This window comes from Chironomus tepperi, unplaced genomic scaffold (genome assembly GCF_022539635.2).
Source record: "Chironomus tepperi strain 1889 unplaced genomic scaffold, CSIRO-AGI_Ctep_v1 contig_128, whole genome shotgun sequence".
Taxonomy (NCBI): domain Eukaryota; kingdom Metazoa; phylum Arthropoda; class Insecta; order Diptera; family Chironomidae; genus Chironomus; species Chironomus tepperi.
In genome coordinates, this window is record NW_027226250.1 from 421,895 (window position 1) to 543,814 (window position 121,920).

The 121,920-nt window shown below is 32.4% G+C and overlaps 1 protein-coding gene across 3 annotated transcripts; it reads left to right on the plus strand.

Moving 5' to 3' along the window:
• Positions 1–604: 604 nt before the first annotated feature.
• On the plus strand, positions 605–83,300 carry dac (dachshund family transcription factor). 3 transcript variants are annotated; one of them, XM_070636467.1, is made up of 11 exons: positions 605–1,425; positions 21,695–21,721; positions 43,741–43,877; positions 53,019–53,226; positions 53,317–53,376; positions 58,477–58,739; positions 59,639–59,875; positions 69,929–70,012; positions 77,380–77,526; positions 78,737–79,015; positions 82,884–83,300. In XM_070636467.1, exons 1-11 carry the CDS (start codon positions 644–646, stop codon positions 83,003–83,005), a joined length of 2,346 nt encoding a protein of 781 aa, XP_070492568.1. In that variant the 5' UTR covers positions 605–643; the 3' UTR covers positions 83,006–83,300. The 3 variants fall into 3 exon arrangements, with proteins under 3 accessions (XP_070492568.1, XP_070492569.1, XP_070492570.1); XM_070636468.1 differs by having other exon boundaries at positions 43,750–43,877; XM_070636469.1 differs by lacking the exon at positions 21,695–21,721 and having other exon boundaries at positions 43,750–43,877.
• The last annotated feature ends 38,620 nt before the right edge of the window (positions 83,301–121,920 follow it).

Sequence of the window (121,920 nt, forward strand, 5' to 3'; positions counted from 1 at the left end):
TTTTTTTCTTTCATTTCAATTTTCAATTCGTATTGAGTATTGCAATCGCAGTTTGTGTCGTGTTCGGTTCGGTTCGAGGAGAACAAAAATTTTTTTTTGCGCGCTGCATTTTTATTCATGAGAATGCTGGAATAAAAAAACATTTTTATTGAACAATTCTTCGATTGATCGTTATGGAAAAAATTATTTTTTCAACCACGAAATGAATTCTAATCGGAAAAATTTTTCTGTGTGAAATAAAATTGAAACTTTTTTGATGAATTTTTGTGTGCAAAAAAAGAAATTTTTTGAATAAAAAACAATTTATTGTGAAATTTTTAAATATTTTTTTGAGTGCAAAAAATTAAAATAATTTGTGCAAACTATTCTGTGAATATAAAGCTATAAGATACAATAATTAAAACAGTTGAACAAACAATTTTTGGCCATTTTCATAAATGGCTTGGTTTTATTAAAACTTTAACGGCAAAATAGCAACGGCATTTGCCAATTTTCTTTAAAAATTAAAGCTTATTTTCAATTTCAAATTTACTTATTTTTTCATATAATCTACAGAATGAATTAAAACTTAAATCATAAAAAAATCTAATTTGTGCAAAAAAAAAGAAAATTAAAAACAGTTTAAAAACATTTAAAAGTTATTATGAGTATGGATTCAGCGATGGATTCGCTATCGACAACAAGTGATCATAGTATTGCATCGTCAAACGAATCAGTACATAATATGCGAAGTCGCTCGCCGCATCGTAATGACTCAGGACATCATAGTTCGCGTCCAAATTCACATGATAAAACGAGAACACCAACGCCTGGCTCACCAATGCCATTTTCTCATAGAGATTTAAGAACTTTACGTGATGGACCGCATAGTCCACTCACAAGTGGTGGCCCTCAAATGCTTCCGATGCCACATCCATTAAGTCCACCACAAGTGTCAACGCCAAGTAATTTGATGGGTATACAAACACGAATGGCACAAAGTTTATCGCATTTGCCACCACATGGTTTGGGACTTTTGAATTCATTTATGCATCATGCTAGTCCACTTGATCTTATGGCTGTCGCACATCATCATGCACCGCCACGTTCATACAATAGTCCACCACCAATAAGCAGTTCCGATCCAACAGCAAACGAATGTAAATTAGTTGACTATCGTGGACAAAAAGTTGCTGCATTCATAATTCAGGGCGAGACAATGTTATGTCTACCGCAAGCATTTGAGTTATTCCTTAAGCATCTTGTCGGTGGACTTCATACTGTTTATACAAAATTGAAGCGACTAGATATTGTGCCATTAGTATGTAATGTTGAACAAGTGAGAATTTTACGTGGACTCGGTGCAATTCAACCCGGTGTTAATCGATGTAAATTATTAGCATGTAAGGACTTCGACATCTTGTACAGGGATTGCACAACTGCCAGGTATGCGGAAATTTTTGTTGCATTTTTTATTTGTGGATTCTTTTTTTGTTTGGTTCTTTTTTAAAAATTGTGCACATTTTTGTGGAGTGGTTTTTGATAAATTTATTAATTTTTAAATAGAAATTTAAATTTTTTTAAGTTTTAAAATAAGAATTTAAATTTGAATAACTTTGAAATTTAACTTTATTAGCAACAATAATAGCTGAATCATAAATTAAAACTAAAAGAAAAAACCACAAAATTCACATAAAATTTGGACAGCTTTAATCTCCTTAGTGCTCTTTCTGGCATTTTATAATGAATGATTTTGTTTAAAATTTCTTAAATTTTTTTTTGTCTTTAAACGCTTCTAAATTTTTTGAGTTTGCGCTTTTGACTTATTGATATAGTTTATGCATCATCATCAAAATATCACATTGATAAATCCGTCAAGTTTTTATTTTTTTGTCTGCAAATTTCAATATTTTTCAATTTTATGTCTAAAAAATTCTGATTTCAGAATTCAAAATTCGTCTGCAAATTTCAAATCTATTAAATTTCAATTCTTCAAATTCAGAATTTTTCATGATTTTCATTAAATATTATTCATACACGCTTGTATGTGTGCAAACGCAGCACTAGAAAAAAGTCTAAAAATTATGCTTATACTAGCATAACATAGAAATTAATCGATGCCAATAGCAACGATGTCGAAGAAGAAGCTGAAAAAAATTAAATGATGCGGTGAAAGGAAAAAAATTAATAATCGTGAATTAAGTAAATTAAAGCGATTTGATTAAGCGGAATGAAGAGCTAAAATAAATGAATAACTGTGAACGGTTTTTGATTTGCTTCCATTTATTTAAAAAATTAAATGCTTGTATTCTCATGAGTGAATGTTATTTTGTGACTTTTTAAAAAATAATTGATAATGTTAATTAAGCTGTATATAGAGACATGCGATTTGATATGCATTATTGCAAAAATTAATCAGTTTTGAATGTTCGTTTAATATTTTTAGACATTTTTAAATTCTAATTACAATTTTAATTTCATTCTAATTATTAATAATTATTTTTTAATTCACAAAATATTTCATCAACTTTTTATTAGTTTTTATGTCAGGAAATTTGAATTATTCTATTAAATTTTATGTCATTCACAAGCGAGATTTTCATCAAATTTGATGTCATTATTAGTTTAGAGTTTAGAATATGAAATTGAGCTTGTTTTAAAGCAAAATCGGCACTGCGATCAATGATCTTATCTATGGTGTGAAAATGAACATAAATTAGCTTGTAATTAGATCAAAATCAGATTTTTAAAAAATAAATTTAAAATTGATAAAAATGCAATTGAACATTTCCTCAATCTCAATCGTAATTGCACTATTGCATTCAATTTAGACATAAAATTGTTTAACATTTTAGATTAAAAATTTCAAATAATTTCGCAAATTCAATTTTCACATGGAAACCTTCAAAAAATGCTTAAAATCATTCCAATTTAAAGTCAAATATTAAACGACAAATGGCCAAACTAGTGAGAGAGATGGAAATATATTTAATATAAAATATAAAAATCGTGCAAGTAGAAAATTACTGCTTTTCAATCATTTTGTATTTCTTATGTTTATAAACTTATTCAATTAATAATAACTCAATTTTGCTGTTTGTTGCAAATATTAATCTTTAAACGATGATGATCATCACCGTTCTCATCATTGCCGTATGGAATGCATCATGAAAAAATTATGAAAGAATAAGATGCAGAGTTGGTGGCTGATTTCAGGTTAGAATCGATAGAATACTCACGCCCGATCGCCACGTATTGAAATGTTGTCGTTACTGCGACGAGACGGCAGAATATTTAGAATCAAGTGGCAACTACTTGGTGAAAACAACCAAATTTTGTGATTCTCGCATGCTTGACGCACAAAAGGTATTTTATAGAAATTCATACAAAATATTTGAAATTTTATGCGTTTTTTGTATCCAGAGCATCCCAACGTGGCCGTTAGGGCACCATGAAGGCTACTTTGACTTCATGATATACCTGAGGTCAAGTTGCAACACAGTTTTGCGTAGCGGAGCATAATTTGAGGAGCACTGGCTTTAACAGAAGGCAAATGACAAATCATCCCAAACCAGTAGCCATCAAAATAGTCAAAAGCAGCCGTCACATTGCCGTCAGGAAATCTTCACGTTTATAGTCAATTTAACGACGTGTCGATGCCCTAGCGAACACTTTGTCCTATTCCGCCAAAGCTAAATGTTCCAAAAAACCAACTCTGCATCATGACTTCTTTCATTTTTCTCTGGTTTGCCCGTTCACATCAAACTGCATGTGATGTGTGGAATGAATTCTTTCTGTTTATAATTTCATATGCAAATTACACCTCAAAAATGCACACCAGCCACATCTCTTTTTTGTTTTCAATTTCTATTTTAATGAAGTCTTTATTTCATCTACAATATAAGAAAAAAAGGAAAGGAAGAAGAAGATCTTCATAACTGACTATTAATAAATTAAAATATAACTAACAACAAAGATCACATCAGAATAATATAAAGTACGAGATGTAAGTGTACCTTCATACAATAATAATTCAAACAGTACAAAGTAAATAGACAAGAAACAAATAAATCATGATCTTATATTATATGATGAGCTAATTGCTATGAGAAGGTAAACTAAAATACTCGAGCATGACGAAAGAGATTAAAAATTGTATGTGGAGCTTCATATAATTAAAAATATGCTCGATTTAAATAATAAGTACACATACTCATAGAATAAATGGAAAAATAAACTGAAATTGTAGAAAAGATGAAAATTATTAGCATGATTTGCGTCCATAACTCGATTGTAGGCAGTTTATTAAGAATTTCAAGCTGCAGACCCTAACAGAGAAAAATAACACTTTTAGGGACCGTAGTTGTATAGCTGTACCATAAAACAGGCTCTTTGTTTGTTGGAGAGATCCATACCTACACATAGCTATTCAGTGAGATACAAGGCTCCATTTGGAAGCCACATGCATTTTAGAGTCCATCTGGAATTCCTATTAACTCCATTTGAATTCCTCTTCATGTTTTGTGTCACTTGGGCTTAGAAACCCTTTATAAATGATGTTAATCCACAAATATACGTTTCCTTACTTACTTACTTCGTTGATCGTACAGATAAATTGTGATCCGTAACCTCTCTCAGATGACGCCTTTAAAGTTGGTTCTATCGCTGGTTTTCGTCTGCCAATTTACAATACTAAGTGCCTATCTAAATCTTATTCTTGGATTGAATAGAATTTTGATCTTTACAAGACCCTCTAATTCCTGACCATAGTCCATTTTACTGTGCATAATCGAGTCTTCTTCATCTTAAACCCCCTCCAACCCGAACACTTGACGCATCATTCAACAAAGCAACTCCTCAATTATACCCGAAACCATTGAATACCTCCAAACTTATTCCAGCATTCATAGCCAATTCAATGGTTTCATGTTAACAAGTTGTTTGTGAGGAAAATGGTGATTGTATGAAAATTGAAGATAAATACAGATTTCCAGATGCATATGAGCAATTGCAAAATATATAAAGCATTTAAAATCATGAGAACGAAAACAAATGAAAAAGAAATGTAAAACCGCGATGATGATCATCATCATTTGGTGAAATTCCTTTTCAAAAGCATCAGTAGCAGTAAAAGTAGCAGCCGTTTTGTGGTGGCTCACTGTTATTTTTAATGTGTTTTGTGGCTGAACAAGATGAAATGAATGAATAAAAGTATAATAATAATACAGAAAAGAATTAAATCACGGTGGTCGTCAATATTAAAAGAAATCTGATCGTTTTGTGTGGGTTCGCTTGCTCCACACTTGTAATTCCTGTACAATAATAATTTCCCTGTTTATTTACCTACTAATCCCTTAAATGCTCATGAGCAATTTTTGTTATTCCTGCAAATCTAAATTTAATGTAATTTCCAACATCATTATTATGTTGGCTGGTGTAAAACGATATCTAAGTGCGGTTTCCCCCCCGCAAATGGAACAACATATACCAGAATATATAAAAAAAAATCATTCCATTCAATATCAATGCATGTATGTATATCCATTACAATTGCCCGGGCGGCCTTACCGTATCGATTTGTGAGTACATTGTACATGTGTATGATGATGGCTCATAATTTTATGGGCAATTAAATACAATTGTGTTTCAAATTACTTTTCAATATGTATGCTAATTAAGTGCACTTATTTTCAAGTAAATTTACGTTTATTTGATTTCAGTTCACATTTTTATTTTTATTCTCTATCTCTCTCTCACTCACTCCTCTCGACATCATTCGGACCCACCCATTTTTACTATAATAATATTACTTTTTTACTTTTTTTATTTCATATATATGTAATATATTTGCTGCCTGTTTATGACTTAACCTGCCTGCTTATAACACTTGATAAAAATCATTCACTTTACTATTTTAAATAATCGATTGCGCCTCGATAAAAATAAAGCATATAAGCATATGAGAAATTAAATAAAGAGATACAAGTTGGAAATTTGTTACTTAAATGATTTGAACCTTTTTGACGCAGTTTTCAATTTATAGGGAAGGCTTAAAGTTGTTAACTGAATTCTAGTACTAAATGTTGAGCGTGAGGAAATTGTAGGATACTCCTTAATTATTGGGTACTCAAGTATCGAAAAGGTTTTCACGATTTCCCTGTCTCGCAGGATTTTTGGAAGGCAAGAAGGAACTGAACGTAAAATTTACACAAATTCTCGTTCCGTTCCCGCTGTTTTAAAACTCTACTACTGAATATTGACCTAAAACGCAAATATATGTAGAAAAATCATGTACCAGCATGAAATATCTCTGAGTTTGATTTAACTTTGATGCAATAGGCCCTCTGATTCGGATCTCACAAAGTCCTACCTCTTTGCTATGACATGACATAATTGGTTTGACTAGAAACAGAGAAAAAAAACACCCAAATTCGTCTAGATATTCCCTGGAAGATCAAACCCGGCTCGTTAGGGTCGATAGGCTGACACTCTAACTAATATGCCACTGTTGCTTTTTCGCTGTCTTTGAAGTGCTGTCCTAAAACTTATAATATTCTCAACAATAATCCAAATAAGTCACAAAGTGTCTAATGGTTTACTTAATTTCCAGTTCTAAAGGTTTTCTATCCCCTCATGTAATCTTTATAAATCACAACCAACCCAATCTCAAAAATTATCAAAATCTCAAATCCAATTCCTAGTCAAAACGCCAACAACACCAATTTACACGTCCTAACCACGCGCTAATAATATCGAATAGAGATAATAATTATTGAATATTTAATAAATTGATAGAATTAGCATGTTGGCTATTAGTTTTTTCCATTAATTTAATTACATAGAGACGCTTGTCGGCACTTAATCGGTTTTGATTTAGAAACGGAATATTATCACAAGACAGAAAATAAAATATTGTGTAAGCAATGGACATTACTGTGCAGTCTGTATTGCGTTACTTTGTATATAAAATTGTTTGATTAACAATATAATTTATATAATTTTAAGTTTGATTGTGGAGGTTCTCACCTTGATAATTATCAGTGATAATTGTATGACTTTATTGAATTTAATTTGAATTATTGAAAAGATTTAGATGTCATGAGACTGAATAATTATAGTGGCATGAATAAATGTCAAAACCTAATTCAATAAGTCCATCCTATCCGAAATTTCTGATTAAATTTCCAACAAAAAGACATGTCTATGGATGCAAATGAAGTTCCATATCCAAAAAACTTTTATCGTACCCAAAATAAAAATTGTCCACATCTCTACTGCAGTCCATACATCAACATGATTGCATTAAAAATATTAAGTTCCAACATATGACAAGAAGTGTCCATTGTTTTGCCATTGGACATATAAAATATATATATACATAGAATGAGAATGGCCAACAATTGCCAAATTGCAGTCAGCAAAAATTAAATATTTGTTTAATGCAGGAAGAACCTGAAAAGGCAATTTGCCATTGTAAACGAATCGCATTTATGCATTTCATCTCTCTTTTATATGCATCTACAAAATAAATATACTTTTTCCATGTAGAATATTGCATTCGATGGCATAAGCCATGTGTATAGGAATGAGAAGGAAAGCCACATAACACGACAACTCAATATTATAATTGAGATAAAATTAAATGCTGCAATTTATGCTGGTTCGGGATGGTACACAAAATGTTTGTATTTTTTGTGAAAAATAAAATATTTTCTGGACAACTCAATTTTCGATTCGGCAATATAGTTGCATGAATCGAGTGTCCATTATGAATATTATGAATATTGTTATTGTAAAATAAATAAAACAAATTTTTCATCTCTCAATGCCATGAAGAGTATTGTTGCAATTTGTTGAGTAATTGGAAACAAATATTATTTTTTAACAAATAGGAAGCTACAATTGCCGTTAAAGCGATTTATATAAGAGTTTGGGTGTAGCTAGGACAGTCTGAAATTGTTGATGACTTCTCATACATTCCTTGATTCATTGAGACCATGAGAGCGACATAAACTAGGCAAAGGCAGCCTTATAGTATAATTATGTGTTGTAAATGATACTCTAAAGCATTAAAAGAGACACAAATCATGGTAGTCATGGAACCTAGCCTTCTTAAACAGAAACCTTTAATTTCCAAATGCGAGATTCAAACGTAGTTCCAAAGCATGATTGGTCTATAATAGGGTTTGACCAAGAACAGCACGCCTGTGTTTCCTGCATTTTAAATACGCAGAACTGCAGTTTTCGGTTGAATCAAAAAATTCGTCCAAGGAACATGTCAGCGTTTTGTGTCTGAAGGCTTACAATTTTTAATGAACACCAGAGTTGGCAGAACCCTAATATGGAAGACTCAGCTGAAGTGCATTTGTGAACTTTTGGAATCTGGATCCCCAAAGTCCTACCAACTATGGTCTGCACTCTATCGTCTGATCACCAAAACTCAAAATAATCATATAAAATCATCGCTTTTCACTCATCAAAAATTTTTTAATTTTGAATCCACTAAAAAAAAATTTCAATACATAAAGGACAATAAATATTGTCATCGTCATCATCATCATCACAGTCGTGTGTAAAATCATATTATATTATGAATGTCCATGGCATATTGTGACTGTAATTATAAAGCATTAATAATAATGGTAGCGCAAGTAAATTAAATTGTAGTTATTGCCAATAAAACCGTTACTGAACAACTCAGTCATATATATGCATATGAATTTATAGACAGATGCACTTATGCATATTGTCCCATGGTAAATTGTATCTCTTTTGATTGATGAAATGAACAAAAATGTATATATATACTTTTATTATTATTATTTGCATCGGCACGTACCGGACTTTATGATGAAAATGTAAATGTTTGATGGCAGCAATTAATTAAAATAAATTCATTGTATTTACCGTGGACTATTGACTTCAAAAAGGGGATTAATGGGGAAAATATTTATTATATTGGTTAAAATTTACAATTTTCAACTGATTTTTCATATATATCCATTTTATGGTTTCATGGGGATTTAATTCGATCACTTCTGATGCTTATGAATCCTATGGATGCACCTTTAAGGAGGTGATGTTCCTAAAATTTTCATATCCATATATGCCACTTCTTCCATGCTTTCCAACCACCTATAACAAACATAAACACGAAAATAATATCATCATTACTGCCTTTTATCATGATGGACCGATTTGAATGACCGATGACGAGTGCATACGCAATTCATCACTCATATGTGCGTATTGTTTGCATACACAAACTACAAAAAAAAATTATGCCCCGCATGACATTTTAATTTGTATAAAGTCATCATGATGATCATGATGTCAATGTTAAAATGCAATGCGGTTAGATGTGCATCTCTGTGACAAAACAACATTGCATATACACACGCAGATCCCTGTCGACGACTGAATAAACAATTTGGTCAGCGGTCAAAGAAAAATATTTATAAAAATGCACAATAATAATTCAAACACTGTGCATTATTCTATTCTGTTTTATACTGAAAAAGTTGTTCTCTTTTATTTATTTTTCATATTTTTCTTTAGTACTGAGTAAATGAACAGTGAGAAAAACTATTTCATGCATTATGCTGCACACAATTTTTTGTTTTGTTTTTTCATCAAATTCACCACTTTTTTAAACGTTTTGTTAGAAATATTTAACTTTTTTTGTTCAAAATTCATCTCTTGATACTTTTTTTGTGTGCAACTTTTTGTGTTAAAAAGCAGTTGAATATTAAATACATCATGAGGGTCAGCGTACGCGGTTCTTTTCAACATTTTATACAATATTCTGAACAAAAAAAGGATGAGTTAATTTTAAGGAATGATCATCAACTTTGAAGTTTTGATGATTAGATGAACGATATCTTGATTATGGTGAGCTATGAATATTTTAAGTTTACTGAACCTGTGAGCTTAAATTTGGTGGATGGCGCAAAGGTTTAGTATTCATGAGTTTGAGGCCAGATAAGATCAATTCGTTGTCATCTTCCAAATCATTAATCATATCATTAGATATGCATCGTATTACTTTCTCTAAACAGATGTGAGTCCAGCAGCAAACTAAAAGCTCTTGGGATCTTAGAACTATTAGCATTGAAGATAGTTCCATTAAAATATGATTATTAGAAAACCAGCCATAAATATCATCAAAGAAACCTATTTCTACTCTATAAATCATAGGTTTAGGTCACTTTAAGTTGACTTTAATGCATTGTTAATGAAAAACTTTAAATCAAGGATCACCATCAGTGCCCAAAGCAAACTTGACATGTATGACAATCTGCCAACTAAAACTGATTAATTTTTTCAAATTATCTGAATGATTTATCTTTGTTTTCGTGCTGTGCCATTAAAAATTAATTACAAGTGCACAGTCAGTGTTGCAGAAGCAACAAAATACAACAATTAATTGCAATTTTTTTTCTCTATCTGTCCCGAGCAGTACATGGTGTTTGGTTAGGGCACGACCAAGTTAATAACCCGCCGTATTTACTGCAAAATGGGAATTGCCATCTGCCAGTCTTCTAGGCAGACCAAGAACGTACTCTCAAGAGCAGATAAGACTGAGAGCAACACTCACGAGCATGCTTGTTAAGTATATTTAAGGCAAACAAGCTCTCGAGAGCATGCTCTATGCATGTTAGGGCCTAAAAGTACCATGACGACAGATTTCGACCTTGTTATCGATGAACCGGCGCATTCGTTTCACCACATTGTGCTCCTCGGATCCCTTTTCACTTCTGTCTCACTGACTGTTTCTCTGTGAATGAATCTCACTCAAATATAAATTTGCAGCATTTTACTATTTAAATAAAATAAGCGAAAATTGAAAAATACTGAGATAAAAATTATGAATAGATTGTAATTAATTTTCACATCTTGACTATATATATTTTATGGGAATCATGAGGTGTAACAGAGTTGTTGTTTGCGTGTTGTTTCAATTAAGATTTTGAGTGTAATCTCTTTATGTTAACTAATTGAAAATGAGGATTAAGTTCTGCGTCGAAGAAAATGTAAATCTAATTGTCCAGTCCGTCATTAATGCTTATTAACTTGATGATTTATTAGCATGTATCGGAATATTAAAATTATATTTTGCCAACCCTGAAAAATAATTAATATCTCTGGGATGTAACTGAATTTTATTCATTCAATAGTGGAAATACACACATGCAAAGACATAAAATTAAAAAGCAATTTGAGGAGTTCCACAAACGGAATTTTTGCATGTAAAATTTTTAAACCACAAAAAAAATTGTATTTTCTCATTTCCATTATTTGACAATTATCAGCCATTAAGAAAACATTCAGGCTATTTATTGCGTAATTTGCTGTTTTGTGGCCTTGTTCTTTTTTTACACTTGAACGACTTTGAAAATTATTCTATGCATATTCTTTCGACGTGAAATAAATATTTCTCATTCTATCGCACAAGCATGCCTTGATGTGTGTTTGTGTTTATGCTGAATGTTTGCTTTAATGTCAAACTAACGTCAATCGATTGTTAGAATCACGGTTGGATTGATTTAACATTTTGTAAACTTTGTAGCGCATTTCTTGGATTTTTGGAGGAATGTTCTCATAATATCTTCAGGTTTTACGTTCTAAACCAGAGGTGGGCACATGACATTAGGTTCGTGGCAATTCCAAGTGTGGCGAGGCACACAGGTTGCCCTATGAGTAGCCGACACACTTCTAGAGCGACACATTATGACGATGATGATCAAATGACATCTTAAATACATTCAACATGGCGGTATTGTGTCGCTCGGGTGTTGTGCGCTTATCAATGACCAAATCTGAAATTTTGTATTTCGTCAAACTTTTCCCGACACACCTGAGATTGTGTCGCGTTACAGTAGAGTGTCGCATAGGAGTAGTGTGTCGCGTTGTAGTAGTATGTTGCGTTACAGTAGTGTATCACGTTACATTAGTGTGTCGCGTGGGAAACTCCGATACCAACTCTCCTTCAAATCAACAACACCCCCTTAAAACTAGAACCTCAAAGTTTATTAACCCAATTCCACACAACACCAAAGCTTAAATAAGATGAAAATTCAATAATTGGGCATGCATTTGATTTCAATCGGATATGCATGCAGCACTCAAATCAACATTCCTCCTTTGCATAAGTCACAAGAGCATGTGTACAACAGGATATTTGTGGATATTTTCCTTACATGCAAATAACATTAAAATTACTTTTAACATGTTTTTCTATTTCAAATGCACAATTGTGTACGTACACATACAATCCATCCATTTATATCATTCATTCACCTATAAATGCATATACAAAAGTAATATTTAACTGTTAAAATGTAGTAGCGAAAAAATGAATCAAAGAAAATTTCTACATTCGTGATGAATTCACTTCAAATATAACTATATTTTAATTTCTGTATTCATTCGCCTTCTGCTGTTCTCAGTCAATATTCATATGTATGCAAATAAGTACAAGCTATAATTTGTGAGTGTTTATACAATTGATATTGCCCCTAGGACTAATATAGGCAAATGAATTAAGTTAGAAAGCAGATCAAAGCGACTTCAAGTGATTGGAGTTGGAGTTGGATGTGATTGTGTCCTTAAAGTTCATTAATTACGTCTAATCTAAGGATATTAAGTCAAGAATCTTGTTTATCTAACTTACAATGAGCATGCTCGAATGATGCCGCAATTGAAATTGTCTAGGTTTTGGTATGTTAAGACTCCATCTGTACAGCCAGTCAAAATGCCTCAAACTCATCCAAAATGACCATAAACCTTCAAAACATCAGCACATCTAATCGCAAAGAAATGGAAAAAGTGCATTCGTGCAGTGAAATGAAATAAAAGAAAAACGAACAGAAATGGATATTTACGTATGCAAAGTAGTTACTACTGTTTCTTCATCATTCACTCTCATTTGTAATTTTATGATTTGCGTTATTAAGTTCAAATGATATGATACAACTGTAAATCGTACATTGTATACCAATCTTGATATCAATTTTAATTTCATTTTAAATGTCATATGAAAGCGGAAATCTCACGGAGCAATAAATTGATGTGATTTCACCTATTTATTTTACAATCGATTGCGATTAATAAATCATCATAGATGAAATCTAATTATAGTTGCATAGATATGTTTCGTATCGATAAAATGCTGTGAAATTGAAGTGCAAATAAAGGCATTGAATAATGGAATGAGGAAAAATAAGAAGAAGTGGATGAAGTTGGGGAGGAATGTGGGATTGATGTCTCTAAACGCGATTAACCCGAAACTCACACTGCGTAGGAATGACCAAAAATTAAGCAAGCTTCTGGTTCAGGTCGGAATTGACGAAATCTGGCCTCATGTCAGATTCGATGGCAATAAGCCTCCGGGCAGAGTTGCATCGATCCAAAGTCACATTCTAGGACATTTCCACACCGTATGCCTTCCGGGTTAACATTATCAATATATAGATTTTAGAAGAATTTGTAGTCATCCAGAAAACATGCAACCTTAATTCACACAACATAAAATTTTACACCTTTCTATCAACACCGAATAGCTAAAACGCGCTATGTTCATAAAGACAAAATAGCAAGCAAACATAAAACGGTGAATAAAAAAAGAGAGAAGAAGAAGAAAAAAATATTGAGCTTGTGAGCAACAATCATAGCATTGAATATCATTGCATAAATTATTTAATATCATGTGTTTGCATTTTAATGCTTAATATTTACATGTAAAGAGCTTATTAAAATTATTAAATCACATAAACCGGTCATGCTAGGTGAAAAAAATATGTATACGATTGAAACATGAATATAGACACCACAAAAGGAGACTTTGTTTCTTCTTCTTCGACATTGTAAAGAGCTTTGAATTAAAGACTTATTTAGTATGTGGAAATGATGGGGCATGAAGCGCATTTTTGAAAATTAGTTAAGTGACATAAGAGTTGCAAGCTACTTAAATGGATTTTGGATGGAATTGCATGAATTGTGGTATGTAGAGAGCAGTATGTATAATAGGCTACTTAATCTTAATATTTATAAACTTAGTAACGATCCATGATCTCCTTTGGATGTCTTCAAAAGCTGGCTCTATCGCTGACTTCTGTCCGTTAATTACCAATACTAAATGCCATAGGATCTCTATTAACAGCTCTTTTCATGAGCTCTTGAGCCTTTTTCGTGCTTTTATTCGATCAACAAAATAAGACTCAATAACCTTGCTCACTGGAGCTTCCATAGGTATTCTAACAACATGTCCTGCTCAACGGAGCCTGTTAACCTTCTCTAAATGGCTGATATTCTCGTTAATTTCACATTCATTAGCTAGAATTTAGACTAAACCAATCAATTGTGCCCTTCAATACCCGAATAGTCAAATTAAATCATTGAATTGATCCAAAATCCTGTACCAAGCCGATGTGACTCTGACATGGTGTCAGATTTAAACCATATCAGGCAACAAGTCAGAGTCACGACACCCTGAACCTGATTTTAGATCGATTAACTGATTCATGCTATTCAAGATAGAATCACAAAACGCCCCACAGAGACAATCAGCTAATCCTCAGACAAAATGATGCCATTTCATTTAATTATGCAAAACTTGAGCTAAAATCATGTCTACAAGTATTGTAAACAGTTTATTTCTCATTTTTCATTTATATTCAATAAGAAATTGCTGAAAGATAATAACTTTTTTTGTGTTGTACAACAGCTGAAATCGAGAGAGATGGAGAAATTGAACAACAAAAGTATATAAATAATTGAAGAGGTGTGGCTTTAGCAGATTTATTGATCATTTTTTTTTCGCAATTGCAAAACGATTTCTTTTTTCCTTTAATATTTCTGATGCCTTTGTACATCCATAATTGCATAAATTTTTTTGTTATGTTACGTTTTCCTTTTTTTTTTCACAAGAAGAAAAGATCATTTAAAGAAAACAAGCAAGAGATATTTAAGTAGCAAACTTGATGAAGGATTTACCAAAGAGATATATTCAACGGATCGATACGGCACTCAAGTTAAGTTCCATATTCTGATTTTCAAACAAATAACAAAAAAATTTATTTCACGATTTTCGAATTATGAGTAAAACTCGTCTTTGTTAATACATTCATCATGGCAAATAAAAAATGATATTGAGTTCTGCATAACAAAAACACAAAGGGCACTTATAGCAATCGCATGTAATTTCCCAAAGGTGCTTCTTGCTGCTCTATGCACCTTACTTCGTGCGATTTATTAATTTGTGTACGAATGTATAAGTGTGTTTGTAAACATTTAAATGCACTCGCAGTAAGCTGTTATAGAGGAATTAAAGTGTGCTCAATGGAGTCATTTTGGGTTTTGTGCTCTTCGGCTAATCACGTTTAATGATGTTCATCACTAAATATTAATTGAATATCGCTGGCCGTACAGATCAATTGTGATTCATGATATTTCCTTGATGCCACCTTAACCTGGCACTGTCGCTTGACTTCATTTGCCAATCCCCAATGCCAGATGCAGTATTGTCTCTGTTGGCAGTTTCATTCCAAGGGTTCTATTATAAGTTTATAGACCATTTAAGTTAAATTTCATGCAATTTATATGAAATATCTCGATAGACCCCCTCCCCACCTTCTACCCCGCATATTAAAAATATCACCTTACATAACCAAATGCGTCATATCCGCACATCCGTAAAATATTTCATACATATTTTTCCTACTCATTTTTCGTTGTTCTACATGAAGTCAATTATCATTCTTTTAATTCTATACACTTAAGCCATGACTTGCCATATGGACTGACATGCACATACAATAGTTAAAATGCAATGAATAAGCTTCGCATATTAGCCAAGTCGGACATTCTGTCATCTGGTAAACCCAATAAGTAACTTTTTTTCCATTCGCAATTGCTGTTATTTGTTGTTGTTGCTGGCTGTTGCACTTGTGTTGTTTTTATTATTTTTAACTTCTCTTGATAAAATAATTATTGTTTTCAATAAATGTACGTTTGGAATGTTTCTCTGTCTGTTTCGTTTGCTACTCACATTTTTTGCTACCAAACTCGATTCGCATTCAAAGCAAATGCTTAGAGGGCAAATGTGTATGCATTGCAATCGAAATGAAAACGAAATGGAATGAAATAAAATTTTATGTAATTGATGAAAATTAATGGAGATTGAGCTGAATTGAGGTTTTTATGGATGATGATTCTTGGAAATGGATTGCAAGAAGATTTAGTTTGAAGTCATTTTGTAGAGTTCTCATGGTTGGTTTTTATGATTGCAAATTATTGACTATATCATGCGTATGAGATTAAAATTCTATAGAATAAGCTAAAACCTTAATATCCTGAAAGCATGTCATATACATTTCATTTAAAGAAAGCCTTTCCACTCACTTTAAGTCCACCAAATTAACACGAATCAAAGTACATCAAAAAAAGATCAGAAACAAAGCGAGCACGATCGATACATGTCCATTTAAATACTACAATAGGTAAAAAAAAGTAAGAAGAAAAGAAGTAAATTTGCCAGCCCACCACTCAAAATCAGATTGGAAATGAAATGTACATGATGTACATGGTCTTCATAACTTATCAAGAGTGAGAAACCGCGAGCGGTGCCTTTTTTTCTTTTATTTTACTTTATTCTCAATCTCATCGGTGGAATGATATAGCATAAATTGATGAATATAAAAAAGCAAATACATCAATACGATGATGATGATGATTCTATACGCTTGTAATATTTCCAATTTGATTTGAATTAAAAATATTTATTTTATTTCGATTTCAATTCTACTCTCATTGTATTATTAAGATTCGCTGTGTCCCTCCCTTCTCATTGAAATCAAATCAGTTTTCAAATTTTTAACTTTTTCTTCATTTCATACTTCTTTTATGTGTGCCTTTTTTGTTAGGAACGGTCAAACAGATATTTACTTTTTTTTTCGGTTATTGAAAATCAATTTAAATCTGATTCTCTTCATTTATGCTGAATCTAAGTAAGAAAGACATGTGAAATTGTTTTGGGTATGATGCAGTGATTCTCAATGTGTAGTCTGCGATACAGTTGTGCATAATAACACCCTATACTCACTCATACAATTTTGGACCATTGATTGCTATTTTGATAATGGAATTTGAGGCATATCCGAATAGCACAAGTCGATTATCCACAATCCGACACCAGGTCGGCATGACTCTGACATACTGCAGCATATAAGCCAAATCAGGTACCAAGTCACAGCCATGCCGACCTGGGACTGGATTTTTGATCGATTAACCGATTTGTGCTATTCGAGATAAGCACAGACACGCGGAAACAATTGAAATCACCAAACTTACATTATTTCTCCTTTTACAGCATCCACAAAAAGTCCGTTTATTTTACGTTTTGTAATTACAAGGCGGATCATGTCGATAGAGAACACGAAAAGAGAACCGAGACGTAAAAAATGTAAAAGAATCGTTTAAACGAGAAGCAAAGTGTGGCACTTTTAAGGTTCCTTTTTGTCAATATCAGTGTGATCAAACAATTTTTATTGATCTGAATATTGAAACGCGAGTCGTTAGACTTTCTCACAATTTTTTAAGCGCCATTTGAGCTCAATATGTATATACATCTATCTATGAGTCTATCGACAAATCCCATTAGTTTCAACTTTTTCTCGACTGCTTACCTCACTACGCGAACATGAACAATTAATTTAGTTTTATTGCCTAGGCATTTGATTTTTTTTTTCTTTTTTCATTTGCCTTCTGTGTGAATTCTCAGCATAAAGAGCGCTACGAAAAAAATATGTATAAAGTCTAGTAAAAAAAACATTGATCTCAATTCATTTGATTAATGATCACCTTTTTCTTGAATCGATCAATGTTTTTGCTGTTGCTGCTGCTGCTCGTATACTTCAACTTCTTTCTCACTTCTTTATAATGAAATGATCACTAATGAATTTCTAATTTGACTCTGCTTGTATTGATAGACATGATATAAGTTTGAATGAATGAATGAAAGTTTTGTTTTTGGAGATGGGAATTAAATCATTTTTTGGACAGGACTGCAAAATTAAGTCTATTTTTAGATTGTATTTCGGATTTCGGAAACACTCAGGAGCATGCACCAAGTTCATTCTGAATACAAAATATTCTTATCGTGCAAATATCCCGAATATCACAAATCGGTTAATCGATCTAAAATCCGGAACCAGATCGGCGTGACTTTGACTTGATATTAGATTGGATTTGAATCCGCTCATCATGTCAGAGTTACACCAGTCGGTTGCCAAATTTGACATCAATTTAGCAATTAGTTGTTCTACAACAGCATACAACTCATAGTTACGATGTCTGAAGCAGGCTGAATGTGTTATTCATAGCAAACAATGAGCATACTTACGTAAAAAAGCGTGCTCATGAGTATACTCATTCAATATAATTTAGCATGCTGAATTTTGCGAGCATATTCTATAAGTGTATTTAGATACCATGATAGTAATTAAGCACCGCAGTACTAGACCTATAAGCAATTGAGCCATCACTGAACAATCGATCCACATCACTCTATAGACTGGAAAATAACAAATTAAACTTGTAGCTTAAAATAATTTAAAACTTATGCCTTCTTTATAATTCCAAAGAAATACTCCACATGTCATGTAGTTGCTAATCTAAAGCTCAAAAAAATTAATTCTCACAATTCCCACAACAACAACAGAAAAATTCAACAGAAGTCAAAAATCACGAGAAAGTAGCAAGCAAAACGCCAAATAATAGTATTAAAAATATTAATAACAATAATAATGATAATCAAAAGATCAATAGATTTAAAGATTAGTCTGATTCGATTCTATTCATAAGAAATAAGCAATAAAAAAAAGTATCTCAGATAATACCATTTCCATTGCTACCAAACTAATCAAGTAAAAACTTCTTATTGTTCTTCATTTGAGCTACAAATAAATTAGTCATGGAGAATTTTTTATTGCTTTAGCTTCTAGTGATATATGAAAGCGGTTGGCTATGGAAAAATTTAAAATTCACAAAAAGTAAATTTTGTATGGTGAAAATTGAAATTGCAAACTGGTAAAAATAAAACAAAGTTTGTCAATAAATATTTTTAAATATCAAGCAATTTGAAACTGAAATAGGATTCTTTTAGCATGCTTTTGTATGAAAATTCAAAACCGCGGTTTTTGAAAACAATGCGGTTTTTCATTAATAATAAAAAAAAACGAGCGCGAGCAGACACGTCGATGCAAACATATATATCGCCACATTTTATCCCTTGAAAAGCAATTTTTCTATCCCGAAGCTATTATCAAAGCGTTTACTGAATCTGTAGTGAAATTTATAAAAGAAGACGAGAGGAAATGAATTTTGAATCGGGTGGGAATTAACGCATTTATTGGTGTTGTACGAGATTTAAGGTTGATATTAGTTCGTTGTGAGTCGAGTTGCCTCGGTGGGCAAATGGTTTCGTGCTTCGGTACCTAATACTGACCAAGTGGTCATGGATTCGACACTTGGCAGGAGAAACTTATTTATCTGTCTTTTTTCGAATCATATGCAGTCGAAAAACGGCTCAAAGCCTCTCTTTGTAGGTTAAAGACAATAAGCAGATAATAGCGCCATCAAGGGAGTTGTTCTGATCCTAATAAGCTGTAGGTCTATAAGCATGCAGTGGTCTGACGCACCATCACTGGATAAACAACCATTAGAACAATCAAGCCCTAGTCCAGCTCAATGATCTTAATACCTAAAGGTTTCAATAGTTCGTTCCTAGCTTATCCTAGTCATGAATCAATGCCTTTGCCATATCGAAAATCTAGAGAAAATCGAGCTCACAACAACAAGTTTATTTGTAAATGGATAACTAATCGCTTTTTTCTATTCTTAATTCAGAGATATCACAATGATCTAGAATCGAAAAAAATGTTCACAAATCAAAAGTGCGGTATTTACTTTTGGAAGCATGAAATTTTTAAAAACAAAATAACCGTTATTTTTGTATTTAGAAAATTTGCAATTTTCTTGGTGTTCTAAGTGTTTTTACTTAATTTCTTTTAAAGATCACTAATAGTTTAGCAAAATGTGAACATTTAATGAAAAAATTATTGGTGAACGACGTTTATTAAGGCAAAAAAATTTACCTCTGGACTCAATATCTCTTTAATGGGCGAATTTCTTAATATTAAGACATCAACACAAAGCTCAAAAAGTTTCGCTTGTCTCCCGGTTCTGATAAGTTATTTAAGTTCGTTCCATTTTTACTGTTATATGCTTAATTCCTAATTTAAACTTTTGACATTTAAAAGATCAAAAATCGAAAGCGTAAGTAAAATGAGTCTAATTAATAGAAATATTAACGATTTAAAATTTCACTGAAATTGTAAACAAAAAATTTATGATGTTCAAAATTAATGTCACAAGTTAGACAGCAAATTGAATCCAGAGAAAATACCAATAGAGCAATAATCAGGCAACAACAAGTTTATTTGTAAATGGATAACTAATCGCTTTTTTCTATTCTTAATTCAGAGATATGTATGTACAATTTAATGCTATATTCCTCTGCTTCTGCTTTTTCTGCCGTTCAATTCCGTATAAAATATTTTCTGTTTCATTCTCCTTCCCAACAAAATCGATTTATATGAAAAAGAAATGAGAAATGAGAAAAATATGTTACAGTTATTAATGAACATTCGACATTTCAACCGAGTTGTTGTTGTTGTTTCAGAATGAATTTTTATGATGATTCCTATTTCGTCATTTGTTGTGCTAGAAATTTCAACTCCAATCATCATTTATATTTTTTTTTTTTGACTTCTCAGCTTGATTTGACTTCTGATTTTTACGGGTTATTAAGGTGGAAATATAAATTATCGGTAGACTTGAATGGAATTAGATATCGAAAGTGGGATGAGGATATTTTAATGAGTTTTAAATATTTTTTCAAGTTAATGAATAATTTATGAATTAAAAATCAAACTTTCTGCATGAAATCTTAACAAACTAACATAATTTCTATGGGGATCGTTCAGTTATGACATCCAGGAAAGGATTTTATATGGAAGTGATGTAAGAAGTGATTAGAATTTGGATCAACCTTTATAGACAATCATCATTCTCACATGATACCGTGATGGCATTAACGCCATCACACTTTAAGCTATATGTAAGAGAATTTGTCATTATCAGAGTAAGGCGTCTGTAGCCGAGTCATACTAAGTAACTGTATTCAATCCTTTACGTCTGTCAAGACCTGAGTTCGATTCCTATCAAATGGTTATCTCTCTGCAGATATGACAAGCATTCACACAATGCCAATGCTCATGATTTAACAAATAGCTAGTGTCAAAATCCGAGACATCCCGGTATGTCTATACAATTCTTAAGTTTATGTCCTTCTTCTTGATGTCATAATTGAACGTATCCATTTTATTAAAAAATTCAAATAATTTTTTACCGTTACATATTTCACATTCATTAATTTCTCTTAAATATTCATTAATCTCATACTTTTTAATTGCATTTATTATTCATTTTATTAAATAGATGTCGTTGATGTTGTATGTTGCCTGTTTCTATAATTTTTTTTAGACCAAAAATTCTCAAAATTCAAAATTTTTTTGCATTTTTTTTTTTAAATCAACCAAAAAATTTAAATGGCTTTCATTGAAACATATCTTCGATCTTTTTCTTCTAATTTCAGATGCTTGTCAATTAAACCACCTGAGAGGTATGAATCATGTTGATAGCCATTTAGATTCTCGATAACTTTCAAATAAGCACACATCAACGCACATCGTAACTGCTTGTATCTCGGCACTATTTCATGGATGGTGTGGATGGGCTATGGGAATACTGAAAGAGAGAGATTTTATCACTAACCAAATCACACTAACGCAAGTTTTTCAGATATAATTTAAATTTTTGATTTTCAGGTTGCTATTTTCCTTTGTTTTGCTGCTTAGATAGTGGATGGGGATCGTTTGTAAATTACGTAACGCTTACTTACTTTACTTACTGGAACCATGCTCCGCCTTGGAGCCTAGGTTGCTACAAAATGACTTCCATCTGACTCTATTGCTAGCCGACTCACAAAGATGTACAAATTCTCAGTTTTGGCGTCTAGCTGGCATTCCTTCATCACCATCCTACGCCATGCTGCTCTTGGAGCACCAAGACGCATAGAATGGTTGCAAATTTTGCTACTGAGCACACATTTTGATTCATGATTTTATAACAAAGCGTTACGTAATTTTCGAACGTTCCCACACTCAAAATCAAATGACATTTGATGCGCTACACTGATGACCCCTTTCAAAAATAGAACCAATTTCATTTTTCAATTTAAATTAATCAAATTAAGAGACTTTTTCAAATTAATAATATTTTCATGATTAAGATATCCTCGGAGTGATGAGAGGCAAAAGCCAAACCCCTTTTCCAAATGTTGATGTTGCGGTCTAATGATCACCTAATTGCCGTCTAACACTTTACTTTTTTCAACAGTTGAAAAAATGTAAATAAAAATCTTCTTTTTTATATTATAATCGACTAAATAACCCCAACTGTGCATAATAAAGGCCGCATGCACGATATAGAGAGAATATCTGAAAGAAGACACACACAAAAAAAGTAAACAACAACAGTTTCTAAACCGTTTCAATTTTCACAGTCGCTTGATTGAAAAATCGATAGAAACTAATGAATTTTTTAAAGCGTTAAAAAGTCAATGAGCCACATGAGTTGATTTTTTTGTATATCAAGTCTCTGTCTTTTAATAGGTCGTCAAACATGTGTGAAAAAAGTATTCTTTCTAAGCCATTGGATGAAAATTCCAACATATCACTCAATAAAGCTAGTCAGGATATACAAAAAAAAGGAATATTATCGTAATGATCAGTGAGAGAGATAGAGAGTGTCAATTCCTAATGAGATTTAAGATATGTGTTTGTATCCGACTAATAAATTTCACATTTCCAGCATCTCACTCCTTAAAAATTTCTTCATCATGTCACATAAATAGAATTCATTCATTTATCTATCTATCTATCCGGAGTCTCCTACTAGCATACTTGTCGAATTAATTATCTATTTAGTAAGTGTTAGGAAAAAAAGATGTTGGAATTAATGAAGTGTGATATAGGAAAAAAAGAGGCAAAAAAAAATTGAGAGAAATGCCAACCCCACAAGAATAATTTCAACATGTGTATCGTGTATGTTTAATGATGAACGGCAAATATGTAGAGCAGAAAAAATTTCTTTAATATTTAGCGCATTTTTTCTGACTTTCGAGGATGCAAAAAACTCATTCAAATAGCACAAAGTTGGTTGATCGATCCAAAATCAGGCACAAAGCTGACATGACTGATACATTTGATGTCGAATTCGTTTTAAATCCGAAACCACCTCAGAGTCAGGGCAGGCAGAATTTAGGATCAATTAATTGACATGGACGAATGATTTCAAAATGCAGGTCTACAGCTTAGGCTGTACCTTAGCCGAAAACTGCAGGTCTGCGTACCTAAAATGCAGGAAATTCAAGCCTATGGCTCTTGGCTGAACCCTAAATCATAGATAACAACTCTATAAACATACTCAAAACTCTAGCAATTCTGACACACATATAAGCTCACCCATACTTGTTAATCATTCACTAAATCCAATTGGTGTCATAAAAGAAATGAAAAACGTACATTTTTACTCTTAATTAAACAATTTTTATCAACAACCTTTTCACATTAATGTAGCTTTAATAAGGGAAAATTACATGAAAGAAATGTAGATTTTATCAATGAATTTGAGTTTGTTTCAACTTCGGAATGGATTTCAAATGAAGGTTGTGTAATTTTGTTGAGAACCACGATAGAAATTGCAAAAGTTTTGAAAGTGTTAATTTTGTTTTTATTGCCATTTAAGTTAAAGTTCTCAACTAGGTAACTGTGGTGTCGGATTAAAGTGTAATCTGGGATTTCGAGCCAAATGGAGGCGATTTTACCATTACGAGAGCAAAGTCTATGTGGTATAGTGGAAAAGTAGCAGATCTGATATCTGAAATTCTCTCATTTGTAAGAATTTGGGTTCGATTCCCAATAGGAACTAATTTGCCAATTATTGCATAGATTGTGAAATATAGTTAAAATTCGACTAGCTCTTAGCTAAGTTTAAAGGATTTTGGTTACTTTGAGATGATCTAAAGACATTACAGTAACTCATTTACATTCTACATTTAAGCAAGAATAGAGCCATTATTGCTCATAAGCGATCTGAAACCATTTGACTAGTTGAAACTTACAAAACCATATAAAAGTAAATTTTAACTCTAGTCTGATCCAAAATCAAGTTTCAAACCAATTCCACATCAGCATTGCTCTCATCCTACACCATAAAAATAATTAATAGAACTAAAATTGACTCAAATATCCATATACTCACCATATAGAATCATTCATCCACAAAAATGATAAATGAAGGAGTTCAAAATAGTAAATTCAAAGATGATAAAATTCACTAAAATGATAAATTGGAATTTAATTAACTCTTTTTTACTTATTCTTAATGCTTTCACCACAAAACTTCCTTGCCTGATTCTTTCATATTCTTCTTTAATAGGCTATAACAACAATTCATTTGTCTTCCGAGAGAGAATAACTCATGTACATAATAAGATGTATTATAGACCTTGTTGTGTAATTCACATCCATATTGTAACTTGTTCTGTTCAATAGGTATAAGTTTTTGGAGAGAAATAGATGAGAATGTGGAAAGACAAAGATGTTTTAATCTTTTTTTACTAAAACCTAATCTGCTACGTTGTTTAGGAATGGAAAGGAAAAGGGGGAATTGATGATTTATTTGAGTCTTTCTTGTAGGTTATGTGTAATTTGTTCAGAATGAATTTTAGTATTAAAGGGTTCAAGATTTGATTTTAAACGACTCGTTGTGTACGGGTTTCTTAAATTAATTAAGGAATTTCAGTTTTCGGCCTTAGAAATGGGTCAAAAGATCCGTCATGCCGAATCGTACAATGCAGCGAATCGCAATTTTTACCGTAAAATTGAATCAGCATCAGTCGCCTCGGCAATTTTAGGATACTGTTCTTACTGTTGATATGATGACATGAGCAGCACCTTAGGGAACATGCCGTGATATTCGGACATATTTCCGTCAGAGCACCTTCACGTCATTTTATCATCGAAGCAATGTACTCGGGCTCTAATGACTACATTGTGCTCCACCGGATTATTTACTAGTTTCTCACCTTGCAGCTTCCTACTCCCAGATTGAATATGTTTTTACAGCTGCAAAGTTAGCCTCCTCAAAAGTTCTTCTTATGCAAAACCAAAACAGATTTTCTAGAAGAACTATGCAATGGCAACTGCCCAAATTCTGTATATCTATCATGTATTTTTCTCTCCTTAATTCCAATTCTTTGTTATTACATAATGTTTATGAAGAAGAATTGTTTTTATGAGAATCAAGAAAAACATGCCATTTTCATGTATTTATGCTGTATTGTTATTTAATAACAAAAAAAGGATATTTTTTTGATACATGCGTACATTAGAAATGTTATTAAGTCAGACAGAAAGAAAAAAAAAGTATAAATACATTGAATATGGGACTAGAAAATAGACACCTTGTGTCTACCGTAAATACATACATATCTATATCTTCCTATCTAAATTCACAATAACCATTCTTTCATGGTCTCATGTCATGCATAAAATGCGATATGTGTCTATGCATAATACAACAGCGGCAAAATAACAACAACAGAATGACAACATAACAATCACATACATTTTGTTGCAATTTATCATTTCAAGTGGTATAAGTAGCAAGAACATACCTTCGACTTTTTTTTATTCTGTCTTTTACTTCCTCACACTTTTTTATTTTGCCATTAACATTTCAGAATTATATGTAAAGAATTGAGAACAAGAGATTGACAACAAAGTGAGCACAAGGCAAGGCGACGAGTGGAAGGAAAACAAATTTCATTGTGCAATTTTCTGCTTATGGTTTACGGATTTAGTCTTTGTGAAATTGGAAAGAGGGTGAAAGTTTTTGTGTGTTGATTTAAAATACGAAAATAATATTTTTTTATTGCGGTACTAAAAGTGGGGGGACTTGAGCATGTATGATGCTGAATTGGTTTTCTGATAATGTGGAAATTTTAAGATTTTTATAGATTTTCAAATTTCATAGATTGCACTTAATGGTCATTGACAAAGAAGTCTCTGGTAAAAACTCTTGCTGTCTGCTGAGGGTTCCCGAGACCTCGACCAACACATTCCAGTCTCAGGGTTCTAGATTTGGCGAGACTGGAACTTCGAAGAATTCTCCTGTATTCTTGGTCAGGGCCCACATGTAATTTTCCGTATGTATTAAATTGATATTCTTGGATATGAATGTCTAGGTCTCGAAAATTCATCAATTCTGAGACAGGAAGTCAGAACCTGAATTTAAAACCATATAAAGCTCAGATTCTACGATATTACAGTACTGCAAGGTCCAGAGTTCATTCCAGATCATGTATAATTTTCTCCGCTTTCGGGTCGATTGGGTATATCAAGCAGTACTTAAAATATTCCCTCACCTAGAACATCCTCACTTACTCAACCAACTGTCTAACTAACTCTACAACCTTAATCAGCCCTGAACTTGTTCTAAACATAATTATAGAAAATGTCAATGACAATTTCAACTTCCTATTTTATTACCATTGCCCCTGTGTGTGAAAAATGTCATCATATGCTGTCGCACACACAACAATCATAAAAGAAATCATCATCATCAAAACAGTCACAGTAATAATAGCTGTGCTGAATCAGTTGAAAAAAAAAGTACATAATAAATTTATTTCTTTTATGATTGCGTGACAGTAGAGCTGAAAAATACTGAAACATGATTTTCTGCATGTAATTTTCATTATTGCTGTTGCTACTCACTTACTTACTCACTCAATTTTACATTTATAATGTAAATAATGTAGAATAAAAAAAAAGTCAAGTCTCTTATTTTCATATGGGGATTTTTTTTTAAATCGTACACAGATATGAGTTGCTATACAACACCGTAAGGTGGATGTTCCCTTATGTATTTTACAACAGAAAATTTTCTCCTTTTGCGTAATAAAATATTCAAAATTAAATTAAATATTTCATATGTAGATTATGTAAAATGAAAATTCTTTTTTGGCTTTTCATTTTCATTTGAAATTGAGAATTTTTCTTCTGCAAAGCTAATCATAAATTAATGCGTTTCCATTATTAACCAACATAGAATTACTTACATTTCATGACTTTTTATGCTATCTCATTCTCATACGTGATTATTCTTAATATGTGATGAATATTGCATAGAGTTTTTGAAGAAGTTTGAGAGTTCTCATATTTATTTCAAATCTGAGGATAGAAACTTGAATATGATTTTGATTAAATATTTAAAAATTCTGTTCTTATTATGGAAATTTTAATTGCTATTATCAGATTTGTTGATTTCACATGAGAAATTTGAGTATTTTTGGATCGGAAATGAGAAATGAGTATCCAGGGTGGAGCTGAAAACTTCTGGGATGCAAGGGGAGAAATGAGTTAATTTCTCTTAATTTTAAATTTTTTTGGGTATATTTTCAAGTTTGAGATCATTTACCCGAGCAACACAAATAAAAAAGGCTCTATTACGGGAACATTTAATAACTGACGTCATTTGACTGAGCGAAACTCAATTTTACCTGAAAAATGAGTCGAGTTAACCCTAACTGCAGGGGCGTAGCCAGAATGTTTTTAGAGTTTTGGCATCTTGTTCTCGAGAAACCTAAGTAAATTGAAGAAGACGTTCATGGGTCTTACCCCCAAACCTCCCCATCGTTTATAAATCAAATGCACCTTTAAATGCACTTACAGTTAATATGTCGATGAAACAGTGATCTAGCGAACAAGTAGGACTTTAGGATGAGCCTCACTGAGGTGGCTTTCGTTTAGTGACAATAATTGAAACTGTGACGGAGAGTAATGATGAAGCCTTCTATTTTATATCGCATTGTTCAAGCAAGTTACAAGCAAATACTGCATAGTACTCGAGCGACACAAATGATAAAGGCTGCGCTTAACCTGTTTTATTAACACTTAATAGAAGCCGTCTATTTTTGTCAGCCATATGGATGTGCCGTTCGGGGTTCTACTCAAGTACTACGCTAAATCAGCACACCTATTTTATTAGATATTTATTTACTCCTAAATCTTTTCCGAGCATCCATTTCATTTTACTTTTTCATTTCCAATATATCCATAAATGAAAAGTAATGATGCACAGCAATTTTAATGATAAATCAACATTAAAATGAGAAATAAAACCGAAACAAAAATAGAATAAAAAAAGCTCCAACATGGGGTGGGAGTTGCAGCATCCGAATCAAAGTGTGCCCATAAATTTTCCATTTCCATTTACAAAGAAAAATTATGAATATTTCAAATAAAATGAAAAAGAAAAACAGTGAAAATGAAATGAAGAAGAAAAAAACAGAAGTTCATTTAAATTAAATCGTTCATTTATCATCATTTTCATCTCCTTTTGCCTCTTCTATGCGGAATATTTTCTTCACTTTAATGTTATAGACACACAAGTTAAAATCAGTGAGTTCGGGGAGGGCCAGCCAGAAGCAAATGAATGAGAAATTTGTTCATTTATTAATGCTGAGGCTGAACTTCAACCTCATTTTTTATGCTAGATATTTTCATTGCCTTTCTTAAAAAAATGAGAATATTTTTACAGATTTTAACATTCCGATTGTGTTTTGTTAGCTATTAATATTAATAGAGCGGGTTTAATGACTTTTTTAAGAAATGGAAAAAAAAATTGTCTGAATTTGGGAATTTTAATGTAAATCATGAAGCAGACCAAATGTTCTGACTGGAAAGAGACACACAGTTGTGTTGCTGGTCATGTTTTTAAGTCTTCTGAGCAACACAAATGCTGAAGGCACCACTAAGCCTCTTTTGTCAATACCAAATGGAAGTTACATCCATCTGGCTGTCAAAACTAGTCGCCTTCTATTTACTTACTTAATAGACTGGTCTACACATCAATTTGATCCATGGTCGCTTTCGAAGATGACTTAAATTTTCCTATGGTCGGCTGATGTGACTTGAGTTCAACAGCTTCTTTCCATGAATTCTTTGGACGTTCTTGTTATCTTTTGTCATCTAGAATTGATGATCTTATTTAGAGAAGCTTCTACAGGCCTTCTTACTGGAGGTGCCTTCAAAACTCCGTATCCGACCAATCTTCATTTATGTCACTCAGGAGACTTAAATACATGACCAGCAACACAACTGTGTGTGTCTCATTCCATCCATCACTAAATTTTATGATTTCTTACAAATACTTGAAATATTCATCAATAAATATCCCTAATTGGGGTAGAAGACATAAAGGATTACGACCAGTTTTACAACATGTAGTCTTCAAAAGTCTTACAATTTCACATTCATTTCCATAATATCGTCCTTAAAAATATTTCTAAAAAACAATTAAATTTTAGTCAATATGTTGCACTGGCATTGATTCATAACTGGTATTAAAGGCAGAATAACAATTAAATATGGAAAAAGAAAATTTCCTTTCCTCATACTTTTATAAAAGTGCTTAATAAGCAAGAAAAGTGTAATTTTAGTAGACAACAATATGCCTTATGCATGTACATTTGTATCTCATGATATATTTAATAGGTAATTTAATATGTAAATGGCTTTTCTTTCCATTTTTCTGCCTTGCTAAAAATTTTATCATCCTTTCTTATATTAAAATTGTGCCTCACTGACTGCCTTTTCTGTCATGTTATTATTATTAAATACAAAAAAATGAAATGCAATTCCTTTCTTATTATTATTTAACCCTTCCTTTATTTTATGCCTTTATTGTACACTAAGAACTCAACTCAACTTTTATGGAAAAATCTCTGTGAAAATTCCTTTTTCATATTTTTTAATGTTACTGTATGTGGTAAGCATAAAGAAGTTTTATTTCGGGGGCTGAAATAGAAATAGAAATGAAAATGTAAGCAGGATGTCCCAATCATATTAAATTTCATACACATATCTTTTTATGTCTTTTAATGAGACATAAGGAATCCAAAATTGTTGTTGAAATTGAATATTCATTCTTTTGTTCTATGAGATGTTGCTTCTTTTTTTCTCCTTCCGTTTTATGGAAATGGAAATAAAAATTCTTGAGGTATGTCGTATTTAAAAGAGCATGAAACCACCACCCACAAATGAAAGGTATGCATATGTTACATGTGAAGTTAGTTGAGAGAAATGGAAGTTGAAATAAAATTCAAAGGGGTTCAGTTCCTTTTAAGTTTTTTTTGGAATTTTATTCGAAAATTTGAATTTTCTTAGAAGGAAAATTTTGCATGATTTTTGGTGGATTTTATGGTAATTTTATACGATTTTGAGAGTTTTAGTTTGAGACTTATATACTTACTGGAACCATGCTTCGCTTTGGAGCATAGGTTGCTACAAAAGGCCTTCTATCTGACTCTATTGATTGCGGAATCAGAAACTTGTACAAATTCTCAATTTACAGACTTCTGTATTTAATTTGAACATCTTAGATAGTCTTGTTTCTCATGAAATACATACATGAATCTGAAGCAGATCCCACCAAAGTAGTCACTTGATTCATCATCGTCCTTAAATAATTCATTCTATTTTCCGAGGTTTTATTCCCGAAATCTCAGGTGATTTGATGGAATAGTCAATATCAGAGCCACTATGACGTACACCAGTGCTTCTCAAGCTGTAACTTGAGTCTAGTGTGACTAGTGTCTCGAGAAACACTTCAGCTGTTCTGTCAAAAATAACAGAATAGGGTCAAGATTTTTCCTTTTCATACAAACATTCCCAATATGGATAATACAGTCATTCAGACTTGAATTCAAAGACCATCACAAAATATATGTATTAATGCACAATTCTCTCACAAGCCACCAAGTAGAAAATTACCAGAACTTAAATCAGAACCTTTTTTTAAATTCCATGCTAATTCTCATGGAAAACTAAATCTAAACAATAACCAAAAAACAAGAAAATTAAGGCAAAGTTATGAAAATTCCACAACCCGGAATATTACATGTGTTTTATTGCCCAAGACAAAAAAGGCAACATAAAAATGTTATTCAATCCAAAAAAATGTTTATGTTTCCCTTCGTCTTTCCGATTCATTTCAATCCCTTTATTGTGTCGAGTTAAGAAGATCATATTTAAAAGTTACTTAACTCCCACTTACCTACCTCTCTCTGGGGACATAAGCTTGTGCTGGAAAAATTTCTTGAAATCTGAGAAACTTTTTAAATTTTTTCTGTAAAAACAAAGACAAAAAATAATTTTTTTGTCATTGGAATGAAATTAATTAATTGATAAGGGTAAAGGCGGTCTCTCATTACAACTTCCCTTCCATTTCAAAATCTCTCTGTATCATAAAATATTTTTTAAGATTTATGCCCACAACTTTAATTCAATAATACAAAACGAAGGAGATTTTTTTTCTCTTTATAATCCACCCTCGCACGCAAATTTAATGCCCATAATAGGAGCCGACTTCTTTATATCTTTGCTATGATGAAAAAGAAATGAGGTAGAGTAGTCGATGAGATGAAGAATGTTTTGGTGCTCTTGTTGTTGTATGGCGCATTTGGCATGAAATTTGGTACAATATTTAAAAATCTTTGAGGGCCTTGGTCTATATTGAGTCTGTACCCAAGTGGAACATGGTCTGATTTGTCGACATTATGTTATGCTCCGTGAAACTCAAGAGTATAACTAGACATACGGTCGATTAATCGCAATCTGTTTCACTTACGTGACTCTAGCTGTAATATAGTTCGAATTGCTTCTGATAGCATTGCGGGGCATTTTCAAGTGCAACCTAGTAAATCATAACCTAATAATAGTAATAATAAGCTAGTATTTCTGGTGCTGCACTGTAAGAATTCCAAAACGATTACATTGCCCATTAGACGATAGGTTGGACTAATGCATCATAATTGGAACAACTAATGCATCTAGGGTAACATAGTTGCACCAGACAATTCAATTTATTTTACTATGTCACAAGACATAGATTTATCGAAATAAAGTACCCATGGAATTTCAGCTCTAAGGTAGGGTACAAAGCCTAGTTGCTGAACCTCTATGCTACACCAGACAAAACACCTGGATAAAACATCAAAAATTAATTTCACACTATTAGCGTTTTAGACAAGGAAATTATCTACATTTTTTAAAAAAATCTTACAACATCTAATAAATTTTTTGTGTTATATATTTCTTAAATAATCCAAAAAATAATTACATCGAGTACATTTTGAAATCCTTATATTATAAAGAAATTTTAAAATAAACAAATCGTTAAAAAAGTACGAATTTCGTGAATTTTCAGATTTTGTAAGAAAAATATTGCTTAAGAACTAGTCATTAACTGGTTATTAACTAGTTATACCGTATTTTTGTCCATTCAGGGTAATAGAGCATTATCACAGCCTTTATCTTCGCAATATGAACCTCTATGCTACTCTTATATAACCTTGACAAAACACCTTAAATTATTAAAACCTCAAAAAATCGCGTGAAATCTTCACACTCGGAAGTAATTAGCGCATTAGCAATTTACCTCAAAAAATGGCTATTAAGGAAATATTTGGCTTGCTACATTTTTTTAAAAAAATCTTGCAACATGCTAATACAATTTTTTAGCATTTTTATTCCTCCTTAAATAATAAGCAAAAGAGATTTACGTATGATATTGTATCTATCCATGAATATTATTATTGCTGTTATTTATAAAAGTGATTTTCTTTTCCTTTTGTCGGCCTCCTTTATGGTCGAATCCGAACAATAGATTTTTTTTTTTGAAATGTACACACAGATAATGTTAAAAAGAAGAAAGGCAAAAGAATATTATTAATAAATGCCGCAAAAATGAAATGTATGAGAAGAACTCAGCACACATAACACAGGAGGTATATGTGTGTCTTAAAAAAAAAGTATAAAATTCACTAATAAATGTGTGTATGAAGGAGATACTGCAATGAATGATGAATAAAAAGGAGAATGAAAAAAAAATTTGAATTTGTGTGCCTTTTGTTATAGAATCTATTTGTTATACTTATTATATTCCTCCGATATTTTTCTATTGTACGATGAGGCGCAGTGTAAACATAATAAATATATAAAAAAAGCCTAATCATTCATTTGATTTGAATATACCTTTTAACTGCTACTAGATGGCTATTGTCGAAATATTGTAAAGATTTAATTCAATATTAATTCGTTTTTTTGATTTATCATCTTTTATGCCTCTCATTTCTTCTTTTATCTTTCTCATTTTAATTTGACTCTAGTTTTTTGATGGGTTTTGTGGAAAGAACATGACTTTTGTAGACAGTTTGTCTGGTATTATTGGCAATGGTATGTAATTTGCTTAGCATACTAAACCAGTGGTGCTTAAATTGCCAGTTTTTCTAGTACTTTGTGACCTTTGTAGTGCTGCGCACATTATGATTATGATACTGAAGTCGATATTGTGAGTAATGTACTAATATTACACAGAGATGCCCAAGACATGTATTTACTTTATTACAATGTTAAATTTAATACAAATTTAACTTGAATATTAAAATTTAAATATTCTTACTGGCATCACTGGTCGCAGATCAATTGAGATCCATGGCCTATATATCGATGATGGTTCTATCGTTGTCTAACACTTACCAATCACCCATTGCAAGTGAAATGCTGTCTCTATCAAAGATTACTCCTAAATTGATTCAGATTTGTTTTATTTTGATGAAAATTGTAAACAAAAACTGAACGTGTCCTTTATATTTCACCTCAACAATTTCACCACATTCAACTTTCAAATCTAATTAATCCGTTAAAATTCAAATTCTAAAATAACGTTCAATTTCACAAACAAATGAAAAATCAACAAGGAATTATTCAATACTTATCTTAATAAATCTACGACACTGCTCTATGCGTTCAAGAACAATACCTCTAATTATCTTCCTACTCACCACAACTTCAAGCAATATCGCTCTCCACTTTCATCTCCTCCCCATTTGTCCTTCTCAATTTCTTTTATTTATCTCTATTCAATTTCTTTATGTCGATCAAAAAAATTTTCAATATTCATACTCACATTTATTAAATGTATCTTTGACTTACTGATATGTTTTCGTTTTCAAAAATGTTAATTTACCTGGTCGGTGCTCTTTGAAATTGATTTTTTTAGAGGCAAAGAACAATGAGAATGTGAAGACATCAATTGAAATGTTTGATTTGAATCAGAAGTTTTCTATTGAAGATAATAATAATTTGTAATCGATTCCAAAGACTTCTATTGTTGGTTGTAAAGTCAATAATGAGAGGCTTTTGTGGATTTTAGTTATAATTGGGAAGAATAAAGTTTTGGTGGATGATTTTGAAGATCTTGGCAAAAATACTTTATAGATTGATACCTCGCAAGGCATACAGCATAGAAATGATCGAAAATCCAATTTTAAGCTAGAGAGGTTCTGGTTCTAGGCAAGATAAGGTGATATCCGATCTAAAATTAGATTCACGTTGGTTTAGGACTGGGTTTTAGGCTATTCAAGCCTATTTACTTTCCAGGTACATCCTGGAGTGCGTTAAACTAAGAATATTTTCAAATTGACAGGTTTTTAATTGACAAGCTGTAAAACTAGGCCTAAGAACTTCTTGACAGACCACAATGACTTAAGTCGTCATTAGAATTACTCAACAGGACAAATCAAATCCTGTCTACTTGATGCCTCATTAGAATCAGCTGAATTGCCTAATTTCTCCTATATTTTACATCCTTTTACATTAATTATTCATGCCACTTCTCATCAATACTACAAAACAGTCTGAATTGATATGTGAATTGAGATAGATTGATATAGATTAGCAACATCATGGCATGATCTTGACCACCTCTCGCCTCACGTCTATTCCAATCTCTTTTATTCAATCTATGAAACAGAAGAAGTAAATAGTCATGAAAATGCAAAAGAATAAATTTTATTTTTAATGACTTCGCAGCAATTTCTTTTGATTTTTCATCAATCTCATGAAAGATTTAATTGTTTCAAGCTCAACAACATAAGTTTGAAATAATTCATTAGTAAGACATGTGTATGTATGTATTGATCCAACCGAAAATATTTTGAAAGACTATTCATAATTATTATTATTTCTTGTTCTCTTGTTCATTCCACGTCTATAATCGCTTTTTGAAAATCTATAAAAAAAAGAGCCATTTCAAAGAATACACTTGGCGGAGGTTAAAAAAGCATATCAAATTGAAATTCGTTTCGAGCGCGTGAAAGGCTCCGACAAAGTTTTTTTTGGATATAACTTTTTTTGTTTTTTAGGAAAGAAAGCCATTCTGCGTTATGTGTGAGAACAGTACAAAGAAGTATCTTTTAATTTGTAATGGGAAAATTGAAATAAGACATTTTAATTATTGTATCTTGTTGCTCTCATGCACAGTCAGAAATCTTTGCACTAAAATCTCTCTTTTACTTTTTTTCATTAATCCGTTTGCTAAACTAACCACAAGCACACTTGATTCAATAAAGTCTTTTCTTTTCAAAACAAAAATTATCTACGATGGAAGAAAAAAAAATGTTCACAGCAGCAGTTGATGGCGCCGTTTTGAGAAAATTTGTGTTTTCTTACAATTAATAGGCACGGGCATTAAGTTATTGTCTCTTATGAAGCATGCTTTAATGAAATTGAGATGTATTTTTGAAGGCAATTTGGGAGTTTCATTGAGTCTCATTCTTTCAAGTTGGTGACGAATTTAAGCAGGCGACACAAAGGAGGCGAATGAATACATTCATTAAGTCATAAGGACGGATTTTACTGAATGAACAAAAATACGATTTAACTGGTTGAAGGCAATTTAATGACTAGTTCATATCTAATTTAAAGGTTTTGTCCATTCGGGTATTAAATCCAATTTGACTCTCGAAAAAGTGAGTTCTCAACAAAACTTGAGTTAGGTACAAACTCTATTTATTCAGAACTGTAGGACTAAAAGGTGTTATAGAACAGATTCTTGCTCGCCGTACCTAGCTCATAGAGCTGGGCCCTCAAGCATTAAATGTATTCAGAGCAACCTAAAGCCGTAAATATGCTTCAAAATCAACACTCACGGCACGGTACGCTCAGAGTAACTTAGCGTCTTAGCGTTAATTCGACCACAAAGCGATTTATGTTATGTTTCTAATGTATAGGCTGTACTGATCGAGTATCATGCCATTTTGCAAATTTTAAATTCAAAATTTTGGTTCAAATATCCACCAAAAAATGTCACTTAAATTAAATCATAGTGTGTCGTGAATTTTTCGGTTTATTGCCTTCTTTAAAAAGTTTGAACTAATGTGTTGTAAAGCATAGTTTAATGAAAATTTGGAACAGGATAATAGTATCTAAAGTATCAAATCAAATGAAGATCACACCATGTGAGTTCGTATTCTACAAAAGACCATTCTATCGTTCATTAGAGCTAAGGATTCCCAATGCCGAGACTGAGACTTCTCGGGTCTCAAGAATTTGTCGAGACCGAGACTTCGGGAAACCTTAATTAGAAAATCTCAGAAAAGACGCAATCAGCCATTAAAAATAAACCTCAAATGACTTTCCTACTTCACTAATGCTTTTTATTGTTCCAACTTAAAACTTCACGAGTCTTTACTCTCTTTAAAACTTTTTTTTTTGTATATCGATTATCATCTCAGGTTCGTGTTTTGTCAAGTTTTTCTTTACTTTAATTAATTTTGTGCGGCTTCCCCAAAAAGGGAAACAGATAAGACGACCAAGAAAGGAACAAAAGAGCTCAGACTTGAAAAATATTACAAAATATATGAAAAAAAAAGAAAAATCTTAAAGAATAATGAGACAAAAGAGCGCAAGAAGAAGAAGAAGTTGTGGCAACAAAACAACAAAAATCGATACAAAAGAGGAGGGAAAAATTCTTTTTCGCCCCAGTTTTCATGCCGCATCATAATCACTTTTGTGATAATACCTAAGTGCCTCTTCTCTTCTTTTTTTCATCGCTCCTATATATAGCAATTTCATGTCATACATACATACCATACCATACACTTAATAGGCTTGATAGTTTGTGAAAATCATAAAAATTATCACTCTGTTATCAGTAAAATTTATGATGACACGTCTGGTTGTGTAAACTCAATAGGAATGTTGGTTCTATGAGATAAATGTACTATTTGATCACGAAATCTTCTTATGGGTAAGACGAAGAAAAAAAAATACATTAATAAGAAGTAGGGAAATAAAACTAAATTAAATCTGGTAGCAACGTTTAGTAAATATGTAATTGCCTTTTCCTGTGTTTGCCATTCATATAGTGCGTATTTATCTTCTTGTAGTTTTTATGGCTGTTTCTCTCACTTATTGATACCGTGTAGCATGCATACCTTGACTATCTCTCTACTCTGCATGAATGGAAATCTTTTATTCTTTATTTTTTTTGGTGAGGATTACATGCATTACGTTACATTACATTCGGAAAAATGAAAAGTCTCCCACAGCGTTTCCATTCAACATGAGCTAAAATATTTTTATTGTGTCTGTGGATGAGATTAACAATGCATTTCAACAAATGGATATAAAAACTTTTTTTTTAAATGCTGTTCCTTTGTTTGCTCAATCACTTTGGGATGGTTTGTTATTCATAATTTAAAATTTAATTTTGTTTGTCTTTGGAATTTTGATGGATGATTGCAATTTTTTGCAATTCTATTGGGATGCAGGATATAACTTATTAGCAATAGCTTGAATCAAATGATACGATTCAAGTCTGTCCAAGGAACATACACAGAAACCTATTCGTGCATCTAGATTATATCATAAATGCTAGTATTCAGTGATACTAATCCAATCAGTGATCACCAAAATGCCCATATGACCACCAATGTAATGAATATTTTCCTGAAGTATATGATGAGATACTAACCTAGACCACGACAGCATTCGAAATGCCAGTTTCCGAGTATAAATGGCTGCGATAATTTGACATAGGTCAATATGCTTTAACCTGATATACATATTACTTGACATATGGTCCACTACTCTGTACTTTAGTTTGTCAAGTCATGATCTCAACTAGATGGCCGAATATCACAAGTCAATTTATCGATCAAAAATTCGACCCCAAGTCGGCATGAATATGACTTGGTGCCAAGATTTGGTTTCAATTTGCTTTGACCGATTTGTGCTATTCGGGATGTTGTCTGGATTAGACAAAATCCTTGTAGATGTCTATTTGTCCATATAGTACACAAATTTAATTTGAAATCAATGTGTCCAATTTGCATCATGAATATGACGAAATTTTGAATAAGCTTTAAAATTTTAATCCGAATTCAAACCTCTTGCTTTAAACAGTTCCTTGTTATTCGCTGTAAGACTCCTATTGTCTTGTTACTTCCCTACTCTCATCATCTTACGCTTCATGAAATTTATCTTTTAGCAAACAAAAGTCGTCATACACACATGTTTTTGTGCCGGTTCCTGTAATTTTTATTTGATTTTCAATTACATTTCTCACAAAGCTCTTTGCCTCACACTTTACGGTCGCACATTTATCTTCTCTTGCTTTACTTTACTTACTTTTTTTGGGAAGATGTACGAGCAAATAATTGAGCTCGGAAATGACACAATTTTTATTTAATTCTTCCTTCTTCTTGCATCGTTTTGTGGCGTCTACAACTGTCTTGAAATGAGATTAAGATTTATTGCAGTTGGAAACCTTCTTTATTGTGGTTGCTCTTTGTATTTGTGTTTATAAAAATTCTACTCTTTATACACATTTTGTGATGTTTGTTCTTTAATTAAATTGTTGCTCTTTATTATCATATTTTACTTATAATTCTTTTTTATTTCGTGTATGTGGATTTAATTAACGGTTAATGAGATCTTCTTACTTAATTTCGATCGATTATTTTAGATAAAATTGTGTAGCTTTCCGTTTTGTTTCAATTATTTCACGATTAATAAGTTTATGTGCCGGTATAAAAAATGATTTTAATTATGGTCGTAAAGTTTTGAGGCATATTTAAATCTCGTTTGAGCTTATTGCACATCTGATGAAGCAAATACTTTGTAAATTTGTTTTTGCATCTTACTGAAAATTTTATTCAGTTTTAAATTTTATAAAAATAAATTCTCAAAATATCAAAATCATTTTTAAAATTTTTTAAAAATTCAAAATAAAATTTTGAACAAGTTTCTTAAAGTTTTCAAAAAAAATCTAAAACTAAAATTTAAAAATGTTGAAACAAAGTTTTTAAATCTTTAAAAGATTTTGAAACAAAACTTAAAATTTAAAAGAATTTGAAACAAAACTTAGAGTTTTAAAAATGTTTTAAAATTAAAAAATTGATCAATTTTAAAATTTTAAAAAATCAAAAATCAAATTTAAATTTTTTTAGAAATTTAAAACGTTGAAAAATATTTAAATTTCCAAAAAATTTGAAATTCTTAAGATTTTAATAAGATTTAAAATGAAAAAAATTAAAAAATTTTTAAAAATTTAAATTTTTAAGTTTTTAAATTTTAAAAATTATTTTGACATTTTTTAAATTTATTACAAATTTCAAATTTGAATTGAAAAGTCAAACTTTATCTCAAAACAATCTAAATTACAAAACTCTTTAAATTAAACAAATTTCACCTTGAAACAATTTTAAAATTCATTCAAAACTGGCGCTATGAAAATGTTAACTATATTAATCTCCTTAAATTGATTAATTGAAATAATGAGATTAAAATTTAAGAAGTAAAATGATTTGTTTGCTAAATGTATTAAAATATTAATTGAATATCTCGAAATATCATTAAGCATTGGAATTAAATTTTAATTTTGATCTGTAAACAGTTGGAATTCCAAAAACAAAAAATTAATCGAATTGAATTATTGCTGATTTGTTTAATTAATAATCGTGGTTAAAATGGGGATTTGAGTGTTGTGAGAGAATTTTTAAAATAGATAAAGCCAAGTGAATCTTTTAGGCATTGAAATGTGATGTTCAGATGAGGAAGGAGGGGGAGGTTATTGGGTAACCTTCTTAGACTGAGGGAAGGGGAGGGACTGAAAGTGATTTTTGTTGCATTTTAGACCATTTTTCATTAAAATTTTGTTGTAGAGTGGGTTGAGATTCAAAAAGTCATTTCTATGCGTTACGTAACATATGAACAACCCCTAAATAGCCAAAATATTCAAAATTAATAAATCTTTTTCTCAATAAAATTTAACTTTGAATGAAATTCAAACAAAAATTCCGATAAATCAATAATCTTTCATAAATTACTCCCTTTGTATTTCATAAATTTATCAAACGCAAAAGAATATTTTTTAATCTAAGCATAACAATCAGTAAATTCCGTATTACAATACAAAAATGAAGAACAAAAAAAATATGAAAAATTCTATAAAAAATATTATTTTTTTCCCATTACAAACAAAATGTTATCGAAAATTACATTCCAATTTAACTTCTTTTCCGTAATATGAATTTTTTTCTGCTTTTTGAATTATTGCTTCCGAACTGACCCTTTGAATATATCAATTTATAAAGTAATGTCTATATTATGGATATGGATGATGAAAAGAATTTTCTTCTGCATTTTTTGGTTGAAACGCCTTGAAGAAATAAATTTATAAAAAAATATAAGAATTGAATTGTAAGAAAGTGGAAAAAGGGGTTGAGCATAAAGGAAAAGTATAACGAATTTAGAACAGTACATACGTAAATATATCTTGTTTCAATAACAATAGTCATAAATGTATTTATTACTTGCAAGTTTTTTTGGTAAAAAAATAATAATTGAATGAATTTTGTAGCTCATTTTGCTGAATGTTCAATTTTAGACAATTACGTGCAGTACAATAGAGTCGACAAGACATTGAAACAATTCCGCGCTTAGGCTGCATTTAAGGTTATCCTGACGGCTATTCGACTGCTTATTTCGGTCCATTTTAAAAGAATATAATGTAACAAGCTCTAGTCGTTTATTTGTTCCAAAATCCGGCATCAGGATGACATGGTTAGTTAACTAGCTAGTTAGTTATTTCGCTGATCATACAGATCAGCTGTGATTCATGTCATCTCTCTGTTGAATGTCTAAAACTGGCTCTTTCGCTGGCTGCCCTTTGTCAATTGCCAATACCAAGTGCTACACTGTCTCTATCGACTGCCTCCTTTTAAGAATTATTTGCTTCACTCGTATCAACCTCGTGCTCTTTTGTCATCCACAAAATCAGTCTTAAAAGCTTTACTAATGAGAGTATCACTAGGTCTCCTCATCTAGGGAGGTCATGGATCACAATTGATCTGTTCACCTGCGAAATAAGCTAGATCTACTAACAAAGTGTCCTACCCACTAACTATGACACAGTGCCGATTTTAAATCAAATTTCGTTACTTAGTCAGAGTCGATCTAGTCACCGATTTGTGCTATTCAGAACTGCTTTTCCACATAATTCCAAAAATAACACAATTGTTTCGCTTCATTCTCTTCAAATCGACATAAACAGTTCAACTTGCTTAGTAAAATTGTTCATTTTACTGTCTTATAAGCCTCCCCACACCAACCAGCTACCGTCATATATATTTATTGTATCGAGAAATATACACAGTCAGAGAAAATTTTCTCGAGGAAAATTTATTAATATCATAAATAATATTTATAGTGTTGGCTGGTATGTATGGCATAAGAAACAGTATATATAAGATTCCTTATAAGTTTAATTAAGTTGTAATAAAGAAGGATATAGACGAAGAAACAAAAAAAGGAGTCGTAAATAACTATGAGGTCGAATTCTGCAAAATTATATAGTCATTCGCACTATGCGTTTCAATAAATTCAAATTTAATATCTCTCTCTTCATGCCTATTCTATATTAGGGAATTATGAACCGTGAAGAAGTGCCTTGAATGTGCCAAAATATAATAAAGATTTGTTTGCTCCGCACTTTTTATTTTTTTTTTGTGTCTTCCATGTGCACTTTGTGTGTGGCAATTTTTCACGGATCATTTGCACTTTCAATTTCTTTATGCTCCCAAAATTTCAAGAACTTGGGGCATCTGGCACCAAAAAAAAAATAATAAAACCTGTTTGGTGTCACTTCATATAATTTCCTTTTCATATTATCCAGAGAATTATTGAGAATATAAAAAATGATTGAGTGAAATTAAAGCGAAAATAAATGACAATTTGATTCTTGAGAGGGGTCGTCGTGCATCTCGGCTGTGTTCAGTGGTTGGAAATACAAACAGATTCGAAACAAAAAAATTGTTCTTCTTATCTCTCACTTTTTTATGTGTGCTTCTAATTCCTACAAAAATTACAAGGAATACAGAACGAAAAAGAAAACAGCCAGCAGCAGCAGATAAAGTCCATCTCCATAAAAAACGATGATGAAAAAACTAATAATAATAAAAATGAAATTCATTGCTCATTTGAGTAGAAAATTAAAAGGAAAAAAAAGGCAACAAAATTCAATATTTTTTTTTTGTTCAGATTCTTTTTCGGCTTTTCCATCCATTTGATTTTTATTCACTTATTGAGGACTTATGAAATTTGAAAAGTTATGATTTGACATTTTCTCTCTATCTCCCCATTCTATTTATTTATTCTTCAACTGGCCCTGACTGAATATTTTTTGCCAAAAAATACAATTTTCAGATTTTACGATCCGTAAAAAATCAAAAAAAGATATTTTGATGTGTGTTGATGATTTTTTGTGTAAAATTGGAAGTAAAATATTATATCCAAATTTGATTTTATAATAAAATTGACTACTACATTGTGGATTTTTAGGGATTCTGCAAAGAAATTGATGAAATTTTGATTTAGTTTCTCAAGAGTTTAGTTGAGCTGCTAATATGAGAATTTAAAATTTGATTAGAAGGTCGTTTACAAATGACGTCAATTTTTAGACTTATATGTCACAATAGTTCCATTAAGTGAAGATCAAAAAAATACGAGTAACACCCGATTGGCACAAACTATTAATTGCAACCAAGTCGGAATTTCAATGTAAATTACCATAAAAATTGCGCCTTGGATTCCTTGTGGTCGTCAAATTTCTGCCATGAAGAACCTGTCCCGATCGGGATAGTTAGCCATAATGGCAACAATATTCCTAAATAGAACAGGACTTCAATAAGTCGACCCTATGTCATAAAAACTTGACAATTGGAAGATTAATACGTAATACTGGCATCATGGTATAATTAGAAATTGATCATAATGGTTACTAAGTGTTGCACAAGTTAAGACATGACGATGACATTGTAAATGACGTTGTAATCATGACGAATGACACTTTAAATGACGTAAAATCGTCATAATGTTGTTAAGACTTAATCCCTAACAGGGAAGGAGTATGCTTTCATGGTACAAAAAGATCACTACGGTACCTGAAAGTGGTTTTTTGCCTGTTAAGGAATGATGAATGCATTTAGAACATCACCATCATCTTGTGTCACTCGATACCTTCTATATTCTAAATATTGACCGTCATTTTGTAAACGACAATCCAGTTAAAAATACTAACAAATCTCATAGAAAATAAAACATAATCCACAATGTCGTAGCCGCCTTGTTTTGTTGTAAATGAATGTATTATCTTATCAACTTTTAGACCCGGTAGACCACCGAAACGAGGACCCGTAGGCCTATCACTTCCCGCCACATCACATCTTAATCCAAATCATCCGCAACTGAAAAAGCATCGTCTTGATAATGGAGATTATCCGTACGAGAATGGACATCTTAGTGGTGAGTTTAATTAATAATTTCTTAACATGTTGGACACGCTGAAAGTATTCGAATGAAAGTTTTTAATTTATTTGCATTGAACTCATTTAATTAAGTTCATATGATTCCACTGCAATTTGTAATCCTCACGGTACGAGGAGATATAACGATAATGAAACGCATGTGAATCGATTCGACAAATTTATTGATTATTTTGTATTTTTATTATTATCATAACGAGTATGTAATAAAGAGGGTTAAATACGCGTAAACCTTTAAGGCAAATTACGACTTTTCAACAGAAATACAGTAAAAGAAGAAATAATGACCAAATTGTTGTTGATTGTTGCTGAAAAATAAAAATCATTTGATTTCTTAAGAACGGTGTAATCCTCTGAAATATCAGGCATTCAAACATTCAGTTAGACCTGAGAATATTTCATATTTAATCGATGGAACTCGACAGTTTTTATGACTTCTCGTAAATACAAATTTTTTTGCATTGTATTGGCAACAAATTTGTAGAAATGAATATGTATAAAGTAATCAAAAATAAGAATATTCCAAATGAATTAAGGCATGCACGAAAGATCATCCAAATGGTCAATAGCACAAGAGAATTGGAGAAAAGAAACGAAACACAAAAAGGCAATTCAAATAAAAATATCACTTTATAATTTATGATTATTTTTCATTGAGCTGCCGATTGAGCACAACATTGAAGTTGCTTCCAATTTTCGTGCTGGATATTTGAGTAAATGTTTGTTTACATTTGGATTTTGGGGCAGTTTGGGCTGTCTTTTTGAGAAATTTTTTCTTTCAATATATCCTTACAGACAATGAGCATGCTCACATGGTTCAGTGATGGGATTATTGTACCATGTGAGCATGCTCATTGGGGGTTTGGGTTAGGGATCGTTTACTTAATACGTAACAAGGGGGTCCAAATCTGATTAACAATAGATTTACTCAGAATTTCATTGCTGTTGTTTAAGCCTCAAATGGAAATTCAATGATACATTCAGGGACATATCCAGAATGTCTTTAGAGGTGAGTCCAAAGGGTTCTCGAGGCCAAGACCGATGCCTCCCGTGGAGAAGGCTTCCATCGGGAAACTCTAGTGTATTCAGGGCTCTCCCTAAGATGGAAGAACATTAGGTCTCGGTATGAATCCCTAGACCTCCTTAATGTCATTTGGATTTGATATCCAAAAAAACCCTCATGACCTACCATAATTATGCGCTCTGTACAAGTTCATTTGGACTTTCTTACTTGTTGGATTACGTTTGAAATCCTTCCTGCCAAGAATCTTTTTTTTATGTTTTATACCTTTTAAACTGAAGAGAAAGAAATTGTATTTCATTTTATATTATTATTAATATTCGTTTACAATCTTGCATCTCAACAAAAGGCAACAACTTTGCAACAGTAAAAGTTGCAAAAAAAAAATATTAATTTATTCCAAACAACAAATATATTATTGAAAATGAAATGGAATCGTAAAAAAATACTTTTTTTTTGTGAAAGAAAAGAAGCGAATGGGGATAAAAATAAGAAGGCACATTTTCATATTGCATATCCATTCGTGAGAGATACATAGATAGATGAGGGGCCGTAATAATATTCAATAATTTATTGATGGCATTTACTTGGAAAAGAATAATTAAATACAGATTTTTGCAATCGTAAATGCAACAGCAGCAGCAGTAAAATGAGCGTTCTGACTTTTTTTGTGATATTTTGTTGCAAAAAGAGCTTAAGAAGTCATTCAATCAATAAGATCATAAATGGATTCTCTGTTTTTCGGACTGAAGTGTGGGAACAAAAAATGAACCTTTTTGGATATTTTAAAAATCACTTCAAGATCCTTTTTTGCATGCATAAAATTTTAAAGCATGATAGATATTGTTTAAATCTGTTAAGTTAGTTTCCATTAAGGACTTAAGCATCCATTAGATGTAAAAATATAGTTTTCTTTTTGCCATAGTTTTTGGGATGAAAATCTTGATTCCAATCATGCTGGCTTTAAAATGAGTACAATTTTGATAGATTTAATGCATTTACATCTGCATCAAATAGTCAGCATTACAGCAATGAGTATGTAACCAAGTTAACTGGTTCAAATCCTCAGTGAAAGAACTTTCATTTGACTAATTTTATGTATAGCTCTTATTTAATTACTTCACTGGCCATACAGTTCAATTGTGATCCATCACCTTCCTCAGATGCTCTTGAAACTGATGTTATCACTGACAACCACTTAACAATTTCCAAAATCAAATTCAAATGCGCTGTCTCTATATGTCTAGTTCTTGGGACTTCCAATTGAATTTAGGTGATTTTAGTCGTCTTTAGAACTAGCCACACAACTAGTAACTTGAGGATGCAACATTTGAAGATCTGTAATATTTGATGCTTCTTCTATACTCTGAAGCTGGTTCTATCAATACAAGACCCTCCAGACAAAGAAATCGCTTTTAGATACCGTATTGATATTTCTGTACCATGAAAGCATGCTCTTTGTCTGTTAAAGAGGTCGCATAGCAAATTAAATCTCCATTCCCACTCTCTCCTGGATACCTCCCTGCAAAGTGCAGTACTATCCAATAATTATTAAAGAATCATAAATTCTTCGTGCGCCAAAACCTTCCATATGCCACTGCAATTTATTACATACCAAAATGAAATCATAATTACAAAATTGCACATCCCAAACATGTTCAGCAAAACAAATCCAATCCCAATAATCTCATTCAATGATTCTTACTGTATTTCCTCTCTCAAAAACCACAAAAAGATGTAACAATTACAAAAACATAACAAGGAATGATGAGCAATCAAGCACAAATCTTTAAAAATGTGCCATTCGAAATGAAAAAGAGATACATGTGAGATTTCAATGTTCAAGAAGGGTTCATGCCACTCAACAACCATCCATAATATTATTTATCCTCACATCAAAGACTAATGCTCATCAGATTGAAAGCAAATTATGGAATTATTACATTTCATTCAATTGCTAAATATTACTTTTCATATTTCCTCACAAATCCACAATAACAGCTGCTTGTGCCTTGCCTGCTTGTTTTTCTTATTCCATTTCTTTTGCCTTGTTCTTGCATTTTTTTGTTGTTGTTGCTGCTGTTTGCTGGTAACAATGAAATTATGATTATGGCACAAATGTGAATGAAAAAAAATATGAAATTGATGTAATTCCTTCAGCAAAATACAAATTTTTTTTATGCCTCTTCTCCTTTTTTTTGTACTTTTAAGTAGTTCTGTAAACGGAAACAATTTCATTTTTTAAACAATACGAAAAAAAGAGAAAAGAATAAAAAATTCATTTTGAAGGTATTAAAAAAGTGGGTCCTCAATAGCGCGGCAATAATGAATTAGCTAGGAGCGTATGAAAAAAATGGAAATAATATTGAAAGACATAAATGCTCTTAAAACTCCTTCTTATTATTCGTATTAATATTTGGAGTATTTTATGCTAGAAAATTATTTAATTTTTGAAGGCTTATGCAGAGTTGGGAATTGGGGGGTTGTTGAAATTAGCAGAGCTCGAAGCCTGGCTGATCTACTTGAATTCTATATGGATTCGAGTGGATCAAGCCGAATCAAGATTTAATGCAAATTCTAAGTCGACTTCAAGATTTGGATATTAGGAAGGCAATTATGGGGTTTCAAGCAGAGATGAGAGAACTTTAAGTGTCCGCACTTTCCATAAGTCCACAAAAGTACACTTGAGTCTAAACTCCAACCTAAAACTCTCGCCGACCGGAGCATTGAAACAAAATTGTGGCACCTATTTCAGTTTTTTGCTTAGATGTCACTTTTGAGAGGTTTCTCTAGATATAGAGCTGAATAAATGACCGTAATTTTGATCTAACTCAATATTTCCATCTGAGTTTGACAATTATTTTTTACATGATCTTGTATATTGTGTTCTTAAATGACCGTAATTTTGATGAAGGGACCCATTTCCGCTTTTAGAGTTCGTCGAAAGCTGGATTTTTGTTTAGATAACTTCTGTAAATTTCTAATTTCCAGAACTTTTACATTGTTGATCACACAGTAATCCCATGAACTCTTGGATCTAATCTTTTGGTGCATTAAGGTTAAATGCTTCTCTGATAAATGGCAACCAAGCACTTCATTCAATCGATTATTCAAAATCAATCTATCCATAATTCCTTTTAAAAAATCTGTTCTTAAACCTAAATTCCATTTCGTTTCATCACAAACAGAAACAAAAATGGAAATAATCAGAAACATAATCAAATAATCAAATATGCAGAAAAAATTTACATGAAACATTCATTTAAATAACAACGAAGAATTCTTCTTTATTTTTCATATGCGAGTGAAGAAAAAAAAACTTTTTCAAAATGTTCAATAGCTTGCGGCAACACTGGCATGTCTGGAAGTTATCGCACACACAGTGAGCATAAGTAGAAAGAAAAGAAAAAATTATAATAAAATTGGGAAAATTCATTTCATGACATGATAAGATGAAATTTTCAGTATTGATCCACCGAAACCATCGAGACTGCACACTGTAAAATTACAGACGGAGAGAGATGTGTTGAGAATGAGCATAAAGGCATTTTGCTTAAGCATCAAGCGAATAAACACAAAAAATTGTTATTATTATTGAGGAGAAAGACAGCAAAAGAAAAAAACAGCACAAAACACGGCAGACATCGCGTGAATTATGTATAAATGAAATTTGCATAAATCTTCCTCATTTTTTGGTCTATTTTTAATATTCTTTAAATATACACACATGGTAATTTTTTCTTGTTTTCTCTCCATCCATCCATCCATCCAATTCATCCATCCGTGCTATCTATCGAAATTCGTTTAAAAATATTTTTGTTATTTGTCTTCTACTTCTTTATTCCCCCAAATCGATTATGTAAATTTTCGAATGTGAAAGGGTGAACATTTAACAAAATTATTGATATCAGTTTGATTGAAAGATGTTTTGGATAATTTTTATTATTGAGCAGAAGACCAAAATATGCAACAAATTTGAAGAAAAGAATTTTATAGGGAGATGATGTGTTAAGAAACTTATAATATATGGAAATGCTATGAGGAGTAATTCTAGCCAGATAGACTATGAATATTAATTAATTTGGCGAGACATATACACTCATATAAGATACGGTTGAACGGTTTTGAACAGATTTAAATCCGAAAATGATGAGCGCTAGTGCTGAAAGTAAGAGTCATCGATATTGAGATCAAAATATAAGGAGATTTTCTTAAGATATCTGAAGATAGTCTGAGAAATTTGTCAAAATTGTGAAATTGAGAGAATTTAATAATGAATTTAGTGATGGAGTCAAGGCTTTCTGAAATTGCTTTCATCCTGGCACTTTGTCAAAGTCAAGAGATCGAGATCCCTAATGACCAAGCTCACCTGTTTCAAGACTACACGTAAGGCTTCAAGGAAATGTTGCTATATTTCCAAAATATGACTAAATTGATACAAAATACTGAAAATGTGCAATATGAGCCCGAGTGACACAAATGAAGATGATTCCGCTATGGATTTTGGGTCCATACGGCTGCCAAAAATATGCTGCTTTCATTTGGTGTTAATAAAATAGGCTTAGCGGAGACTTAAACGCTCCGTAGCAAACCTTCTTCGTTAGTATCGCTCGGGGAGTTAACTTGAGTATTGTGATGCTTCATGACTTCTTCAGAACGATCCATATCCTAACAGACATTGAGCATACTCATCTAAATGAGCATAGGCATGGGCATGCTTCATGTCTATTCAGAATAGCAACATAACTTTACGCTAAATTGTGATAAAATTTAAAAATCATAATTATCTAATTTGCACACTGACATCTGATTAGAATAAAAAGCCAGCATCCAAATTCCTTTGCAAAATTTTATATTCTTGACCTCCTTTCTGTCTTCCCTTTCTATTATATATCGAACATTCCATAAATTAAAAATTTTTCAGTTCTGTTATCTTCATATTTCTCAAACATATTTTAAAAGAATACGATGGAATGAGCGAAAAAGGAATTACATTTGTAGAAAGAACATCAGCTTTTAAATAGCACATTTACGAGACATATCATTTAGAAATTGGATAATAGCAGTTATCTAGAACAAAACGTTTAAAATGATAATACATTTGTTGCACTAAATAATAATAAAGAGCGATGACGATGAAGAAGAAAAAGAGAAATAAAGAATTTCAAAAAAAAAAAACGATGAATTTTTTTCGCAATTCGCATAACACAACATAATTGATTTATCTCCACATTTAAAGAAATTGCATAAAAATTATAGCTTTAAGTTCCAATAAAAAGATGTCTTTAATATCAAGAAAGACGATTATTAAAATCACATTATTTTGATTGCATTGTGTCAGCAGTGTGGTTCTCCTCACATTTATCTCTTTGAATGATATGGACATGGGAAGTTCCATGAATGCTATTCTAATTTTTATAGTCGAACATAATATTCGAAGGGTGTTAATTACGATTTAGACTTCTTCTTTGGTAAACGTCTCAATCATCATAGTTGCCAGACATTCAAGATGAAAGACCCAAAACCTACTTGTAAATGGCCCTGTAATGATCAGTTTAATCAGCTTCATTTGAGTGTCCTAGTTTGAGACAAGTGTGCCCTACGAAGAGTACGAGTCATGGATCCACATTGACCAAAACTTCTGAAACTCCCAATTTTAATCCTTGTGATGCATAAATGACATAACCGTTAAATTGCCGATCATCTTACTGATTTACATATTACTGGCTTCCCATCTGATTCTGTTGCTGGCATTGTTACCTAGTTTCTATAAATCACCTATCCACACGTTATGCTGACATTCTTTCATCAATGTTCTGTTCCAAGTAGCTTTTGGAACTATTGGTCATCGTATCCCTTGCGGATTCCAACTAAGGACGATGTAACAGTACAGATCATCTCGATCTTCTTCTAATTTGATTCTCAAAACCAGCCAAAACTCTTTACAGAATCGCCCATAAAACCACTCACTTTCCACATCTTCTCTTTTAATTCAAAAAGAGATCAAGAATCGAAAATGCATATAGCGTGCAATAAGATTATAAAATAATTTTTTTATTTCTCTGTGCTGTTTCTGAATGATTAATGCTAATCGTTTATTTGCGAATTCATGTAGCATTTGGTCGCTTGTTCATATTTTTTGTGGATAATTTTCAAATGAAATGAATGAAATAGTTGGAAATGATATGGGATGTTAGGATGAGGAGAACGCATTTTTTGGAGGGGGAAATTGAAGATTTTGGAATTTTTGAGGATGAGTGGAGTTTGAGGAAGTTGTGGGTAACCTAAAATCATTAGAATAATGGAAGCCAGGGGTGCTATCAACTCATATTACTGTACCGACTCAATTCAACTGCCCAACCACCAATAATGAACCCAACAATCCACTCATCTACCTAAAATCCAGTGCTAGATAAAGAATACCCAAAAATGCATTAACGTAATTATTTTAAATGTCTTTTTCTCGTTTTTATGCACAATATAAACACGAAACGTTTGCCTCTTTTATTTTTGTTCATCTGAAAAACGTCAAAAAGTTTTTTACTGAAAATGATTGATGACTTCTTTCATCATGGATTGTCTAGAACTTTTTTATTTTTTGCAAAAAAATACACATTCAGTCATAATAAAAAATACAATTTGACACTTAATTCTCCCTTTTTATTCAGCAGTTGCAAACAGAACTGAAACAAAGACATAAAGTCACCTAATGCCATCCAAAAATATATTTTTTATTCATTATTATTGACTTTTTTTATTTAATTCCTTTTCTCACTTAGCCTGTGAGCAATTGAATATAAAATAAAAATGTCACAATCTGTCTAATGCTGTGCTGTCGTGTTTCATGCTCGTTTGTACCGTTAGAGGAAATCATTTAGAAGTAATCAATCATTTCTATTCTTTCATATTTTTTCTAATGAAACAAAATATTTTTGAAAAAAAAAATAACATGAAATAGAACTGAACATTGAAAAGTGATTAGAAATTAAATTTGTATGGAATATTTTGGATGTGAATTTAAAATCAAAAGGATCAGATTTAGGGGTATAATCAGAGGGACCTCTACAGTGCTGAATTTATGGTGTGGTCACAACACAACGATTATGAGCACTGGATAGACAAACAAGATTTAAGTGTACTTTGTGTCACGTTCGATAATATCCCTTGGTAGTTCAGTAGTGAGAGCATGGTCCAAGAAATTGTTGGACTTGTGTTCTAGTCCCATAAGAACTATGCTGTAAGGAAGTGTCTATTTTCTCTCTAGAACCTTAGAAGTAGTAAGGCTACGAACATACAGATCAATGAAAGTTCATCAGAGGATTAAGCTAGGTTAACTGAAACCCTTAAAAAGTTCACTTTTTTTATCCTTACTCTTTAATCTCTGAAACTTTATCCAAAATCCATGCATATTCTACTCAAATTCTTTAAAATTCTAATTAATTTCTAACAAACGTTAGGCTACTTAATCAATTGAGATTCAGAGCAGCATTTTGGCAATTCTCGGTTACTAATTGTTCTAATAACAAATGATCATCCATATGAACGGCAAACGGAGGTGGTTTCCATTTATGTTTTGGGTAGTGAAGATACACCATACCAAAATTATGTTCTAATCAGCTCCAAAAATTCAAAATTTACTCAAGATATGAAAACATAGAAACGAACAAGCAGCAAACTTAAAATAACAAAAAAAATCTCATCAAGATAAGTTTATGCGGATCACACACATATGTGCAACACATTTTCTTGCCACTTTCAATTTTTGTCGCACGCACGATTTCTGTGATTTTCATTTTTTCTCGTCGTGTACGACTGTTCATCATCATCACCATTTCTTCCATCCTACTTTCATGAAAAAAATGACAAATTATATTTTTGTCACTTAGTTACTGACAATTCTGTTGTTTTTCTCTTCAAAATATCATTTGATGAAATGTATGTGACATTAGCTGGAAGTCATAAAAAAAAGGGGGAATGTTAACACAAACAATTCATCACTCATCAATGAATCATAAAAATACACACAGATAAATGTGTCCAACATGTCAACAAATAAAATTTAATTGAATAAAATAATAAAATTTCATGCTTTTTTCACAGATATGTCCCGATTGGATAAATCACCATTACTTGCTAACGGCTACAATGCACCGCCAACACATCTCAATCCAATGGCACCATTTATGGCACAAATGGGTCATCATGGTGGGCCATTAATGAGTCCTGGTATGCCACCACATGGACTTCAAAGACCTGGCGAAGGAATGATGAAAAATCAAAATATGCCCAGCATGGAAGCAATAACAAGGCAAATTATTTATTTATTTATTAATTCATTCAACTTTTGAGTTAATTTGACTTCATGGACTGAAAATAACTTTATTTATTTTTTAAACAGATCTGGCATCTGGGAAAATTGTCGTGCTGCATATGAGGATATTGTTAAACATTTAGAGAGGTGAGTTATGAATTCATTTGAATTTTATATCAGAGCTGCTATGATTATTGAATTGCTGGAGTGTCTTTCCGTCATTATTATTTGTTTATCTATTTGACTGCTATGTACTTAGCCGATAAGAGAGCCTTAGAGTTAATACGACAATTCATGGTAGCCATACAGAGCTCGATGTCCATCAGTTGAAGTCACAGTACGGATCTTAAATGCAGACTTGCGATTCTCGACCGAATCCTACAAAATAATGACATAAAGAAGCATGTTCAGCAATTCAATAGTCACTGTCAATATAGTAGCTTGATCTCTCAGTCACAACATTCCATGCGAAGTCGCAAGGCTCAGTTTGTTGGCTATCAGAATATGACTTAGAGTTAGAAGTTCTACATGAAAATCTTTAATATATTTTATCATGAAAAATGACTCAAAAAGCTTGAAATGATCCAATAAATTTTACATAACGTAGCAACACACAAAATCTCCTCAAACGATCAATCTGTCAACAGAAATCAAAAAAATGAGTCACAAGCAAACACATTAACTCAATGCCTCATTCATTCTCATCATCCATCTCAATTTTCTTTCAACATTCATTCGTGTTATTCTTTAATCTTTCAATCAAGTAACTTCAACACCTTCAGTATATCACATTTCATGATTTAAACTACCCCTCGAACTTTCCGAGAAAGCTGAAACTCCTACACATCACGTTGAATTATAAACACAAAAATATTGAAACGAAAACATCATCAATAAACGACTTCATAAACAGCACAAAAGTTCATGTTTAAGCAGCAAAAAAAACAAATTTTGTTTGTTACAAATTCAAAAGTCATTTATATTCTTTTTTTGGTATTCAATCGTGCCCGGCTCACGCCACAAACAATTCCTTCCTTTCATTCATCTTTTTTTTGCAGTGCATTTAATATTAAAATCCATTTATCATTATTTAATATTCCTCGTGTAGATTTGGGATGTAAAAAGATGAGAAAATTGTAATCTAGAAAATGCAAGTGCGAGGACGTCCTCAGAAAATCGTTTGTCATAAAAATGAGATTGTTATTATGGCAATTGTAACCCCACAAATTTTATAATCTTTAACGTTGGCAATTTTCCGGGATGTTCACAGAATTTTTTAAAGTTGGAATTTTTAATTTTATTACGAATGAGGATAAATTGGATTTTGTGGAGGTTCTTGTTTAGTTTCAGAAAAGGGACGTAGCCAAGGATTTATACTCAATCAATTCTTTAGTACTTTAGTATTGACGAGATTTTTCAAAAACAACATTTAGTATTTCTACAATTGAGGAAGAGATCTTGAAACCGAAACTAAGGATGCAGTCCTGGAATTGGTCAGAGTCTTCGACTTGGGTCGGTTCTAATCTCGGACTTGGTTTCAATCCGGGTTTCGTTCTCAATCTTCGTCTCAGTCTAGATCCGAGAACCGTTTTCAGTTTAGATCGTAGCCTCGGTTTCGGTTCTGGTCTCGAAAATTCATAGACACCAAGACTGCTGAGAGAATTGAAAAAGGCAAAACTTGGCTAGTATTAACTATAATCAATTCTGTTCTGAAACCATTCAAAATTTCTAAATATGCATCCTTATTTAGAAATTTTGAATGGTGTCAGAACAGTGAGTGTTGAATATGAGTAAAGTATCAATTCTTTGATACAGCCAGCATGTACCATATATTGAAGTCGACTTAAGTTTGATCAAATTTTGCATTCAAAAGTCAATTTGTCCGATTTTTAATACAATATTCCATTTTTCAATCAATTTGTGGATCAAGATCAGGAGAAATCAGGCTAGTTTTTGAGGAATAGTCAAATTTCTAAGGTTTTGATAAATGCCATCAGATCCTTCCCTGGCTTCACCTACACAAAATTCAAAAATCTCTTAAACAGCACGAAAAGTCATCAAAACTTATCCAACAGAATATGCACCTTAACCACAAAAATATGTGACTTTTCTATCAATTTGTTCAAGTCATCATCTTTCCACAACATCAGCATAAACAAATTTTATGTAAATTACATTTTCAAAAAGGGAAAAAAATCTCAATTTTTCATTCCTTTTTCTCGAAATTTTTGTTGCCTTTCAATCGCATTATTCACTTCCAATATATATATTGTAAAAAAAATCTATTGTAAAGTGTCTGTGCAGCATAATCTCCATACAACAGATCAAAATCAGAATCGATGACAAGTGGCGGTGGTGGGTCGTCGTTTGCAAAAAGTTTTGAGGAAAAAAAATTTCAAGTGTAGATTTAAGAAAAATGATAAATGACTTTTGGTGCTTGAGGAAGTCTATCCACCGAGACAGAACCGAAGAAACCATTTCCCACATCAAAATAAGCATACCATTAAATTTTTTTTATACATAAAATACGTTTTGCGTGTGCGCCTCACTTTGCTATTTTTTTTACGATTCGTTGTTTTTTGTGCTTTAAATTCACAATTGATGACAATGAATGAATGTAAAGTGAAAAGTCAGAGAATAAAAAATAGGGAAATAGCATTAAAATATGCAAAAAGCAACAAATTTGATTCTTTGACAGGATTTTTATGGATTGAGAATTCAGATGTGTTCAGTTTGTCCAATTTTGAGAAGTTTCAGGAGTTTTGAAAAAAATTTTTTAAGAAAAACACGTGACTTTTGTTGTTTTTAAGTAACCATTTGAACATGAAAAATTACCATTAAATGCTTTGATTTTTCAAGTGCGCCAATAACTTTATGGCTGATCTTTTTTTTTGTTGTGTTTTTAAAGACAGCCGAATTGACGACCAATTGTGAATTAATGTAAAGTGAAAAAAGTCATTTCAAAAAAAAAATAGGGAAATAGCATTAAAATATGCAAAAAGCAACAAATTTGATTCTTTGACAGGATTTTTATGGATTGAGGATACATATGTGTTCAGTTTGTCCAATTGTGAGAAGTTTCAAGGATTTAGAAATTTATGAACATTTGTAAATTAGGATTCGTACCTATTCTTGCTTTGCAGGTCTACTTGAGTGAAGACCAGAGTTCGACCAAACCTTAACAAACGTATGCTTTCTCAATTTTAAGACCACTACGATCACATTGTTTAGTTGTGTATTCTCACGCTTATTTAGGTGATCCAGACTTCACTGTGCTAGTTACAAACTTGACAATTTTCAGTAAAAAGGCTCTTTTGACGCTCGTCTTTGCTCTAATTGAATGCAATGCATTTTTCAAACAAAGCACTGCAAAAAAAAACCCACAAATTTCTGCTAAAAATCTTCCAAAATTCATTCAAAATAGAAAAACCAAAGAATCTTAAAATACAATCAAAATTGTGTGCAGTTAGAGTTTATGCAAAACATGAAAAATTATAGTGTAATGCTTCAACATCTGTTCTTCTAAGGGATCAAAAATGTTTGTGCAAATAATCGTAAAAAATCTTTCGCATCAGCTAATGTCTGTAACATTTGTCAATTAGCAGATTACGTGATGAAAGGGGTTTAATTTTGCATCATCAAAGTTCATAGTCCAGTTCTTAATCTATCGAGTGGTAATGAATTGGCAGTGCATCACCAAGTGAACGAGTTGAAGATGATGGATGAAATGTGTCTGAAAATGAACATAATGAGAAGGATGATGACGGTTAGTATACTTTGTATTATTTAGTTTGTTTCTGTGCCTAACGTGTACGTTATGACTAGATGATTTCCAGCTAGATTCTTGTTCTAACGTATTTATGTCCACTCAGGCTATTCTTTAATGTCCATAATATATTATGAAGCTTGCGCCACTAAACATAATCGCACAAAAATTTACTCCTTTATATTCAGACATCTGACTTATTATAATCAGGGTTAAATTCAAATATTTTGACATTTCTTTGCTTCGATATTAAGCACTTGCTTTCTTGTCTGCATTTCTTCAAGTCTGTCTGTGAAATCTGTCAGGTCGTTAGATACGATTGAATTTTCTGGATTGTGTGTGATTAGTTATGCTATAATTAATTAATTTTTAAAACAAGAACGTATCACGACATTTTACGTACGTAATTTTTAAAGTCTTTAAAAATTTTATTTTTCAAACAATTCCAAATTTATAAAGCATTTTAAAGTTTTCTAAGCTAAATTCTTCACAGTCCTTGATTATCAGAAATCAAATTTAAATAGCAGACTACCCAAGTGTACTTTTTGTTATTAATACTAATGAATCGCCGTACATTAAAACTAAAATTATATGCCATGGTGCTATATAGAGTGCAGCGAAGCATTTCAGTATAACATGAGGTCATCAAGACTAGGCATGAACTCACTTTTTTATCAATAATCAGCCCGTTCATAAAATTTGTTTTGATTAAGCATTTTGTTTCTCTCAAGAATATGTCCAAAGCATTTTGCAAAGTTCTTCAAACTCATGCCAAGCGAAGCTTGAAAGCTCTAGTACTTCAAACTTTTTATAAAATCAAACAATCAGTTCTTCAATTTCTAAGCTTGTTTCAAACTTATGCCAAGCGAAGCTTGGAACATTCTAGCTTAGTTTCAAAACCTTAGCTCAGTTCTCTCAAAAAATTCATAGTTCAAAATAGGCGTGAATTAGTTCTCAAACATTATGCCAAAACTTGCCTAAATATGCCAAGCAATCGTTTAGCTTACCTTCCCGAAGCCTCCTTTTTAACTTACGGAAAGCTCAAAATAGCTTATTACTGTAAAAATTATGCCAAGTTAATTACTTTTTTAAAAGCTTAGTTTTTTAAAATACAATCAAGTGAGTTTATCTGTCGTTTACGAGCAGTTCAAGATTGATTGGATTTGATGTTTATGCAAAATATGAAAAATTATAGTGTAATGCTTCAACATCTGTCATATTTTTTGTTTGTGTGCTACACTCTCTCTACTTAACTTATGCAGAAAAATATTATTTTTTTTTATTAATGCTAAGGGATAAAAATGTAAAATGTTTGGAATGGCACGAAAGGCAAATAATATAAAAATATATCTTTCGCATCAGCTAATGATCAAAAAACACTCAAAAATAAATTAAAGATTTTCATGTAACATTAACATCAAATAAAGTAGGAAGGAAATCAAATCAGGAATGAAAAATTGTAATTTAATTGTCAATTGCAGATTACGTGATGAAAGGGGTGAGGAGCGTGGCAATGATATGGATGTAAAAATGCGAGGAGGTCAATCATCACCTCGTGCATCATCAAATGGTGGTCATAGTCCAGTTCTTAATCTATCAAAAAGTGGTAATGAACATGGCAGTGCACCACCAAGTGAACGAAGTGATGTCCATTCGCCAAATCCATCGATACGTGAGGATGATGATAATATGAGCGATGGAAATGTGTCTGAAATTGATGAACATAATGAGAAGGATGATGACGGTTAGTATACTTTGTATTATTTAGTTTGTTCCTGCATTTTGTCCCTAATATTGCCTGAGTGGACTTAAATACGTTATGACTAGTCAATGTCTAGTTCTAACGTATTTTTGTCCACTCAGGCTATTCTTTAATGTCCATAATATATTATGAAGCTTGCGCCACTAAACATAATCGCACAAAAAGCGTTCATTACTCCTTTATATTCAGACACGGCTCGTGACTTATTATAATCAATTTAGGGTTAAATTCAAATCGATTTTGACATTTCTTTCGCTTCGATATTTTTTCATATGTTTAGTTGCTAATTTCAGGGTCCCATTGAATCTTCTTATTATTCCCATCTCTCTCTGCACTGTCTGCGCCGTGCATATCTTTCCTCTTCTTATGTCTTCTTTTCGCTGTTAAAATGTGCCGGTATCTCTTTATGCCTGTTTCACTTGAGAATCATTTAACCGCAAAAACCAAATTAACACGCATCTTTAATCGCTTGAATGCACACAGATACCTGAATTCTTTTTTTTTGTGTCTTCTTGCTCCCCTTTGCGGATTTACATATACTTCGAATTGGCGCAGTTTTTGGCAATTCTCTTCTTTCACTAACTCAATATCTTCTTTCATATATGCTTAAACCATTTAAAAAATTGATTTATTTTTATTGCATGTGACATGACCCAGTAGCATGAAATCAACGAGTTTCAAAAAGATTTTTATTTATACATTTATGAAATTTTTTTTGTTCGTAAACATATCGTGGATTAATGCTTATGGGGAAAAAGGAATAAAGAAGAAAAAGGTCTTGTGCTTAGGATAAAGTCTTTATATCGAGAAGATTAATTTGTGGCGCTTGCTATCCATATATGCTTAATATCCTTAACTCATAACTCTTAATATTCATACAGAACTCAGTGATACGGAACATCCAGTAACAACAACACCACCACCAGCATCGAGTGCCGAATTGGATTCACGTCAGCATGCATTAAATTATTCAGCCTTGGCAGCTGCTGCCAGCGTTCCAAATGGACAAGATCCAAACTTATCATCGACAGAAACACTTCTGCGAAACATTCAAGGCTTACTGAAAGTCGCTGCCGATAATGCCCGCCAACAAGAGCGACAGATTAACTTTGAGAAAGGTAAATGTGTGTTTATTGAACATTCATTTGAACAAAAAAATTAACTTTGAAGCCCGATATAAAGCCATAACAACATGATATACAAATGACGCAACAATATAAAGTAAAATACACATAGAAAGTAAACATAATGCCATTTACGATTTTTATTAGCTCATTTTTATGATGGAATGGGTATTGTATTTTATTTGATTGACTAGATTTATTGCCCATAGAATCTTATTATTGATGTGCAATCGATTACTCAATCAAAAATCTTTTAAAAAAGGAGCAGTAACAGCTGTTATGGTTCCGTCTTGGTTTCATCTTGGTTCCGTCATGGTTCCGTCTTGATTCCGTCTTGGTTCCGTCTTGTTTGTTCTTGGTTCCGTCATGGTTCCGTCATGGTTCCGTCATGGTTCCGTCATGGTTCCGTCATGGTTCCGTCATGGTTCCGTCATGGTTCCGTCATGGTTCCGTCATGGTTCCGTCATGGTTCCGTCATGGTTCCGTCATGGTTCCGTCATGGTTCCGTCATGGTTCCGTCATGGTTTCGTCATGGTTCCGTCATGGTTCCGTCTTGATTCCGTCATGGTTCCGTCATGGTTCCGTCTTGGTTCCGTCATGGTTACCCATATTCATCAGACCCTTAGTAGTTCTAGCTATGCTTTTGCCTCTAGAACACTTTCTTATTACACAACTTATTCCGATTGGAAATGATTGATCTAAGACTTAAATGCTTCTTAGCCATCAATTCCCAAATAATTTCCCAACTTCCCATTTTCAACAGTATGAAAAAAAGTATATTTTTTCCATTTAAATGATAACAAAAGAGCAATCGTAATGCTTTTTTATGTTATTTGTTTCCATTCAACAAAGACTAATAAAAAGGAAAAAAGCAGCAAGAATGGAATGAAAATAAAAAAAAAGTTTATCAAATGCCAATAAAATATATGTATGGATGTATATTCTTTTCAAAAAAAAAGCATTTATAAATTGATAACGCGCGAAATAAATTGTGTATATTGTTGAAAGGTAATGCGGTGAGCATTTAGTGTTAATTGATTATTATTAAATATAACATGTGTTTTTGACATTTATAATGTACACACAATACATAAAGCATATCGGTATAGTAATGCATTAGCAATTAGACATAAAGGGGGAAGGATGGGGAACATTATTTGGAATGAGCGGGGGGAAATCTAGAAAGAATTGGGGTAGAATAATAATGTGACGTGAAAGTCTATTAATGGCACCTGCTGAATTGATATATATTTTTCATAAACCAATGTGCATGCATTTTAGAGTATGGGATGAAATTCTGTTAAGTATAATTGACTGCATTTTCTTTAATTGCCGTACAATGCGCAATAAAATGCACATTTCAATGCACACCTAGCGATGAGTACCTGAACATCCCAATTCAATTATGTCCTTGAACTTCCTTAATAACAGAATCCAATGCTCATATCCCTTGCAAAAATGAAATTTAAATAAAATTTTGTGAGCACATTGTAAAAGTAATAAAATGTTAAATGCATACAAATTGATAACTGTGGAATGCTCTTTGTACATGCATCTACGTATGCATTCAATATTCATTTTTATTGCATTTCGTGTTGAAAGTTCTTTAGCACATGTCCAAAAACAAAAAAATATAAAACAGCAGAAAAAAAAATACGACAGAAAGAAGAATGTTATTTACTGTTGAGTGCCGCCCAACTCGTAAAAGCAAATGAAATGCTGCTATAGAGTGCGATAAATTCAATAATCAATATTTCTCCAATTTACTTTCCGTTTGTTGCGATTGAAAAAATGAAATGAGTTGTTGGGGTTAAATTTTAAAGGGACTTGAAACGCATTTTTGGAATCAAAATATTGAAGTTGGTATGACAAAGAGTTTCTAGACTCAAATAGTCAGTTCAATTCAAGAAGAATGTGAAATTGTCATGCTATGGGCTTCATGCTCGGAAGAAAATATGAGGTTAAATTGTTTGATTGGTGTCGATGTGTTATTAATCAGCTCATATCCTTTATTTGTCCACAAAGCAACATTTCTTTGGAACCTTCCCCAATTATGAACCAAATGTTAAATGCAACAAAATGGTAAGTCCCACACCTCCTCCTAAGTTTTAGCCAATTTTCGAACATTCCCTGATGTCAGCAAGAATATGATGTTCTTAAAGACAGATAATCATTTTAACAAACCCAAAATACAGCACAATTTCCGCAATTTATTCCAAATTACTTACCAGGACTTACTTCGCTGGCTGCACTGATCAAATTTGATCCATGACCTCCCATACATGTCGCCTGAAATTGACTTATTGAGCCTAAATAGACTTAAAGACAAAATACGAGAAAACCCTTCAAATGCCTTTAAAAAAGACGATTCCACAAAAAAAAATCAAAGAAAATGTGAAGGTATTAAATATTGCCATATGCGTTAATTATCTTTGTGGCAATAATTTTTAATTTTGCTCGAATAAAAAAAAAGTAAGAAACTTTCTCAATAAATTTAATCTCATTTAGGAATGTTTGTAATAAATCGTAACTAACGTAATTTACGAACAATGCCCTTTTTACTTTAATGCAACTGTTGAATGCAAGCAACAGGGAAAAAAAAGTAAATAAGAAAGAAAAAATTACAAATCTTTAAGTGGTTTTTACATTTAACTTGAAATTCTTTTTTTTCCCTTTTTTTGCTTAAATGCTGATAAAGTTGCTGTAAATTCCACATTTAACATTTCAACGCTTAATTCATTTTCATTTTGGTTTTCTTTTTCTTACTTTTTTTTAGTTCTCCTTTCAAAAGAAATTATTATCTAAGGGTATTGAAATTTTATTGATGTTGAAAGAGAGAAATAAATGTGAATTTTATCCGTAAATGCTGTGCATTTAGGCTTTTAATAGAAATCCATTTGAACTGAAAATAGATATTGGCTTATAACATTTGAACAAGATTTATGAAACATTTGATTTATTAAATTAATGCTGGACACAAGAAAGTGCTTCCTATGAAGTTGAAAAATTGGCTTGATTGATGAACAAAAAAGGCTGTATCTTAGGTTATTCTTATACATATTTCGGATCCCTTAAATGATCATTTTGTTGATAATCCTCTCTTTGTATAACATATCTATGATCAATCCCCAGGTCCCATTCATTCAGTAAAGCTTAACGTTTTTTAACTGATCCTATTATCGATGATCCTAATTTATTACAAATCTGCTAATTGATCAATTATCTGGCCAGTGAAGACAAGGTATCAAATAATGCAAGAATACGCTGGCGCTAACGATGCGGATAATAATTTGACTTAAACACCTGGTAAATAACCTGATCTCTTGCGACTTCTAAGTAAGAGTAATTTGAGATGGAACTGAGAAGTCTTCCGAGTTTCCGATCGAGATTTCGAATAATTCTCTTGGAGTCTTCGTCTTGGCTCCAGTCTCATTGTCGGTCCCGGTCCTGATCTCTGTCTTAGTCCCAATCTCGATCCCATTCCCGATTTCAATCTTGGTCCTAGTCTCGATCTCAAAAAATTGTCAAAACCGAGACTTCAAGAAGCCCTGCTTACAAGTCGCCATTTGACAGCCTTTTGAAAGCCACACGAAGTTTGAAGTTCATTATGACTGATTCATTCGCTTACTTTGTAAAGTTGATTCGAATTTTGTTTCGATTTCGAGCTCTGCTTTGTAGTCAATCAAAAATCCTGTCAATTATTAACACATAAAATGCCATTTAATGCAAAAATCACATTTTTTGCCCTACATAAAATAACAACTTTAATTTACATTAATAAAATACATATTTGTACATCATGTAGACGAAAAAAAAAATCACACTTAAATCAGAGCACATGATATCGATTATCTATCGAATAAAATTTACCTCAATACTCAATATTTAACATCAGTATAGGCACATGAATTTGTTTTTATATCTAACATGTTAGAGTATGGAAAAAAATATCTCGTGCGTGCTAATAGTTGCGATAACGTCAAATCGATTATTACCGATTAGAGAATGAGAGTGAAAAAAGTATAAAAATGTGGAGAAATGAAAGAAAAAAATAAGCAGCAGCAGTGTTAAAAGTTTCACAATCTGAAAAATAAAAATCAGCAACAACCTTTTAAGTTTTTTTGTGTGTATGAATATGGATATAAAAATTATTATGAGCTACTCCATAGTTCATTAAGTGAAATCGATAATTTATAATGAAAATATACACAATTCTCTTCTTCTTCGTCTTATTCGCATTATTTTATAGGCACTCACTGCGCACTGATCAACAATTTTTAAGCTTCTTTAAATGCCTTTGGCAAAAATTGTCTCCATCTCACTCCATACTGACTGTTTGTGCGCCTCTCAACTTGCAATTGTTAAAGATAAAATCAGAAAAAAAGAAATTTCATTTTTGCATTATTTTGCTTGATTTTCTATTTTCGATCTTCAAAATCGGAAGTAACATGATTTGATTCAGTGATGGGCAACCTATGTGACGCGGTATACTAATTACTTACTTACTGTAGCAATCCCTCGTCTTGGAGCCTATGTCGCCACAAAAGCCATTTGACTTAATAGCTGGCCGAATCACAAAACTTGTTCAAGCCGTGGTGCATTTATGTACCGTCCAAAATTTTTATTTTAAACACCATGAACCGTATACAGCCTTAAGGTGAATTTTCACAAAATATCGGGAAATGTTTGGAATAAATCGGAAAATTTCAAAGTTTGGTACAATCAGGACATTTTGAGGTTTGTCGGGAGCCAGCAGCAATGAAGAAAAGTACAGCAACGTCCCGGCAAAAATACAGCAGATGGCTGCCTTAATATCGAATGTGGTTTCGGTTTTGCCTTGCCACCAAGTTATACTATGGCACTAAAAAGGTTGCCCACCACTGATTTAACTAATTGATATTCAAAATTGTTAATTTCACAAAGTATAATCCTAATATGGACATAACCATGTCAAGCATTAACTCAAAAAAGGCCATCAATGACGAAGAAAGCGAATGAAAATTTGCCGACGGAAATATTTTCCACACAAAAAAACTCTTCATTTTCTTCACTATGCATATTGCTATATTCACTGCTGTTGCTACATCCACTCATGTTTTCATATCAATTCAGTTGTAAATAAAATAAGAATTATACAAAAAAGAAGTAAAAGCAATAATATTAATGGTTAAGGGTATCAAAAAACTCTCAAAAATTTTCTCCTTCAAAATGTTTATTTTCTTGATTTTTCGTTTCACCTCGAGGTGTTTCTGAAAGAATTTTATTTTTTTATGTTTACATACCACAATTTTTGAGGAGAAACGAAAAAAAATTGAGAAATTCAGAGCATGTCTGATGATGGAATGGGTATGCAAATGATATGAAATTGAGAGGATGGAAATTTTTGGAAAAACAAGTTTTTTGAAAATAAATAGAAAGTATTTTAAGGAATCGACGAAATTATTCTTAGATCGTTTAGTATTTAGAACCAAAAATGTCTCATTTGGAATGTCCACCATATGGCTAATTGGTTACCTGTAAATATGTAAGGAGAATCTCAAATGCTCCATTTTTATTTCAATCGAAATAGTCGAACCTTATCTTAAGTTAAATACAGTGGTGATCCACAACCTTTTATGCTTGATGGGTTTAATTCTAGCACTCCTTAATGGTGAATCTAGTGTGTGAATCACTATGTTGTCAAGGTACCCCAGAGTTGTCCGTCAATCTTAAGACTATTTTTCAATATCAATCAATTGACTGTTTTTCGAAATGAAATTTTGAATCAACTCAATACTTGAGCTCAAAATTTTGGACTAACGAATTTTAAATGGAAATGTTGAGTTCAAGCAATTGAATTTGTCCTAATAGTCAAAGAGTATGCTTTCATATTACAGAAAGACCACGACGCTACCTAAAAGCGGTCTCTTTGTCTTTTCGTATACGAGCCATACAAAATCGATAAAAGTCTTCACGAAACATCTTTATTTAAAATCGATTTTGAGTTCTATTCGTTAGTTGCCCTTTTTAAAACAAACCACAATTTCCTTAAAGTTCCTTCAAAAAAGTCCTTGGTATGAGAATAATTGAAGGACATGATGCGAATATATAACAAAAATTTTCCTTCAATTATAATTTCATTTAGCTATTAAAAACATTTTTTTAAAGCCATAAAACCTTTCATTTCCTTCCCATCTATATAGACTATACCTTTAAGTCTTAAAGTGTGAGAAGATGAACATTTCTTTCAATAATTCTTGTGTGTGAGTTTTAAAATTATTATTATTATGATGCTCTTAAAAGAATCTAGGAAAAATGTTTACCTAATGTGTATTTAAATGTTTTTCTTTTTCATCATCATTCCGTCTTTCCATCCATTTGAAAAACAACAAAATTCTGTTGTTCGAAGAATATGAAACATCTACAGATATTGTTGCTGCTGTTGGATATTTATGACAATGCAGTGAATAGAAAAAAAAAAAGTTGTTGTGTTATATTTTTTGGTTGTATGGAAAAGAAAACCTTTCAGACCTTTTCGCTGTGGGCGCTTTTATAAGAATTAATTGAATTAGTCAAGCGTAAATAAATTAATCTTTAAATATTATTATAGACCCCCCTTTTTTTTGCTATGCAGCACATTAAAAATGATTCTTTTTTGTGTATTTCGCCCAGGCAAAATGTAGAGTCTCAGTTTGTTTTTTGTTTAAATATCCTATTTGAGTTTACTTTTTCGATACTTTATATTGTAAATTACTCATTAAAAAATAATTTTAGATAGTAACAGCTCAGTGTAAGGAATTGAAGATTGAATTATGAGGAAGTTATGAATAAGTTGGTTATCTTGTTATTGTGTGTTTAGGTAGAACGCATATCTCGGGCAGACATGAAGCATACTCATGAATATGGACATAACATTGAGCATGCTCAATTATATTGATTGAGTATACTCATGAGCACGCTCATTTAGATAAGAATGTCCATTAGGGTATCTTGGTCTTAATGTTAAAATGTCATACAATTCCAATCGGTTTATATTGAAATGTAGCCACCAAGGGAACGGTACGATAGGAGTACTTAGAACTTAGTGGCAGCAACTTGGCAATATTTCTTTGTTTTTGCTAAGTGGCTGCTATATGGTATACTGTTGACTTGTCGATACGCCGTGGTGTCAACATTTCAATATGTGTTGTTCGAAAATCACAACTAGCATCTAGTTGCCGTAAAGACCAGAGCTAGAAAACAAATGGAAATCGCCTTGAAGTAGCCAATTGCTGCTAAATGCCGGCTCAGGTCATAAAACCCTCCAAAGACCAAACTGACCGAAACCAAAATTACAAGACCTTTAAAAAAATTGTGCCTTTTTCTCAAGAAACCTAAAAAAAATGTCTTTTTGCTTTTCCCACTCCATTAGTAACAAAAGTTACCGTATTGACTTTTTATGCTGTTAGAATTCCATTTCATTAAATTAAATTTGAATAACGATAATCCATTGTTTTGTGAAGATAATTATCTGTAACATTAAAGACTCTTTTTTTTGTTGTTTGTTGCCTCGGCTGCTGCTTGTGCGCCTCTCACTCATTCCATAACTTTCTGTTTAAGACATTAAAGTATCTTGGTATAAACATACAACAACAAAGAGTGGAAAGCCAACAAGAAAAAAAAACAGATAATCGCGAGCAAGATTTCTCGGAAATAACTTATAGAGTTACCCAATTTCTTCCTATCTTGTTCTTTCTTCTTCTCCTCGTTTTAGACTTTAATTTTCATCACATTTTGGATATTTTGTTGCAAAAAATACGGAGTAGCTGAGAAATTTAGTTTTAAAATTAGATTATTGAACTGAAATTGATGTGTATTAAAATACCTAGAAGTTGGTGAAATTGCAAAAATTGATATAATTGAAAGGTGGTAGGCTGTGTGATCTCATAGCTATCTGCTTAAAAATTCTAGTTTCATGATATTTCAATTTCAATATCCATTTTTAGTCTGTAATTTAATGTTTTTTTTTTACTTTTTGAATTTTAACTGTTGAAATAATTTTGAATTAATCTATAACGGATGCCTGATACTTAGTCCAGTGGTAGGCAACCTGACTGCTACGGCACACTGGACTTGAAGACCATTATTTTTTGCAAATGTCATGAACTCCTGCCATGTGCGGTTTTGATCGCAGACTACCACCAAGGTATGCGGTGGCACAATAAAGGTTTCCTGTCACTGACTTAGTTCACGATCTTACTCCCCGAGCAACACAAATGAAGAAGGCTCAACCAAAGCTATTTTATTAACACCAAATGGAATCCTCCTATTTTTGACAGCCTTATGGCATTAATAAAGGAGGTTTAGCGGACCCTTGAAACCTCCATTGAGAAGCCTTCTTCATTTGTGTCGCTCGAGCTCCTAACAACCATTCCCTTAGTTCGACTCTGTTGGACTCAGCAGCTGATAAATTAAGTATCTCCCATATTTATCGAGACTTTTTCATTGTGTCTTTATTGTACATTTTCTTATCTTTATAAACACTGCAAGAGATCTTATTTGATAATTTACTTAAAAGGCACTCTTTTGTTCCAAATTTGGATGTCGTCCCAGAATAAATAAAGATGTTACTAAGTTTTTCTTATTTTTCTTAATTTTTATGACGTCTAAAATTTTTATGGGAAATTTTCAGACATCCAAAATGGTTTATAAGAATCATATGACTGACTACTCATTAAAATGTCACTTATGGATTGATTTATTAGCAAAAGATAATTAGCATTCACTCAAAAATCCTCAAAAATTGCATTTTCGATGACTTTTTCCGAAAATTTTTGGTTATTTCCTTCATTTTTTCCACATTCTGTCTCAAACATTTAATTGACCTTTTATTCTATCGATCACAAAAATATTGTGAGTTTGCTCACTCAATCTCGACGACCATATAATAATAAAAAAAATTGGATGATGATGGCTCACAATATGAGAAATTATAAGAAAAAAAATCGATATTCAGCAAAACGTTTAGCATGACCCCATAATTTGATCAATTTCCCAGTCTATTCTTGGAGAATTATTGTTTTATGTGAAAAAAAAAATCAGAAGAAATTTCTCATAAAAAATAGGAATTAACGTTGATGTTCGATAATATTCGATTTAAGAAATTACTATAATTATTAATTCTGATTATTATAAAGTCTCTGATGGTACGAAAGAAATTTCTGAAAAGGTCGTCAATTTACCGACGGAAGTTTTCAAGTTTTTTGCAATTCTGAATTTTTGTAGGATTGTTTCTCTGTTTGTTAGTGAGATATCATTTTTTGTGTATAGGTATTGACATTATGGCATTAATTTGACTGACTGTCCAAAAAAATCTTCTGCTTTTGCAAGGAATTGTCATTAGCATTTACAAAAGCTTTGATGACTACTTGACAGTTTTACAATCATTTTGACATCGTTGAAGCACTTTTGAGGATTAACAATTTTCACAGCTTGATCCGATCGTCAAACACTGTAATTTTGTTCATACAGGAACTAAGTGGATAGTAAAATCATACCCAGGCAGCGTCTGTTTAGCAATGGCAGCCACTTGATGGTTAGCTGGAAACTGCTAAGGTCCCGAAATCTCAGTCCCTACAAATTACTTTGTCTCGAAGATTAAGACCGAGACCGAAACTATCCGGGAATACTTGGTCTCGAGACTACCCGGAAAGTCTTGATCTCGGGACGGTCTCCGTCTCGGCATCGGAAATCTTTAGAAGCTGCTTAGAAACTCCTACCAAGCGAACGCCTGTTTATTTTAATTATGCTATCCGCTTGGCTGTCATGTGAACAACACTTGAGTCGCGTTACAAAATCACATCTATTTAACATATTAAGTACTAAGGTGCTGCTTATGAGTCACTCCATGTAATAAAAACTGTATATACTCAGTCGATTATTCAATATCAACTTCCAAAAAAATGCGCCTCAAAGTTAATTTTTTCAAATTTATTTCAAACTTATTCTAGACCTAAATTCAATCATATTTCTGACGAATCGTTTTGATTTGAAATATTAAATCGAATTTCCTAATCTAATTAATTTCAGCTGAACTCAAGATGGATGTGCTACGAGAACGTGAAGTAAAGGATTCACTGGAAAGGCAATTAACAGAAGAACAGAAATTAAGAGGTAAGTCTAACCTTCATATTTAGAAATCAAATCTTATTTATTGTGTTATTCCGTCACGTGCTTCAAATTTGAAATGGAACTAAAGTCAATGTATGAAAAATCTATAATTGCTACCTTTTTCCTGTCTCTTCATAATCGTTCAATTCAATTTCCATGGCTTTGACAACGTCAACTGACTTTCTATAAATGAAAATGAATATGTGCATTGTTAGTCACACGTAGAATAGGTGCCAGGCAATTTACTGTTATGACTTTTTATGCTTGTTTTTATACACAAATATGAATTTGAAAACATTAATTTCAAATTGGAATGTGCTGAAATTTGATTGCAAACAACAAAATTGTTTTGAACTGAAAAATTGACACAGAGCTTAGAAATGGATATAAAAATGGAACTAACATTCAAAAATTTAGACTTTTTCAAACCCCTGACTAAGTGAACAACAAATTTCAATACTGACAGTTTTGCGGTTAACTGCAAAATGTTGTTAGTGGCAATATCAATTTACTTCCATTCTGTTTTCTCCCACCTCAATTGACTTCAACAGTTTACTACTTTTTTCTAGCTTACAATTTTTTTTCAAATTGCCTAAAATTTCAATTTTTTTAAAATGAACTCATGAACTTTTTCACATAAAATAATATTTCCTATACACAAAAAAAAGCCACAAAATGTATTTAAAAAGAATAGCGCAACAAGTAAAAAAAAAAAACAATTTTCCACTTGAAGGTTCTCCATAGAAATTGAATTTTTATCCATAAAATAAACATGTAATGTCCAATGGGAAAGTCAAGATTCATTTTAGATTTGAGATTTACTGATAATTACATTTTGTGAATGTATGAAGGAAGTAAGAAAATTTGCAAGTATGGATTGTTAGTAGCGAAGGTTATGCGAATGTTAAATGTTCAGACATTAAGATATACTAGCTACTCATCCCGAATGCCACACAATCTGAAACAATCTGGACACAGGTCGATGTAGCTCTGACTTAGTTGCGAATCTAGTTTAAATTTGGCACGATGCTATTCTTATCGGCCTGAGGTCAGATTTTGGATCGATTAACCGATTTGTGCAATTCAGGCGTGATTTTAAAGCCTTTCATTTTTGGATATAGAAAAATAAGTGAAAATTTATCAGATCTAGGACAAAAATGTCCAAAAACAGTACTCGTGTAGCTGTCAAAGATCCTCAATGTCATTTTTACATTTTTGTCGTTAACAACAAAAAAAAATCGTATGTGTGCTCTAGCGGTTATGTTTGTGCTGCTCGGGCTTATTAGTCATGTTTGTCAGTCATGTCAAAGTAATGAAGTGTCGAATCATCAGAACATTTCTTTATTGAGCCAATTAAGCTTACTAAATAGCATGCAAACATAGCAATTGACATTCAAATCTATGTAGCATCTAAATAGACTCCAAAATGGACATACAGACATTTTAATGTCCATTCACAACTCTTCAAATACATTTAAAATTTTTAAAACTTTTTTCTACTCTCCACAATATTTGCTCCGATAAGTTTTATGAGATAACATATCGTAATTACAAAAATCTCGTATAAGAGTCATACAAGAAGCAAATCCTTTCCATCTCCACATTCTGGACAAAACAGGAATAATCACAAAAAAAGGATAAACAATTTTTCAGATAGAATAAAAATTGAAATAAAGTAGAAGAATAAACTGACTGTGTGTACATTACAGTACAATGTGAAGATGCAGATTATGGATATAGAAAGAATAAGGGATTGAATAAAAATAATCTTTATTCCTCTTTCTCATTTATTATTTTCCAGTTCATGAATAGTAGCCGCAAATTAAGAATTAATTGAGATTTTTTATGATATAAATAATTACTAATGAGTTTCATGTACTGTTCATGTTATTTTGTACTTTCGTTGAGCTGTGTTGAATGTCTAACTGACAATTTACAGTGTAATGTGAGAATGGTACTTTGTGGAAATGGAAGTGGTTAGAAATGGATATGTGCATATTAATATTCAGTTGATGTATGAACATTTGGAAATTAAAGTAATTTAGGAGCATCTAAAATTAAGCTTATTTGAATAGTCAGTTCTAGGGAAATTCTGCGAAAGATTTATATGCCCATCGCCAAATTTAAAGAATTTGAATATTGGATTCTGATTGAAATGAAGCTTCCAAATGACTGTGAAATGGAGCATTGTGTCATCCGGGGATTTTCAAATAAGCCCTTCGCCAAATTATTGAACCCCTTTACTTACTAACTTCCTTGGCCGCACAGATCATTTATGATCCATGGCAAAACTAAGGGATTACATCTGAAGCTGCCTCTATCACTGGCAACCACTAGCAAACTTCCAAATGCAACGCTTTCTCTATTAGGCTCTTTAAATATTACAGCTTCCTTTCAAGTGTTCTTTGATAGTTGGGAGCTCTTTTACCACCTCACCTCAGTTTGGTGAGTCATAACCCATGATCATGACCTTCATCTGTTCGTGTTTATGCTATTGTAATTCAATCATAAAACATGTATACGCATATATTGCGTTTAAGGAATCAGAAAGAAAGACTAGAAGAAATCTAGTTTCTATCTATAAGGTACCCCCTTCGAATACCCCCAACCCTCTTCCATACTCAAGAAAACAGACGCAAAATCATATTCACATTGACTCAAAAGAACCTCCTAAAATACAGGATTATTATTTTAAATCCGCCATTATTCCGAAATCCCACAATATCCAACAATCATTTCTCATCATTTCTTATGAATTTCAACTTCAATCATGGCTCTTTACAAATATTTTCCAATTCCTTCATTCAATTCTCATTTTTATTTTCGCATAAAAACACGTAAAATGAGATAAAAAATTTGGTACATTAAAATGAATGTCTGAAATTGACTTCCAGACATTTAAAGAAGTAAAAAAGTTCTTCTTATTTTTGATTTCATTTTTAACTTCCATTTGATGTTTTTTTATGCATTTTCATCCACTGACTGATGCATCATTTAAAGCACTTCCTAATTTTTTGTTTCTCATCTCTTTCAACTCTTTTGCTTCTTGCTGAAAAACAAGTTCTGGAAATATTTTTTGGGCAAAAAAAAAAGAACTAAATAACAATGGAATCAATAAATGGAATCTACATACACACATTTTTTTTCGGACTTCAAATTTTATGCTGTACATTTGATGGATGCAGAAAATGAAAATGAAGAGAATTAAAGAATGAGTAAAAGAAGCAAAGCAATCAGAAAATAATGATATGCGTTGAAAAATGCATTTTGAGGGCATAAACTTGTTTCCTTACCTCTGTGTGTCTTCTTGATGTTTAGTTGATGATGATAATTGCTCACATACAAATGCATGTGAGGAATGGTTCGTAAATGATGTACATGAAAAAGTGCTTTTGGGCCTCATTCTCTGTCAAATGAATTGATTTAGGGATCATTCACAAATGATGTCCAACTTTTGGGACTAAAATACAGGCAGAGCTCAAAGTCGGCTCGAATTTCATATGAGGTCATGTCAACTCAAGTCGAATTTTTCATACAAAATCTGTGTCGACTTCGAGCTCTGGCTAGATAAGTGACTCAAATGAAAAAGGATCGGAATGGTTCCTTTTAAAAACGCTAAATAATAGCAGCTTCCGTCTGGCGGTCTCGGAAAGCACACGATAGAGAAATAGCCGAAAATTTGCCACCAAGCCTGCATATCTCTATCCCCAGGCCAGATTTGATGAAGTCCGGACTAAGCGCAGAGCTATTACGATCCGAGGCTAGATTTTCGGCTATTTCTATACCGTGTCCCTTGCGGAAATATGTCGCTTTCCACACGAAAACTATATGCATGTCAATTTATAAGATAGAGAGTTGTGGGGTCAAGAATTGCTATTGGATGATCCAAAAGTAAATCTTGATTAATAATCATTATGGGTACGCTTTGCTCCAGAAATCCCAAAAATCTAGTTTCATTGCACTGAGCTTTTACTCCCAAAAATCAAATAACACGAAATTCCAAGATATAATCAAATGCGCTTCTTTCCTTTCATCTCCACGTGACTTTCCAACTTGTCATTTTTTCCATTGTTTTTGCCAAAAAAAATAATATTAAATGCCATAAAAGGAGTCAACAACTCGATGTAGTGTAATAATAAAACAAAATTAAAATGAACGAAATTCTTCTTTTGTTTTTGTGAATTTTGTTATTTTCTTGATTCACATGTGTATATCCACACTATAATCATATTTAATAATGTATTGTGCAATTGCCAATATTTTACCATTCAACCACAAAAATACAGCACAGTGCAGTACTTTGCATTTCCATTTCATTTTAAATTCTTAATAAAAAAGAAGGCATGAGAGAGATGGATGGATATAGAAATGCTAATTTTGGGGCCTAAATTATGCAGAATGCGGCAATATGGAATTCACTGTATGTTTATCCACATACACAAGCTGCTTTCATAAATTTATATACTGCATGTATTCATTATAATGGCGATATGAAAACATTTCGACATCAAAAAGTAAAAAAAGTAAATGATTTACAGAAAGAGAAGTATAAAAAAACAATAAAAGCCCATTTTGCACGATATATGCATTTGGCACACACGTACTTACATTATATTTCCATTTTTTTATTTTTATTTATGATACATGACTCTTACCTACCATTTCATTTTCATTTTAAATGCAATAATTCTTGTAACTAGCATGCATTTACAACTGTTGAAAGGCATTCGTAACAAAAAATGTATAATAAAAGAGTATGGAAACAGTCATAAGTCACCAGCAAAAGTACATAATATGAGAGACGAGGGAGTGGAGTTGAAAGAGAAATAAAATAAAAATTAAAACAGACATGGGAATGATGACGACGATTGCGGTTTATTTTAAGTACAATCCTTTTTATTCATGTTGAAGGAATTACATTATACTGGGATGTAGCTTAGTCTAAGTAGTCTCAGTATTACAGACGGTCTATTCCAGTATGACACAAACTTTTTCGTACCAAGACACGCATTCCTTAGTGATTAGTAATGATTGAAACCGCACATGGCATGTGGTTAGTAACATTCTTTACCGCACCATATATGTAGTTTGGACAGCAGCTTATCTACTTCAATCCCTCTAAAAGATGTCATATCACTTTTGATAAAGTATCAATCTTTAAAGCTCAGATCACCAAAAGCCCACTCCCCTGTCACAAGAATTAATCGACACACTTTAAAAAGCATATTGTAATGTCATGAGCATTGTGCGAATCCTTGATGAAGAGATTGTCTTCTAGTGGGAATCGAACCGAAGTCCTCAACAACAGTATTCTGGTCTGTTGTCTAACCTCTCTGTCTCAGTGGTCCTACCCACTCTCTTGCAGATTCATCTACATATGACTCTATACCCTCAGATTCCACTGATCACACTGATGAAAGGTGACTGCATCCAAATTCTGATAAAACATTCATAAGGAACATATTTCTTGCTCCAATTATTTTTATTATTGTTTCCTTAAATTTATTCTCATCATTGTGCAATGTATTGCAATGAAAAGGGCTCATGTATCAAAATTAAAACAAAGAATTATATTATGGATTATGATTCCTACTCACGTGATATTTTTGTGCATTCTTTTGAATATTTGAATGTTCTTTATGGGAATGTTCACATATATCGTCAAATTGTTATAATAATAGGAATGTGTAGGGCAGGATATTAGGTTTTAATTTGATATTTTTGAAATCGTGTCGCGACACAGTTGTGTGACATACGAAGCTCGAAGTCGACTTGAATTTTGGTTACAGTCGAGTCGATTTCGAGCTCAGGTGGCACAGAGCGCTTAGTTTGAGAAGCATCAAAAAAGTGCGTTTGTCTATTTCTAATGTCACTTATTATAGCTCATGGTACGAAAGCTTTTTTGTGGCAAAACACAGATTGCTTACCACTGTCCTATGTCATCTTGATAAGATTTAAGGATAAGCAGACTACCCACCGGACCTTAGCATTTGACGTTTCTATCCTTTCATTCACAAAATATTAAACATCATAGTTGAATAGTCCCCTTGAGCACATGTGAATCCTCATCGACAGTTCCTAGTCACTACTTGTTCCTTTTCCAATTAACAATGTAATCAAATGAGAAATTACAAAGGAAATTGAATTAAAGAAAGTAAATTAAATGTGTATATGTGAATTTGATTTTGAAAACATAAATTATAATTGGCATAGCTATTTCACTCAATATAATTGCTACATGATGATATATGAATTCCCCCAACTCAACTCAATAATTTTTTTTATTATTATTTTCATTCGAGTATTTATGAAAATATCTACACATGTTATGTTCTTCATGTTCATATTGGTAAAAACGTGCATTTATGCTGATATTCCCTGCTGATTAACCTTTCAAATTCAATTATTTATTTGATTTCATTTCAATTTACTTTTGCTGTTGCTTCTCTCTCTCGTGTTCGATCAACATTGAAATAAATCAATTCTTACTTCTAATTTTACAAGTGCTTTTTTTCTTGTTTCATCTGTTTTGGGTATGGAATTTAATCGAAATAACAGAAGACATGAGAAGTTGAAATTAACTTCAACTATGCGTGAATTTCAAGATTTATGTTTTCATCTTCAAGTGATTTTTCAAATTGAATTCTTTTTTTAATTTTTTTTAAATTGCAAATTTAAATTTGAAGTGTTTTGGAATAGAAAATTATCAGTTTTTGATAGCATTTTGCTTGAAATTTACTTGTGAGTCGAGGTGGTTCGGTGGCGGAATGGTTAAATACTTCGGTACCTAATTACTGTTGTGATACCGATCAAGCGGTCATGGGTTCGAGACTTGGCAGGGGAAGCTTTCTCTTCAGCTCTTTTAAAATCATATTGAAACGCGTCTCTTTGTAACTCATAAGTTGACCAATAGTCAACATCATCAAAGTACGCTATGAACTGTAGGGCCTACTGATTTGTAGTGACTTGAGCAAATAAGTTGACAATAGCCGAGAAACGTCATCATCAAAGAGTGGTTCTGAATTCGTACTATGAACTATTTTTGTACAGGGTCTACGGAGATAGCAATTGTAATCTGACGCTAGCCTTACTTTTGGTTTGATTCAATCATTAGCCGAAAAGTAGTTGACCCTTACTAGCAATGAGCACGACCTATCTCTAATCTGAATAGCTTAAGGTTTGTTTATCAGTTTTGATAGCATTATGCTGAAGGTTATAGATTCTTAATAAAAAAATTTTTTATACCTAACCTCAAAATCGTCAATTTTCTTTTCTAGTTCAATTTGAAGCACAATGAACTAATCTCAAACCCATCAATTATCTTTAGTAAATCAAAACTAATCTTCTATCCATCTATTTTTCATCTACAGTATTATATCAAAAGCGTTACAAACGTGAACGAAGAATGAGAGGAAAATTACAGCATCAAATGGAAAATGAGCTAAAGAAGCGTAATCAAATTGAGGACATCCTCAAAGCATCAGGAGCTCCTGCTGAAGCGTTAAGAATTCTAGCTGGTAAGTTATCAAGCTTGTCAAGTCATTTTTTGAATCACAGCTTCACATAGAATGCTTCCATTTTCAAAAATCAGTCAATATTCTTTACGCAAATTGTGAAACTGTTGACTATAATTTTGAAAATTTTTAATAATAATGTCGACGTGGCATTTAAAGAAGCTTATGAATTTCTCGTGCTTCTGACATCTCATAAGATGATGATTTCTTCTGCCCCGCAGTCTTTATAATTCACTCGTCTTTTTCATATATATTTCTTTTTACTGCTGTTGTGAGTGCGAATGAGAGCAACAAAAACTGGGAAAACAGCAAAAAAGGGTTGAAAAACAATTTTAATTTTTGATATGCTGATTACAATGTTTTAAGACATAGAATAAGTAGGGAAGATCTATTTTGTGTCAAGACGCAGTTTTGGGTTAACAGATAGGAATTTGTAATTTCTAGTTTGGATTAAGTCATTGATCTTAAAACCTGCTTTTTCCTTTCATGCTTCATATGCATTTTTTGGGAATTTTGAGGTATGTGGAGGACTAAAACTGCTATTCTACATACTACGGATTCCATTTGACATGAAGCATGTTTCATTTGTGATACTCGGGTAGCTCTATCCAATAAAAAAGGGTCATAAATGCTATTCATGATATCAAAACACTAATCATTCTCAGCTTAGGTGACACAAAGGGTTCAATCGAAAGCCATTTGGTAACTGCACAAAATTCTTAGTATGGGTTCCCGACCCTGACTTCCTGTGTAAACTTGATCTCGGTCTGAAGAATTTGATGAGACTTCGGGAAACCTTACTTCGTAGTCCATTAGGACTCTAAATTGATTCCGTGTAGTTCTCAGTCCATTTCGACTCAGTATTGATTCAGTACATAGTCTTTTGCCTAATTTTTGTCGCTCTGGCAGACAATATGTCAACTAATCTACCATCTGTAATTTCATCATTAAAAATTGTGATAACAAAAAATAATTTTTTGACGGTTACCTGCTGTATTAGTCTTAAAAGTGGTGAATTATACTTTTTCATTTCAATGCCTTTCCCAAATCTTTTCTTCACGTTTATGTCATTAAAGGAAGTAAAAATCCCTTTTAAAGACGTTTTAATAATCTCTCCGAAAAAGCAAATTCCTTTAAGTGCCACAAACATTCATTCCAAACAAAAATCATCAGGCTTGAGTTGCTTATTAAAATATTAAAATGATTATTACAGAAAATAACAATACGACGATAAATAATAACAACAATTCAACATCAATGGAGAGTGAGTCGGGCAGTAATAAGGATAAAAATCGAGATAGTGAAAAAGATCGTAATCGGAGCGATAAAGAGCGTGAAAAGAGTTTAAGCGATCATAATAAGGCAAATAGTAGTGGAAGTCCAATGCGTCCAAGAAGTCGCGATTTACCAGCTGAACGCGAGAAAAATTGGAATTATCCTCCAGGTCTTGACAATATTATGGCAACAGGAGCATTCTGGCAGAATTATTCAGGTAAATAACAATAATTGCAACAATGTACAGTCTTTAGATTATAAAAAATAAGCAAAAGAGATTAAATGTAAGTTACACTTACTTAACTACTCAACAGCAGCCAGTCGACTGTAGAAAAATATTTATTCCGGCCATTAATTCACAAAATAGCATTTTCTGAAAGTAGATAAACAACACACAAGAAGTGAAAATAAAAGGAAGCAACAACAGAATGAATTTCATTGTAACTGATAAAAAACGTTAACACAACAAAAACAATTGTTGCGTGAAATTGAATCAACTCTCAATTTTATAATATTCATTGCTGTTTATGCTTCCTTTGCAATACTCAATAGAAAGAATATACGCCAAAAAATAGAAAGAAAATATGTTTAACCAAAGCTCGAAAATGTTGATGAAAAATAAAGTGGTGGAAAATTTTGATGGTACAATGGGGGTTGATTGAAGAAGGGGATCGAAGCGCATTTATTGGTGTCAGTATTGCTTATCGATAAAGGGGAGTTTGAATTTCTAGTTTATACATGTATCTCACCTTAACAGACAAAGAGAACGCTTTTTAGTCCCTTAGTGGTTTTTCTGTATCATGAAAGCATACTTTTTGCCTTGAGGGTCATTGACAATGAACATATTTCATTAGGCTACCTTAAAAATCTTTAAATGTTCAGGATCTATAGCTGCACATAGGTGATTCGCGACAGTTGATCTTGGCAAATGTTTGAGGGATCAAGCTCCAGCGGATAGGCCAAGCTCCGCTTGGCAAAAATTAGGCCAAGCTTCGCTTGGCAAATGTTTGAGGGATCAAGCTCCAGTGGGTAGCTGCTTCGCTTGGCGAATGTTTGAGGGATCAGGCTCCAGTGGGTAGGCCAAGCTTCGCTTGGCAAATGTTTGAGGATGAACTCGAATGTTTGAGATCAGGCTCCAGCGTTACAATACTGAAACTTTAGCGGGGTCTTACAATTAGGCTCTGGCATGATCCAGCGGATAGGCCATACTTGGCGAATTTTGAAAGAATCTCGCACAGGCAAATGTTTGAGGGATCAATCTTGAAAAGAATCAAATGTTTGATCAAGTACCAAATGTTTCAGAGTCCTGTCGGTTCTGCGTCAGATTTTTAATTGGCCAAATGATGAATGGCAAAATTAGCTTCGATGCATTTGGCAACGGCTGTTCCTGCCATGCCCAAAATCTAATCAGCTCTTCGAGTAGATTGCAAAAAACTAGAGTCCCTACGAGTCTCGTTATTGAGATTTCTTGGATTAACTTGTTTGTTTGTTTGCTTGTTTGTTTGTTTGCTTGTTTGTTTGTTTGCTTGCTTACAGAAAGCATTTTCTCAGCAACTTATCCAATTTCAAATCTGGTTTTTGATTATGGTGAGGATTTCAGGCACAAACTTTTTGCGATAGAACAAAACTTGCCATTGTGCAAAATCCAAAAAACTGATCTATCACACGGCGGTGTGAATCATGCAAAGAAGAAGAAATGGAGAAACAATTCTACATTGAAGAGGGGGATCGGGAATCAAGTTTATTAAGAGTGGTTTTTGTGTGCCATGAAAGCACAGTCATTGACAATAAGCATCTTTCATAAGGCTACCTCAAAACCTTAAATCATATGTCCTGGACAATTAAAACCCCAAAAACCCCGAATTTCAGACAATCAGATTTTCTATGATTTAATTAGCATCGGTAATTGTCAAGCGGTAGTCAGCGATAAAGCCAGCTACAGACGCAAACTAAGAAAGACAATGAATCATAATTGATCTGTATAGCCAACAAAGAAGAAGAAATTAGAAACAATTCTACATTTCGGATCATAGATATTAAGATACACAGACATATACATGTCCTGACAATAAAACCCCAAAAGTTCCTTTTTAGACAATATCCTCTTATTTATTAGGGATTCCAAGACAAAAAGATACCTGGCTTCACTCCTGTTACCCACCAATACGCATCAATTTTCTATTCGCTACTTACGATGTTGATTATTTCAAAATATTTTCAAAACCAACATCACAATTGATGTAAAAGTGCATTTAAGGAAGACAACCCCACAGACAATGAGTACAAAACGTTCAAAAATTCATGTTCATATACGCTTCAGTATGCAGGATAAATATATATTTTCCGATCGTATTCACTGATACAATAAAAAAAAGAAAGAAAGGAGAAAGAATCAACCTTCAGGGTTCTCATTCCTCTCTCGCCAAAAAGTAAATAAAAAAAAGCAACAACAGAACTGAAAAAAAATTATCATGATAACGCAAAAATATGATGATGGAAAAAAAATCCTTTCTTCTACTACCGTTGTGTGTATTTATTTCGACTTCTTCCTTACAGCCATTTGAATATTTTTCCAACCTCCTACCACACGCATTTCACTCAACTGGCAATTTTTTTCCTATTCTTTACTCTCTCTCGCGATGAATAAAGAAAGAAAATAAAAAAACAGGATAAAATTGGATTATCGTTATAATGTATAAAAAAGCATTTCATTTTTTTCTTCTCCTTCCTTTTTGCCTTCTCCGTAATACCGTGAAAATTTAAGGATGAGGATATTAAATAAGAAAAGAAAGCGAATTATATCTTTTTCCATTTGAAATGCATTATACGGCTCTTAAATTCTAAACGAATCGAAAATATTAAAAATTAAAATTCAGCAAGATAAAGGAAGATGAGAAATAATTTGTTTTGCAATTTTTGATGATCGAAATGTGGAAATTTGTTCACTTTTTGGTGACTTAAGGGAACATCCCGAGTTGACAATTTTGCATGATTTCTAGTTATGAGTATGGTTTCTGTATGTCTGTTCAGGTTCTGAGTGTTGATAAACCTCACGCGACGTAACTGAGAAAGTGTCACGACATACCTGAGATGGTGTCGCGACATACCTGAGATGGTGCCGCGACATAATTGAGATGGTGTCACAACATACCTGAGATGGTGTCGCGACATACCTAAGATGGTGTCGCGACATACCTGTGATGTTGTCGCAACAGACTTGTTATGGTGTCGAGACATATCTGAGATGGTTTCGGGACATTCCTGAGATGGTGTAACAACATACCTGAGAAAGTGTCGCAACATATCTGAGACGGTGTCGCGACATATCTAAAATGGTGTCGCAACAAGTCTGAAAAGGTGTTGCGGTATATCTGAGATGGTGTCGCAACAAGTCTGAGATAATGTCGCAACAAATCTGAGATGGTGTCGCAACACAGTAGTGTGTCGCAGGGCATAAATTGAGAATTAAATAATACTCCAAATGCGCTTTATAACCTTTAAATAATTTTCTAACTTTTCAACTTCTTCTGCATCTTAAAACATTATTTCTCATCTTCATATTTTCTCTGCCAATGAATTGAATGAAGGAACAACAAAAAAACTTTTCTTATTTTCCTTTTGAAAAAAAAGTACATCCACCAGAAATAAAACAAGAATCAAGAGGGTGAGAGGGTGTATGAAATAAGAGCGTCGATTATTGGATTTATGAAGACGCGAAATTGTTGTTATGTGACGTTGATATTCCATAAGTTAAATCGATAAAAATGAATGTTTAAGTGTGATGACTTTGTCATCATTTTCATATTGGCAAAACATGCTGAATGAGACTGCAAGAAATTTATATTTTATTTTTTCATTGTCATTATGGGTGGGTTGTTGCTGTATGCACGACATGAATTTGTATATGAATTGATGGTTGGAGGTTAAGAAATTGCCATAAAGAATGAGAAATATGTTATTGTGTGACACAAATGGATTTTTTTTTTCTGATGACATTACAACTCACTTTGCATATTAAACAACATAACATTTGTGCGGATTTTTTTCATTTTATTCATTCTGCCTTTTCTTTCATATCATTACAGAATCCCTCGCACAAGAAATGGAACTGGAGAGAAAGAATCGACAGGCGAGCGAAAATGATGTTAAAGGCTCACTTCAAGAGCGTTCAAATTATTATAAAAATTCAACATTATATGCCACTTAGATGTGATCAACATTCATCATCAAACATTAACAATTTAGTGTATTAAGTAAAAAATTTATTTAAATTAATTACCTATTAAATAAGCTTTTAATCTACTTTTAAAAAATAACACAAAAATTTATGAAATATAGGATGAAAATAATTTAAATTTAAAGAAATGTTAATAGAAATGAATCAAAGTGTAGACAAGATTAGCTTATATTTAGTTTTACATGCTTCAACATGGACAGAATTTTTGTTATTTTTGAATTTTAACAAAGAGATTGAAATTAGTGACGTTGGAGGTAAGGGTTCTCGATGCCGAGATCAAGACCGTCCCGGGTAGTCTCGGTCTCCTTCTCAGTCTCGAGAATTTGTCGAAACCGAGACTTCGGGAACCTTTAGTAGACGGTGGAGGAGAAAATGGTGATTAATCCAAACTTGGACAATCCAAACACTAGAACAGACAATCGCATGTTCATGAATGAGCTCGTAAAATAGAGCATGTTCAATTATATTGATTGAGTATACTCATGAGCTCGCTCATTTAAGTGAGTATTCTCATTTTCGAATGACACAATGTAGTGAACCACATTTCTCACCCTAAAAATGGGTCGAGATCTGCCGTCACAATGTCGTCAGGGCAACTTTAAGTTTTGCCGCTAAAACAGCGACCTAGTGAACACGTTGTCCTGTTCGAGATTGTCTTTTAGGGATGAAGTAACACAGGGTCCAAATGGATGCGTTTAGAATAATTCCCTTGTAATTTCATCTCGAAAATTAGTCGAAACCAAGACTTTTGAAACGCTGCTCTGAAATAGGCTTGAGGGTCAATTTCTCCAGGCCTCTTAGGTATACCACAACATTGAAGAGTTTAGTATCAAATGTTTAAATGGTGACTCTATACTCTTCCGTATCATACAGATATCGATGAAATTAACCCCTGGGAAACACATCAATTACATTATAGTTTCAATCTCTAAAAAAATGTGCATAGTAAATTTAAAAACAAAATTAATTTTGAACAAAAAAAAAGTAATTAAAAGTATTTCGATGGTATTAAAAACGAATTTCTTTGGTTAGGCATAAAAGTTAATCTCTCTCTATGAAAAGAAAGCAAATTAATCACAAAATTTATTTAGTTAATTTATTAAAAACTCAAAGAGTAACCAATTTTTTTTTGTACTGTGTATGTATGTCAGTCTTTAAGCAAAAACAAAAGCGTGCAAATTAACAATTTATGAATTTTTTTTTTCATTAGTTTTAAATTTATTAAAAAAATTTAGTTAGCTTAAATTTCTTTTACTTTTACTCTCTAAGTATGCTAAAAAATAATGGTATTGAGATTGTTAGTTAAAGTATTGAGTTAGGAACTAATAAATAGCAATTGAAATGATGAGGTTTCATATGAACTAATAAATTGCATTTTAAATTTTGAACATTTTTGTCAATTTTAAACATTTTTGATTTTTGATTTTGATCATTTTTGAACAATTTTTTAACATTTTTGAACAAGTTTTGATCAATTTTGAACATTTTCGATCATTTTTAATCAATATTGAACATATTTGATCAGTTCAACAATTCAAAAACCATTATGCCAATCAATACTTTACCTAACAACTCAACCTTGAATGAAAATTTAATAAGAAACAAAATTGTTTCGTCGAAAAAATGAGAAAATTTATTATTTTTTTATAAGGACATAAAACATATACCTAATTATAGAGTAAAAAAACTAATGTAAATTATAAATTAAATGCAATCAGTTCGCATTTCTGAAAAACAAAAGAAAAAAAAAAACAGAATTAAAGAAAATTATTTAATGAATGAAAATCTCTTATGCCATAAATGTCGTAATGAAATAAAAGTTAAAAGCAGTAAGAATATGAGTTGAAAAAAGAGACTCAAATGTTTAATGTAAACTTTTTGGCTTTTTTTCTTCCTCAATTTCTTTAAGTTCATTGTAACCAATTTAAATGAAAAAAAAAGTACTTAATGTAAATAATTATAGTAAATTAACTCTTTTATTATTAAAAAAATTATTGAAGCTATTTAAACATGAAGAAAAGAAACTTTTCATCTTTACTGAGCACAACAAAAAAGAAAATATGATGAATAAAATGTAGAAAGAATTACTTAAAATATTTAATGATTTTTCAATTATCTTTCCAAAAAGTTTTTGTCGTTTTCAGAGTCACCAAAGTAAATTTGTAATTTGCTCGAAGATAAATTTTGAAGATTCTTGTTTTATTTTAACAACCAAATTTGAGCTTAATTAGCCATTTCAACAACAATTATGCTAAGGATATCAAGCATATACAAATTTTTTGGTATAATCATCGTTTGTCTTAGTTGATTCTTGGTTCTTGGAATTAACCCGATCGGCACATATCAGGGATGTATTCAGGGAAGGGGGATTGTTTGGGAGTCGATCCCTCTCTCCCATTTTGGAAAAAATTCTCAATTTTTAGGGTTTCAAAATTTGTAAGATTTTGCCATATGTGTACAGCTGCCTCGTTGCCGTAGTGAGAAGATTTCAATGTGTGAGTTCGAACAATTATACTTAAATCCCTGATTTTGACTTCCAGATTCCCCCTGACTACGCTTCTGGTACATTAATGCTTACTTACTTACTTTCTCGAACCATGCTCCAAGCATAAGTTAACACAAAAGGGTTTCCATCTAAATCTATTGCAGGCCTTATAACAAGGTTATTTGCATCCATATGACAGGCTTATTCCAACCTTAGTCATTTGTTTCGCTCATAATATTATCCAATATTAAGTATATATGTAGGGTGACAGTATCGGACTATGTGGACGGCAAGAGATCTCGAGGAAAACCAAAGAATTCCTGGATTGGATGTGTAGAAAATGACGCTAGCCTTCCGAACTGACAAAAATTCTTGAAGGATAGAGCGAGCTTTATATGTTCTCTTTGATTGGCAATGGGTCCACTTGCGCTCTATCCAATGAAATAAGCAAGTAATATCCATGAATATTATCATATTTCATATCAATACTCAATCACCGGTAACTTCAAATTCTGAGTTCAATCAAATTCTCAGAGTCAAAGAAAATTCAACTCATGCATCCCACATACAACTTTTAATTGCTTCAAATTATTATTTTCATTCCTTTTTTATAGATACATTGTTTGCATTTTACAGGAAATCAAATCATTATTGTAAGGCATTGAGTATTAAACTTTTATTAACATTGTTTTATATAATGAAAAGAATTGACAGAAAATCTTGGCAATAACAGTCGTTTATGGGGAATTACAGCGCATATTTCACCTTACAAAATCCAGCCAGTCAGCAATAACAGCAATATTCACAGCCTTGCTAATATAACATTTCGCTAGTGCACACATTTCACTCATTTCCGTGTCATGTGTGTTCGCATTTATGCCTTTTTCCTACGCACTTTTAACTCCTTTCTTTTTACCATTCTTTTGTATTATTTGAAACAATTATAATTCAATGCAAGACATGCAATGCATGTATGCAATTGCATAAATTGTTTCTTTATTGATTCATTGTTAAATTGAATGAAATGACTTATTGACATAAAGCACAAGAAATGTGTGCAAGTGGAAAGAATTGAAAGGTAAAAAAATTATTGGCATTAACAAAAAAAGAGGGTCGAAAATCGCAAAGAAATTATTGTTGTGAAAAATCACTTACTTAACATTCACACAGCAAATTTTCCACTTGAAAACCATGAAACAGGAAAATCAAAACATTTTCATTTCCCTCAGTCAACAAGAAAGCGTGAAAAGAGATGGAAATAAGCAGGGTAGGTTGGAATTATTTGGGTTTATAGCTAGGTATAGATTCGATTTTGGAGAATGTAAGCCGAGCGACAAAAGTGAAGAAAGCTCCGCCATGCAGTTTTTAAGGCTAAAATAAACCTCTTTTATGAATACCAAATTCAATTATCTGAAATATCATGTCCATTGTGCGAATTCATTACTATATGATGAATAAGATATACTGTTAACAGATATGGTTAAACACTCCAGCTACCACATTATCTAGAATTAGACCAGTAATTATCAAATATAGTGGTACACTTATCATGAACCATTATGGACCATTTTACCATAATTTTAGTAAAATAACTAGAATTCCTAAAGAAACACCTAAATGAGCGTGGTCATGATTCATGAGTATGCTCAATCATAATAATCTAGCATGTTCAATTTTGTGAGCACTCTCATGCTCCTTGTCTGTTCCTCTAACTGGCAAAAAGCATGGTTTCAAGGTACAAAAATACCACATCGGCATCTAAAAGCAGTCTCTTTGCCTGTTAGGGTTCAGAATCTTCATCTTCCCTATCCATGTCTGAATAACAACACTGGATTCTCCAAGAAAGGCACAAATTAAGAATATTGTTGCTCACTCATTCTCCTTTCTGTTTCTACTGTTGTATTTAAATATATAAATTTGCTTATTTTATGCCGTGATTATTGTGATTTTACACACAGCAGCGAACCATCAACAACATAATAACAGCAGAAATTGTAAAATGTTACAACAACAACAAGAAAAAGTTGTGGAAGGAGCATAAAAAGAACATAATCATTCTTTCATTTCGTCTTTCATTTAAAATTAACCCCATTAAAAGACTCTTTCCTCTCCCCACCCACAATTCCTTACATTTTCGTTCCCTTTTTTCTTATTACGAATGTTTTAATTTCTTCGACAGTTCCTTCACCCTATCCAATTTTCATTCATGCTGCTCAATATTATTTTGTAGGGTGAGGTTCTTGTTCTAGATTTAATTTTGATTTAAAATCAAAAAAATTTTTTTTGCCGTTCACTTCATGTTATTTTTAAGATCATTCCATACACAGCATGAAACTTTTATTTTTCCTTTACTTACAACTCATTCACGACTTTTCTTCTTATTATTATGAAACTCATTCCATAATTTTAATTTTTCTTTCTTTATTCCTCATAATTGTATATAAATGAAGAAAAATTTTAATTCTGATTTTAAAATGTGTTTAAGTGAAAAAGGATTTGAAAATGTTAATATTAATGTTATTATTTATGCATATTCATGTGAAGTAGATTTAATGTAAGAAGATATAACAAGTTAGGTATTATTTGAAGATGTTAAATAGAATTGAAGAAGCATTGATGTAGGAAATGAATAAGGAGGTAATGAACCTTGATAGATCAAATGGGTTGGTGTAGGTTATAAGTTAGAATGTGAATTTGAACTCCTAGGTTCGATTCTCACTATCAACATGCAGATACATTTACCTGAAATTTGAATACTTAGGCTTCTGAAGATAGATAAGATTCAAGGATATAAGAACTTCAAAAAATGGTTATTGCACCTCTGGTCTCTTAGTTTTGCGGCCGATATCTCCGGTGGTAAAGTAGTGCGGGATAGTAGTATAAAGGAAGTAGGGTTTCCAAAAACGGAATTTTTCTCGGGGATGAATGAATGAATTTATTAGTCCTCACGGATTCCCGAAATTTCACGGGAACGGGTAATTCTGGAATTCCTAGAAGGAACGGTACTGATGCATCAATAGTGCAAGACAGCAGTGCTCCTGTTTCAATGTACCACCATGTCGTACCAATGGTGTACTTATACCGTACCGTACAAACAAAATCGGTCCCTTGAGTCTACAAAGAGAGATCTTACACCGTGTTTCCAGTTAATCTGATTTGAAAAAGGACAAAGATCAAGTATACCAAACTATGCTCCATACAAATTCTCCGGAATAAAGAGAAAATTTCATACAAATTTTGGAATATTTGTGAATACATCTTAGAGTTTCGAGGCATTGGCTCTAAATGTATAGTTCTTAACAAGACAAAATGCAAGCATGCAACTCCTTGTTCTACCAACAAAACTCACTAATAACAAAATAGAAAGAAAGGTTGAGGATGTCTTAACATATCAACATATCAAGATAACCTTAGCAGCAGAACAGAAAACATTGAAATTTAATTACACATATTTGCATACGTAATATAGAATATACAATGGAATATAAAATACACAAATAATAATAAAAAGAAGAATAGAAAGAAATTTATTTAAAATTTTGCCTTACATCGCTCTATTCTCTCCTCCCCGACCCTCGTCTTCTTCTCATCATCCTCCCGCATTGTTTTGTTTTCCAAATGGAAAATTGTGTCGATTTAAATTAATAGATAAAGAAACATAGATAATAGTGAAACCAATGAAACATATATAATGGAAATAAGATTAAATAAAAGGAGAAGTAATAAAATGTAATAAAAATTCTTCTTCCTTCTTCCTTTTTGTTGTTTGCTGTTCTGTTCATTTTTAGAGATTTAATTACATTTTTGTTACTTATGTTACACACGATCCATTGTTTTACTTTTATTACTTATGTTTTTTTGATAAAATTATCTTTACCGACTGTTGATTGTGTATCTTCATATGGTGTTTTAGTGTTTGATTTAAAATTGAGGATTTAATGAAGTTCGTAATAGAATTTATACACCGGATTATAGAGTTGGAGGATAATCGATTGTGCCAGTTATGATAGAGATTCAATTCTGTTTGTAATTTTTTCAAAGCATTTTAATTTAGTATAGTTTTGGCTAAAATGGCATGTTTGTCTATGCAAGATGTACAATATGCAGGCAGGGGTCAGTGTTGGAATCAATCCCCTCCCCCCACTTTTTAGAAAAAATAATAAAATTGGGTCAAAAAAAAGTCAGCGAAAAACCAGCAGTGACGTTGTGGTTAAAGTGTCGGTCTAATGACTCTAACGGCCCGGGCTCGGTCTTAAAGTCAAGTCGAATTCGGTTGTTTTTTCGCTGCATCTCATCGCAATAACTCGGTTTATGTATTCACGACACACAAATTGTAGCTAAGTGTTTTGTAAATTGTATTGGTATACTCTAGGCCAAGTAACTTTTTGCAGATTTGCAAAGCGTTAGCAAAATCTCAATCCTCCTCCTTGAAGAGCTTTACGTAATAAATGAACAGCTCCATTAGAAAACGTTCGGAAATTGAGTAAAGCTTAGGAGAGAGAGATGAAACTTACAATTTTGTTTCGAAGCGCACAAATATTCGATTTTGCCACAAAGCGTTACAGAGGGATTCTAAAAATGCTATTTATACCGTTACGTAATTTTCAAATATTCCCTCATAATATAAGAATTGTACCCCAGCAACTTCGTTATGCTCCTCGAGAAAACTCATTAGCCAGTTTGCATTGTATAACAGGAGTGGCAGTAATTAACCCAAAGGACAGTTCCTTTAAAATTTAAAAATTATTCTCTACTCTAATATCCTACCAAAAAGTCAATAAAAACCACTCAACCTAATTACATAAATATCACGCACTTCAAAAAAAAAATTCACAAATAAATTGAAAGAATTAAAGTCCATTTCGATAAAAGAACAATGCATTAAATGAGCAGTGAAAAATCAAAGCTGAAAAAAGAATAGAAAACAACAACAACAATCGATCAATTTATGGACTATGGAAACGAAAGTCATTAATATTAATTAGAATCGGATTAATCATCCCTGAAAGGAACAGAAAAAGAAATTATGAAAAGAAAGAAAAAATTGACAAGATAAAAAATGGAAAGTGAATATCGAGAATCCTTTTCTACCTTCATTAGTTGATTCCATTCTTATGCAAATTCTTTTTTTCTTTTTAATTTTCCTTATCGAAGACTTTCTTTTTGATTGATTTGCTGCGGATGGGAATGAAAAGAAATTAAAAAATCGTTCATTATTTTTTTTTTATATTCCTGGCATTTTGGCGTAGCCGCGTGTGTATGCGTGGGTTCCGTTGAGTAACTTTAGTTAGGGTTGATCTAGCAATTGTTAAAAACAATCGCAATCTATTTTAATTTCATTATTTTACAATTCATCATTCAGAAAGTTTGACACAATTCATGTTGAAATCTCGTTCGGAAGGATTTAATTCAAATCAATAAAAAAGAAATTGTGGAACAAAAAAAAGATTCAGTTTGAAATGTTTCAGGCAGTGGTGGACAACTTGTGTGCCGCGGCTAGGGTGACACACTCAGCTGTCACTAGAGTGACACAATAAGTGGCAAACCGACTACTGATGTGGCACAATAGGATGACACACTAAGGTGGCACACTAGGGTGACACACTAACATGACACACTGAGGTGACACACTGAATGTTATGCACTAAGTGACACACTAAGGTGACACACTAGGTATATTAGGGTGACACATTGAGATGGCACACAAGGGTGACAGAATAATGTACACCGAATTTCTTTAAAAATGCAATGAACCATATGTCATGTGTAGTTTAGATTGAAGCTTACTACGAATGTGTGTCACGAAGAATAAAAGGTTGTCAAGCACTGGTTTAAGCAGTGAATTATATCAATTTAGTGAATTAAATTGGCAAGTTAAAATGTCATTAGAAACGAAGAATATCGAGTTGTTCAGCATAATCATTGAGAAAAGCATTTGATTCCGACTAGACACACCCTAGGATCGAATCAGAATCTACACCGTATCTATAACATTTCTGCTTTCTCTGCTATAGACAGAAATCAATGTATATACACAACATCTCAGACACATCCTATAACCAATTTCGACTGTCTGACAGAAAACTCCCATCAACCAGCTCTTCCTTCCTCAAAATTAGCTTCCCAAAAAAAGGATCTCATCTCAAAATTTTCCTTGCATCATCAAGAAACGAACAAAAAAAAAAGTTTGTTGCTGATAACACGACATTCCATCTCTTTCTGATGATTGATTGTTTCTAAATAAATAAATCATATCATAAGATATTCACTCAAATTGTATATTTTGCACCCCTTTTCACTGTAACTGTTTCCATTGAGTGCTCATTCTGTTATGTGATGTAGGCAAATTTGCCATTTCATGTTCGTGATACATCATGATTTAATATTTGCCAGAGAAAAAGTTTTGTGAATTAAAAAAAATTTTTTTTAAATCAACTCTAATCACATTTGTAAAGAAAAAAGAAGAGAAATTTCAATATGACGTGGTGAAAACTATATGAGGGATTAGGGATTCTAATGTGGAAGGAGATTAGACAGTAAGGGTGTGGTTAAGTCCAATGTTAGGTAATTATTACAACGATCGTCAAAATTATCATGAATTTAGGATTTGACAATTGAGATGTTTTCAATTTTTGTTTATTCCATTACTTTGTATTACCCGAACAGTACATCGTATTCACAAAGGCACCACTATGTACTCGTGGTACCAGCAAGACGCGATGTTGTACTAAAAATTCGATTTGCCGAATCGAGTCGCTTGGATTAGTTTTGAATCTCAAAGCCACTTGGCTGTAAAGCTTCCATACTGTTATATTGGTAAATTTAACCATGACAAAGTCCTTTTCATTTGTTTTGCTTGGAACTTCAACTTTAAAACCTGATATTACCTAACAGGCAAAGAGCATGCTCTCAAGAGCAGAGTAACTAACAGGCTCTCAAGAGCATCCTCTTTGTCTATTAGGAATTTGATTGGAATTACTTATCATGAATATAAGAATGATCTATACCTGAAATGAATAGGCTTCAATTAGTTGACTTATTGGTTGATGTATCTAATTATAAAATTTATACATCATGAAAATGTTCAAAAATGTGAAGTTTATAACTAGACAACCGATCGACTAATCGCAGCCTGCAGTCTGTTCAAATAAAACATGCGCTTGCTCCACTTGGTATACTCGACTGGGTAAACTCTCAATTTACCAATTTCACATCCCGTTCAAAAGAACCTCTAAACTAGACACATGCACAACTAACAGTAGCAATAGCACAAAAACCCTTTTTATGATTATTTAATGTAATTATTCTTCAATCAAAAGAATATGTTTCAAAAATTTCATTTTTTGTTCTCTTAAAAAAGTTACTGATACTTTTTTATTTTTGGTTCCTAAAAGAGAAAATGAAATAATAAAATAATAAAATAACACGCACAACTCTTACTCAACATACATACACACATTATTTGAAATGTCATCAATCATCTTTTCAGCAAAGAACATGGGCAAACAAAATCAAATAAAATGCTTTGCTGCTTATTCTTTCCTCCTTTTTTTTTCATTTCTTTATGCCGCAAAAATTCCGTCCGGAAATTAACATAAACTCATTTTTGAAAATTAAGCATATCAAAAAACCGAAGTGAATTTGCATAATACGAAATAATCACTAAGAAAATGAATATGAAAATGAATATTATCTCAAAATGGAAGGATTCCAATGAATAAGTTGCGTGCGTTTAATTTAAATTGAGAGATTCGCATATGAATGTGTGTTTTATGCCGTGTAGCTTTTGCATATTCATTATTTTTAAATTTCATATGGTTCTTGACTTGAATATTGATCCCAATCTGCATATTAATTCAGCTGCGAAAATGTTTTATTGGCATGATAAAAGTAAAGATTTATAACAGGCAATGAATTTGGAAGAACAACAACTTTTGGCAATGTCTAGGTAAAACTAGGCTTTTAGATTGTAGACATATCCTTTATCTAGGTTTGCTGTTTGTCTAAATCAGTGTTGGACGACCTTTTTGAGCAATGACACATCCACAGCCTGTGAGGTTTCCCGAAATCTCGATCTCGACAAATTCTCGAAGTCGAGTCCGAAACCGACATAAAGACAACCCGGAAAGTCTCGGTTTCAGTCTCGGCATCGAGATCCTTTACTCACAGGTTGCCTAATGCTGACCTAAACCTTTAAAATTATCAAAATATGTACAAAACAAATTCTTATAGAAACTATCAATTTGAATGTCTAGACAGTAGTGGATAATATGTGTGCCACGGTATACTTGCCAAATTTTGTTGGAAATCCCATGAACTGTAATCAAGATAAATGTCATCAAGGTATGCCGCGAAAAATAAAATATTGCCCACCACTGGCCCAGACAAAGGTATCTGGTCTAGATTTAGGTCTAGGTCTAGGATATTCTAATCTCGAGATTGAAATGTACCAAATCCCGGTATTGATCCCGAAAATCTTATTCAAATTCAATCCAAGACTAATAGCCATGTCTAGTTCATATTTACAGACAAGCCCCAATTTCATTCCAATCATCTTCTACAATATTTCTCACTTCGAGGCAATTTTTCCATATTATTAAAAATATTTTTTATCGTCCCATGAAATCAGCAGAGGTAGACAGAGCAAAAAGAAAATAATTAAAAATTTCAAAACTCATTCACAGAAAAAGGACATGTGAGGAGGACGATATAATACAGTAAAGATGAAGAAAAAAAATACGTTGATTGAGTATTCGCATCTACGCTGCTTGTTGCAAATGGAAGATTGCATATCATATTACTTATAAGTCATAAAATAATAAAAGCAACCTGAATGAGGAGGTAAGGCAAGGTAAAAACTTATGCTTATGAAAAGTGAAATTATGTTGGTCATTCCATTATGGCTGTTTTTTGGTGAGTAAAAAATTAAAATTATCATTATTATCGTTAATGTGTAATAATTCAGGTTTTATTGGCTGATTTTACTAAATAAGAGTCAGTTTTAAATGTCAATTGAGAGAGGCCATGGATCACAGCAGATCTGTACTGCCAGCGAAGTAAATAAGTACGTTACTTAATAAGTGTATTTTTATTGCAAAAACAGACTATGAGCTTGCTAATAAGTAAGCTTACAAAATTGAGTATGCTCAAAAATACCCATGATTACGCTCATTTAGATGAGTATCCTCATCGTCTGTTAGAGGCAAGAGTTGATTGCAAGAGATCATATCACATGAATGATTGACTTAGACACTACTCTTACTCATGGAAAGAAGCTATCGATAGAAATAGTATTTTACTTGATGTTGTCAATTGCCAAATGGGAGTCAGTTATATAGTTAGGATTCGAATAAGAACTGCAGGTCTTCATTTCCTGAATTATAGATGTGCAGGCTTGTATTTTTGTTTGCATGGCTGCAGTTTCAACCGAACCTTAGAATGAACTATCGGTTTGTAGAATATGTTGGATAAATCCTATTTTGCAGAAAAACAGTCGTTGTACATTTTAGTCCTGGTAGGTGTTCGTGATGAGAAATCAAGTAATACTCTATTTGAATTTATGTAGTATTTTAATGACTCTTAAGCTGCATCTTCCTTAAAAATGGTAGAAAATCGCGCTCATAAAGAAGAGCATCCACTGAAATGGAAGTCCTTGCAATATTCAATTTAATTCATTGATTCATAAATTCATTTCATCAATAAATATTCTTCTTTACACTGCATACAGTCTCTCAATGGCGGTGGCATAATATCAAATGTCATTCAAATTAATTTTGAAACATTGTCGTATCGCATTCATAAAAAAAATTATGTATAATATGAAAAATAAGTATTAGTCTGCGTATTAAAACGGGAAGTGCATCTGATCAAATTGAGCCAAAAGCGTCTGGTTTTAATTCTCCATTTCATGTTTTGCACACAAAAAAAGCATTTTCAATGTCCATAATTTGACCGGTTTCAAATTACATTTGCATTTTTTTTTTATTCTACTTGATGTGTATTAATTTTAATAAATTTATTATTCAGAAAACGTTTCGATTTTTCATTTTCATCGTAAAAAGTCCTATTGGCGATATTTACAAAACATGTATCATTAAAGAGCACACACATAATGAAATGAAACAATGTTCAAGAATTAAGTAAGAAACATTTTTGAGGAATTTTTAGAAAGAAATGGATTTTTTGGTGGTGATTCAATCTGATGGTGACTAGTTTGACAAGTTTGGTCGACAAATTCTCCCTAACAGGCAAAGAACTTGATTTCATTGTACAAAAATACAACCTCGGTTCCTAAAAGCGGTGTCTTTGTCTTCTGGGGTCTTAGACAAATTCTTAGATTAGATCTGATCATGAGTCATGCATCCTGAAGAAACCAAACTGGCTAAAATTATAGATTAATTTAACATGATTTACAAAATTCATTAAATCTATCTCTAATTGACAATTATGCTTAAATTAGCATGGTCAAAAGTATACTCAATCAATAAAATAAAATATGCTTTACTTAGTGAGCATGCTCGTTGTCTCCTCAGCTTCCAATTATTCAATCAGTTATAACGTATCAAGGTCCATTCCATCGCTTCTACGATGAATTTACGGCTCTTGTTTTTATTCACATTCTAACTGCATCACTCATGATCAGCTCTAACATTTTATACTGACTAATTAATATTTTTCACCATTAAAAATGCCTATCTAAAACTTAAAAATCTAAAGGTCGGTGATGTAATTCGAAAAAGTTCAAATTCAATACCCAAATTTCGTGACCTACACCATGCTTAGTGAGCTATCAAGGCACGTTTACTTCATGATGACAATAAGGGATATGGGTCTAAAACTCACTCAAATTTGACAATTCCAGAGAACAATCAATCCAACAATTAACCCGACATAAAGTCAATCTAGAAACTTCTCAACAGTTTTTCTCCCAAAAAAATTAGCCCCAAAAAAAGCAGTCAAGAAACACAAAAATATGTTCTTGTGAAATGAATTTTGTGTTAGGCGATGCGATATCAAAAATCAAATCATCAGACATTCGTACTCGAATGTCGAAAAGGCCAAAAAAAATTTCGTAATATTGTATTGCCGTTGATGTATCATGTTGTTGATGAGAAACGATCAAAATAAATAGCTTACCATGCATATTGAACCGCCACCACCAAAATATATATAAATATATATACAATATTAAATATTAAACGATTTCAGTTTCTTTTTTGATTTGCCTTGAAGAAACGCATGAAAATTAAAATTGCATTCTTTTGACCGATAAAATGATTGATTTCTTTTTCCTTCTCTTCTGCTTATCTTCATTTTATTTTTTTTTTCTTTCTTCTTCGTTGCTCCTTCTTTTATGTATGTGATGTGTTTTGATGGCAGCATAAACATAAAATGAGCTTCTCTTCTTATATGATTCTTTATTTTTTTCCACAAAAAAAAAATTTCATTTCATTTCTTTCGTTCTTTGTTCTTTTAGTTCTGGCTTTGACTCTTTACTTTTTCTTTGATTGAATGAGGAAGAAATGAAATGATCGAAATTAGAAAATTAATTTGATTAGACATTTTAAAGACAGCAATTTAGGAACGGAATCGTTTTATTCTTTCTCTATAAAATGTTGTACAATATTGCACAAACCACCTGACTGTCGATCACAGACAGGACCGTTAAACTTTATGAGTCTAAAAATTCAAGGTCATTGAATAGAATTTGATGGGCATTTTTGGGATATTCACATAATTAGAGGCTCTTTTTTTATTCCACAAAATCCGAGTAAATTTCGAGCTCCGATCTATTTCTATTTTTCATTTTTACATGTTTGCTAGCCGCTCTTAGACAATTACCAGGTTACGTACTTGCTTCGCTGATCATACAGATCAATTATAATACATAGTCTCGATTGTGATAATGATAAGTTCCGATTGATCCACTATGAATCGTGTGGCGTTAATAAAGCAGTTGAACTGATTTCGGTTGCTGGCTAAAACAGCTCCTACTGTTAGTTTCTTGTGTCTATTGATCTACCTTCTTCTCAACGGTTGTACGCAAAGTAACCTCTCTTAGACGTCTCTTAAAACTGGCTCTGTAACTGGTTTCCAGCTGCCAAATACTGATAACAAACGCAATAATATTTCAACAGCTTCTCTCTATGAGTTGTTGAACCTTCCTTGTGGTCTTTGGTTTGTTTTTCTTAGATAATTACCTTAGAGTAGAGTTCAACAAGAACCGCAGACCTGCATTTCTTGCATTTTAGATGCACAGGTCAACAGTTTTCGGTTGTATCTCATAGTTCGTTTATGGCTGCAAGCCTGCTGTTTTGAATGAACCCTACCTTAGAGTTATCGCGGTCTTTTCAAAGGCACTAAATGCACATTTGTCATACATACATTTTCCAACGTCTTATTTCTCTAAGTTCTTAAATCAAAGCTAATCTTAAATGAAATCTGAACTCTTATTCCTTAAAATTAAAAATATTAAATTAAAATTTCAAAATTATATTTATTTAATAATTCATCCATATGACGAAAGAAGACATTCCACTTTCATCCCACTACACTTAAATTCCTCATCATATATGTTTATAAATAAAACAAAGAAAAACCTTTTAAGTCATAAATTCCATCATGAATGAATCAAGACTAAGCAAAAGATAAAACGAGAAATAAATGTCACATGGGAAAAATTAAAATAAATGTAATCACTTCAAATGTAATCGCAGAAAATAATACATGACAATCAGTAAGGAAGATGGCAAAAAAAATCCATCACAATTCACCCTCACGTCTCAACATTTAGAAAATATGATTATGTCATGTTGATTGTCATGAGGAAATGTGGATGAGAAAATGAAGTGCAGGTGAATTTTTCAAAATCTAACTGATTTACTACTGAGGAAGTTGCTGACAAGAATTGCAAGAAAAAAGAAAAAGGTTTACTTGTTGAATTTCTATTTACCCCCAACTCTTTCCCGAGATTCTCAGTCCAAAAAATATAAAAACTGTTAGTCAACCCCTCTGTTGAATGGTAAAAGAAATGGAATAAAAACAGATAGACATAGAGTGAGTGAATAAAGTACATAAATTCACCAGTGAGGGTGATAAAACACGAAAATCCGTAAAATTTAGGGGAAACCCTCGTTGATACCTTCCCTGCATCTAACATTGATATCATAAAACATTTCATAGTTCTGTGGAATAAAAAAAGGAGCGGAAAAAGGAAAAGGAAAATAAATCAATAGTCAAGCAGAGTGAAAGATGCTAAATGATACTGAGGAACGATATGCAGATCTGCAATGGCAAATTGTTTGTCTCTTATACATCCGAAATGATTTAATTATACTCATCAAAATCATCAAATAAACGAATAAATGAATTGCATGAGGAACCGTCCAGAAAATTCAATTTCCTGTCTTTATGCTTTCTTCTTTACTGTTTGCCATGGGTTGATGAAATTCCACGAATTTTTCTGCTAAATTAATTTACTTTTTTTTCATCTGTATTTGTTTGAGATTTAAATTAACTTTGATATTTTTTTCTGTGTTGAAATAACGCGATATAATAAGTAAGAAGTCTAGCCGAGTCTAGACGATGTTACCAAAATGCTTAAAGCGAATTTGAGCAAGGCAATATGCTGTTTTAAATCTTCTTGCTCATTTCCCTGACCTTATAGATTAATTGTGATCCTAGGCAATCCAATGATAACGCCTGAAGCTGGTTCTTTCACTGGCTATCTCTTGACAATTTTCAATATCAAGTACAATACTATTTCAACAGACTCCTATAATAACTTTTCATAGTAAATTATCATTTCCATGTCTCATCTTACAGTGTTATACAGCTTTAAAAGCCTCCCGTTGGACATAAACAGAGATCTTACATGATGTCGAATTGATGACAGCATTAACCTCATCTTTACTTAGTGTGTGGTTTAAAACGATTTCCTTTTAACTTTCTAATACCGCCCTAATCAGCATTGACTTTGAAGAGCTGCTACCACAGCAATGAAGCAGCAGTACACTTAGAATCATCAGTAGTTTTAGATGTCATATTTAATGTTATCCTCAAAGGGTTGCCTCTTGATTCGAAGTTTATTGTATCATCGATACCAAGATGTCAAAATTCCCGATCAAGCTATTAATATTGGACAAAATGAATAAATGAACACTAGCTTCCTTAAAATCACAGCAAAAAGGAATCAGAAGTAAGAAAAAATTCTTCCTCATTCAGCAAAAAAAAAAATCCTTAATTAATTTGATATTGAATAAAAAGAAGCAAAAAAAAGCGGAAAATGAGAATGAGAATTTTTTACACAGAAGCAGCACAAAAAAAAATGTTTCTTTAATAAACAAAGTTTATGATAATTTTTTGTACAAACATTCAATAATCTTCTGAAGAGATGGAAAAAAGAAGCTAAAAAGGAATCTCTCATCATTTCTTGTTTGCATTCTTTCATTAAATTCCACACCTCTCGTCTCAGTCCTGTATCTATCTCGTTTCAATCTTGAACTTCTATTCTCATCAATTGAGATGAAGAGGGGGATCATCATCATCCTTATAGTTCTCAAGAACAACCCCCGCTCATTAACCCCTTTATTTGTTCGAGAAACAATTTTTTAACTACTATTTGAAGAAATGATGATGCTGAAAAGTTATGATTATTTTTGTTTTTATGATAATTAATGAAAAAAAAACCTCTCGCAATTAAGCATAATCCATTAACGATTTAGTCATTTTATTCCTTTTCATCACGGCAACAAGAAAACATCAGTTGCTCTTGAAATGATAAAAATTAAATTTCATCAAATTTCAATTAAAATTAATAATAACTCTTGATGATATGACTGTATAGTTCTTCATTTTATAGAATGTCTGTCAAAAGTGAAGATACTGCCAGTTGCCTGATACTGTTGAAATAGACAATTGACTGGCCTCGTGGCACATTTTTTGCATTTTTCTCAATGGCACAAAACAGACGCTAGAGCAATGATGAACAACCTTTAAACCTTGACCGAAACCACACACAGCATAAATATTACGACTATTTTACACAACAACTACTGCGCTAGGCACACAGGTTATCCACCACAGAACATCACTACATTACAATCCTGAGTAGACTCAATTCCGTTAGAACTGGTCATCACTCGTTCATTGTTATTAACTTTAAAACGTATTGAAATTTGGTTCACTCAAGTTTTACATATCAAAACTTCAGAGCATTACATGGAGGCATTTTCTAATTTTCTGTATCAATCGATTTATTTCTAGATTATCAACTGACCACTCGACCAAAAGTCATTTATAAAGAGACAAAGATATCATGAGTCTCCTTGGGAAATTGTGGAAGCTGAAATTTGACTCCGAAACTGAACAAATGTCAAGTGCATATCTTCTCCTGATAGTATTCCCTATTACAACTAAAACTGCTGGCGAACGAGTTCTGTGTCGGATATGGACTTAAAAGAATAGATCATAAGCTTACCCAAACCCTGCTTGAAGATTGCCATCCCAACAATCAAGATAGTAATGGCAAGGTTAACAACCTACCATCGCCGAACCCAACATGTACAAAGAAAGCATCATTATGCATAACTGAGTCTCCTTTAGCTGAAATCAATATCTAACCATCATCAACCGTCACACAAACGTCATCAAATATAACGAACACCCCATCACTAGTTCTCAACAAATAATTTTGATGAAGATAATGAATGTTTTCAAAATAAAAAGCTACAAATAAATTTAATACAATATTCAAATTACAAACAAATATTGATAGCAAAATATTGTCCCCAATGATAGGCACGAGCACTGCCACTATGGGGAAAAATATAATAAATTGATGAATCACAACAATTAGACTCAATTTGCTCTTAAATAATAATCAAAAAAATTGAAACTTTTTTGTTTCGTTTGTAAATTGATCAAAAAGGAATGGGAAATGAGATGTCTTATATTACATTAATGTGTCTTTAAAATTATGGAGACGAATGGAAAATGTTTCATTAAATTAAATTCGAGTTATTTGATTATTAAACAGTGTTTTTCGCTTCCTACATCCATCCATAATATTTTCTCGAATGAAATGTAAGAAATTTCATAAAATTTTTAAGGGTTTTAATCATAAATCCTTCACTTCCAATGCTAAATGAGCTGTCATATAGAAAAAGGGGATTGAAGCTTGAATTATTGCGGAATTAATATTATTTTGGGGATGAAGTTGTAAAATTTTGAAGATTTTATTTTGATACTTAGTTACCTGATCCAGAGTTGCAGAACAGGCACCTGTCACAGGCAAAAACCTTACAATTTCTTGATAATTTGTATGGTTTTGTAAGAAATTGAACGGTTTTTTTTTTTTACAAAACCATACAAATTATCAAAAAATTGTATGGTTTTTGCCTATGACAGGTGCCTGTTTTGCAACTCTGACCTGAACATGTTGTCTTGAGACTTTAAGGTCACATTCTATGCATGAAATGTCATGAAATTCAATATTCTACATATCTTATCAGTTACTCATCCCTAATTCATATTCATTACTTTTCGGTACAACAATCTTAATAATATTTCAATGAAACCTAAAGGCACCAATTTACCCCCATCCATTTCCATTTCCACAAATTCAACCCTTTCACTTCTATTTTTCTTCTCATCACCATCTTATATTATATTTTTTGAATAATTAATTTTTCTTTATGTATTGATCATTTATGCGGAATTAATTGAAAAATTTTAACAGTTTTTTTACTTCTTCATGTTTTTTTGGTACTTGTACCTAGTAAGAAATAAATTAGAAAATGAGTAAGATGAAAATTTATTTTTGAGCGCTGCCAAGCAGAGAATGAAAAAAAAAAATTGATTACAAATAAATTATGAGTCGTAATTGAACTCTTAACCCCTTCTTATTCAAAGACTTTCCATTTGCTCATTAAAGTTTTAAAATCAACGTTGGATGTCTTTTTGAGTGTACAAGCATTAAAATGTAAGTAATGCTTGAATTATTGTGTCTCATTTACTTTTACATTAGAGATTTAGGAACAGAATTGAATGAAAAATTCGTAAATAACCGAAATGGTCACATAAGATGGAAAACTGCTAAAGCATGTTCATTGTTTCCGCAAGATGCTCATTGAACATATGTTCGTATGTAAGGGCTATTTTATGAAAATTAAAATCGAGTTATATATTGTCGATAAGGTTAATTGCTTAATAAATTGTGGAAGCCAAAGCTCTGAATGGACACACTACGCACAACTCACTTAGAATGCTGCAGGCAATAATTTCAACAAATGAGAAGTTCGTATCCAACTTTATTCTGTAGATCTAAGTTAATTCGACGGCTAACTACACTACTGGCGTATTCTCATGACACATCCTTTAAAGAAACGATTAAAATACTGTCCAAATTACCTCGTTAGAAGGAACAAACTCCTACAATCATGTTAGGCATGGTAAGGTTTTCAACTAACCATTTCAAAATTTTACCTCTGTTTGACATTGTTTTACAATGTTTTTCAACGTTTTGTCTCATTTCAATGCAGTGTTGGGCAACCTGTTATTTTTCGCGGCACACCTTAGAGGTAAAACTTGACCGAAGCCGCACAATGCATTTGATTCATGGCATTTTTTGGAATTCTTGGTTACACACTGCTATTTTAATGCTTTTTATCATACGAATTTTTACAATTAAAATGCTAAATGTGATGAAATGGTAAAATTCTACCTCAACCTACTCACACCCCAAATCAAAATACGGTCTAACGCCTTTTAAATTTCATTCACAAATATCATCCAAAAAGGCCTATAAAGTGTAAAGTATTGAAAAAGGGAAGTAAAGTAATATATTATATCATTTGATCGAAAATTTATATAAATATTCGATTTATGTGAACATACTAAGTCCAAGGGATTGCTTCGGCTTGACCCCTTAATATCTATCAATTTATCGCTCAAATGCCTGTGAAATTTTCTCTCAATAACATTCGTATATCGCCCCAATGGAATAGACATGTACACATATAGATGTGTAATAACAAAATCAGCGGAAAAATCACTTTTTTTTCTATTGAGATGTAACTGATTTTGGTTCGTCTGTGGAAAAGGCGTGTGTTGATATTGTTGTTTTTTAATATTGAGAATAAAGAAGGGCATTGAACATAATTTATTGTATTTCGTAAATCATCATTCTCTCACAGCATATAGATATTTAATAGACGATGTCCGGGGAGTGTATAGATTCTATTTGTATTATAAATAAAATGTGAAAATTGTTGTGGTCCATTTATTTGTTTTCAGCTTATATTTATGTGAGTGTAGCGTTGTCTATTGTCTATAGCAGGGGTGTATCCAGGTAGGGAGGGTTGACACTCAAACTCTTGCTCTGATTTGAAGGTCAACCCCCCTCCACCTTTTTTTAGAAGAAATTCTTTTTTTTCTAAAATTTTTCGAGACAAAAATCTTAAGTTCGTCAAGAAACCGCAGGCCTGCATTTCCAGTTTTGAGGTGTACCTTATAGTTCATCCAAGGCTACACACCTGAATTATTAATCCACAAACCTGCAATTTTGAACATCTTAATGACTTTTTTCGCTTATCACACATATCAATTGTGATCCATGATCCTCAATACGTGGCGCTGAAATCGGATCTATCGCTGGTCGCTGGTTTCTACTTGCCAATTTTCAATACTTGACCTTTCATTACAGTTTCCTTCCAAGAGTTCTTTGGTCGTCCACGAGTTCTTTTACCATCCAAAAAGTCAGATTTGAAAACGTAATTAATGGAGCACCCACGAGTCTCCAAATAACGTATCCAGACCATCATAGCATGTTAAGATTTTGGACGTATTTACTTACTTTCTTGGCTGAGGCGAACGAGGGTCCACGTCCATTGCCGCGCGTAGGAAATGTAAAAGACAGCTCTATCCTTCGAAACCTTCTGGCAGTTCGAGACGTACCCGACAAAAATCCCAACAATATCCACACAAAAAATCAAAACCTTTCGACCACTTCTCTGGTCTATGCATTAATTTTTCTGTGCTTATTCAAATAAAATTAACCATAAGCATAATAGCATTGTTGCAGTATAAATAAGAAGCAAATTTTTTGATAGAAAATACCGCACACAATCTCATGTGCCTTACATTCTATCATATTTCAAACTGAAGAAGCCAAAGGAAAATTCAAAAAAAGTTATAAAAATTGCAAAGATGCTAAAAATAATTTCTTAAAAATATTCTTATAACATATCGAATATCATGAAATTTACGCAAGGATTTTCACATGATTGAATACTCAAATTTTTTGTTCTTGTTCTTTTTTAAGAAGAAATATTATTTTTCTATATGCATAAAGTCTTATTTCTCTTCTTTTTGCCATATCTCTCCCGACATGGGCCTCGTCACTCGGGCATAATCAATAAATATTTTTTTTTGCTTCTTTTTTCTCTAAATACACATAAAACTTGAAGGAAACATTATCTTGTTTCATCGCTCTAGCGGAGTACGGAGCACAATGTTGTAGAATGAGTGAGTGAGCGAGTCAGTGGAAAGATAGATGATGAAACAACAGAGGATATGTATTCATAAAAGTATTGATTTTCATATTAACCCAAAAAAAGGGAGCTTTAAAAGGAAGAAGAGAAGGCAAAGGAAGAAGATTCTCTCATTCGGTTAAGAAGAAATTATAAAAAAGTCTAACAAAGAATGAAAGAAGAAAAAAAAATTTAATCAATGAAGAAATATTTTTAAATACTTTTATGTCTACGTCTGCGACCATTTGGTGATCATGAAAATGAAACTTTTGTATGGATGATGCATGGGGATGGGATTTTTTGGCAAACAATTTCACATGACAACAGTTTATGCATTAGACAATGAAATGTGAACTTAATTATTCAGGTATACGACGATTGCTTCTAAGGTCATACGCTGTTTTATCGTGTGAACGCTATTGATTTATTCAGATTTAAAAACTGTTTTTGAATTCGAATATTCCGGAAGAACTAAGCTTTATTTTGAGAATTTGGTTAATCTTGCTTTTAAATCGCTCTTAACTAGTGTTGTCCAAACTTTTTGTACACCTTAGTGATAAGTTACGACTGAAATTGCAAACAATATGGGGTTCATGGCATTTTCCCGTTCAAAGAGTGCTGCGGCACACAGTTTGTACAGCACTGCTTTAAACTAAGTGGAATATTGTAATCCAGAGCTGAAAGTTGAATGAGATTATAATTCGAGTCAACCTCGAGCTCTGGATCAATCTAAATTTTTCTCAAATATCTATTGTAGCACTTCTGAGAAAATCTTTGATGGCTATAATTTAGATTATTATTTTTATTTTGTCGGAGTATAGTGAAATCTAGGGTATCAAGCCACATATGACCCTAGCAGGCAAAGAGCGTACTGTCAAGAGCGTAACAACAAGCAGAGTAAGCTAAAAGTAACGCTCAACTAGTATACTTAAGTAAAGCAAGCTCTCGAGAGCATGCTCTTTGCCAGTTAGGGTGAGCGAATCTACAAAGAAGAGGTTAAGGTCATTTTAACCGAGTGTGAGGAAGCGGGATCAATTTACACAAGAGAGCCGATTTCTCTCAATCATTACATAGAGTTTTATGTATATAACAAGGCTAGCTCATTGCCCACGACATTAAATGTATCTAGACCTTTCCAAACTTTTTCATGTTGTCATTAAAAGTATCTGTCACCTGAATTAATTATTAAATTAGATTGTGTGCTGCCAAATTTTCAACATTAAAAATATTGATTCTAGAGCAGTTAAATTGGTGAAATCCAAGCTGTAGCTAGCCACGAATCATAAATGTGTCGCTATATTATCTATTTGCAAATGACAATATTTTCCAAATTTATCAAAATAAAGACAAATAAAAAGCAATTATCCACTAAAAAACTTTCAATCAATCATAATTCAGCACCATATGGAATCATAGCTTAATGAAAATTTCTTTATTTATCCAGGTTGATTTATCAAAAAGTGATGAAAAAAAACAGCACCAAGAATAGCAATAAAATAAAATCTCAAATTTCTCTCAAACCGACATGTTCATGAGAAATGATGAAAAATTATTCGTTCATTTAAATCATACAGCATACATACATAAAGAAGCACATTTAAATAAGAAAAATACGAGAAGAAAAAGATGGAAAAATAAAGAATTTTCACGAATTGAAATCGAAAAGAAATTGGAAAACGCCTTCGAAATCACACAGCAAAAGAAATAAAAAAACATACATACATATCACAAAAACGCAAGGCAATTGGGGATGGTTCTGTGTGACTGTTTAAGTGTGATAATTTGAAAAGAGAGATGGATATAAAATGGGGAGCTTGAAAAAGCGCATGACACAAAAATTGAGAGCTTTTTTTGTTGCTACTCGGATTTTTTTCCTTTTTTTTCATTTTCAATTCTCAATTTCACTTTTTTTTCTCGTTCTCATTCAAGGGTTCATTTAAGGACATACGAAGGAACATGAGTAAAAATTTCTACTGCAGCATATAGCAATCAATTGCACAATGCAGGATAAATTTTCTACAGAAAAATGCGATCAACATTTTTAAAACTACAAAAAATCCACTTCAGAACTAGATGAAAAGGAACTTTGTGTTCGTTCCCTCTGATTTTTCTTTCCACATTTTTTCTTTCCTTTTGCTGACCTAAACAAAGAGAAAAATCAACAGCAAACTTATCCGCTCTATATAGTTGATGTTGATGATGATGATGGTGGTGAGAAGAGATGCTGAAACGTTTAAATATACATCTGTGTATGAATGTTGTACTGGAACTGTGTTTACATTTTTGTGCTCTTTTTGAGCATACTTTTCTGAAAAATTAATGTACAAGAATTGGATTGTCATGATGTCATGGAATGGAATGGGTACTTTAGAGTTATCTGACGTGTCATAGAATCCAGAGCCCGAAGAAGCCAGAACGCCAATCTCTTTGATAAATCAAGCAATGTCCACGTAATGTTGCGTAGCTTTCCCAACTCTCCTCTTTCTGCGTCATAAACACCCAAAACTTCAATTCAGTAATTTTTATACCAACATTTTTCATCCCAAAGCGTCATCATTCATTGAAATTGACTCCAATGCAATGTATAATGTACAGCACCTACCTATAGTTGTTGTATAAATTGTATGCTTATGTAAATAAAATGGAAAAACTGAGAACCATTTGGTATGTAGAATGAGATGTGCTATATTTATACTTATGTGTTCCTATACAAACGAAACGTGTTGATGTTTAACACTTTTTAATTGCCATCTTTTATATGATTTTTAATCGTTTTGTCTCAACACAATAAACATGTGAATGTAAATGGACTTTTTACTCCTCATCGTACTCTATATAAATTAAAAAAGGTGTTTATTTAGGCTGCAAACATGCAATGGAATGTATCACGTTATCAGCAAAAAGAGATTCAATTGAAAATAAAATATCAAAAAGAAATTACATTCTACACTTTTAAGTCTGAGTGTTGTTAATTTACATCTTTGAATTGGAAGTACAACTTTATCTACAAAGTCACAATCACACTTGCAGTAAATGGTGTCAATTTATTTCACTTTGATGTTTAAATGCTTATTTAAGATTTGAATTTTGAGATTTCATTTGTGAATGTTCATGCAATTTGTGGACGATAATCAGCACTGAAGGAATTGTCAAACAGAATTTTTAATGAGGTATGGTCATGAAATTGTGGAATTTTTCTAGTCTGTGATATTCTGGGGTATTTTGGAAATAAGATGAAGTATGAAAGATTCTATTGCTCTTCTTAATAAAAATGTGTATCAAATGTTATCACAAAGAGATGGAGTGGGAGAGGTGCCTCATGTACTTCTATGGAAATCTGTCTTAATACTTTAATGCGTGACTGTAGATTAAATTTTTAAGGAGAAAATTGTTGAATTGCGCCTTACTTACTTCGCTAACCGTACAGATCAATTGTGATGGTCTCTCTCAGTTTGCGTATGAAGCTGGCTCTACCACTGGCTACCTACTGTCAATTTAAATGATACCATGTGCAAAAGCGGGAAGATATTCTGGAGCATATTTCCAGGCGAATTTTACTTCATCAGTACGAGGGTAAGATTAAGGTGAATGATTTAAAACTGCGTCACTCTTTTGTGAGTACATAGGATTTATTGCAAACCATGGATTAAAATTAATTTGAAAAGCAATGCTAAGAAGTGGGTTCGATTCCGAATAAAAACTGATTTCTCAATCATTAGATAGATTGCTGTCGTTATGACAATGATTACAGCACAATGCTCACGACATTACAAATAATTAAAAGTTACTTAAGTAGTAACAATTCTCATTCTATTAGACATCTAGCGCCATCTCTGAGGAAGTTGAGTCAAGTGTAAAAAGAACATTTTCTTCTTCTTAAATTCATATTTTTTTCTCTTTTTCGATTTTTTAATTCAATAATTTTCATATCTCATTGATTTTCATATTTTATCTGCCTTTTTCCTTACTTCTTTTTTTGTTATTATACCATTCAACAAACAACAAGAGCAAGAACATATGCATATAAATATTTCCGTTTCATTTGATCACCCTCAACCGTGCCAAATTTCCGCCAGTATTTTTCATTCCCCTCTTCATCAATTCCTCTCTCGTGTATATTTATACAATGAATAACTGCAAAATGATATAGATGCGAACAGATTTTTTTATTGGAAATTAAATTGGTAGGATTTTTAAAATTCCTTGCTTCTCATCTCTTTATTGCCTTTTCTGCCTTTTTTTGTTACACAATTCGTTTGTTCACTCTCGATTTTTTTAAGTCAACATTATATTCCGATTATGCATAAATGCGTTTTCGACTTCCTTAGATTTTTACCTCAAACCCTAATCTTATTCCTCTCACCATCGTTTCTGAATTGATAGAATCATTCATTCATCTCATTGAATCCGCATATACAAATTTTTTTCATTTAATATTTTTTTCTGCCTTTCTTTTCTGTGAGCATCGATAAAACACATTTTCCAATATTCGTTGTGCAAATAAAAAAAAAGTTAAAGAGAACAAGTAAGGAAAGTTGTTTGAGGCAGGGTTAGAGTTAAATTATTAAAATTGGATATTATGTCTCATCATTAGACTTTTAGCAGATTTTTAAATTATTAATAAGCAAATTTAGAGTTTGAAACCTTAATAAGAATGAGGTTTTTGAAGCTTGACCAGTGATGGACAACATGTGTGCCACGGCATACTGAAATGGTGTGCTCTGATGGCAAAGATAGACAGAGAAGCTCAGCAGGTTTAATGCAAACGATTGCAATTTAAGAATGCACCAGACATCTGCACTTGGTAAACTTACAGTTTATAGTGATCACTCGTTTGATGGCATTCCTGCAAGTATCCTAAGGCTGTGAGTCGCATTTCCACTTCATATAATTCGAAAAAAGGAGGGGAAAAATTTCTTCTGCTAAGTCTCGAACCCATGACCGCAGGGTCTATATTGCAATGATTCGGTCTCCAAGTACTTAACCAGCCTGCCACCGAGTCACTTTGACTCACGAAATATCATCAGGTATTTTTGATTAATAAGAAAACAAAACTAGGCTAACTTTCGGATGTCACATGACATTTTGGAAGGAAGCTGTCGATAGAGACAGTATTGCACTTGGTATTGGCATATGAGAGCCAGCGATAGAGCCAACTTTAGGCGCCATATGAGAAAGGCCATGGATCACAATTGATCTGTATGGCCAACGAGATTAGTACATTTACATAAGTATGAATACCTACCCTTCATTCACAAACTCAATATGCTCAGCCAAATAATATTCATAAAAGCATCTGCTCAATAAAATTATGCTAAAAATTATGGAAATCATCGGTGCTCAATTGAGGAGATTAAAGTCATCAAAGGAACTTTAAAATGTTCACAATTGCACACACACAGAATGAGAGTAAAAAAAAGTATGAAAATGCGATAAGACGATTTTTATGGGTTTTTTCACATTTTTATGGTTTTTGATTAGAAAAAAATATACTTTTTATGTGATATTTTCTTATGCTTTATTATTATTGACTAAGCTATATTTATTCAATGCAGATTGCTGCTGTCATTTTTAAATATAATTTACATTTATTTCTCAAAGCAGCAGCAAGCAAGAAAAAAAATTCATTTACAATATGTTGTGAATTTCAATGAGATTCATCCCTTTCAGTGATGAAAAGTAAAGGAAAGAAATGCAATAAAACAACAATAAAATCTAATTAAAAAATTTCTTCTTTCCACTGTTTTTACAGTCTTACACCATTAGCGCACTAATTTTTAAGAAGGAAAAATGGAAACAATATAATATTAAAAAAATTTAATAATTTACACACAAAAAAGGAGCGCATTGATTTATGTTTTAATACAGAATTTTTCTTAATAGCAACTTATTAAGTTCAGTTTTTTGGAAGTGAGACACATTAAAGCGCATTTTATTGTGATTATTCTAAATATTATGCGTAAGAGTTCCTGATGTCGAGAACGAGATTGAGACTACACGGGTTATCGAGACCGAGAATTCGGGAAACCATATTTGTTAGTCGAAATGACTCCGTGGTAAAATGGCTTAATTACTTTGTTACCTATGGTGTCTGAATAAAGCGGAATCTTGGAAATCATATATAGACAAATCTGTCAGATTTCGAGGGTAAGGCATCTGTGACCGAGTGTTAGATTTACTATACCGGAATTGACTGAATTTTAAAGAATGTTTTTCATCTGACAATGCTGACAGACATTAAAGTGATTCATGTCCATCATATGATCTTTCTGATCCCAGTTTAAATTGTATGTTTACTGAGTCCTCTCACCTGATTAAAAATTTTAGCAGAGAAACTTACTAACTCAGCTTGAATCTCAATAATCATCTAAAATGTCAAGAAGTGTTGGGATATTTTGAGATTTTTAGAATTATTACGCCTTGCTAGATACTTAGACTAAAGAGCTTGTCTCGGATAATGATTGGAAATGATCAGCAAATATTAGTATTAATGTGTCGCAAGGGCTTTAGGATCCATTCAAGTGTGACGCACTCTGTACAGAATAGGATGCAGCATGTATAAAGACACTCAGACTTCTTATCATCAAAACAACCCTATCCAATTCATCCTGACTTTCATGACAACCCACTAAAAAACCACCAACCAATATAAAAATAATAATAGAAACAACAAGCATATAGTCGCAGCACAAAAAAAAATTATAATTACCAAGAGAATTTTGTACCGCGAGAAAAAACAAGGCAAAAAAAGAGCACATAAAAGAAGCACCCCGTGTAATTTGTCTGGTGGAATTAAATTATTAATGCATTTTTTTCGTTTTTCTCGCCTTAATTCTTTTGCGATCATAAATTTTTTTGCTAGCGACCGAAAAAAAAAAAAGAAATTTTAGTGAGGAAACATAAACAATCCATTTATGGTTTTATTTTTTACGCATTATGAAAGTGGAAAATAAAGAAAAAAAAAGACAAGAAAACAGTTGTGAAAATAATGGAAATGAGGCATGGCAAAGAAATTGAATTTAGGACTTTTTTTGTTATTGATACTGGAATTGGTTAATGGCTTTATGACATTTAAGGGTACTAAATGGTCATAAATATTCAAGGATTGGATGACTTATAGATGTGAGAAGGAGCTTTTGGTTTTTAAGATTGTATCGGGATCAAGATGTCTTTGAGTGGAACAGTCTGGGATTAGTCAACCGCGTGACTAGTTACCACCACATTATCTGGAAGATCCGATTATCTGGAGATATCAAGAACCCATAGAACCAGCAAGCAGCAGAGTTTTAGACTCCAAAGACCTTCTTTTACTTTGTTACCTATGGTGTCTGAATTATGCAGAATTGAGGCACTAATAAACACATCTGTCAATATGAGGATAAAGCCTATGTGACCGAGTGGTTAGGCAACATATTGGATATCTGCATCATTTTTTTGCAAGTACGTGTACTCGATTCTCAACAAAGACAGATCTCTCAATACATTATGGTTAAGCTGTTATCAATCCATTAAATACTCGATCAAAGGGTGATTCTGATCTTGAATTTTGATGACATTACTGCTTGTAGTGCCTTCAAAAGGAGTCTGTGAGCTGCGTTTCCACATACTTCGACTCACCCTGCTAAGTAACCCCAAATTTAAAAATTCCAAACTAATTTTAAAATCATAAACGAAAAATTTTCACACTAATTTAACATCTCAATTCCTTTACCGCAAAACAAACTCCTTTCAGTCTTCATTTCCTAACTCAAATAAACAATTTTGCTCCTTATTTTCTTTCACAATATAATTGCAGGACTCACTAACACCTTACTTCTTTCTTTTTTTGGAGAGCTACATGAAGCAGCAGCAATTTCATGAAAATTGAAACTAATTAAAAATGCCTAAGAGGGTTACAAATAAATGTACAGGAAACATAAAGGAAAGAATTGAGTGCTACACAAGAACAAACATAATTTTTTCTAATTTATGAAAAATGTGCGAAAAGTGGTGAGTTTTTTTATACACAATTCAGGTCGCAGGTGCACATTCTCAATTTCAGTAAGCAGCATTGTGAGGAAAATAAACAAAAAATAATATACAAGAGTGGAAAAGGAAACCGAAAATTTTCGTCCTTGATATTCACACCAAATTTTCAATTTGGGTCTATCATTGAAACCACTTTATTTGATTTGCTGGATTACACTTGGGGAATCAACCAAAATAGTTGCTAGTCAAAAGTCTGTGCCTGAGAATATCAATCCAAGAGGATTTTTAATTTGCTGAAGAAAAATCGGAGCTTCAAATCGGATTTTTTCAATGGTATGCTTCGATTCAAAAAAATTTTCCAAAAAAAAATTTGAGCTGAAAAAAAATTGGAACCGAAAAAAAATCGGAGCTGAAAAAAATCGGATCCGAAAAAAATCGGAACAAAAAAAAATCGGAACCAAAAAAAAAAAATTGGAGCTGAAAAAAATTGAACCGAGCTTGAAAATCGGAGCTGAAAAAAATATGGTGTGAATATTCTCATAAAGCGTGATCCGCTTTATTATCAGTTAAATTTTTAAAATACTTACTTACAGTAACACAATCTATTTGGGTAATAACAACACGCCATAAAGCAGGAGGATGAAAAAATTATTTATTCTTACCACTCTATTACATTATGTTGTGAGATGTTGTTATACAAATGCGATTTAGAAATAAAAATGGAATTTATCCGTTCAAATTTTAGTCTAGGGCTTACAAGGTGCTGTGAAATATGTGAAGGAATTAAAATGAATTAAGATTTAGGAAGCAGAGTGTCCTCGAAGTTGGTTTTGATTTTTGTGTGTGAAAAGTGGACACAAGTGCATATAAAACTTGCACCAGAATAGCACAAGTGGTCTTTTTGGTCCAAGATTCGTGGTATCATGTAGCTGTCAGGGCATCTACACATCTTGCATACATGGTGATAATGTGATACTTGAGATTACCAGTTAAGTTTAAAGCAGAGCTCGAAGTCTACTTGTATGAAGCATTGTTAAAGACATGATAATACCCTGGAAGAGCATGATTTTTTCTACTTGAATTTTATATGAAGCATCGTCCACAAGACATGCAGCATGATAAACACTCTCAAACTGAGTAACTCAGATAAGAGCAAATCTGACTCTCGGAAAAGAACCGGAACAGAAACCACTACAATTTTCCAACACACAATCATTTACATTATTCCATCTCTTACGACCAAAGCGTGGCATCACCATTTTTGTGGTTAAGCAGTAGCACCAGGTTTCTCATTAATTAATAAGGACATTGCTTTTTTACAATGCACAAGAGGAATTTCCCATCAAACGAAACAACTTTTTTTCCTCATTTTTCCTCATTTTCTCTGTGTCTAAAAACTCCAAATGAATGTTAATATACGCAATGTCAGGCATTTGGATGCGGTAAAAAGGAGTTTTAAAAAGTGTAATTAAATTTTATTTTCTCATTGTTGAATTCTTCTCATTTTTTATTTAGGTTTTAATTTAGAACGAAAAAAAAAAGTTTCTTCCTGTAGATTAAAAAAAAATGTTGCATCAAAGGGGGAATAGATTGTCCTTATAATGAATCCTTCAAGCAACATCAGATGAGAAATTTCCTACTGTAAAATAAAAATTAATTAGTTTAATCTCACCAACCGGTTCAGAAATGAACTTAAAACAAAACGATTAATTAAGTGCTGTTGCTGTGGATGAGGAGTAAAAAAAATTTCTGTTGGAATTAACCATTGACGAATTGATAAATTACTGGTATTTTCGTTTCCCAAAAAAAAAAGTCTATTGTACCTTTTTTGTGAGGGGATTTGCTGTAAGATCCAGTTTGGGTTTTGTATTAAAATGTTTACAAGGAGCACTGCTTGAATTTTGATGATTATTCTGGACTGTTTTATCAACTACACTGCTTAAATTCTCATGCTTATTATAACCATGTTCCCATGTGCAGCTAAGGTTACAATAAAAGGCTTTCTATCTAACCTTGTAGCTGGCGCTGTCTCCTAGTTTGTACAAATTCTCTGTCCGTACATTGAGTTGACATTCTTTCATCACTGTTCTGTGTCAAGTGGCTTTTGAAGCTCTAGGCAGCCACTTCCTGCGTAAGGCAACCATACTTTTTTTTGTTTTTCCTGGCAAAGCATAAGATCGAGGATGTATTGAGAATTCGATATAAGTCTGATACCGCTAAATACATGCTGTCGTCTGAGCTATCGGGATAAACGTTAAAGAAAGAGTGGCATCCTCCACAGCTCAGTTTAGTCAAGGATGGTAAGGTTAATAAACGACTATTTCTGAAATCAACCTAAACAAAAAAGCACCTAAATTCTCATGACATTTCTGTAAAATTTTCTGAAAATCACAATTAAATTTGCAATATTAATAAGAAACCATTAAAACCACAATTACGCTTACAATCCCTCCGTATGCATTTCAATCATCAACCTGCATTGATTTTCCAACTTATTTCCAATTTATTATTCAATTTCTCATCCATAAAATGCCAATTCTCCCACATACAATACTCAACAAAATTTCAAAATCCCCGGAAAATCCTCCGACTACTACCAAATATATCCGTGTCCATAAAGGCATGAATAATTTGTACAAATGTTTATCTGTCAATTAAATGAACGAGTGTGAATTTATATTTGTCTCTCATGGTTCAAATGAACAATTTTCCCTATGTAAATCTATCTATAGAGTAGGATTTATCAATCAAATTCAAGTGGAGTTAAAATTTTGTGGGATTTTAATTGCTCCTTCGTGTAAAAAAATTTTCTCTAAATGTAAATTTCTCTCGTGAAATGGAAGGGCAACGAAATGGAATTTCATCCGAAAGATTGACTTTAATTTTCCAAATGCTTTAACACCAAATAGTAGTTGATTTTGTATCATTTTCCTAGAGATTAAATTTGGAGCAAGAATAGAGATGAGATAAGTAGGGAATGTCATTGGAAACGGGTTATAATTAGGAATTGGTCTTGTCTTTAGCTAATTTCTATAGTTTAGGGGTTATTTGGATGCTGATAACCTGAAAAAAGGTATTTTGACACATCCTAGCTTCAGATGATCTTGTATGAAGCGTATGCTAAACGACAAATCATGAAAATCATGTCGCAAATGCATTCATCATGTCGACTTAAATGCGTCTTGACGATTTTCCGTCATATGACGGTCATTTGATGTTGTCAAGCCGTCATGATGAATGCTTTTAAAACGTCATAAACATGATGTGTTGCATGGGACATAGAAAAGCCCTAACTCATTACCCTTCATTCTTATAAGTTCCCTCCTTACTTACTTCATGGTAGCTTCCATTCGGTATTAGTAAAAGAGGTTTAGCATGTCGTGGCGGAGCCTTCTTCATTTGTGTCGCTCGGGACAGTCTCTTTCAACAACTTCTTCCCATAAATCAGTCTAAAGACATTAAGCAACGAATTTACTCGCACAACAATTCCCCAAAAAATCAGTTTCGCCTACAAAAACACAGATTTCTGCTCACTTTAATTCAATACGATGAGAAAATTTCTCAAATCTACATCCAGAAAGGGAAAACAGAAATTGATGTAAATTTTCGTCTCATTATTCAAATTTTCCATCGCATTTCAGTGAATTTTCCAACTGATGACGATGATTTTAACGTTGATTCGTTTCGACTCATTTGTACATTTTATTTCAAATCAATTTCACTGCCGCGATTTTATTGTGTTTTTAGAAAACAACAATCCTTGATGCTTCTCATTGAACGCACGGAGGGGTTAGAAACATTTTCAATGTAGTGAGAGATTTTAATGAAGTTTTTTTTGTGTGTGCATTTTGGCACAACAATGCAATTTGAATTAGATTTTTTTCCATTCACTTGTTTTGCATTTCTACTAACTAAACACGTTGTCTATATGAAAATATGCAATTTTCATTTATCATTTTTGGATGTGCCTTTTGTATTATTTCACGTACTACACGTATGCATATTGTCGAGATTATAACGTAAATTTATATTGTAATAGAGAAGTGCATTTCATTTGAGAAGATAATATCAGCAACATGCCATGAAAAGTGCAAATAGAAAATAAGTTGGCCAATATATAAATTCATACTACAATATATGTGTAGACCTATATTGCATTAAACACAATTGATAAATACAATTCATGTTCATAAGAGGAAAATATTTGTGCAGATAGACTCTTTATTGAACTGAAGTGAACACAAATGAATGGACTTTTTTTGCTGTATCTTTTAATATGAATGTTGAGTTATTTTTGTGGTCAGTTTGGATCAGAGTTAGAATACTCTAACCGTCTTTCGACTCGGGTTTTGTATGGAGAAATCGACTCAAGTCTAATCCAAATTCAAGTGGACTTTAAGCATCGACTTCTCTTTCACTTCAATTTGCTGTTGATTGACTGAAATCTACGAATCCTAGCAACCCAAACTTATACTCACTTTTACGAGCTTACTCATTAAGGTTTCCCAAAGTCTCGGCATCATTAATTCTCATAAGCATGCCGCTTGTCTATTCGGAGGAATGCCAAATTAAGGAACCAGTCTTACAATCTTGAAAAATCCGAAGACCCAGTCTCGAGAATCTGTCGAGAATTTGTCGAGACCGAGGCCAAGACTACCCGGAAAGTTTTGGTCTCAGTCTCATCAACGGGAATTAATTGAATGGGAATCGCTAAATAGCCTCTTTAGCAGCAAGCCGAGAGGACTGATGGGATCATGATTGCTAATTTTGAGACATTTTAAGGAAATTTATGAAATTTGCCACAGCATACCATTCGATAGCCATAGAAAATCAATCGAATTTCAATATTTTGCGCTTTTACAAAATCACCATCAACATGACCTTTCATACTTCCTTCACATTTTTTTTCTCTCACAGCATTGTTTTTGTTATTGCTGGAAAAGTTAATGTGTTTGGTATATCAGTTTTCAAATATCATAATCATTCATTTATTTGCACAGATAATAAATCCTCTTCAATGCTAAACGTCTATTTATAAGAGCAGTATAGCATTGTTTTCTCGATGCCCATTCTGTATTTTGGATATAATAAGTTAATATTATGAGCAAATAAGATGACAGACTATGAGGCGATTTGATTCCTCAATTATAGATTTGGATTTATTTTGTGAATGATTTGTGTGAATAAGCTTTGACATCAACAGTTCAATTCATAAATACATCCAGTCGAATAAATACATCCAGCATAAATGGCATCATAAAAACGCATCATTATCATCCATTTGTTGTCTCTCTATTCATAATAAGCAAATAAATGATTATGGACAGTAAATATAGAATTTCCATTGAACAGCACTGCTGAAATTAAGTGGTATGAGATTGAATATACATTTCCATCAAAAATACACAACATGAATCAAAAATGCACATAAATGTAATATGTAATGTAATGAAAATATTATTTCGAATTGAAATGCAAACAATAAACATTTGCAGTAATTCAGGAACACACAAAGAGAGTGAAATGAAAACAAAACAAAGAGAATTCAGACTGAAATAGCCAAAACGTAATTTCGCAAATGAATGTAAAAGATGATTTTATCTAATTAATTAGAAATTTTCATATTTCATACTCATCAACATCATCATCATCATCATATTTTGATGTAGTGTACTTTAGGCTAATAAAAAAATTTAATCTCGAAAATTTATTTCAAACATTTTACAAAACAGCACGGTATTTCAATGGCGATGAATTCAATTAATAGAAAATACTCAAAATTTAGGTTTGGTATTCTCAAGCCAAATGTCTAAAAGTTCCTTCATTTTGTCCACACTAATATTTAGGAACTTAGGAAACATGGAAGGAAGCTGTCGATAGAGACAGGATTGCACTTGAAATCGTGAAATGGCAAGCGGTAGCCAGCAATAAAGCTAGACCATTGAAGCAAGTAAGTTGGAAAGGAAACATTTGAGAATTAAGTAAAGCTTAAGTTACACCATAGGAGGGAGAGGGAGTTTGAATTTTATACGAAACAAAGTACAAATGAATAGAAGTCATTGTGAGTCCTTACTTACATACTTTGTTGGTCATTCATGCCAATATTAATTCAGCTAGGTGCCCCTCCTATTAACCCATTCTCAAAACTGTCTAAGAGTATAAATCCAGCACTGACATTTGCTCACACAGTAATCACATGCTAAGTGATGCTATGAGAGAGCTGGAATGGAATCAGACTATGGAACACAATTAATCTAACGGCCATCGAAGTAAGTAAATATTTATGTATGAAAGATGAAAAGGCCAATAATACTTTCTGATCCGTTAACTATTGCAGAACTAGCTAATATATACCTTCAAACTATAAACTATAAGTAAATGCATTCAAACGAATGTCAACTGATATCATTCATAATTCAAACTCGTTCATTTCTCCATCACTTGTCCATTACAAAATATATTGTAAATATAATCAAATAAAAACATGATAGTACCAACGTTTCAAGACCAAAAACCGTTTAAACATTGATGTTGTGTCCGTCATGGATGGGAAAAATATTTGCAACAATCAGCAACAATATCCGCTACAAAAATATTAATTTATTCAAAGTGGCAGACAATTGAGAAATTTTTCATCCATACAATTGAAGAGGATGAGATGAATTTTCGTATATCTTCCCAAAGTACAAACTCATCATTCAAACATTTATTTTTTTTTTTTTTTGTGAAAATATGAAAGAATAAAAATTCATCGGAATTTAATTATATCATCATTTTTACATATTATCCTTTTGTCTAGATGTTTCCGCTACTGTATATTTTTCCATCAACCATCCATCTCATTCATTTATTTTGTACCTGAAAAGTCAAGAGGAAAGTGAAGGTATTAGCCACAGTTATTTGATTTATGCAACGCTTTTATTAAGTTATTGTATTTCCTTGGCTGGCTGCTCAGAAGCCGATTCCTCCGATACTGTTTCGGTACGTTATAACACGGTAGGGTGCTGTATGTGTTCACCACTGATATGGTACACCTGGTATGGCATACCACTTTACCATACTGTACCATACCTAGAACTGTCCCGTTCCAGAGGCATATTTATCTGAATCTCACCAGCGGTGTACCTATACAGTATCGTATCATACCTTATCGTAACAGTACCGGAGAAATCATCTATGATCCAAGACCTCATTTAGATTTTGAGTAGCCTCGATTGAAACTGCACACGGCGTACGGTTTTTGGCAATTCCAATAATTTTTCCACAGCGCACAGGTTGCCCACATCTGGTTTAGAGATTGTTCAATTACTAACTAGCTTAAATATGTCGAGAAAAATTCAATTCAGTCTTAATCCACAGCCTTCCTTCTTGTATCTCTTGAACTCTCAAGCTTGACTACCTCAGTTCTAGTGACTTGATTTCCTTATATTAGCTTCACGATGCTTGCTCAAGAGTCACCCAAAATGTTTAAGCATTAATTTCCCATAGTCAAAATTCAGGCTAAAAAATTTCCTTATTTTCAACGAATTTATATGAGGAGAACTGACGATGATGTTCGACAAATATCAAATATCATCATTTTTTCATTACACAGCAGATACTGTTTTTAAAAGGTCGTTTTGTATGACAGGTATTGAGCTATAAGGATAAATATACTTATGCATAGATCCATTTATTCAAGGGGAAAAAAAGAAAACATTAAAATACATTAAATTATTTTCATCTTTCATTCCACGTATCGCATATGAGAAAATTTTCTGTAATGACTAAATGTGGAATGAAGATGAAATTGAGCAGTTGACAGCATATATCTATACTATCCTAATGGAATGACAATGACGGTAAAAAGGAAAGAAAAATTCCTAATGTGATGAGGCGAAATAATTTTCTCTTTCATATCAAACCCAAAAAATGTGTAATCCAGACGACTAAATGAATGGATGTGGATAAAATGGAATAAGGTAATGAACATGCTTGATGTTTCAAGGGTGTTCCACTGGAAGACAGTTAGTTGATCGTCTTATTATGAACATATAAACTTGACATTTGTGTGAGCTGCCATCAAATATGTATTAGGTTTATAACTAGACATACTTGCTTATTTACTTCCTTGGCTTGGGCCAACGTGGGTCCATTGTTGCGCGAAGAGAACGTCTAAAGTCGGCTCTATCCTTCGATAACTTCTGATAGTTCAGAATGGTAAAGACTTTAGCATCCTTTTCTACACTTCCAGTCCAGGAATTCTTTGACAGCATAACTAGGCATGCGACATACTCAATCACAGCCTTTGCCAATTGAGGTTATGTCTACTGCTCATCCGAACCAAATGAAATTCAAAATGCCAAGCCAAATCGTGAATTTTGAGCATCAATTTAATTTGTATCCATATCACTTTTACAAAGTAGTGAGCACGCCTTATCCACCCGACAGTCACACAAAGGAAAGAATTTTTTATTGAAAAATTATGAAATTAAATAGCATTTTCCGTACTCGTAGCTTTTTTGACATCTAAAATATCAATATTATTACTTTTTATAGTCAAAATCATTTCATTTTTTCATGCTTTGCCACCTACTCATCCAGCGTTTATACATCTGGGGTTATTCTCATACTTTTTATTCACTTACATTATATTCTTTTTGTAAGGGTTGACATTTCCTGTACATATATTTTTATGCCATTTCAGTATTGACTTTATGTTGTTTGACTTTTTTTGTGTTTGCTTGATATTTTTTTATGTGCTTTCTCCATCTCAATGGAATAAAATGTATGGAAAAAATTGCTGATGGGCATGAAACGGCGGTAGATATTTTTGGCGAATTCTTAACTTAAAAGATGACAAATTGAGAGTTTTTGGACTGTCTGGCTGAAGAAGTTTCAGTAAGGTTCGGGCATAAACCGCA

Coding starts and splice junctions, on each gene's coding strand:
- dac (XM_070636467.1), top strand. CDS start 644: ATGAGTATGGATTCAGCGATGGATTCGCTATCGACAACAAGTGATCAT. Junction 43,878..53,018: donor CGAGAATGGACATCTTAGTG/GTGAGTTTAATT, acceptor CTTTTTTCACAG/ATATGTCCCGATTGGATAAA. Junction 59,876..69,928: donor ACAGATTAACTTTGAGAAAG/GTAAATGTGTGT, acceptor AATTAATTTCAG/CTGAACTCAAGATGGATGTG.